We start from the raw sequence: 144,179 nt of genomic DNA, 5'->3' as shown, positions 1-144,179 counted from the left end.
TTGCCCAGGAGTTCTGATGCATTGCCTAGCAACTAGATCCATCTCATGGCAAAGTAGAAATCAATATGATATGAGGATATAAAACATCAAAGGAGAGGAGGAAGCATTATCAAATAACATTCCAGTTTTTGCTAAGACAACTATTATCATTGTGTTGTTGCTACATACTGTATAAACTGTCAGCTGTTGTTTTTTTTTGGCCTTCCTACTTCTGTGGTTTTAGTCAGTGTGTATTACTCATACTTTCTTACAGCTTCGTCTGTTTTTAGCGTGGCATTTTGCAGGTTTCCTGAAGGTTGGATTTGTTACACATCATCTCCTCGCAAATATATGTTCTACCAGTGAGTTAATTCAAAACAGGTATTTATGAGATGCTGTGGTGGTACAGGGGTAAAACTCAATCTGTGTATGGAGGCCTTAGTCCTCAACGCGTCTATCACGTTTGAGTCCAGCCTGATGACCTTTGCCACATGTCTTCCTCCTCTCTCATTACCCATCTTCCTGGGTAATGAGAGAGGGTAATCTTCCTGTCTGACCACTCTCAAATAAAGGCTTTGCCATAAAAGCAAGCTTTTATGGCAATGATTACACTGTTTATATGTAATCTTTATTGTGTGATTATTAACCATTGTTTTTTGGTTCAGTTTCACTGGCCTAAGCCTAAGCAATATCTGATTACTGTCAGACTTGTATACTCAAGAAAACCCCCAAGAAGAAGCTACAGAGCTAAAAATAAATAAATAAATAAATAAATAAAATAACCATCAGGCCTCAATCAAAAAATAAAATGAACAGCTGTTGAGAAACAAAGCAGTCGACATTTATTAGTCTGGAAGAGCTTTCAAATCCGTCTCTAGGGCTTTTAGACTCCAGTAAAACCACAATTAGAACCATTTTCACAATTGGAGGAAAAAATAGACTCCGACCTACCAACTGTACTCCAAGAGCACATCAATGATTCACCCAGAATATCATTTAAAGCATCTCAGACCACACTTTACAGTAGTTGCCTTACATGTTTCTGGTAAGGTCAATGGTCATGATCAAATGGCAAGAAAGAGATGAGCTATGAAATATAAAGGTGGCACTATGGTGTCATGGTGCTTTACTGCAGGAGGGACTGGTGCACCTTACAAACTACCCATCACCACAACTAAAGACATCAGACAAGAGATTAAGGCTTTGGGACTAAAGAGTTTTCCAAAAAGATAATCATGTCCAGTTCTAAGTGCAAATACTGTATATTACATTGATATACTTTTCAATAGGCAACATTTGTACTTTTTCAGAAAAACTGAATTTAATGTTTTAGAATACCTCTAATCAATTCTTACATTGATAGAAATATGTGTTTGAAACTAGTAACTCGTGCACAATTTATCTAGATCAGAGATCTGCAACCTCCACTGAGGCTAATAATTGTATCAATAGGTGCATGAATATGTTCTTTTTTACATGTTTTCCTACAAAAAACGAATAACACCACCTTGAAGAAAATATTTCAGTCTAAAAATGTTTTTAAAAAACCCCAAACATTTTGGTCTTTAATTTTAAAAATCTAAAACAAATGTCCTACAAGTAGCTAATACAAAGGTTTTTCTTTTCAAAGCATTATGTATCTTTTGTGGCTCTGAACAAGTTTTTCTTTTAGCTGGACTGAAGTAAAAAAAGTCTCATAGGAAAGTAAAGGTTGCTAACCTCAGATCTAGTTAATGAGTTTTAGGTTTTTCATTCAAATACAATGAAAGTCACATTTATTCATGTAACTTCACATAAAATATGAAATGGTAATATCAAGTTCTTCAACATATTGTTTTCATTCTTCAGAGTTACCACAGAAAGGACTGAAAAGGCCAACAAAATATGTTTACAAAATGTTTGGGTGATCTTACAAAACTTGTCTTGGAACACAATCTTTTTTTTTTCTTCACTGATTTTGTTCCAGGTCGAGCGGGTAGCTTAATTGGCTGACTTTCGTTGCTTTGCTGCTGACAGCCTGCTGCGTTTCCTTCACACACGAAAGAAGAAAGAACTTGACTGCTCAGCCTCTTCTTGCTGCTTCGGTCTGACTGATAGAGAGCAGCAAAGCGTTTTGTACCTGTGGAGGTCTGACGCCGGCTTGCTTCAGTGTGGTTAAATCCACAGGGTTAATAAGCATCACAGGGGCGCTCCTGGAGGAGAAATGGGAATCAATAACCTGACAGAAGGCATTCAGCACAAAACAAGGTGTGTACTGGCTATGGTGCAGCTGAGCTCATTGAAGTTGAAGTGTTTTATTTCGAGTCCTGACATGCTGCTCTATAGTTTACCTCCAATTAAGGCCACCAGCCCGCTTCACCTCTGACCTGTGCGAGATGAATATAGCAGAATGTGTCTGTACACATCAGATGATGCTTCGACCAGCATTAGGATTGAGGAGTTAGGCTTCCACACCCCAGACATCAGCGGTGGTGTGTTTTTCATCCGCCAGCCTTGGAGGTACTTGAGGCCATTCTCATTGGTGAATCTCAGATAATCTCTATGGTTTTACAAGTATTTCATAAATGTATCTATTTTTTAAATTCCAGAATTAATCACTGACTCATCCACCGACCTGTCTTTTAGAACACTTTACTGGGCGTGGACATTTTTTTTGCTATCATCACTGCACTAATTCCTTATTGCAGGGAATCAACAAGTCAAAAACTTTCAACAGAGATGCAAGATTGCATATTTGCCAGCTCTGGCCAGGCCAGTCAAGTTCTTCCACACCAAACGCCACCATGAATTGATGGACCACGTTTTGTATAATTTGTGCTGGCCTGATTCAGACCACACTTAAAATATCCCCACTACTGTGAGAACATAACACTTTCCAAAGAACTAAGAATTAATTCCAGCTACTAAAATGTTGTATTTTAGTAGTTCAATAGATTTACTTGACACAATGTAATCAGGTAAGTCTCCTTCTCTCACTAAAAGGCAAAACCAAACTCGTAAATGTCTGTACATTTAGACAGAGGTGTCATTTGTCAGTCTGTGGAACTTCACTGCTCTAAAATGCAGTGATAGCATGCATCAAAACTTTTGCATTGATCTGGATGATTTAAGGCTTGGATGCAGCAGTAGGCCATGGGAACCCCCTATACAGATGTGTTTAAATTAATCACAAAATTGCGCAAATTGCAATTACGATAATAAACTTGTTTTATGGAAGAAGGGCAATTTAGAAAATACTCAAGTTTTTTTACAAAATGGTTTTGCACTATGATGAGGTGATTTCTCTGTTGCATCAAATTTAGTGTAAACTGCAAAAACAATGGAGACATTTTGCTACTATTGGCAGGAAAGATGAACAAGACAACAGGAAGTGGCAGGAGGAAACTGCCGCATCATGTTTTTTAATGACTTATCACATAGACAAGTTTATTCATCTGTGACTTTAATTGCGTTTCTTATTTAATCAAAACACTGTAATTGTCAAATTGTGTTTTTTCGACATTAGTGGAATACTGACAAAGTTTTGAGACCACTTGTTATGGAAACACATATAATGCTCTGCATGCAATTTATTGAGCTAATCAGAAGACCATGAAGTTTTGAGGTGCATGAACTTGCTGAGCTCTGCTCAACATGCATCGCAGCATCTACTTGCCTGCTGTTATTTTACATGGCTTTTATGTGGCTTACCTCTTAGTGTAGAGTTTCTGTTGTTCCCAAGTGCTTTCATTATGTTATATCACAAATATTTGATATTTCTTATGAGGGTACTACTCTCAATTTCAATTTCTTTTGTACTCCTGCACCTATTTCCATCAGCCTCTTCTGAATAAAAATATGCAGAGATATTTGTAAAAATGGCTGAGAAGACCAAGTCATGGTTGAGAAGAAATAACTGGCACAAATTTTGTTAGATTTTGCCACTGGGGAATCTTCAGATGTCACTTTAGAGACACTACAGTGTCCCTTTTAACATTATTTTTCTTATTATGTAACTGCACAATCATTTGTTGGTTGCCAAAGTGACATGTGAACATGTCGTAGAAAATAATATAGATATGAGAATTTAAAAAGTAATGAAATCAGACAGAAACAAACTTGGCATGAATGAAACGCATCCATGGTTAATAAGAGCATGCCTCATTTCTCTTTTGGTAAATAATAATGAAAGGTGTATAATCACAGCAAAATGGTTGTTGTAAATATTTATTTACAGCAAGAAGTAGAGGGAAACTGTTAAAGATTTTTTTATATATTATATACTGACAACTACAGTTTACAGTCATCATCCCAGCCATGTGATTTTAGAGCACCTTTGTTCTCATCTTTTTCAAATGCATTGAAAGTCTCAGGTTGCAGGATGAAATGGAAAGCTTTTGTTTGCGTTGCTGTAATTACATTATAGGAGGGAGATGTTTGAATTTGGACTTTCAGTCACGTGCAAAAATGATCCCTTTCCTATAAAAAAGTATTGGTATTAAGATTTGCTTTGGTAAGTGAAGGCTTTAAGGTGGCAAAAATGAAAGACTTTGTCAGCGGTCAGCGTTGTCAGCAATAAAATTGAGATAGACAGGAGAGAGAAGCATAAGGTCTCTTTGATAGTTGAAAGGCTGATGACTAAACTCAGGCTCTGTCCACCGTAGCAAGAAAATTTTGCAAGGCAAGCTTTTTCTGTATTTTCTTATCTAAATGCAAATACTTTTTAAACTTTGCAATATGGCATCACTAACTGCTTTTATAATATTCAGCCCTGAGACGCCTGGTTTCCTTTTTTCAGAGAGGTGTGCTGTGAAGGAGTTAAAGTTAATGGCAAATTGATTAGAGCAGTTTCCTTTATTATGCTCTAGAGACATAATGGCAGCTCAGTTACTGAAACATCGCATTTTATTTTTGGAATATTGAAAGAATCCAAATACCCACTTTCTCAGTCGGTAAACCTATCCATACACGAAAACACTTTGACTTCAGTAAAAGTAACATAGATATCTTCATTTGTATGCTTTGATATGCAAACAGGTACCAGTACTAACAGAATTTGGACCACATAATGTGGCCACATACATACATTTAATTGTTGAATTAAAGCAGAGTTCACAAAAATATACTGAATTAAAACCGCAAAATCAGAACTTCAATCCAAAATGGCCGACTTCCTGTTTGACTTGCACTGACATTAATTGTATTTTCTGTATTTTTTCTAGGGGAGCTCTACAAGTGTACCAACTTTCATGTCTCTACGATGAAGTAAGGTCAATGCGGAGGGTTTTTTTGAAAGTTGCGTTGAGCCGTTTCTTTTGTGATTTTTGCGACAACCTTAAAAGATGTAAATTCCACACAGGCTTGATGTGTCCGCCAAGTTTGGTGAGTTTTTGAATGTGATAAATCCCCCCAAAAAACCCTCTTTATGGGGGCAGAATCGTAATATAATAAGAAACAGTATGATAACAATAGGCCTTCGCAGCGCTCTCGCTGCTCGGGTCTAATAAACTTGATCAGAAGCTAATTTAACTAGCTGACCTTCCCTCTGCTTCTCACATGCAAGCTGTGGTTAGGCTTTACTCAAAAGTGGAAATGTAACTTCAGAAACACATGAAAAACGGATCTGTAAATGTCCAGGAAGAAGACTTCTCCATTTGCTTTTATGGCACCTTAATCACAAACCTATTAAGTAAATGGTTAAAGTGATAGATGAAAAGATTTTTATGCTCCGTTGAGCTGGTCAGTTCAAATTTAATGACATATTCACACTCACACTCTGTCCTCATTCAGATTCGTGCTGAAAAGACGTCTGAACGCAGACGGCAGCAGTGAGGAGACGAGGCGGTGGGGGCAGAGGGCCTTGTATGTCTCATTTGGGGACTGTCGCTTGATTAATGTGGCTCTTCTTTTCAGAGTGGGCATTCACTGTGCATTTTGATGAGCCAATCAGATTTCCTCTGCTGGGTTATTTCTACAGCACAATGAATGAATGCACTTTTTATTGGCTCTATTGTTTTAAAGATGGATTGCATACGGTGGCGTGAGGAAATTGAATACATTAAAGATCAAGTTTTAACAACTTTATAGAAGTTTTGCAAGATTTGCTTTTACCAAATATGTCAAACATTGATAAATTACACTAATATATTTGTGTTAAAGTTTTTATGCTATTGAATGAAATTTAATCTTGAATAAATGGATGGGAAAGTTATCATCCTGTACTAATTAAAAGCAAACAACTTGCTGTAGTGTTGGTTTGGTTTTAACTTACATCCATCCATTTTATAGTAGTTATTCAGCAGTGGGTTGTTGGAAGGGAAAATCATATATACATAAAGACTCTATAACTCTTCAACACAACTCCAGATGTCCTCCAGCACATTCCAAGTGTCAGATCTGCACCAATGCCTTCACCCTGAGGGACTTTTCCAAAATACCTCCTTAAGAAGATGTTCAAAAGTCAAAGGACAAATACTCCAGATTGACCCTAGAAGACAGCTGCTGGCTGTTTTACCAGGAGAGATCACAGATCTGGAAACGTACATTTCAGGAACAGAATCCGGTTCCATAAGCAAGGTTGAGCAAATATAAATGTCACACCAAAGTAAGGCATCTTTTGAAGTTGCTTCTCTTTTTTCAGTCTGGCTTTTTGTCTTCCTATCTTGGTTAACCCTTAGCAGTCAATCAATCAAATATTATTTGAGTGATTGATTGATTGACAGTGTCCTCATGACCTTGCATCTAAGTGTTTTTGGGTGGCAGTTAAAGGGATTAAGGTGAGATTAAAACAGAAAATGGTTTTAATTACTTTAGCTTGATTGCCATTTTAATGATTATCTTTCAATTGATACAGTAAGAAGTCTATTGATTAACTTTGTCTTATTTTTAGTTTATCAGTAGTGAGCAGGCAATAACTGATTCACAATTTACCTGATTCTTGGTTAATCTTTAATTGATATTTAGTTTATAATTGTTAGTTCAACCATCTTGAGTTAAAGTAATTGCCTATGCTGTTTTTCTTCTATTTAGAAGATTTTTGTCCTTTAAAAGCATCAAAATCTTTTGTTTGTCCAACAGATAACTCAATGTGATGTCAATAATTCCTTTTTTTAAGATTATGTGAATATAGTATAACCTGCTACACTTTGATTTGCCTCTCGCTTGTAAACAAGACCAGCAATAACTCAGCTCATCCCATTCTAAACCTCCCACTACCTCCAGGAGCTACAGAAGAAAACAACGAAAGAAAAAGGCCTTGAATTGTTTTTGTGCCACTTTTACAAACTCTAGCATTTAAATTGTGAGACAGACTTAGCCAATCAGCTGAAAGGTTTAATAATGTGTGCATTAATCAAATGCTGATAAGTCTTATCTTGCCGCTAGCCCTGAAAAGAAAATCTTAGCAGGTTCTGTATTTCAGACTTATGACTAAAGTCTTTGGTACATCTTATTTAGTCAGACATTATGTACAACAGTGTGTGTGTGGGCGTGCGTGCGCGTGTGTGGGAGAGAGAAAGTGTGGAAGTGTCCTCAGTTGATTAAATCTTACCATTCATCATTTTTTCTTTCCATCAGTCAAAGTTAATTGATATAAAATTAATAAAAGCTCCCTGCACACCTGCAGAAAATTCTGGTAAATGGCTCTTTGTTTCACAATGAGAGCAAATAGATGATGAGAGTGGGACCAGTTTCAATTCACCGTGCTCTAAATCAAAGCTTGTGCAACGAGGCAGACAAAAGGAAGAGGAGCAACACGATGACAAGGAGAGAGGAAGAAATGGGCCTGATAAAACGGCATCTCATGAAAATGTGAAACCTGTATGGAAGATTTTAGCAAACAAGGAAAAAGGGCAGAGTTTTACTGATTGTGTCTTTATGGTTTGTCATCGACTGTTTTGTTGGTGAGAATGTCGAGCTGTCTAAAATCCCTGCATACAGTTGGCCGCAACTGTTGCTCTGTACCTTTCACTGGGACTTGTCTTGTTATGGAATCAACACAATGACCGTCTGTCAGTGAGCTGTGACGTATGTAGGCAGTGTGTAAGGAAGACTAACGGTGGAGAAGTCATGTTGACAAATCTTAGAAATCACTTGAAATAGTTATGAACTCCATTCATCTAACCATGGAAAGCCAGACGTCTTTCTACCAGCAACACTTTCCAACTCAAAATGGTAAATCTCAATGTTGTCAAGCCAAAATTGATTTGTTTTTACAGCATGTCTTGGGCCCAAAGTTCCTCCTTCCCATTGAAAATGCCGACTAAACTTTCAAAACCCAACTGCTAACCTTTTGTTTTCATTCCTTCTGCCAAGCATCTTCACTCACTTCACCCTCCTTGCTTTCGCTCTCACGTCTTGTTGTTGCTGTTGGGTGACCCCAGCTGCTTGAACTCGTCCGCTTCAAAACCCTTCTTTGCAGCTTCATTGTTCCTCTTGCCTCCTTCGCATTTATTCTTATTCATGGGTTTTGTCTCGTTTCTACTAACTTAAATTGGTGTTTTATAGAACGTCATAGTTTATTTGGATTCAGACCTGTCCAAATCTGCCAAACTGTGAATCACGAGTGCAAAGAATTATGTGGCATTGCAAGGAAGATTTTTTATTTTTTTTTAAATGTAGCACCACTGAAGGTAGAGGAGAAACAAACAAAAAATTTCTCAATTTTTAAGCCCTTAGAAAAAAATATCTGAATGAAAGAAATCCATGTCCGACAAATCTAAAAACCTTTTTGGGACACCTCTGAGAACGTTGAGGGATTCATGGAGGACGGATGTGTAACGTTAAGAGCAGATTCAGCCAGAACCCAAAACGCAGCCACAACAAGAGGATGGTAACCAAAAGGTTTATTTACAAAAAGTGAAAGGTGTTGAAGGGTGTGGTAAGACTGGTGGGTCAAAGACGAGGAATCCACAGGGATCAGGAGTCCAGCCGGGGGAGGGTAGGGGGAATGGACAAGGGGAGATCTGTGGGGGGTCTGAGGGGGGCAAACAGACGACGAGGACAAAATCCACCAACCAGAGACAAAGTCGAAAAACGGTCCAGGGTCATACACGGGAGGTTCTCAGGCAGTGAAAATCCAAAATCCAGAAGGCAGGAGGCAGGGTCAGAAACAGTCAGGGTTCAGCAACAGGACTCTCTACAGCCGAAGGATCAGGCAAAAATCTGTGGTCGAAAAACAGGCAGGATCAAAAACCAGACAACTCTTGGAAACATGAGATGACAAAGGCTTGAAAGCTGTGACAGGGGCAACAGACGATCTCGCACTGAGCTGGTGACGAGCAGCTGTTTAAGTAGGAACCAGCTCAGTGCAGGTGAGGGCAATAAGCAATCAGCACAGCCAAGGCAGAGCTGAAGGGCTGGAATCATGACATCACCTCCCCCTCAAGGGGCGGCTCGTGACGCCCCTCTGGGCTGGTCCGGATGCAGGCAATGGAAATTGCGAATGAGGCCCTTATCCAGGATCAGGCGAGAAGGCACCCAAGACCTCTCCTCAGGACCATAGCCCTCCCAGTCGACAAGGTATTGGACGCCACGGCCCCAACGTCGGGAACGCAGCAAGCGTCTGACAGTAAAGGCAGGGGCTCCATCAATGATTCGGGGGGGCGGAGGGGGCCTGGAAGGAGGGCAAAACCTGGACGACCTCACAGGTTTGACCTTGGAGACATGGAAGGTGGGGTGTACACGCATCGAAGAAGGCAAATGGAGACGCACCGCTGCTGGGTTAATAACCTTGGCAACAGGAAATGGGCCCACAAAACGGGGTGCCAACTTGCGATTCTCGACCTTGATGGGCAGATCTTTGGTGGATAACCACACCTTCTGACCCACCAGGTATCGTGGGGCTTGGGACCTGTGGCGATTGGCATTGCGGGCATAAACAGCAGAGGTCTTGCAGAGAGTCGCTCTGGCCTTTCTCCAGACTCTGAGACAACGACGTGCTGATAAGTGGGCAGCAGGAACCTTGGTAGCCCCTTCCTGAACAGAGAGCATAGGCGGCTGATAGCCAAAAACGACATGAAATGGTGACAGACCTGTGGCACTTGATGGTAATCCATTGATGGCGTACTCAACCCAAGGTAAGTTCTGGGACCAGCGACTGGGAGCATCCATACAAAGGATGCGCAACTTGGACTCAACCTCCTGATTCATCCTCTCTGTCTGGCCATCCGTCTGAGGGTGAAAACCTGAAGAGAGACTGATGTCAATGCCGAGAAGGGTGCAAAACTCACCCCAAAAACGGGAAACGAATTGTGGTCCTCTATCAGAAACGATGTTGCGGGGGATGCCATGAAGTCTAAACACTTCTCGGGCCATCACTTCAGCGAGATCAGGTGCTGAAGGTAACTTGCGTAGAGGAATGAGGTGGGTCATCTTGGAGAATCTGTCAACCACTGTGAGGAGTACAGTGTTACCTTGAGAGGGAGGTAGGCCAGTGACAAAATCCATAGAGAGGTGGGACCACGGTCGATGAGGAATAGGCAGGGGCCTTAGTAGGCCAGCTGGAGGACGTCTGGAGGGCTTTACTCTGGAACACGTGGCACATGCTGACACAAACTCTCGTGTGTCCTTTCTGAGAGTGGGCCACCAGAATCCTGACTGGACCACTGCTAGAGTCTTGGTTATACCTGGGTGACAGAAAAGTTTAGAGCCATGACAGAACTGAAGGACTTTAGACACCATCTCTTCAGGAACAAACAGAAGACCCTTAGGACACTGAACTGGAGGTGGCTGTTTCTGATGACTCCTCTTGAGCAAGGTCTCAATACTGGTAAGAGCTAGCCGGGTCTTGGAGGGAAGGATGTAGTCGTGGTCAACAGAATCAGAAGGACAGACAGAAGATTGATGAAGTCTCGAAAGGGCATCTGGTTTGACATTCTTGCTGCCAGGTCGATAGGCCAGGGTGAAGTCAAATCTACTAAAGAATAGTGCCCACCTAGCTTGGCGTGGATTCAGTCTCTTGGCAGACTTTAGGTATTCCAAGTTCTTATGGTCTGTCCACACAGTAAATGGATGTGTGGACCCCTCTAGCCAGTGCCTCCATTCCTCTAAGGCTAACTTGATAGCCAACAGTTCTCTGTCTCCAACGTCATAGTTACCTTCGGAGGCAGAGAGCCGGCGAGAAAAAAAGGCACAAGGATGTAGCCTGGCATCATCTGCGAACCGTTGAGACAGGACTGCACCGACCCCAGTGTCGGAGGCATCAACCTCCACCACAAACGGGTTAGATGGATCTGGAAAACGCAGAATGGGAGCTGAGGTAAAAAGATGCTTAAGCTTACAGAAGGCTTGTTTAGCCTGTGAAGACCACTTGAACTGAGTCTTAGAAGAAGTGAGTTGATGAAGGGGGGCAGCCACAGAACTAAAATCCTTGATAAAACGGCGATAAAAATTAGCAAATCCAAGAAATCGCTGAAGCTCCTTCAAACTGGATGGTTCTGGCCACTCCAAGACTGCTGCCACCTTAGAAGGATCCATGTTAATCCTGCCAGGAGCAATGACAAACCCCAGAAAAGATACGGATAACTGATGGAATGCACACTTCTCCGCCTTAACGAATAATTTATTTTGGAGCAGTCTGAGGAGAACCTCCCGCACATGCTTGATATGGGTAGGAACATCCTTTGAAAAAATCAAGATGTCATCAAGGTATACAAAAACGAACCTGTTTAGCATGTCCCTTAACACATCGTTAACCAATGCCTGGAAAACGGCTGGGGCATTAGTGAGCCCAAAGGGCATGACCAGGTATTCATAATGCCCTGAAGGGGTGTTGAATGCTGTCTTCCATTCATCTCCTTCTCTTATGCGGATCAGGTGGTAAGCATTACGCAGATCCAGTTTAGTGAACACGGTACTACCTTGAAGGAGCTCAAAAGCAGAAGTCATGAGAGGCAGAGGGTACCTGTTCTTAACTGTAATTTCATTAAGGCCTCGATAATCAATGCATGGTCTAAGAGAGCCATCCTTCTTGCCCACAAAGAAGAATCCTGCTCCTGCTGGGGAAGAGGATTTTCTGATTAGACCTGCCTTGAGGGCATCAGAAATGTATTCCTCCATTGCCCCTCTTTCTGGGCCAGAAATAGAATACAATCTGCCTCGAGGTGGGGTGGTTCCCGGGCGAAGGTCAATGGCACAGTCGTACTCTCTATGGGGAGGCAGAGAAGTGGCCTTAGACTTGTTAAATACCTCACGCAAATCATGATAAACCCTTGGGACCCTAGACAAATCTGGGTAATCATGGATGATCTCACAGGGAGATGTCATGATAGGAGCTTCCCTTAAACAAGAAGTGGGACAAGATGGTCCCCAAGACTGAACCTCACCAGTGAACCAGTTAATGACTGGACTGTGTTTGATGAGCCAAGGGCGTCCCAGAATCACCGGAATCTCTGGAGACCTGGTCAGTAGAAACGTGATCCTGTCGTGGTGGTTTCCTGAAATCAGTACAGAAACAGGTTTAGTGCAGTGAGTGATAGTATCAATGAGGTGCCCATCTATGGCAAAGATCTCACGTGGTTTCTCTAGAAGTTCCAATTCCAGTGCGAGCTTATGAGCTAGATTGACATCGATAAAGTCAGCGTCAGCACCGGAATCGATGAAAACAGGGACTCCACTCCCTTCAGGTGAGTCAGGAAATCTGATGGTGCACTGATTGTGGGGAGGATTCTGATGTCTGAGGATAGGGCTCAGTAAAGACCCCCCGAGCTTTACTGAGCCTGTCCTTTTGATGGACAGTTAAGAGCTCGATGGTTCTTCTCCCCGCAGTAAAAACACAGGTGGTTTCTGAACCTCCTCTCCCTCTCTTCAGCAGAGAGCCTGGTCCTTCCCAACTGCATGGGCTCCTCAGTGTTAACAGGGGGGGACGTGAAGACTTTGGGCATGCTGCTTGGACTGACCTGAACAGTTGAGACCCTTCTTTGATAACTGGATGAAGACTTCTCCTTCTTACGTTCACGCAGGCGTTGGTCAATCCGTGTGGCAAGCCTTTCTAAGGCCTCGAGGGTCTTGGGAGGGTCACGGGTAGCAATCTCATCCTTGATTTCATCTGACAGGCCCTGGTAAAAAACGTCAAACAGGGCCTCACTATTCCAAAGACAACTGGATTTCAAGGCATGGAAATTTATGATATAGTCAGTAACTGGACGAGAGCCCTGTTTGAGAGAAAACAGTCTCCTGGCAGCCTCTCTCTCAGGACGGATAGGATCAAAAACCCTCTTCATCTCATCAGAAAACTCTAAAAAAGAGTCACAGCTGTCAGCATCATTCTCCCACTCAGAAGTTCCCCACAGCTTAGCCTTACCAGATAGTAGAGAGATGGCGTAGGCCACCTTGGCTCGTTCAGAGGGGAAGGCTGAGGGCTGGAGTTCAAAAAGCAGAGAACACTGGGTTAGAAAAGGTCTGCATTGTTCAGGATCCCCATCAAAACGCTCAGGGGGGGGAATCTTAGGTTCGTTGTTAGCATTAACTGTGGGAGTGGCAGAAAGTGGACGTGGCTGCATAACTGAGGGCCTAGCTTGGGCTTGGGAATCCCTTAGAGAAGAAAGTCCCCGTAAGAGCTCCTGGACATTTCTTTCTAGGCCGGTAATAGCATCCTCTACTTTAGAACACCAATTGGGATTTGGCTGTGGGTTCATACTGGCGAGATCGTACTGTAACGTTAAGAGCAGATTCAGCCAGAACCCAAAACGCAGCCACAACAAGAGGATGGTAACCAAAAGGTTTATTTACAAAAAGTGAAAGGTGTTGAAGGGTGTGGTAAGACTGGTGGGTCAAAGACGAGGAATCCACAGGGATCAGGAGTCCAGCCGGGGGAGGGTAGGGGGAATGGACAAGGGGAGATCTGTGGGGGGTCTGAGGGGGGCAAACAGACGACGAGGACAAAATCCACCAACCAGAGACAAAGTCGAAAAACGGTCCAGGGTCATACACGGGAGGTTCTCAGGCAGTGAAAATCCAAAATCCAGAAGGCAGGAGGCAGGGTCAGAAACAGTCAGGGTTCAGCAACAGGACTCTCTACAGCCGAAGGATCAGGCAAAAATCTGTGGTCGAAAAACAGGCAGGATCAAAAACCAGACAACTCTTGGAAACATGAGATGACAAAGGCTTGAAAGCTGTGACAGGGGCAACAGACGATCTCGCACTGAGCTGGTGACGAGCAGCTGTTTAAGTAGGAACCAGCTCAGTGCAGGTGAGGGCAATAAGCAATCAGCACAGCCAAGGCAGAGCTGAAGGGCTGGAATCATGACAGGATGTTGAATTTACTCCTCTGAGTGTTTTGTTTATTGAGCCTGTGCCTTCAGATTTCAGCTATTGGCTGACAGCGTTCTTTTATGCAGTTTTTATCCTTTTTTTTTTTTTTCAAAACCACTCAAGGTCAAATACGTTGTGTGGTTTGAAAAGCTTCTATACTCATCAACCAAAGAGTTTTTATTAGACGAACTGCAGAGTTTCTACGTTGCTTTGAACACACAATTCAAGTTATTTGACCTTTCTGACTTGTTTTGCTCCATTGATTTGGTTTTTCAAACTCATCTGGCTAAAGTTGAAAAGCTGCTTCAGTGAACATCCTAACAGACTGATGAGTAGAATCAGAACAACTCAGAATGATTGAACTGAAAACAAACCACTATGCAAAACTGAAACTCATTCAGATTAAATTTGTCTCAGTTTTAAAGACCAAACCAAAAATGTCTAAAAGTAATTATTATTTATTCATTTGTGTATGTATTTTCAATATAGTTCTGTCAGTAATTGTTTATAACAATTTAACACACAATCCTCTACAGTTCTATCTTCCCTGGTCGTTTTGAAATGAAAAAATATAGGACTCTTGCATGGAATATGTAAAGGTTATAATTCCTCTGTTCTGGACAAAAAGCTGCAGCTCCATTTTTGCCATGTCTTGTGAGTTCTGATACTCTGTGTTAAAAGAGGACCAGTGCTGGTGGTTTGAGGGCTTTTTCTCAGATATCGTCCTTTCGATGTGTTTCAGAAATGACCCGCTTGGAGGACAGCCTTGGGTGTTACAGTGATTGCTGGGAAAGCATCTGGATTCTCCATGAGGAGACTAAAGCCAGAGAGTTGAGAATCAATCTCGAATATTTAGAAATTAAGCTTTTTATTCCCCCACACGTTTTGGCATATTTTGATGTTTTATGTGTTTTTTGGCTATTGAGTTAGGAGATACTAACAAAAATAACCTGGCAAGATCCCTACCAGACCAATAAATAATCCCTCTGACCTTTCTGGCATTTTCTCCTTTACATGGCCTGAAGACATGCAAACAGGCAGCATCCATTCTACTACAGCAGGCTTCATGAAATATCAAGTAGAGAGCAGGATCATCTGCACCATCCCTGAGGGAATGTTCTGCTGCAGTTTTTTTTTTTTTTTTTTTCTCAGTCGTGATAAGCTTCTGCAACACTTTCTTACTGTATTAAAAAGGGAGAGCGCTCCTCTGTGCCAGTTTCTTTCCAAAGTTAGGTGGAAATAAAACTTTTGGTTTTCAAGGACAGATTTTACATTTTCTGTTCCGCCACAGTTCACCTGGGTAATATGCCTAAAATGACTTTACTGCATTGTAATGTTTCTCTAATGTTGCAGTAGTCTTGAACTGAAACAAAGAAACAAATATAATACTTCACAACTCTTCAGAAAATTTCAGAAATCATGTTATTGTTTACTGTAAGGAATGTGTTTATATGAATGAATAATTTCCAGCATAATTTCTCTTAAGTTATTTTGACCTATGATAATAATCAGTCTTGTTTGACAATAATTATCTGACCTAGACAGGAATCAGATCCACACTAACTGGAGATAGGGCGTAATGTGAAATTTTTAGCAGATAATAGACAATTCAAAGATGTTATACATATGAGATTTGGCCATTTTTATGATAATCTCTATAAACCAGAAAGTGAAATGATGTGGTGCAACGTTAAGGGAGCTGTGTAGAAATTAATGGCTTCAGATCTCTGTCTGCTGAGGCAAGGTTGGAAGTAAAATAAGGACAAAATTCCTTCACAAAGATCTTAGAGACTGATAAAGTTAGAAAGAAAATGAATATTGAGATTTATAACTGCAATAGCTGGTTCAACTTCACTTTTAGCACATTTCTTCCACTGTAAAACTGACTTTTCTGACATAAACATTGACAAAGCATGATTTAAAATACTGTTAATGTAATGTGATATATATATATTTTTTTAAAGATGCCACCTGACACACACTCCTCACAAGTGGATATATATTTTAACAAGGACCATAAACAATGTGTAAAATGCTCAAACTGTGTTTCACTTTATTTGTATTCAATGAATTTTCAAGTTAGGGCTGCACAACTTGAAAACTGACTTGCAACTTGCAACTGTAGCAACAGTGCTACAGTTGGTAGAACTGTTGCCTTGCAGCAAAAAGGTCCCAGGTTCGATTCCCAGCCTGGGGTCTTTCAGCATGGAGTTTGCATGTTCTCCCTGTGCATGCTGGGTTCTCTCCGGGTTTTCCGGCTTCCTCCCACAGTCCAAAAACATGACTGTCAGGTTAATTGGTCTCTCTAAATTCTCCCTAGGTGTGAGTGTGTGTGTTCATGGTTGTTTGTCCTGTCTGTCTCTGTGTTGCCCTGCGACAGACTGGCGACCTGTCCAGGGTGACCCCGCCTCTCACCCGGAGCGTTAGCTGGAGATAGACACCAGCACCTCCTGACCCCTCTAAGGGACAAGGGTGTAAGAAAATGGATGGATGAATTTTCAAGCTGCATTAAAAAGATAAATCTGACTTTTATCCAACTTTTTTGTCCAGGTTGCCAGGGTAACCACTGCGCATTTTTATTAGCAGGTGACACCACATTGGGAGTGGGTGGTATAAAATAATAAAGGATGACTGACAGCTCTATCTTGCACTTTATTGCATTGACTCTTAAATGTCACCGGAATAGAATTGCTCCCTTTTCCTTGTTCAAACAGCTATTAAAATTAAATTAATCACAGATTTCATTTTAGGATCATTTTGAGGGCCATAAAGGGGAAAAAAAATCAACACCAGCTGGGGATGTTTTCTTCCACTGTTATTTTCATTTGACATTTTCTTCTCTGCACTCAGAGACTTTTACAGTTTACTGGTAGGTTGTGTTTTCACTCAACTGTGGTCTGTTGTTTATGCACAATAATCATCAGTGTGGAAGGAGGGACATGGTTGAGAACAGTCGAGTGGATGCTGTCAAAGCAATGCGGCACGTTTAAACTCAATAAAATTAAAATTATGAATGCACATATTTCCACGTTAAATAAAAATGTAAGTATATGCATGCTTTGTGTTATTCTGGTACATTATGGTTAAAAGAGTTTTGCTGTAAGACTCATGCAGCTAGGGTTGCAGCTGAGCTACTGAATGTTTTAGTGTACGAGGAGACTGGAATAATTGAACAGCAGTTTAAACATGTGTTACCCCACTGGTCTGCAATCCTTGTACTTGAAGTGAAAGCTGCTTCTTTCTTTTCTGCTAAAATCGTGTGCATGCTGTGGTAACACAATGTCAAAAATGAATAAATATTAGCAAATTACGTTTTGGATTCCAAAGTGGTGCCAAGGGTCTGGGTTCAAATCCTAACTGAAGTCCTATCGACAAGGAGTAGCATGTTCTCCTCATGTGTGATCCAAAAATATGCATGTTAGGTAAGTTCATCACTCCAAATAAACTGTGTGCACAATCATCTGTGTGTTGCTGGAAATGGACCTCAGGTCTACCAAGGGATGCCTTCCAAATAGGTTTTTTCCTTGCTCAAACAGCAACTAAAGCATTTTTTTTAAAATTAAACCATGATCTGAAGACCTTCAACTATATGAAAATGTTTCTCTCTGTCTATATTTGCAAAGACAGCAAAGAAGAGAGAGATTAACCTAATCGTATGTTTACAGATATTGTGTAGCTCTAGGGCAAACTCGTGTTTGACCTTCATGAGTGCAACAGTGTTCCTTTGATGAACCAACACATTTTGTCTATTTTCTTTTGGAAATCCCTCCTAATAACTGAGATGTCCTTGACGCCAAAAATATCACAGCAGAATGAAATGGATGCATTAGTTTAACAAATTATTAACTGTGGCTAATACAGATACTGCCTCTTTGATCACTTGATTCCAACACCAGTTCATCAAGATGAAACAGGTGCTGCACTGAGAGGATGGCTTCTGCATGCCACACAGGATGGAAATAAAATGGTGTTTGTGTAAGAAAATGTCAGTAATTCAGAAGGATTTATAAGCTAAACTTATGCTATTATAATGCCGCACTCTCTGTGGTGCCGATTAGCCCACAGAAAAAGACTAGGACCAGAGATAACAAGTCTGATCCTCAAGTCTTAAAGTATTTAATTACTCCTCTTTATGTTGTCAAAACATTGACATCCTCCTGCTGAAACTCAATTTAAAACATCACCAAACTTGAACTTTAAGAGCAAATGTAGCAATATTTTTAGTACAATTTGAACACTTTAGATCTAACTTAGAAATAAGCTAAAACATCCATGATTGGTTTCCACTGAGCAAAATCTCACTAACGAGGCAATGCTTCATTCTTAAAAACTAGAAATGTGGTCTACATGCATTAAAGATGCCAGCTGACACTAACTGTGGATAAACGGTGATTGGGTTTGAACGAATGGGCTAATTAAATTATTCTTTTAATGTCTTTGTTTAGGTTAGCTATGGATTTAAAAAGTATTGCTTTATTGTATTTTCGGGAGGTAAATAAAGAAAAGGGCAAACTGATCTGGAATAGAAAACATGGAGGGTTTTTCTGTGTAAAAAATACACAGGTGTAAAAGTTTAAGATTGAACAGAACGTACTCAAGAAATGAAGGATCTCTTGCTGTTTCATAGTGTGCATTTGTCTTTGACAATGTTGACGTTTCCAAAAAGAATCAGTAATGCAAAAATTCATCTTAAATTCAGGAGGTCTACTGCTGCTATCAAATATTTCTGAGAGTGAAAGCAGAACATTTCATGTACTCCATGTTCTTTTTTAATATTTGTCAACATGATTTAGCAGATTCTTACAGTTCTGTTAGATTATCATTATATAAATCTTGTTTTTGGTTTCCATTATTGTAACTCTTTAGATGCCCTCTGAAACAAGTGCATGTCGAATCTTGGTATTTTTTTCCTTGGAAAATTTAACTTTCATTTGTCACTGATTCTTTCTGTCCTGAAGTAGATTATAATGATAATCTTCTTCATCTACTTTTCTTCTGAGGATATAATGAGGAAATTGTACCAACTTCTTTTCTAAACTCATTGTCATGGTGATTTGTTGGTAGATTGTTTGAGGACCCAACTGCAGAGGAAACATGGAGTGAATAATGAAAAAGGTTTAATGAAAGTGATGTATAAAAAGAACTTACAAAGAACCAAGGCAGAATACAAACAAAATCCAAAAGGAGCCAAGATGGAACAAAAACCAGAAACCCAGAGATGAAATCAATGAGGAGAAAACAGGTAGAAATGCAGAGATGTGAAGGGAGGTAGATGAAAGGATCCAGCGAGTAGTGAGTGAGAAAGAGAGGATTAAATATTGGGGAGGTTACATGCTGAATAAAAGACTTGGGTTGATGAACTAACTGATTGCAGGTGTGAGCAGAGGGAGCAGGGAGCAGGCTGAGGAAAGGAAGAGAGAGAGAGTAGCACAGGGGAACATGAAATAATTCTAACACTAAAGAATAACCAGACTAAAGAAACCTAAGACAACTAGAGTAACAAAGAACTATAAGAAATAATCATAGCTAGAAAATTAAGATAAACTGAACAAAAGGAAAACAGGAACAAGACAGGTCTAACCAAACTATGAAAGTAACACAAAAATAAATGAAGCTAGAATGAAATTAAACTACAAAAGAGCCAAACAACAAAATGACAGCTTAACAGTCATTTAGTGTAAATGTGGTCACCAACATCACAGGACCCCACGAGTATTGTCAAATGTCACACAAAAGTGATGCCAGAGTGTAGAGAGGAAGGGTCCCGTTCCATTCCTGGTTTGGTTAATGTCGTGCTAATGAAGAGAACCAATTTCTACCAAATTAAAATTCATTGGCAAGAAGCTGAAGTGCATCTGGTGGATACATTTTCATAAGCCCAGTCAGGGACTCAGTAGGGGCAACACTTGAGGCGTTTCTGTGCTTGTAATAACTGAATTAAAATTTTATTAGAAGCAGCTAATTTCAAGTGAAGGAAATTACTCTGACAAGTCAAATGGTTTGTGAGGCACTGAACAGAAGCGAAGCAGGAACATTAGAGAGGCTTTTCACTCTTTGGTCTGTTCCGTGTGACACATTCACTCTGCTGTGGAACACGTTTCTGGAGGGCAACCTTGTGTTTCTGTGTGGTTTGAAAAATCAATCACTCCTAAAAAAAATTATAGGTGCAAAATAGGGTCTGAATGCATTAACATGTTTTGCAATAAATATATTTCCAGTGGGGCTATAAAACTGAAACCAGTAGTCAGTAAGAATCCTAGTAATCGACACATACAAAGGAATCACAACTAGTGGTCCATTTATAACACTACTTTTTACAAAATGGAACAACAAGGGGGGAAAAAATAAACAAATGAAGAGAAGAAGCTGCACAAAAGCATAGAAAGCCTAGAAATGAGCTGAAATCAATTCCAACTGATGGCCTGTAAAAAGCTTTTTCATTACCAAGAAGAACGGCATGAGGGGTAAAAGCAAAGAGCGCTCTGAAGGCCTTGGGAAACTTATTGTTGCCAAATATATGGAGAGCACTGACTGCAGAAGTATTTTTAGTCTTTTGAATGTTCCAGTATCCACTGTTGGGACAATAATCCAGAAGAAAAGAAAAAAAAATCAAGGGCAAAGAGTTTTAGAAAAACCTGGAATTAGTAAGTAAAATGGTACGTTTTACTTACTGTTCACAGAAAAAAAGTGCTTTAAAAACATAGCATTAAATGAAAACATATTAAAATAACAAAATGTAAAGAAACGGATAAGTAAGGTATAACACACTTCAATATACACTTGCTGCAAAAGACTCCACTACCCAAAAAATGATGCAAAAGGTTATCTTAAAATTTGCTCCAGCACATTTAGAAAAGCCAGTGAAATACTGTGAATATATAATAAGTTTGGTTAAAAAACTAAATTATTAAATATCATTGCATATTTTGTTTTGAAGGCTGGCCAAGTAAATTATTTCCCCAAAATATGCCAACATCTAAGCTTGGAGCTGGGAACAGTCCAGACATCACTGACCTACCGACTAAACAGGGACGGCTTTTTGAGTAAGGGGCAACAGCAGAAAATATGTAGGGAGAAGAAAAGTTTCTCCATTAAAAATATATACCAAAAATTATAGTTACCAACCACAAAAAGTTTTAGATACACTTCAGCAAGCATATTCAATGCACTGTTCTCTTTGTAATTTCACATTAGTTCACATAATTTATGGATTTATTTGTTTTAATCTTGTAAAAGTGCATATCTGGTGTAGATTTTATGTTAAAATTACAAATGTTAACAAATTTTCATTACTAATATATTTACTAACAAACATATCTATAAACTGTTCATGTCTTCTTGGCCAGGAAAGCAGCAGCTGGATGAGGTGGAGAATAATGAGGTTTTTCATCCAGAGACAAATCTCATCCAGTCTGAAAAAAGGACACAACAAGAAACCTTCACCTGAAATGCTTTACTGTGAAATGCAGTTTAAAGTTATAAAAGATAAAAATGAAACACAATTTGTTTCCATGAGCATGAATAAAAAGATTTTAATTTCATGTATTTTTGTTATTTATTTTTTTCATATTTCACAGTAAACAGGGTCCAAGTAAAAATAATGACTTTTGCTTTCTGAATCTTCAAAGTTGAGAAATAAACCAACAGTTCCTGAGTTTAATTTTTTTTTTTTCCAATTTATTGCTGGATTATTAGAAAACATCATGTCTTTTGACACAGGAGACAAATTCAAACCCTTCAAGGAAAAGAGCTGGTTATTTGTTTTCTAATTTTATCAATTAGAATTCAAATTGATAAAATAACTTACTAATTTTATTTGTTTTGTTTTTTTACCACTGCACTATATAGCTTAGTGATTCTACAGGGGATTTTTTTTTTTATCTACAGAGGGAGACATGGTTTAAAGCTAAATGAATTGATGTAATTTTGTTTTCAGTGCCCTGCCCAATTCTTCATGTAGTCAACCATAGAGCAAGAGAAAATAAAGCGAATCAATCTGTTCTGCGGTCTGCTGTGCATTTCGATGATCCGTAACTCTCAGACTGTTTGAAACTGAGTATGTAAAGCAGAAATAATCCAACTCTTTGTTTTCTTGTTTAAGATTTAAAGTTGTAGTAAGTAACTTTTATACAAATGTATTTTTTACTTATTTGTTAAACTGTCATGACAGTATAATAAGAGGCAGATAGTATATGAAAACAGTGAAGCTCCTCTGCCTCCTTCCTGTGGTTCTACTACCATCCGCAGAAACACACATCTCCAGCTCAGAAACCACCAATCAGAGCCAAGAGGAAAGTCTTCGCACTGTCATATATGACTGCTGATAATGGCGGGTAAGGAAGACTAGGTTATTTCTCTGCCAATTGCGTAGCTGCAGCAAACCATCAATTTTGAGCTTGTAGGAGAAAAGTGTGAGCGTACACAAGCCTGATTGACAACATCTGCTCTCTGACTGGAAAACCAGTGTACTGACTATCTGATGATCCCTCCTACTTTGCACAGAACAGAGGCTCGTGAAAATTGAACAGGGATGTTTTTTCTAATAAATAAACACACCCATGAAGTTTAGACCAATCACACAATAGATTAACATTGAAACGGGCGTGAAAATTTCCCCAGAGGTGTTGTGACAAGAAGGTTCGGAACACTCGGCTGAGATCAAAATGACATAATTTTCATTTCGCAGCCACAAGAACAGAAACTGATTTCGTCATTTCGGCCTTTAGTCCAGCTTAGCTCCATGTTCCATCCTGGTGGACATGGAGCTAAGCCTTTTCCCAGTCAGCAAAAGACAATAAGTATGATTGGATAAACTGTAGCAGACCTCCAAGTATTTCTGCCAAGGTAGAAAACTGCATTATAATCTCAGGTCTGATAGCAACAGACGTTGGAGTTTCCTCTCCATCACGTCCTCTCAAGGTGGATGAGAAACTTTCTTCCTCCAAAGTTGGACCAAGTCCTGCTGGTCCACGCCTAAAATAAGGACAACACCTTACACCTTCGTCTGTCCCTGAACTTCAGGCAGTTTTACTCTGGATTTTCCAAACAAGACAATCCAAGATCAACCTCAAGAAGTTACAGGCTTTTCAGAAGGCACACAAATTAAAATAAAAATTTTAATTAAAATTTAAATTTGCTGACAAGCACCTCTTTTCCAGTGAAATGGAGAGTATTAAATAACAGTATAAAATGTGATACTTTAGCAGAAAGGCAAGGCAGTTTTGAGTGTAAATGGATATGGAGAGAGCAAATTACACCACTTGATCATAGTACCTGTTTAAGAGCAAGGGAATGTCACGAAGCGTGGATATATAACAGGGCAAGTGGAAGGTGTTTTTCTTCAGTTTTCATCATTCTTTCAGAGAAACCCCTGGAGCTTTCAGGTAAATGATTCAAATTTGAGAGTGAGAACACTGCATGCCATGAGATGAGACTTTAAACAAGATGGAATTAAATTAAAATGATACGCCATCTCTGGAGTGCGGGAAGAAAAAGTGTTTTCTTTTGAACGATCTGGCTTTCAATTCCGATTTGTCTTTTTTTTTTTTAGAAACACAGTCAAAAGCATTCGTCTCAGCTCCAACCTGCCTGGGTGAATGTTTTAAAGTGGCTGTTGTTTTGGGGGTTTTTTTCTTCTGATGGTTGGCCTTATTTTTCTGTTTCACTCAAAACTATGCTGAGATAATTCAAAGCTTCAACACAAAAGTTTGTGCTACATTTTCATTGCATTTAACATTTTTGAAATTCATATGTGGCGCTGTTTTTAACAGAAGAATATTATGATACCATTTAACTTGCCATGTTTGTTGGATTTCTAAGACAGGATTGAGTGAGCAAAATATTCTTTGAATTACAGAATATCCAACAATGTCCAACAATATATCTTCTGTTTGGGGTTATCAATATTTTCAGACAATATTGATAGGAAATTGCTGTTTTTATCTCCAGCTACACATCACCATGTCATTGAACTTCTTTACTGGGGCTTTTGATTCTTGCACTTCTCTCATGTAAATACTATAGTTTTATAGATATCATAGCATTTCTTAAAAATTCACCATGATTATTTATTTTGTGAACTCTACTCTTCACTGCAGGATAAATATATATATATTTATTTTATTTTTTTAAATTGAGGAACATTGCCAGCAACAAACATTGTTGATTTGTGGTGAACAACTAATGTCAATGATTGAGTTTTTGGAACAAAATTGATCACAAGTTGTAAAATTGAATTGAATTGATCAAGATTTGGTTTTCAGCTGTGCCACATATTACTATCTTTTCTGTATTCGTTACAACATCATAAGGCAAAACAAGCAAATTTCAAATAGAGAGGAATAAATTTCTGTTTAAATCCAGGTTTCACACAAACATGGATCCTAAATACAGAACACCCAGATCGTTCTCTACCAACGTTTCCTCACACAGCCATATTGATGATACACATCCTTTTATGTTTTAATATTTTCTCTTTGCATGTCGTGCCATTCTGTAGATGAATTGAAAATAGGAAACAGCTTTGATTCTGCATTACTCATCAGATATTTGCTGTCTGGAACTCTTCCTTCAGTGGTGGGAAATATTGATTGTTATGTTGCCAATCTATTTTCTCACATGATGTTACACATGTCAACTCAGTAATGCATTTTAAATCATTAGAAATGTACTATATATACATAGATATGTGGGGAGTCCCTTCTCCATGAGCGTTTCAACCGGCTTTAACAGTTCCTGGTCTTTCATGGCTCGCCCACGTTCACACGTTCCTGCCCATAGTTACACCCAGATATTGAGGAACACACTTTCTATGGAAACACACCCAACTTTACTTGAACTGAACCAGACATTAACAATGGAGAAAAGGCTTTTGTCTTCTTGATTGATCACACAAATTCTGGACTGGTTTTGTCCACAGAGTAAAATATAGCAAAGCAAGTCATTGTGATAAATATGACTTAGTACAAACTGTTTTTAATTTATCTATCTAAATAGTATTTTCATTTATCTTCTGGCTTAAATTGTGGGCAAAACCAAAATGAATTTTGAACTCAGACTTGGGTCAAAACTCAGGTCAAGTCATCTACATTGAAATGGACACATAAAGCAGTTCCTATCCATTTTCAAAATCTTCGAATCTACATTTAGGCAACCCGAGGATCTCTTGTTAAAAAAAAAAGGAGGAGCAAAACACAAAATCTTACAACTGGAAACATTGTTCAACTATTTCAGACTATTGTCAAAAACCACAAATAGCTGAGAAAAACCCAAGTATCAGCTACTTACCAGAGTAAACCAAGGCCGTCACTGTTGGCAGTTTGCTCTTGGATTAGATTCAATGGAAATGTTTAAGTCAATCATTTCTGTCTGCAACAATTACAGCAGAAGAGGGAAGACAGTTTTTTCACTTGACTTCTAGCTAGGTGTGTAAACTTTTAAATGAAGACATATTTTACTTTTTAATTTAACTTGATTTGATACAAAGAAAGCGTGGTATATCATCTGCCGGATCCTTTAGGAACTGCTCTGATAATTTCCTTTTAAAGACACGGGTGACTATGGGGATTTGACCCGAAAATGTCCACCAGCTCCCGGATGACCTGAGCCTGGCACTGCATCATGCAGCAGCCATGATCTTCCATTTGTATGAGACCAGGGAGCCATTTATAGCAGAGAAGCCCTTTGAGGATGTGGGCAAGGTGTAATTATTCAGGAGCGAGTTAAGAAGGTCTTTCACATTTCTTCTGGCTCCCTGGACTCAGTAAATCAAAGTCTGGACATTAGTCACACTGAAAAGAAAAAAAAAGCTCGTTGGTAAAGGGAATTGAAAGTAGCGCTCAGACTCTTTTGGTTGTACCTCTAACATGAAGCTAATACTTCCATTAGCCTGGTTAACAAAAGAGATAACATTCTTTTCAACTTGACTTTTTTTTCTTCCTGTGAACAAATTTGCACATAAAAACAGCACGAGTTGACACTAAAGAAAGAACATGTCAATGCTCTTTGGTGGTTTCAGAATTCAATTAGTGCTTTCTTTTTCAGTTTTTGCCTCCAGCTTTCAACTTTTCATTTCATACTTTCTGATATTCACACATCATGACAAAGAGATGAGCTCAGTTTGCTGGATGATACACTAATGGATTCAAATGGAGAGGTGGATGTAGTAGACAATGAAGTTAAATAACACCTGACATTTTTCTACTACTAATATACTGATAAAATAAAATAGTGACATACTGTAGGTCCAGAGTTAGTAATTAGTCTACTTTTCATTTCAGATTCTGACTGTATGACAAAGTTAGGGGGCAGGGTAACATTTTTATATTATTCAAACAGTAACTCAAGTAAGTTAATGTAAATTTAAATGCAAAAGTAGTTAAAATTTTGACATCCCATTTCATTAATCCAAGAGAATTAAAAGAAATGCAATGATTAAAAAGTGTTTTTAAAACACCTACTTGTGTTTTAGACTGAAAATAGTACAAGTAAGAATAAAGTCAGTATAACCAAAATCATTTCCAATTGCTAAATTCTTGCACAATGAGTGGAACTTTCTTCTTTTTAATTTTTTTAGAACTTTCTTAATATTCATATATCCTTTGTGTTGTAACAATGAACTTGGCAGGCTGGTCTCTATCGCTCAACTCAGACATTTTCCAGAGTCAAAGAGTTTACCTTCAAAAAAGGTAAAAGAAGGTAAAAGTATGAGAATCAGTGGGCAGAGGTTGTGTCGAAAAGGACAGAGGGATCAAAAATACTAAAGCCAATAGACTGGAGGAGTAGCTGCACTGCTTGCTGCTAGAGACAAAGACGAACTATGAACACAGTGAATCAGTTCACAGGAGGTGGAGGTGATTTTAGGCAGGTGTGTTCAATCAGGCTGGCTGGGGGCGGCAGAGGTGGGGCATATCAAGGTTCACAAGTAAAAATGATTTGATAGAACTGCCCTTGGTCATAGTTTTTGGAATCCTTCTATAACCTTCCAACATTACTTTCCTGGAAGAATTTGTTCATGATCTTACACAATAAAGCAGTGTGTTTGAGATGCTGCAGCTGGTAACGTCACTAAATACAAAATACAGAAGCTCAAGGATCCTAACATAAAGGCCTAAAGTTATGTTTTTTTTATGTTACATTTCTTCAGCCTGATATTATTAGGAAAATTAGGACTGAACACATGTTTACAATCTTTGGTGAGCTTTTAAAGTCCGTGTCACAAAGACAAATGAAAGAATGAATCACATGATGAATAAATCTAAGCTTGATAAGTTCAGTTCTGATGATTAATATTTGTTGAAGGACACTTTTGTTTGCAGAGACATCATACTCATTTTGGTTATGGTTTTGGTTGTGTGTGGTCTTTATTTCCGTTTTATTTATTGTTTTTGGTTGTTGTCATTTATTTTGAATATTTAAAATGTCTTCTAGTATCAGTGAGGAGTGTTCTTGGCAAAATGAAAGTTTCTTTTCCTTTGAGAAAGTGAACTCGCATTATTTTGCCATTATCAATGTAGAACTTGAAAATAGTCTCAAGAATCATGGTCCACAGAAGTCCAATTATTAATATATATATTTTTTTTTTACGTTTTCATGAACATGCAATATTTATATGAAGCAAAGTAGTCAGATTTTTATTAAAAAAGATCTTTTTTAATCAGTATAGATCCCCAAAGATCCCATATATGTTATTTGTTAAAAAAATGATTTCAATTGATGGAATCAATCAAAGAAATGTCTTGAACTTCCTCCCTCTGCATCCATGAAGCCTTTTTTTGAACTCTTCTGAGATTTGGGGACACTGTTCAGGTTTTAGTTGAGCTTTTGAGAGGCTAATCAGCTGCTCATATTTGTAAAAACAATACTTTGTTGTCACGGTTACGCATCATAAAAATAGTCTGAAACTAAGAAAGCAAGAGCAAAAGTCCTTCCAATTACATAGCATCACAAAAAATGTCCAAACATGTAACACCTCAATTATGAATTATGAACATCCGTCTACAAAACGAACAAACCACGGCATATGGAGCAGAGCTACTAAACCATGAGCTGCTCAATTCTACAGTCTGAGTGAACAGCAACAGTGTTTGGATGAACAGTGTGGACATGACATGGGGTTCCAGAGAAATAAAATCATTTTATTCGCATGTACCTTAGATGTGACTAAGTTTGAACAAATTATTTTTCTTCCTTGTTGTGTTTGCTCTTGTTGGAATTAGACAGTCAATAAGTTCTACTGCGATTGCCACTCAAGGCGATGACTCACTCTTTGTCAATAAGAAAAGAAAATTGGCAAATGAACTTTGGACCAAGAATCTGCCTTTCCTCCCGGGAACATGTCAGCTGGCTGTGGAGATGCTGAGGAGATATGATGACTTTTCTTGGCCTCTATTTTACCAGTTTACTGAACGTATCCACAGGTGTTGAGCTGAGAACTCAGACACGCTGCAGGGATGTTTACACCACAGCCTGATTATATTTTTGTGAAGAGCTGGCTGCCTGAACGTGTTGATCAGAAGTCAGATTCTGTCATGATCTTAAGCAGGTTGTTTATGGTCAAAAGCCCTTGAATGTTACTGAGTTACAGCAATTCTGCACAATGTAACCATAGAGATGTAAAAGACTCGTTACCATTTATTGTGAATAGTTGATAGTAGATGCTGCTACTAAGAGTGGTCATATTTAAGGGATTACTTTCTCAAATAGAATCAAGTTGATTTTGATACATTTGTTTCTCATATGAATAAAAGCAATATTTTCTGTTTGTATCTTTGATTTCTTTTGAGGATTCAAATCGTAGGTTTTTTTTATTTATTTTGAACATGATAGAAGTATAAAATCACATATGAACAAGGAATGCAAAAGACACAGTAATTTTAACATGCTTGAAAATTTGATTTACACAAAACAAATAAATCTGTAAAGAGGCAGATGGCAATGAATGTAATGACTGCAGCCCCTCCAGTTGCAGTTTGCTGCTAATTTTGTCATTTGATGTGATGCTTGATAATGTTTTTTATGTTTTAACTGCTTCTTATACTTTCCATTTGTTGCATTTGGTATAATATTGCATCTTTGCATCAATGTTCATGTTTTTCATGCCATATATATGTATTTTTTTAAGGTCAGACATGATATGAAGCTCCAGAGCAAGAATCTTGGCAGTGCTTCTGCCTTCAGCCCACATGCTCATCTCACTAACCCATTGGCTTGAACAAGGAGCTTATTCTGAAATCCATCGGCTTCCTTCCTGTGTGGGAAAATTCAGCTGTTTGCCTTTATGACTCCTGTAAAGTCCAGCAGATTTTTTTTGAGTGTTTTTGTATCTACACCTACCTCTTCTAACGGCAACATCCCGTGAAAATAACAACACAAAGCATAGCAATAGTTTGCTCCTCACTAAATCCACTTTCTGAGCATTTTTGTAATTTCATTTGGGTCTCTGCTGCTTCTAGAAACTGTTTAAGAACTAAGACAAATCATCCATTTTCTGGTAAAGTTAATGTTCTTTATGGAAGTTAGTGAAAAACAAACCGATTCAAAAACCTCCCAATTATGAAGTCACAATCAGCAGGCATTTCCCACCACCTAGCAACCCAATCAGAGTTCCAGCATGTTTGGTCAGCTGATTTAACTGCTGTATGTACTGTACAATGGCTGCTGAAAAAGACGTGTTTTGTTGTTGACTTATCATCCAGAAACCACTTTCTGAATTCTTCTCGGTTGTGCTGGAGGTTCTTCTTCTCCTGCTTCTGGATGTGACTCTGTGTCAAAGACGTTTGGTTGTACAATCAGTTTGACACCATTTTCGTGTATAAAGTCTGACATTGTGTTGGGGGATGTTTGTGCAAACAAAGTAATGAACATGTTTTATAACCAACAGACCTATCCTACCTTAAGAAGAAGCATAATGGGTCTTCTTTAAAATGGTAACAGTGCTATGAACTGAACCACCATGAAGTCCTTGACAGTAACAATTCATGATATGGATCAGACCTTTTGAAGAGGTGTACTGTTGTTTTAAATGGAAAACTTGTGTTTCAATATAAGTTGTCAACCTGCCTGATTTGTTTCCTTGCCTTTCTTCTTCATCTGTTCTTTTCTATCTTTATCTTTATTTTTATCTTATACTTAAAACTGCTTTAAACTTTGATCTCCAGTCTGTTGTGTTTCAGGGACAACTAAGCTTTTATTACGCTGAAATGACTTTAAACCCTTTCTGAAATGTTGCAACTTGTATTTGTCAATTCTTTTTTATCTCACTAAGGATTTGATGCAATTAAAGCCCACAGTTTATAATTTGCAGGCAGTGAAGCATAACAACACATACACAAAGAGCAGCAAAGTCAACTTTTGTGATTTGGTTTCTTTATTGCATATTAGAAAAAAAAAAACTACATTTTTATTGTAAAGATGAATATAAACAAGATGTTGCTCCTTTTTAAAAAAAAGGATAGTATGATTCACTGGGCAGGAATGAATCAATTTTTTCAGTTTCTGCTTTCACAAGCTATTTAGCACCATAAATGACAAACATGCCAGCAATAGAAAAATACAAGACCAAGGAATGCAAAAGAACAAATCACCCCTCAAATCCACCAGTGTGTGCAGACAGATGCACCCTGTCAATGAAAGGAGCGCGTCTCTCAGCAAATATTTGCCGTCTTTGAAAGTCTCTGAAAGCTTTTCAGGTTTCCTGCAGGTCAAACAGATCTCACTGCGGTCCTCCCACCCTGGAGAAGGACAGAATACAATTCAGATATTTTATTTTATTTTTTAAATCAATTTTTATCTTTATTTCTTGGCAAGTGAATTTCAGTGGGCAGAAGATAGAGTGAGTGAGGAGTAGCTGGTGTTCAGGGAAGCGTGTCTCTCTTTTACCTCCTTCCACATCACAAGCTTGAGCTGCATGATTGGATTCTGGGTGTCGAGGCGTTTGGTCTGAACAACACTTCAGCTGTCAGCCGGGGCGCTGGATCTCTGCTGTACCACGGGAAATGATCGGGAAGCAGCAAACTTCTGTCTTGGAACTTCTGAACTTCCAGTCTTATCTTGAAAACAGACAAGGAACAAAGATAGGTGTTTTTTCTCTATCTCTCATATTGAAACAAACTTTCAAAAATGTCCTACTTACCAAATTAAAAAGACATTAAGAATTGATTCTCCAAGTATTTATTTTAATCTTACAATGTGTGCATAAACATTTTTTTTATCTAGGGGAGAACAGCTGCTGAAACTGGAGAAAATCTAGGAAAGAAACTTATTTTCTCTAAAAATGTCCCAGGTAACTAAATGGTTTGTCTTAAATAAATAAGGTGAAGTCATTAATAGAAAATATTCTTGTCCAGCAGCACATATTGGATTTCTTTAATCCATCAGCCTTACCCAACACACTCAGTGGGCGGGGCTAAATCTGCTATCCGGCCAACATTTCTATATGGCATTAGTGACCGTTTATTTTGTACCTGTTAGCCTGTAGCGATATAAATATAAAATAATAATAGTCAAAACTTATATTAACTCACCTGATTTAACCTATTTAAACCATTGTGGTTTAAAATTATTACACCTTAGCCATACATTTTGTTTATCCACTATATTTATTTCCAATTTTATTTAAGTGGTGTAAATTTGTTGGTATTTATTTAAAGCCTTATTGGACTATGGGACTTTTGCCCCTTTATGTCTACTGGTGGTGGTGGTGTGTGTGTGTGTGTGTGTGGGGGGGTGGGTGTGTGTGTGTGAACAGCCTGGTCTCACTGTTACAATCAGTTATCTGCATTCTGTCACTTCTAATTTCCTACTTCAGACCATTGTGCATTTAATCGCAGCCAAATTACAATTGATGCAGGATACATCATCAGTTTGTTGAGTTGATTGTCATTTGTTTACATATCCATATCACTCCAGTGAGTGAAATTGAGTCTATAATAATAACTGATGGTGGTTTTTGTTTGTGACAGTGATAGTGATTGTGGATGTTTAGCTGAAGCAGAATTTTAGGAGGTCGCTTTTTACCGTGTGAAAAGGGTAGAGAAATATATGTAATATAGCTGAATATTGGTAGCGCCCATAAGAGCAAAATAAAAATCCGACATCGATATCACTTATACTTACATCTGATATTGAATATTGCTTTTTTAATTATGATTCGAGACACTTGATGCCAAAAAGATGCTTTAATTGGCCAAGTTTGTGCAAGCAGGAAGGAATCCTCTAAACAGACAGAGATTTAAAGATATCAACTTTCATACAAATTGTATAGATTTTATGACTTGTGGATACATTTTTATTTTATTTTTGTCTTGACACTCACTTGAACAAAGGCGATCACAGTTTCATGATCTTTTCCTTGGAAGATCCTCGTCTCGCTGCCCCCTGACCTCAGTCGGTGCCCCGGTTGAAGTGCTCCAGCACGGTGGTGTTGGTTCGCTCAAACAGCCACTGCTGGCTCAGAGAGGAGGGGTCACACGTGTTCATGAACACTCGGCGCTCGGTGGTACTGCTGTCGATGCAGCTGTTACTGATAGGATGGTAGAGACTCTTATCCTGGAGAACAGGAAAAAACCGCGGATCTTAAAATACTCTGTTGTGTTCCTTCTTCTCAAACTACAGCCAGTAGGAATGTAAGTTTCAGCAGTTAAATTTAGCATCAAAGCCGATACGCCAACATCTGGATTCAGTTTTGGTTCTTTATAGAAAATCAAGAGCAGTTTTGGAGCTCTGTACCTTTCTGTAGCGCCAAAGCTGATTCCCCTTCATGCCATGACAGTCGTACAGAGTAACAGGGCTGTTGTGTGAGACGGCATCAAAGCAGACCTTCCTCGTGTGATTGGGTTCACCCACCCGGATGTCTTCCCTCCAACCAAATGTCAACACCTGTACAAAAACAGAAACACTGAAGCCGTTGAGCATTTACTCACTGAATTTAGGTCTAAATGACATCTAAGTTGTTTGTAGGAAAAAAGTTTCTAAATCTGACCACCAACATAAAGTTCATTGGATTTCTAAATAGCAATACATATCGACAACATCAGTTCAAGCAATAAACCCCCAACTTTTCACACACACAGCCGACATCAGCAGCACCTTGTCTGTGGTTGGTGCTCCAAATTTTGCTGGACAATAAATGACCCCTGTACTTAATGCGATAAACAATAATGTTGTGGTACTGAAACCATTTTCAAGTAATATATTAATAATGGTGAAATAATGCAAGCTAGTCCTCTAAAAGAGCAAGAAACTTACATTGTATTAATTATATTAAGTGACACTGACATGTCACTAAAGATTCTTTCTTGGATTTGCATAAGCAGACAGTTTTTAAGTCATTCAACTTTAAATTTAAAAGCTAACAACACACATTATATCCAAGACGGTGTAAATGTTTCTTCAAATAAATATCCACATTTAAATGACAGCTACCTGTCCGTGACTCCAGCTGATTTCCCCTCGACTTTTCACACAGTTCTCCAGGCGGATGGGACTCCCAGAGACAAAGTGTTTGATCTCCATACACATCCCACTTCCCACATTTCTTATCTAAACACAAACAAATAGACAAATATAGAATTTGATTTGTACTGAATGACAGTCTTTTTACTTACTTGTCTGACTTTTCTAGAAATAGATAAAATGTGGAATAAGCCCTCCTTCTGCTGTTTTGAAGTTTAGTTTTAATTCATTTTTCATGTGAGGGGTCTGGGCTTTCTTTTGGCTCCTGGTTGTGCAGTTCAGGGTCCCTGATCGGAGCCACAGCTTGTGGGTGAGAGGTCAGAAATTCATGTTATTGCAAACACATGTCATCACTACAGTATATCTCCCATGTAATTAAAAGCTTGAATTTTACTAACACTCAAACTAAACAGCAGTAGGTATTTCTTCTGGAGCAGTGAAAGCAGTGGCCACCTTATTATGCAGGAAAATGATTGAAGAAGGAGATTAAATACAGAACATGGTCAGCAGAGATCCCCACTCCAGGCTTTGGGGTTTATATTACATTTCTGAGCTTCTGGGGTTCATTGGATAACTTTTATCACAATGATTTATGTTGGGTAGTTATCTATGTAGATGTTTAAATATCAGGTTTGCTTTGTGAATATTTAAAGAACCCTTTATAAACCACTTTTGAAGAAAATTAAAAGCAGAAATCATATTTCTCCCTTTAGTGCTTCCCTTGATTGGCTTTTTGTTAAATCCAGAAAAGAAGTTCAAATTTTTCTTCACATTCATAAAGTGTTTGATAATAATCAAACCCCTTCAGTACACTGTGTAATGATGTACTATTGTGTGATGTCATTCTGTTTGTGACCGTAAACATTTTAGATTGGAATAAATTGTCCTAATTTTAAAGGGGCATTAGTATGTAAAATTCACTTTTTGAATTTTAATGTTATAATCTTATTCCTTCATCAGAAACCGACCTGTAGCGTTGCACTGATTCATTCATGCATGTTTGAGAATGTATTTAATCTCCATGGCAACGATTCAGCTATACAAAAAGCCTGCTTGGCCATAGCTCCGCCTTCAAGGATGGAGCTCCTCCTCTGTGTTTCAGTTTCCAAACTTCTGAGCTTCAGCCCCACAGAGCAGCCCTCCCCCATAACTCCACCACTCAACTCCTTCAGACTAGCCAGCAACAATTAGCAAACACCTGATGGAACTGCACATCTGTTCAGCTATGTCTCAGTGCAACACTGGCAAGAATGTTGTTAAAGGGTTAATAAGAGGAGTGACGTTGTGATGACTGAAGACAGAGTTTCAGAAAGAGCAGGAGTTTTTAAAGAAACAGAGACCCAATTTCAAGGCGTTAAATTACAAAGTAAAATTTCTTTTAAGTCATATTTGATAGATATAATAAATGAATGCAAAGTAGTTACTTGATTTTTCTATGAAATGACATTATGTGCCTGGAAAAAACATAATACTGCCCATTTAATCATCAAAAATTGCGTCTGTCAGCTACACATCCCTTTAAAAGTTGCTCTTCTGGTTTTTGTTAATTCAGCTTTCTTAAAATTTTAATCATAGTTAATTTGAAACTATGATGTGAAATATAAATAATTTCATAAATGTTAGTACAATTATTTACTTAATGTCTTTTTTATGGCATTGAGTCATTATGGACTCCCAATATGGATGCAGTGATGCAACTTTAAAAGACATTTTTGCCTTTACCTCCCCCCATGCAGCGGCAGGGGGCTCCACCGGTGGGTAATGTCTCGGCAGGTCCCAGGCCACCTCGCTCATGAACCACCTGAAGTTTTTGCAGCTCAGTCGGCTCCGCAGCTCCTTCTGTGCTGTCATGTCTCCGGCCGACAGGTGGCGGTACTCGGGCCGATGCTGGTAGACGTACTCGGCGTACTCGTCCATCCACACCTCCGCCACCCGTTTGAGATTCTGCAATCCATCGAATCACTATATTACAGTCATATCATCATATAAACACAATAGTTCATTGATTTTTTAAAATCCTACTAGCATGTTTTACTTTATTGAATCTTATGATACTGAAAGCCGTCAGCATTGAACCAAAGTGAGAATTAATAAAGAGAAAATCATTTAAAGTTGTGAGAAACAACAACACAAGGCCAAAGTTTTCTGCATTACAAATAGTGACCTCGCAATTTCATGTTAGAAAGGCCGTCTGCTAACGCCATTGGTTGGAATAAAACAACAGAGCTGAACCTTCAGCTGCATTCTGTGCTCAGTTCCAGCCTGAGAGGCGAAGGGCATACATAATGAATGGCGCTCGGCTGAATATCAGATGATTTAGCTCTTTAGGAGAATTATCCATTCTGTGGCGGTGCTTTAAAAACAAAAGAACTGATGCACATTCTTCATTGCTGCACCTGCGTAGGCCCAGAGAGAAGATCTCACTAACGAAAGACCACCAGGAGCGAGAGAGAGAGAGAGAAGAATGCAAACCGCACTGCATTCTTTATCTAACTCCTCTGCAACTGATCACACTTTCCAACGTCTTTTTCCTGTTGGAAAGTATTTACAGCCTGTTTTAAATCTGTTTGCTTAATTGCAGGCAAAAGCACAAACGTTTGTCCAGTTTGGTTCATGGATTCATTCATCTCTGTGGAGAAACTCAGATGTTGTTTGTGTATTTATGTCAAATCAACTTTTTGGAAGCTTTTGCACCTAGAACACAAAAACTCTCAGGCAATATTCACATTTCCAAGCTCAACAGCTGCATATGCGGATTTGTATCTGTATTGTAAACTAAGGTTTTGAACTCTGTTTATTTTTGCCCTGGATGGATCTAATTTCCTATATTCCAACAGACTAACATTTTACTTCTGTTTAATGAACCAAATTCAAGGAATAATTGAAGGAAAGTGGTTTAGGAGCACAGCTTATGTATTTAAAGAAACCCTGCATTAATAAAAACAGGCTTAATTTAAGAAGAAAGCCACTAAAAACTGGACATGTGATGATTAAACAAACAGAATTTTAAAGCTTATTTCCTGTACATGTTTGTTCTTTTTTCTTTGGAAAGTTTTGATTTGCTGAAACAAATTTTGATTCCCATTAAAGGAAAATAACAGAAGATTATTATGAGAACAACATTAATATATACTGTATAATCTATATCTTCACCTTCCTAAAATAATGTCATTTTTTTGCCAAAAGTAACTCTTTTTGCTTAAATCATGACATTTTATGCAGTCTCTAGCATCTTATCTCCCCACTTAGTACGGTTAGTCTCTGCCCTCAGAACTAATTTCTATAAAATGAACATTTTATCATAAAACGTGCTGCACTACCTTTGCCAAGCTGATCCCGCCGGGAATCTTATAGGGAACATATTTCCGGTAGATGTGTCCCACCCTGGAGCAAGGGATGTCCTCCATCCGGCCACCACACATCCACACCTACAAAAACACATGTAGATGTGTTGACTGAAAGAAGCTAAAAGAAGGTGTGAAATTGATGCTAAGGTTTTATCTGACTGGTTTGAAAATCTCCACTGATGTGACACAACTTCAAGGCAACAAAAGAAGGCAGGTAGTTTGCAAAACACAAGCAAAAGCTGCAGAATCTGTTAAGAATGAAATTCCTAAAATATCTTTCAAATTCTTCAACAAAGGTTGAAGAATTTGAAAGATATTCTTTTTAAATCACAATAATGCAAAAACAATTCACCCTTTTAGAAATTGTTCTTGTTTTGTTTTTTGTGACTCATTATGTGACATAGCAGACAGTGAATTACACTTTCTGACTTTAATCCTCATTCAACGTAAAGAAAAGAGTCATTCTTCTCCCGCTTGGCTCCTGATGCTGAAAATAAACCAGGAGAAAAAAAAAAGACGAGAAAGAAAAGACGACTTAACCAAAGCAGGCAAACTGGAAAAATGGGCTTTGTCTTTCACAACAAAAGCTAAATGCAAGCTAGAGAACCTGGAGGGCAAAGAGAACATGGAGAGAGAGAGTCAGGAAGGAGGGAGGGAGGGAGGGAGGGAGGGAGGAAGGAAGGAAGGAAGGAAGGAAGGAAGGAAGGAAGGAAGGAAGGAAGGAAGGAAGGAAGGAAGGAAGGAAGGAAGGAAGGAAGGAAGGAAGGAAGGAAGGAAGGAAGGAAGGAAATCATGTGTAAGAATTAAAGGAAGGAATGAAAGAAAATACAGTAAAATAGTTAAAACAGATAAGAAAGTAAAGAAAGAAGTTAAAAATGAATTAGGGATGAAATGAGTAAAATTATGGGAATAGAGAATAGAGGGGTAAGACTAAAAAAAGCAATGTATACAACAAAGCAAGGGAGGAAGGCAATTGAAGGAGGGAAAGAAGAACTAACAAAGGAAAGAAAGACAGAATGAAAATAAGAAAAAATTAAAAATAATCCATGCATAAATAGGATGAGGGAGAAAATAGGAAAGAAGGAAGAAAAGAAGGAAATAAATAAAAGGACAGCTGGGTGGACAACAGACAGACAATGAAACATAGAGTACTGTGGATTAGATTCCATACTTTTCAACCCTTTTCCAGGTTGAGTAGAAACCCTGAACTCAGAAGGTTTGCACCGCAATACAAATAAAAAAGACCTTGAATTTTGAGCTTTTACATATCTGGTCATCTGGTTGTTAACTTGAGCTTTTAGAAGCTTTTCGTTCTCATTCACCTCGGCTCTAAATAAACACATTTTTGGCTCTTTAATGTTAGTTTAATAAATCGTGTCTGAAGGGCGGCTGAAGAGTGTGTGTGTGTAAAATGTGTGAATCGGGAAAATGTCTCATCCCTCTACTATGCATGTAAGGCTGTAATGTGTTCAGACATTAGCTCGCTGTGTGAGCTGGAGACATTCAGTGCTCCCACACCAGTGTTTCCAGTATGGAACTCCAGCTTAACCAACTAAATGATTGTGTTATAAACACAAGCAGGGCCTGGTTTGTCGGTGGGAGCAGCAGTTTGCTTGTAAGGATTAGTATGAGAGCCTGTTAATCTCCTCACCTCAGGAGACTGGCTGTCTGTGGCGTATCAGCTAATGGGGATCTTAATAGAGACGAAACCAAATTGAATATCTGAGCACATAAAGTAGACCTAGGAGGCACAGCAAGGCATGTGCTGATAGAATAATTTCTTACCATGATAATCCTGGCTGAAATAATAACCTTGGTGTGGGATATTATCTCACTAATTACTTAAATAAGATGAAAAGCTTCAGATGAGAGTTAAAAACATCAGAGCCTTTCTGGCTGTGCCCGTCGCTGGGTCAGGAGGAGGTTTGTCATTCATTTCACACTCAAAGCTACAAATAGAAGGGATTTTAATTTCTTACAGAACGCTTAGCTCCAAGGCAGACTTATTTGAATTATATGTGTGTAATACAGATATTTCCCATCTAATTTTAACTGATAACCAATGCCAGTACAGACATTTAATTATGAAAACACTTCTAGAGCAATGTGTCATTTCAATTTTTATGCTATTTGGCCAAAATTAAGAGACATTTGGGGGGGTGAGAGAGACCCAATTATATTTAAAACACAAGTTGGTATTTTTGCTTACTCAACATTTTTAGGGAAAATTGTGACCATCATTTGATTTTAGCAGCATGATGATTAACCTTATCTAGATTTTGGTGAATAATAACAAAAAAGGCAGACAATCACTAACAGTCAGTTTGACAATAAGTCAAATGAGTGGCTTCCAAACCATTCAGCTTATGACCCAAAGAGACTGAAATTGATTTTATCCTTTTACCTTAATGCTTACTCAGAACTTTTTATATGCTGTAAAAGCACAAAATCCCACAAAGTATTTTCTGTCTAGTTTGTAGTGGAAATGTCTTAGTACACTTGAAATAAGACAAACCTAACTCACAAGTAACTTTTCAGCAGGATAGACTTGGTCAATACTTTTATAATATTAATGAAAAAGTATTTGTTCCACAGAGAGGTTATTTCACTTATGTCATGAGAAAAAAATTTTTTTTATATGCGAAATAATCTGCCAGTGCAGCTAGTACTTTTTTAACATTAATATTAAGGAATAATTTACTTAAAACAAGGTAGTATATTCCTGAAAAGTGATTTGTAAGCTAGTTTTGTCTTATTTCAAATGTGCTAGGATATTTGCAGTAGAAACTAGACAGAAATATTTGTCTAGATTTTGTGTGTTTGCAGTGTTGGCTTATTTTAGTCGACCTAAAACCAGAAAGATTTGGTCTGATTTATCTGACAGCAAAAGAGCTTACCCTAGGGTTTTTTTTTTCAAACATATGTAAATATCTATATCCAGTTGCAGACATTTATCTTTTTTACCTTGAAGGAGATCTCATACTGTTCTCCTCCCCAGATCTCCAGGCCGGTGTCGTATCCTCCCAGCTCCCAGAACCACTTCCTGTCCACAGCGAACAGTCCACCTGCCATCACCGGAGACCTGGAAGATGAAGTAAAGCAGCAACAGTTACACATTGCTTTGAAGATGGGAGTTGCTGCTGGCCTATGAAAGGTATATTTTCTGAGTCTTGGATAAGAACTGCAGCATATGAGCCTGTTGAGTTTATACTGTACGTCATTTTGGGTTATGTGCATTTTAAATACCGATCTCATTTTCCAGCAAAAACACACTTTTTGGTTGAATGAAAACAACGTTACTAAATCTGCAAGGAGTAGAACTAATTTGAGGCTTAACTGTACAGACCTACAGTACTTGCTATATGAAGTATAAATATGTTTTAAGTATATAATACACTGCCTGGCCAAAAAAAAAGTCGCCACCTGGATTTAACTAAGCAAATAGGTACAAGCCTCCTATTGGATAAGTACTGCATAGGCAATTATCTTTCAGCTGGCAACAAGTTATTTAACCCCAGCTGATGTAATGAGTAACTCCTCATTTCTTAAACAACCATGGCAAAAGACACATCCTGTGGTCGTGGAAAAGACGTTAGTCTGTTTAAGAAGGGTCAAATCATTGGCATGCATCAAGCACAGAAAACATCTAAGGAGATTGCAGAAACTACTAGAATTGGGTTAAGAACTGTCCAACGCATCATTAAAAACTGGAAGGATGGTGGGGAACCATCGTCTTCCAGGAAGAAATGTGGTCGGAAAAAAATCCTGAATGATCGTGATCGGCGATTACTTAAACGTTTGGTCAAATCAAATCGAAGAAAAACAACAGCAGAACTCAGGAGTATGTTTAATTGTGAACGCAAAAGCATTTCCACACACACAATGCGAGGGGAACTCAAGGGGTTGGGATTGAACAGCTGTGTAGCCGTAAGAAAACCTCTAATCAGTAAGGCTAACCAGAAAAAAAGGCTTCAGTTTGCTAGGGAGCATAAAGATTGGACTCTGGAGGAATGGAAGAGGGTCATGTGGTCTGATGAGTCCAGATTTACCCTGTTCCAGAGTGATGGGCGCATCAGGGTAAGAAGAGAGGCAGGTGAAGTGATGCACCCATCATGCCTAGTGCCTACTGTACAAGCCTGTGGGGGCAGTGCTATGATCTGGGGTTGCTGCAGTTGGTCAGGTCTAGGTTCAGCAACATTGTGTGCCCAAAGAATGAGGTCAGCTGACTACCTGAATATACTGAATGACCAGGTTATTCCATCAATGGATTTTGTCTTCCCAAATGGAACGGGCATATTCCAAGATGACAATGCCAGGATTCATCGGGCTCACATTGTGAAAGAGTGGTTCAGGGAGCATGAGACATCTTTTTCACACATGGATTGGCCACCACAGAGTCCAGACCTTAACCCCATTGAGAATCTTTGGGATGTGCTGGAGAAGGCTTTGCGCAGTGGTCAGACTCTCCCATCATCAATACAAGATCTTGGTGAAAGATTAATGCAACACTGGATGGAAATACATCTTGTGACACTGCAGAAGCTTATTGAAACAATGCCACAGCGAATGCGGGCTGTAATCAAAGCTAAAGGCGGTCCAACAAAATATTAGAGAGTGTGACCATTTTTGGTGGCAACTTTTTTTTTGGCCAGGCAGTGTAGTTCTTGTTTTGCTTCTAGCAAAACAAGGATCCAATAACTAAATATTCCTTAAACATCTTTTCAATATCAACAAAATGGTTGTTCAAGCAATTAGAGACTATTCAGTGCACAAACTAGGTTTTAATAAGTTGTAACTAAGTTAACTATAAATTACTACAGTACTTGGAGGGTCTCCTTTATTTGCTTTGCTTAAACCTGGAGACGGTTCTAAGGAAATTGTGTATTTATCGTGACACTACTTCCTAACACATAACGGTGTACAGAGAGCACCACCCGTTAGCTCGCTATAGACTCTCTGAGCTGTGGAGTGGAGGGCTTGTTAGCGTCTGCTGAACCTGACTGTTGCTGCTGCACACCTGAGGCAAAGAATTAGGGCAGCAAGTGAACGCACAAACACTTGTTTGTGTCAGCCTTCAATGAAATCTCCTTCTGGCAAACGCATTATTAAACAAACGGATCTGTCTTGTCTACCCATCAACAACTGTATTATCCAGTGCAAGGAATGCACTAAGCTGCTCATAAATGTGCTCAACGTTGCTGTAACTACTCGTCTTTGATTAAATAGAAGATCGGAGGCAACATCCCTAAAGGTGGTCTTTTCTTGCCAAATTTGTCCCAGAGGAGGATCAATTAAAGGCAAACGGGGCAGATTTTGTACAGTCAGCCAAGAGAAAACCTCCGGGGCTTTCTTCACACCACAGGACCACTAAGCTGAAAACATCCCCACTGTGAAAAACCGACAGGTCTTTGCAGTTTTTACAAGACATGAACACAATCAAAGCAACACAGCAGATACTGAAGATATTCATGGGCGTCTTTTGAACACCAGAGTCAGTACAATGTTATATTTTTAACTTCTTGTTTTAGTAAGAAGAGCTAAGGAGATAAAAACCTTTAATGCACAATACAAATAGTCATAGCATAACTTCTGGGTGATGATTTATTATTCTTGTATAGGCAGCAAGAACCTTACCATACTATTGGTAGGATGTTTATACTATTAACATGCAGCCCAAACAATATTTATCAAATGCTTAATTACTATTAAAAATGATGAAGGAAAATGCAAAAACTTGTGTGGAAAGAATCTGAATAAACCACATAACTCAACAGTTTTTGAAAATATTTTAAACAGCAATACCTCTTAGTTGTTTTCTGTATAACTTTTCTTAAATTATAGTTGAGCAATTTTAACTCTTCTTTCCAATATTGCTTCATTGTTTCCATGTACCAATGTGTATTTAGTAATTTTGCCTTTTCATTATATTATGATATTCAAAACATTAAAATTTAAACTGTAATTTCTTTTGTAATGTCTATAGTGCACCACTGCTCTCAATGTAAGCAGATGAGGCAAAGTAGTTCATTGTTTCATTCTGCATTTGCTCTTTTTAAGCTGATTTCTGTCAAATCAACAGAATATTTTCTTGTTTTCACCTTTCAAAAATGTTTCTTTCTGTAAAAATATGCGCTAAGTAAAATAAATTTACATTGTTTCAGTTGCATCACCTTTTTAAATTCAACCTCAAAATACTCAACAAAACTGTAGGGTGAAATCTATCTAATTAAGTATTGTTTTAGTGTAAGGCCAATCAAATGGAAACTCAATCCGGAGATATTAATCCATTGTTTATGGTATATTTATGTTTTTGGTACAACTCCACCACATTTCTGGAGATTGCTGTTACTCACTCAAAAGGTTCAGTGGGGTCATCCCTCTTCATCTCTGGAGGAATGGGGATCCGTTTGTAGTACATCTCCCAATCAAAGGCCCCCCGCATGGCGTCCCCCGCCTGTGTGTCGTACCCAAAGTGGTCGTGGTCGATGACGTCTATCATGGGACACACAATGGTCTTCCGGTTCTGGGCAATCCGGTCTAAAAAGCACAGAAGGACACATTTGATTGTGTCTTAAAAATTACAGGAGGGGAATATACTGAATACTATGCAAATAAGTCATTTGACAAATATTTGAAGGGACAGGATTATTTCCTTTTTTTCCAAGAAGAACATTCAGAGTGTTTTCTGTGAGGTTTACTTTCTCCCATCTTAGCTGACTAAGAAGTCAACTATGATGTTTTCTCTTTCAGTTAATGCACTTTCGTTTCAACTAGTTACATTTACTCATTTACCTTTACTTGAGTAACTTTTTTGGGGAAAAAATACTTCTGACTGATGTTTTGATCCATTACTGAGCACTTGAGTAACCTTTTTACCAGATAGTTTCCAGAATACTGCAGCTACATTACCACAATCCAAGTGACATACTTTCAACTGATCCCAACTTGATTTGGAAAGAGTTTGATGGGGCGGTAACCTGGGTTAAACGTTCTGCTGTAAAATGAGTTGAAGTCGTGCTGAGCTGAACACTCGTCCTTAATGGCAAAAAGGGTCATTGAGAAAGTGAGAATGTGTTTGTGAGCAAATCCATGAGGCAGGGGAAGAGGCACTCAGCCTCTCAGTGGGGGTGATGTGCCTGTAAACGTCTCTGTGTCATTTAGTGGGCAACTTGATTGGTTCAACATTCAAGAAAGGAGTTTCAAAGCATGATCAACACATCAGGAATAATGAAATTTTAGGAAAATCACAACATTTTATAATTCTATGCAAGTTTTTTATGACCTGATAAAATTTCTGATGTGTCAAATTGGGTTGCTGACTTGAGAACTGAAAGTGTACTTCTGATGGAATTACCAAAATCAGTCTAGTGGCCTGGCAGAGTTGGGCACAATGAAAACTATATAGAAATTGGTATTTTTAGAGGATTAGGCCAACCTTTTACATTTGCTTTAAATCAAAATATGACCACCTATAAAAGGTTAATATGTATAATTTTCTAAAGCTAGTGTTCTTTAGAACCAAAAAAGCCAGCAGTGTATACTTTGCAATTAAAAGTACCAAAATTAATGAATTTATTTTGCTGTGAATTTGGGTATATTTAGGCATATTGTTACTCTTTACAAAACAGTCTTGTCAAAATTTGTTTGCTTTATTATGTCTTGCCTGCGTTCTACTCAGCAGTAGCGACAGAACATGTATCTATTCAAAGTTAAAGTACCAATGTCTAACACTGTGGAAACACAAGAAAGAGATGAGAATCTTTTGTGATTTATGGCCTCATTTGTTCTTAGATTTTGTTCTTAGATGGCATTTACAGCAGTATGTTAGGCATCAAATGTTAGGCAATAAACATATCATGTTTACTTACATACATTTTTCTGAGATTATTAAATAGGTACTGTTTGCAAACAAAAAATTTAATACATAAAAGCCTAAACATTTATAAGTTTAGGGACAAAATACTTACAGAAAAGGACATCAGAAAACAAATAACCTTCTAGAAACTGTTTCAGACACGTTTAACATAAAATGCTCCCTACCCATAAGATAATAAATGAAACAGAAGTTTTTGGAAGGAGGAGAAACAGACCCCCATTGATATCTAAAGACACAAACTTACAAGTAGTTTAAGCGAGTCACTTTGAAAAATGTGCATGATGGGAAGATTTCCAAACACATTTGGGACACTGAGATAAAATGGATATTTGCGGTTGTGCCTTGCAGTTACAAGCTGCAAGGTGGATATAAAACGGGGACAATGCTAATCATCATGCCAAAACTGCCATGATTATCTCCTTTGAAGATGCTTCATAAATATCTATATTCATAACATGTTTTTGAAGTATATAAAATCTAAAGGGGACGCAAAACTCACATTTTACACATTTTTTTTTACTTCCACTTGGGTGTCTACTGCTTCTAAAAATAGCTCAGGTGCTTAAAAAAGGACATCAGCTTTTGTCACTAAGTTTATGATTTTTGGTGTCTGGAAAATGTTTTGAAAACCTCTCAAATGTTAAGAAAACTGAGCTCCAGTATGTTTCACCAAGTTTTTTGTTGTTGACTTACCATCCAGAAACCACTTGTTGCATTCTTGTTGGTTGTGCAGGAGGCTCCGCTTCTGCTTTTCAAAGGTGTATAATTGCAATTTTGTTTGCAAACAAACATGCAAGTGTAAACGCTGAGTTGAGGGGGCGTGGCCAGCAGCAGTTTATTTGGATTTAAAGTGGCAGAGGCCCAATAATAAGTCATTCTGAAAGGAGCTCAAAATAGACAGAACTAAGCAGACTAAAATCTCATTATCTATGAATTATTTTGTGAAAAAAATTAATGAACATGTTGTATAGCCCATAGACCTATTTTAACCTGTTCAATGAAGCATAATAGGCATCACCTTTAAATTAAAATGTGCATCCTTGTGCGATATTAGTGGGAGACATTTTTGGTATTTTTGAATTCCTTTGCGTGTTCCTCACCCAGCAGAGGCGGCAGCCAGTTGACGTTGGCCTCACAGTGAGAGTCCAGGAAGGTGATGACCTCCCCTTTAGCGGCAGTGGCTCCCAGCAGCCGAGTCCTGATCAGCCCCTCCCTCTTCTTTGTCCTCAGGATGTGAACCTTGGGTACTCTCGTCATGTAATCCTCCAGGGCCACCTTCAGGTGCTCTGCACAGAAGAAAGGGGAGTGATAGGGATGGGGTCAATACTTCTTTCCATTTTTCTGGCTACAGTAATTGCTTTAAAAAAACTTGTATTTTATACACCCATTATTTGCTTTCAGCTCGACTCTTTCTTCCCCACTAAAGACCAGACCAACCCCCTCATTGCTGCAGACGAAGCCCTAATGTATCTGTCAATCTGAGCTGCATATATTAACCAGGTTAAACTGCTATTAACTAATATTAATGCAATATTGAACACTGAGCCTCGGCAGTACACTCAATATCAGTGTATACAGTATATATATATAACGCTTATTCCTACAGGTAAGAGGGATGATTCCGTTTTTTCATTTTTTATTCTCTTCTTTGGATTGAATGCTGAAGGATGATAAGAACGTTGGCTCTCAGAGCTCTCAGTTGTTTAAAGCAGTCAAAACATGACATATGACTTTGACAGCTTCTTTACAAACAGCCACAATGCAGCCTGTCTGAAATGTTGACCTTTTCAATTTATCTTTGAAAAACTTTTATTTGCTTCCCCGCCAAGTACAGACCTATCTGTGCTGCCTTTCTGCACTGCACAACGGAAATCAGAAATGTTTACTGACCTGCAGTAAAAGAAATCAGAAGGAGTTTTAATCCTTTTAGGCTTTTATGAATGGAAATGATGAAAGAAGTAGGGAGGTTATTTCTACAGCTACTTGTAAAAACTACAGACTGTAAAGAAGTAGATAGATGGATGGAAAATTGATGAAAATAATGAAAACTTATCCACATACCACCCTTAGTTAATATGACAGTTTTTGGTAAATTATTTCTACCTCTCCTTGAAAACATTGACTGAACTGTACTGGATTGAAATTGGACATAACTAGTTATGAATTGAAAACTTTTCTCAGATTTCACAAAACAGATTTAAAAAATACAAACACCACAATGACTCAAGTGTCTCCAGGCACCCAAGAAAATCTGACTCTTGTTGTTTCAACAGGTCTAACCACTCTGCTTCTGACACAACTTTCTGCCAAGTAGGACACAATGCAGCATTAAATTCAGTTTTACAAACATCTGCTGCCTTTTTGAGCTAATCCTTTCATTCTGAAAGCATACTGTTGTAAAAAAAAAAAAAAAAAAAAAAGACTGCTTGGTTATGAGTGCATCCCAAGCTAATCCCAAATCAAATCCTTTCATCCTTTTTGGAGTGATTTCAAATTACAGCCTTTTCTCCCTTTTTTGCAGATTCCATCTGAACCTACTGAAGGTCAGCTCTGTTTACTGAGAGCATCTTTACTTTCTTCATCACCGTCTGACCTGCAAAACGCTGTGAAATATGACTTTGCAGCATGGACAGAGGGTGTCCCAGAGGTCAGCCTCATATGCCAAGGAACGCTGTCCTCTGCATGCGCTCCCGCACTCCCATTAAAAACAGACCATTACACGGAGGGCTGTGTGTCTTTATGAACGCAACGCCTTACAAAGAGAGGCTTACATCATCCTGGTAGCGACAGAAAACGAGGAAAAATTAATCAGAGCACATTTGGCCCTTGTGTGAAAAGGCTCTGTTCATGGAGAGGTGAGGGAATACGATCGAGGCATTTAATTATGATTGGTTAATTTCCCTGAATGAATTGGAATACAGCTCATACTGTTTACCAAATGCAAGGAGGCCATTAATCAATGTAATGAGAGTGAGCTGATGTCGGCAAACACATTAGTCTTTATTAAAACGTGTCTGGAGAACGGAGGAGGGATGAGGATGCCGAGGTCACTTCAGAGCTTTGAAAAGATTTTGGAATGACCCAAAGGACATCATATTATCCATCCATCCATCTATCCATCCATTGTTTTCCACTACTTTCTCTCCAGCTGCTCTTGGGGGATCCTGGGCCGTACCAAAGCTAGAAGATAAAAATACACAAATGGAAGTCATCATCAAGCACCTGAATCACTTCTGCTGACTTCTTTTGATTCAGAGGAGCAGCATCGAAAATCTCAATTCCACCCAGTAATAATTTTAGCCGCTAATAACCAGGACCTCATTCTGCTTATTATCCTTATGAACGAGTCACCAAGACATTCTAACTCTGCAAACTCCTCACTTATAGCACAGTAGAGTTTGATTGTTTTAGGAAAGCTGGTCCTGGGATACAGAGTCTACTGGACTGTTGAGATTAAACTTTATGCAAAATTCACATTTTGAATTCTTTATACTTACATTCGGGTCTCAACTTGAAAAATTTGACAGAATTTTCTAATGTATTTGAATTCACTGAAATAGGTGTTCAAGAGAACTCCCTCTGGCTGCAGCTAGCCTGAGGCATTTCACCAAAATTCAATTAGTCTTGGATCCAACGTCGTATGCAGTGAATTAATCCCCAGACTCTGGCACATCACCAATAACCAGAGCTACTCATTTATTCTCCCAAACTATTCCCTCGTCCTTGAGGACTCCATTACTCTCTTAATTTTCCTCCTGAGTCCAAGGTCGTTGTTCACTTGACTCAGATTCTGGACACATGGTTAAATTCAAACATCTTCATGCATTTTTTTGGATGTTTTTCAAAGTATTTATCTTTTAAAGTCATTGAAAACCTTTAGTGCATCTTGATAAGAATAACCTATCAGGTCATACAAAAAACATTATCTAGAGAAAATAAATAAAAAGGAAAGGCCTGATATGACACGCAATCCCACTTGACACTATTGGCAACTAATCCATTCATTTTCCTTGGAGTTGACTTACAGGATCTCTAAGAGACACAGAAGACCATGGATGTTATAGCTTCTGTGGTAGTGCTGCCTATTCTAAACTACTAAAATAGGCAGTGGTAAGTATTTTTAGAGGGAATCTCAAGTATAGATTCCAGCTATGCACGGGTGGTTGTGTTGTCTAACCTCTGTGGATATCAGGCCTCCACCATGAATCAACACCCAGAGCCACTAAGTTGTACAGCACATGATGCCTGCCTCCTAACAGATATGTGAGCTGAACATCATATCAGCAAGTTTAAAGATATATATAAATCAAACATTACCAAAAATAAATAAAGAAGAAAAAAGTGCATCTGATAACGTGAAGGCTTTGACTTTTTGGGTAGAGGCCAAACAGTTTAGGAATAAGTGTTTTAATTTGTTTTATTTTTTTTTTTTTTGCTGCTCTAACCAGACTTCGTCCTCAATTTATGAACTGTATCTCCAATTTTATAAAGACTCAGTAAAAGATGTGAACATTTCAGCTGTTTTAATTTCAGTCAAGAGTTTAAATTTGGCTTGAAAGTGAAGCTACATTAGTTTTCGGTGTCATTACATCTGATTTAAATGTCGTATATTCTATGAAGACAGAGTTGATTGAATAACAGACATCTGCTGCCTGCGGCTCATTATGATGTGATGTGGAAAATCATCAATCATGTAAATGTCTGTATACTTTAGATAATTTATTAGCTAGCCCACCTACCTGATAATGTTGGTATGTAAACAAACCACCTTTAAATGTGCTGGTTCACAAGATTTATACTTTTAAGTTTAGAAGAAAGACAAAAAACAGAAAGTACAATTCCATACGTTCATGCCAAATAGTGGAGAAACTGGGCTATATTTTCATAGAAAATACGCATTGATTAACAAAGATTAGTTTTTGCAACCATTTGGTTGTACATTAACCAATAGAAATGCATGTTTTGATTTTTATGAAGTCTACAAATATCTGGCTTGTGAGAGGGAAAATACCTTCTAAATGTCTATTTTCTTCTATACATAATTAGCTTCATTAGGTGATAGAGCAAATCACTGAATTTTATAATCTAAATAATTACTTTAGAACTCAGTGTGGTATTTTAAAAATCTATTTTGATGGTGTTGTCCTGAGGTTTGGTCAATTGTTGGCTGCTGCCCCACCTGAAGGTTAAAACCCAAACTTTGCAGAACAGTTTGGATTATATTGCATTTGCTTTTGCACACCGTTATGCTACGACTTTCTAAACCATGTGATCCACGCAAAGTACAGACTGATGTTGCTCTTGAAGGCAAGGGCATCACTGATATGATGCAAAGACAGTGAGTTTTCTGCTACTCAGCCTTTGCTAAAGCTGAGAAGAGAAAAGAGACCAAGAAGCACCAAAGCGAGCCCACGGCAGATGCAATGGAAACTGTAGCAATTACATTTTTAATGTGCTTATTGTTAAAACCATCGAAACCTTGAAGAAGAGATTTCAAAACCAGGCGATGTGAGTTTGGAGAACTGCTCAGCTTCCAAAAACTGAATGGTGGTGAATTGCACAGCCAGTGTGACAGACTGCACACTGAGTACTGGACATGAATTTGACATTGATGGAACAGAACTGGCTGTGGAAATCAGCAATCTGCCAACCCTGCCTTCTGATAACATGACTGCACTGGAGCTTTTCTCTTTCATCCAAAAAAAACCAAAACAAAAATAAAAACTGTATCCAAATCAATGTATTTTCCAGCAGATTGCCCGCACTCTCCTTCACCGCTCTGGTCTTGCCATAATCAGATTTAACAGAAAACAACAATGTGTTTTGCATTATAGGAACGAGGTTAATTCATAATGTTTTTGCTGTAGTTTATGTATTCAGATTTTGGTAGTATATAAGTGTATTACAATTTTATTTCTGCTCATTTGCAAAGTGAACCAGTTTATCATCATTATTGTTTTTATTATAGTTAAATTCTATTTTGTTATTAATAAGATCTTTGTTAAAGACTAAAACCAGCAATCATGACTAAGCATAAAACAGAGACTCTACTAAAAGTTTAAATGTGTCAGTGAAGTGGATAGCAGTAAAAAGTCCTTAGAAAATGCAGAAATTTGATGCAACTTTTAACACAAAGGACCTGCGAGCATGGAGAGATGTTGGGTACCAGGAGTCTTGTGCCTGGAAATAACATAAATACAATGAGAATTTCTGTCTGTTTGCTGCAGTCTCAAACATGGCATTTGGTTTTGAATATTCTTTATTTTAAAGTTTGAATTGATATTATCATGGCATAACTATTCAATATCAAACACCCTTAGATTTTCCGCTTTTGACTGCATGTTTTCAATGCATGAGCACTAAATTGTGATCAAAACAAACTATTCTTCCTGGAGCTCAAATGTTTTTGTTTGTGAGAATGTCTGTCATTCCAGTGGTAAGTGTCTCAAATTCAGATAGTATTGATGAGTTCAGAGAATATAACGCATCAAAAGAAAGAAAACAAAACAATGTGAAAGTGTTTTCCAGTATGTCTGCCTTGAAGAACATTTTTGCCTAATGTGTGTGTCGTTTTATTTGCTTTACTAAAGTAAAAATAACGTCCTTGAATCACAGTGTCATGAACATTGAAAGAGCTGCATCACACATCAGAGTGTCTCTAAAAATGTTGAATGTGCTAAATGGTTTTTAAATGAAGCTTTACACTACACCGGTCTGTAAATATTTCACTGGAGCTACAGTAGATGCAGTTCATGTTGTTTTCTGACAGTGAGTTTGACTCATACTGTTTTGTGCTCTCCAAGAAGATGTCTGAATACACACACACACACACACCGACACACGCCCCCGCACGCAAACACACACCTTACCACTGATGGCTCTACATCTCTAAATGGCAACTCTCAATTAGCTGCTTTTGTCCTCCGTCGTTTGTCTCCCGCTTCATATCCGCCGTCTCTCCGTCACACTTCGCTGAGCACCATTACCTCATTATCTCCCTTCGTTCTCAGTCAGGAGCAGAAACGCACACACCGACCAGAATGAATAAACATGTCGAACTTTGTTCAGTGTTTCTGCACTGCCGCCTCGCTCCCTCTCTTCCTTTCCCTTCGCCTGTCTCACAAATCATTCCCTATCTCCCCCATCGCCGAGGCTTCCTCTCCCCACCACTCCATCATTCTGATGGTGAGGCTGCATGTGTTGATAAGAAGCTTCAAAGTAGCTCTGCGGTGCTGACAGCAGCCCTCTCAGGCAGCCAGTGGAGCTAAATTATTTAGAAAATAGGTCCTGAAACTTAAACACACTTATTATTCAATGAAGGCATGAGGTCTGTTCTCAACTGGTCAAAAAGTCATCAAACATTTTTTTTTTGTATATGTATATATATATATTCTTGACAAAAAAATGTTTGTCACACAAATCTTAGATCGATCGATCGATAGATAGATAGATTTACCAGAACATGTATGTGGCCACAAGCTTAAACATGTCCTTGTACCTCTTTTGTTGCCAAAACTATCCTGACCTGAGTGGTTGGGTTTTTGGAACCAACAGATAGTTTAATTTCAGCCTGTTCCAAAGTCAGGGCTCCGTGGATCACATTTTGTTGTGTAGCACAACCTACAAATGCTGGGGAGATCCGAGGAATCTGGAGACCAAGACAACACTTCGAACTCATTGCTTTGCTCCTTAAACCATTCCTGAGCTTTTCCTGTGTTGTAACATCCTACGTTATCTCTCTGAGAGAGTCCAGAGAAATAGGAAACACTGTTCATTTCTCAATGCCTCCTGGAATAATGTTTGGGTGGGCATCAACGTAACACCGAAGTAGCAGGATCGAAGGTTTCTCTAGTTAAACAACACACACATATTTGGCCGCCCTTGTGATGTAGAGCAAAATATAATTCATCAGACCCAACCAACTTCTTCCACTGCACCATGGTCAAGTTCTGGTGATCATATGCGCATTATTTGCACATTTTTGCTGATCTGTGGATATGCTTTACCAGACACAACCAAGAAGCGCCTTCTGTTTTGACACATTGTTCTTGAGAGCAAACAACACCCAGCCTTTGTTCTCCACTTGTATCAGAGAACATTTTGCTGCCTATCCCCATCACCAGTTATCACTTTTTCCATTGTTGGAAAGCCTTTGAGAGATACTAGTCACTGCGGACGCAGAACCAGTGGCACAAAAAGTGGGTATGCACTGTATGCGATACATAGGGGTATCATGTGAAAGGGGCTGCTAAAATGATGGCGAAAAATTTATTTCTAGTGGCATTTTTTGTATTTAACAACTGTTTATGCTTTGAAAACTAACGTGTTGGTATACATGTCAACCCAAAAGAGCAGGAGTTTTATGACCTTTGTCAACTCACACAAATCTTTTTCCATTTCCAAACATCAACTTTGATGTTTGGAAGTGGCCTGATACCTACCAACAAGAACCAGAGCCCATTATGAAGAGATGATCATTGTTATTTTACCTTTCACTTGTCATAAAAGTCTGTATGTTCAGTGTAGTTATCTCTAATTTACTAAAAGCAACAGAAAACCGGAACAAGTAGCTATGAAAGGAGTTCAACTCCTGCCTGGCAGATCAATTTTTCACCCTGTGCCCTAATGTTCCAGGAAATGTTAAATTATGCCAAAACTAAATGAATAAATGTGCCACTGACTAAGAAAAACACACAGCAGCTTCTTAAACAGGATAGATATGTTGAACAGAATTGTTTATAGGAAGCCGTTTCAGACTCTGAATGATGTTGATATCTGAAAATGTTCACTACAGAAAACATATGACAGAAAAGATGTCTGAAAGTGTACTTTCTGGGTTTTAGAGGTTTTCCATTGACTAAAAGCAATTTTCTTCAAAACAATAAGAGCTGCTAGCTTCCTGCTCTTAACCCAACATAGAGTCCAAACTGCACTGATCTTAGAAAATTACCCTTGTGTTACATTCCAAAGAAATACAGTACAGACCAAAAGTTTGGACACAACTGTGTGTCCAAACTTTTGGTCTGTACTGTAAGTAAAACTTCAAAGTAATAGGACTATCCAGTGAGAAAGACACCCAAGACAATTTATAATAGCTAAAAAAAGACAGTATTATCCCAAATTTAAAAGCCACTATGATGATGATTCTTCAGATATTATTAGATAATCGGAAGTCTGTGTCCGGAAAAATCTGACTTCTTTTTCATGTCTCCACATCAAAGCTCTTTAAAAGAAAAAAAAATCATTAGTATCAATATTTCAATTATGTGAGAAAAAAAATATTCAGTTGACCTTGGGATTGGGGGCAAGTTTGTTCAGACAGTAGATAGTAATCTACACTATGCGTGTTTAATTTTTATCTTTTAGTTCTGAATGTTCAGATGTTTCTTCATGTCACTGTGAGAGTTTTGTTTTTGTTCTGTTTCTCCAACAAAACACTTTCGTACCCAAGCTAGACCTTGTCTCTGGTTGTACAATATAATTTAATTAAATTTAAAAACACAGTACAAAACGTCTAAATATTCTCAAGTCAAACAGAAATGACTCATACAAAAGTTTGGTTTTTTTTGACAGATACAGGACACTATAGGCCATTTTTTTTATTTCAAACTGATGAATAAATGCAGCAACTCGAGGGATATATGTCTTTCAGATATGGCAAAAATCTGTCAGAGCTCAGACTCCATTAGTGTCATTCTTATCTTGAATTGTGGCGTAAGAAGAAAAGCCTTGTTCAAGAAAAGCTTTTCTCCTCTTGATGTGGTCATTCCAACTGACTGATTGAATTTCAGCCTGAAAAAGGGGGGATTATTTCCTCACTGCTGCATTCATTGCCTTGACTGTACACCTGCGGTATGAGAAGTCAGTTATTTTCCTCCACAAAACCATAAAAATCTGCTCCTGATATATTTCCGCACACGTACCAGCAGACCTCCTGCACGGAGCGCTACAGTGGTTTGAGACTAAAGGCAGCACTGGTTCCTGCTGGGAGCCATTCTGTGTGCCCACAAAACTGCCTTTACATCCAGAATGGAAATACATCAAAAGTTCCTTTGCATACATCCATCCCACACTCTTATTTGAAATGAAGTATGGCAGCCATTTGCTCAACTGATCCCATCGGGAAGCAGAAAGTGGGAAAGTAATTGGACAATCAATCTGCAGATGGCAGGTTTCCTTCACACAGGAGCTGATAGTGCAGCATGCCAGAGCTGTCCTGCTGAATAAATATGGGCTTTGTTTCTGGCTCTGATTACATGACACATCCTTTTTCACTCCTGAATGAGCATTCTGTGTGATTGACAAATGCGACAGAAGTATTTACACATGAGGCAAATGAAATAACAGGAGAAGCAGTTTTGTTTTCCAGGCTGTGGGCAAACATAAGAATTCTTATGTCCAAAAAGGAGACAAAGCGGCAGCTTTATGTATTTGGCACAATTAATAAGGACATATGAGAAAAATCTACAATCCATGATATTTTTAGTCTCTTAACAGACTGTGAGCTCAGAACATGCAGAATTTAAAATATCATTCACCTTCAGTTGCTGTAATTCAATCAATCAATCAATCAAATTTTATTTGTATAGCACATTTCAGCAGCAAGGCATTTCAAAGTGCTTAATTGTGTTTTAGGTACAGATTCAGAAAGTTTTTATTGGCAGTGAACCACGTTGCACAATTATTTTAATTGTCCACTAATTAACAATATTGTTAAAAAAGCAAACATAATTTACAAACCCCCAAAAAATTACTTTAACCTGATTAGTATGCTTTTTCTAAGCAATGCAAAAACAAAAAAATCTTACTAAGCATTTTTGTCTAATTTCTAGTGCAATTATCTTAATACTCAAAGAAAGAAATGAGAAAAAAATTATTTACAAGTAACTTTTCAGCAAGACAGGATTTTATTTCAAGCAAATATATTCTTAATGTTAACAAAACATTTTTCCCATATTTTAAGTGAAAATATAATCAATATTAAGGAATTATTTACTTAAAATAAGCTCATATCAAACTCAAAAGTGACTGGTCTTATTTCAAATATACTAAGATATTTGCACTGGAATCTAGACCAAGCATACTTGGATGTTGTGTACTTGTCCTGTCTAGATATTTCAGGCATACCACATGGAGAAGATGGCTGCCTACATGTTAGGATATTTCAAGAATCCCTTCTAGTATAAAAATAAATTAATAAAAATCACTAAGTGCTTCATAATAGTACAATAACCCAACAGCCAATAATTCTAATGAGTAAATTTATTATAAACTTAGTCACACAAAATTAGTTCAAAATTTAAAGCAAGGATTTTAAATTCATATTTTTAGTCACAAGGATCTCTTTGAGATCTAAGAGCCTTTACTGTGAAATAAATTATTCTTTTTTGCACTACAACAATTAAAAGTTGGAGTCATCTTGAAGATCTTGACAAACAGGAGAATCTGCATGATGTAAAGCAAATAGAAAAACTTAAATCTACTATTTCAGTTAATTCTTCTGAAAAACAATAATAATTTGAGCAAAAGCAACCTCAATGGTTTATGAAGCTTATCTAATGGTAACCGAACCTAAATTAGCTTTCATTGGGATTTATTATGGAGACCCACTGTCACTGGTGTAAAATATATATATTGTAAAAATTTTACTGTTTTTTTTTTCTTTTGCAATATTAATCTTCCAGAGAATTTGTGACTTGATTCAGCACAATGGCAGCCAGACTACCTGGCATCTCCTCTCAACTTCTCCGCTTTGAATCCCTGCTGTGCCTCGACCAGGGGAGATGAATGAATAATTCTTTTGCCTACATCATTAAAACCTGAGCAAAGTTTTCTGCCTCGACTTGATCTAATGCGCCAGCAGAGTTGCAGGTGGTCCCGCTGGCAGGCTGCCAGGTGTGAGGGTTTCACCCGGCAAGACTTTCACCTGCTGTTGCATCTATAAACGCTTTTTTTATGAGTTACTTAACGAGCTGGAACATTACCTTGTGAATATTCATGTGTGGTAAAATGCTACATGTGGTTTTGTAAGTAAATATATCTGGCTTATCATCTTTTGATGAAAACATAGTTGAATAAGATCAATTTAAAAAGTTGTAAATTATGATCTCCCAACAACAGGAATACATTTTCAAGTCTTGACTGTAAAAAAAAAAGGGACCCAAACTGTCATCCTGTAGGTGTTGTCTGGATGCTATGTGACATTGAAGGTGACCTATTATGCTTCATTGAACAGGTTAGGGTCGGTCTATACAGAACATGTTTTGCATAAAATTATCCTTGTATAATCCAACTTTAATCTTCTCGGTTCTGCCTATTTTGAACTTTCAGAATGAACTGTTTTAGGACTGTTTGTCACTTGAAATCCAAATAAGCTGCTGCTGGATACACTCCCAAACTCAACGTTTACACTCACGCATGAAAATGTCTGCAAACAGATGCACAATTATATAACCGTACATCTTTGAAAAACAAAAGTGTAGTCTCCTGTACAACCAACAACAGCGTAGCTAGTGGTTTCTAGATGGTAAGTCAACAACAAAACACTTGTCGTTTCCAGCATATCTGTGTGAAAATTCCCTTTTTTTTGTGAACTATAGGCCTCTGTTGACATGAGCAGGCAGGAGAAGCAGGCAGAGTGAGAAGGGGTCCCAGCCATCTAGAGATTCCCTCTGGACCTCCTGAAACCTAGCAAAACTTGAAATTTCTTTTCAAAACACTTGTAACTCCCCACTTTATGGTTCCAATGCCAAATATACCTTAAGATGCATTAATAGAAGGAGCATAAACCTTCTTAGCATTACTACAGAAGCTCACAATAGCATATGTCAAGCTTCCCAAGCTCTATTTCTTTTGAATATCTTAGATATGCTCCATAAAAGAAATCTGCTAATTTTCCATAAATGCATTAGAGTTATGTTCTAAAGAAAAAACGCAAAAAGCTGAACACATGAATGCTGAACTGTGAATGGGTGACACTGTATATACCGCTACGTCACATGTCATCCTATCCTTGGGTGAATGTTTTCTACCCCAGGCACTTTGCTGTCAGAAAGCATTTTCAGGTCTTCAGAGGATTGTGCACTGATTAAGAACATCATCCAAAGTAAAAACCAAGGGTGTCCGTTCTTTCAAAACTGGTGCCCTGCATGTTTTATATTCCAGATTTATTTGACACAGCTGAATTAATGGCTAAATTACCTCCTTTACCATCTTCCTGGTAATGACTAATTGATTTGATTTAGGGGCATTAAGCCAGTGGGAAGATCTAAAGTGGACAAAACACCCATTCTTGAGAAAGTGAACTTCACTATTCAAAACTGTTGTCCACTCAGGGCTTACCTAGAAGCCGCATTTACATTCAAAATAGCCGAAAAGGAGAATCCAAATGGAATTAAAAAATAGCCTTATATTTACTGTCAAAATAGATTTTACAAAAGACAATTCTGGACGAAAAGTGGAACCCATATGGTTGTTAAACATGTCGCATGATCTGAACTCACTATCTTACTACCCTTTGTCCCACACATGAGGCAAATGAAATAACAGGAGAAGCAGTTTTGTTTTCCAGGCTGTGGGCAAACATAAGAATTCTTATGTCCAAAAAGGAGACAAAGCGGCAGCTTTATGTATTTGGCACAATTAATAAGGACATATGAGAAAAATCTACAATCCATGATATTTTTAGTCTCGATTTATTTAGTAAATCAAACTAGGTTGCATACCAGAACCCCATTGATACTCCTGATTCATTCTATACTAACCAGCCTGCTCAAAATCTACACATTCCCCATAAGTGTGAGAAGTCAGAAGGAGATGGATAGATGCACTGCAGTAAAGAGATTGCACCTTTGATCTACGTAAAGAAACAGCTTTGCTGAAAGGTAATTTATCGGTCAGTTGATGCTGGAATGTTTCAAGACCCAGCTGAGGTAGTTAAAAGGTATTTGATTCGGATATCTACTGGATAGCTTCATTTTGAGGTTTTGAGGCATCTCCCACTGGGAGGAGTAGCAGGGGCTGAACCCTGGAAGTGCTAAACCTTCCTTCTGGCCAGGGGATGCCTTGGGGTTCACCAAAAGAAAGTTGTGACAGGGAGAGCTTTTTTTTTTTATTTCAGTGTTGGACCTTACCTACGTGACCAGAGATGGATGGATACATGAACTTACAGGAAAATAGATAGGAAATCAAAGCAAGAGGTTGAACTAAGAATTTTGAGCTTTTGGCACTAATATCATGCTTAGTTCAGGATTTTAAGTACTTTGAAATCCATTTGCTCTTTACACATGGTTTGCTTCTCTTTACCTTATACAGATGTATCTATCTTTACTAATGCAGACACGATGAAATCATTTTTCAGTTTTTCTTTCCACCCAAATATGTGAAGTTATAGCAACTTTTGCTATCCTGTCTAGTCATAAATCCATGAAATGACTTGGGCTCCACCAGTATAATTCATCACTCATACTCAAAAGCAAATGCTAAACTGCGCGGATCAACTTTTTCTTCCACACAGTAGAGAGAAGATGAAGAAGATGAGGAATTGCTCTACTGCTATGAAGCCAGAAATGTATTCTTCCACCTCAGCATCTTTTCAGACAATTTGATTTGTCCAAAAACATTGTTACGGCATAAAGTGTGACGAAAGTAAAAGTTAAAGTAATGTAAAAAACAACAACCACAAGGTAGGAAAACCAAGCTAAACCAGGAAAACATAAAAAGTGTTTTCAGCTCTGCTCACATAACATGCAAGCTGTCTGTCACTCAGCATCACAGTTGAAGTGTTGGCTCTATATTTGAGGTGACTGCTGGTCAGATGTGGCAAAAGGGTGAGAATGGAAAGAGCAAAACATGAACTGAGAATCAGAAGCCAATAAGAAATGTTTGCTCCCCCTTAAACCAAAGGTGTGAAAAACGTTACCATTTTGTAATCCTTTTTAATGCTAAGGAATCTAAAGCGGTACATAGCCCAGTCAGGTGTTAACATAAACAAAAATGAAGAGTGAGCTGTTTGGCCACAATAACAAGGATGCTTGGAGAACTCTGTCCTTTTTGAGATTTGGTTTTAATTTGTGTTTTGTATATTCTACAAAACTATTTATCATATTCAGTTCATTTATCTGTGCTCTGCTCTTCCATAGGTATTCGTGTCACTGTGGGAGCGACATGAATATCATAAATCCCATGATTTGCTCACTTGCATTCCCTGTCATTCTACACTCTTCCCCCAGTGTATAAGCTCACTGGTTTTCATTGTTCCTTGCTGGATTCTACTGTTGTTCTTCTGTGTTTCACATGAGTTTTTCTTAGGTTTTTAAATCCATCAGTCCACACTCCACTATGTGTCTGTCATTGTCCTGCAGCTATTTGGGTCCTCCTCAACAATACCGAAAGATGACAGACTTAAAGTAAGACTTTTAAACTTAACATCTCCCTGTCAACTGTTATGTATGCTGTTGACACTATAATGGCATGCAGGAGTGTCTCAAAATTCTCCAATTTAACTTTCAATCAACAGTGTTCCAATATTAAACTTCTAGAATTGCCTTATCAATTCAACTATAGTTTAGACATTTTGCTAAACTATAGTTGGTTTGTATGGACAAATTATGTCATGTTGCAAATACGATTGGACCCATGTGCAGACAAAATTGAGGACAGCTGATGAAAGAAGAGGATAATAATAAGAAGAACAACTAGAAAATTCCTTAAGAAATTTAACCTGCCAAAGTGTGCTGGTCGGTTTGCTAAAGAGAGCTGCAATGTAATCAATAGCATGTGAAGAGTCACAATCATGTTGACGAACCTGGACTTGCACCATTCAGTATGTTAAAATACTGAATACTGAATGGTACATCTTACTAATGTAAGACTAAATGCTGTCAGTAGCATGTGGGGTATCATTAGAATGTTGTCTTAGATTGACTTCCTACATTCAGTGTTGTAAACATGGCTAATATGTAAGAAAAATAGCTAAAAGCTTATTTTAGGGAAAAGGCTAATGCTAATGCATTTTCACTGCGCAAGACAGTGCCCTGACCTGAGAGAAAAAGATAATGCAAGGAAATATTATTGCACCACCGTAGGCGGTGCACAGGTGGGGGGCAGTGAAATGCTAATGTTTGTGCTAATGTTAATGTACTGCCTTGCTATGCATGGCAGCGCACTAACCTAAGAGAGAGAGATAATACAGGCTAATATTATTGCACTGCCTACGGCGGTGCACTAACCAGAGGAGAGTTTTAAGGCTTTTATTTAGAAATTTTCAGTAAGCTTTATTTTAAATGGCCACACTAATCCCATGTGTAACAATGGTTGGATAAAATCAGTTATAAAATGCCCAAATCACAAGTAATTCTGAAGGCCAGTTCATTCCTCCTCTGTAGTAACTGACAGTTCCACCATGTTGTAGTTCTGCCATAGTTAGAACAGTGATGCGTTTTTGTAGTTCTAATCAGCTGCTCTGCCTTGCTCTTTGTTCTGTTGCTATGGTAATGAAGCATTGGGGAAATGGAAATATCAAAGCCACCTAAAGGTCTAATCAGAGCCAAATGGGAACAGCTGAGGTAGTGTGCAAGCAGAGGGGAATTAGGTAATGGTAAACAGCTGTGGAAGGGATAAAAAATAAAAATAAAAAGACAGACTGAGGAAAGGTGAATGATAAACAGAAAAGTTAAAACTCAAAGAAAAAAAAAAAAAAGCTAACAAAGCGAGTAAAATACAAAAGCCCAGAGAGCAGAAGTAATGAATAAATCAACTAACACCAAGTAATGAACCATATGTCAAGAGCTAAGAAAGTAAATATAAAACAAGGGGGTGATAAAAGGAGATGAAACCCAAATGAAACCCAAGACTCTGACATAAATGAGCCTTAGTGTATAATTATGCTCCTTTGTGGATAAAGAAAAATCAACAATTCATATTTAAAGGATTGATTTATGTTGAATTATGTATTATTCCACTGAAAATTAGCAGTTCAAATAATTAAAATAAAACAAAATAACTAATAATAGGTCCATCACTCCTGTGATAAAAAGTTTATTAAATTATCACCCAAACTTATATTTGAGATGCTATTTCTCTATTCTTTATGTGCATTAGATGTGATGCTGTTCATGTTTTAACATTTAATTTGCAATCATGTTTGATTGAAAGATAGCAACACATACTGATAGGCAGATAGAAAAGAAGTGTGGTAACAAGAAGTATGAAAAAGATAAAAAACAATCTCATGATGCTTGTGGGATATGGAGAGAAGAGTATAGGTTCCGGATCAAAATCTGCCACAAGGCAGACATGCTTTAAAAAATAAAGATGTATTCTTCACTTTCAGATTCACTGAAACTCGTCTTTCAGCAGAAGGCTGAAAGGTTCAATCATGCCATGAGACATGAAGGTTGCTGTCAACCCAGCAACAGGGAAACCTTGAATCCAAACAGACATCCCCAATGTTTAAATAGCTGGAAAATATAAAGCAGTAGTCAGTTGATTCTGAAAGGGAAGAAACTTCACTCTCCATCACAAGTGAACACTGTAGAGTAACAGAAACTAGAGTAGTAGGGCAGCACTAAAAAAAACAGAAACTTTCTTATGTGTTCATCACTGATAATCTGATCTGAACAAGACTCATTCCAACTGATGCATGGAAGCATGAAGATTTTTTTAAACGTTTAATTACCTAAGCCATTAATACAGAATTCTAAATTTACCATTTCATGTTATCAGTGGTTACCATGGTTGTTTGTTTGTACCACATTGGCTGACAATATCCATCCTGTCATGTGTAACTTTCTTTTGATTCCCACTTCTAGCAGGATGATGCATCATGCCAGAGAGCACAATTTATCTCAGACTGGTTTCCTCAGCAGAATAATGAGTTCACTGTTGTGCAACAGCCTCCATAGTCACTAAATCTTAATCCACCAGAGCACCTTTGGAATGTGGTGAAAAATTGATGTAAAGCCAACAAATCTGCCCCAGGTGTATGATGCTATCATGCCAAAATGAACCAAAGTATTCATGAAAAGTCATGATCAAAGCCCAAAGCACATCTAAAAAGTAAAATAGTTGTTTTTTCCAAACTAACATTTTGTGGCATTTTTTGAAGTAAACAGATTCAATTGCAGCATATGTTTGCCAGCATTTTGTTTCTGCTTCACTTGGCAGTGGGATGGTTTTGTCTCAAAGCCCTTGATGTTTGTTAACCTCTAAATGAGCCTTAGGCAGTGGAACATTTCATTACAGTCGACAGGACGGGCACTAAACATGTCCTTCAGTAAGAGACGGTGACGGTAAGCGGTAATTAACAAGGTGTAAAACACTTCATTTAGTGCTGTAAGGAATAATAACTGAGAAAATCTGCCTTTAATTCAAGGAGGTGTTAATCAGATATATAGGTTTATTCTGTAAAGGCACAATATTTCAACACTGAGTCAGTTTAAAGGGCAAATTTACTATTGGTCTTTGCAAAACTACTCACCTTTTGAATTTCTCACATTTTGTCAAGGTACAACCAAAACTTCAATTGTATTTTCTCGGCGGCAGCTACAGCCGACGGAGGCTCTGCCACTTTTTAATTTTAGCCTTGATTGAGGGACAGATAAGCCCTGATCTGCCAAACTCAGGGACTTGGTAAAGACATATGACTGAACAGATTATAAATGTATGGAGGTGCATCACAGTACAGCCGTATATATCATAATCTGTATGAGACAGAAGTCGAATCCTGAACGATCAGTAATGGTATATCTTGGGAGCACTTAGAACTCTAGCGGCTGCATTTTAAACAAGCTGTGGATGATCTAGGAAGGTTGTACTGACATAAGGGCAGATCAAATTACAGGTAGCAATGACAACTGTGATAAATCACCATCAAAAGTAACTCCAAATTTTAATGGTGGGTTTAATGTATGCAGAAAGCAAGTCTAGTTGTCAAACATTCTGCTGCACCAAGATATTCAGACCACAAAATAGAACTTTGGTTTCCTCCTGCATAAATTGAAGAAAATTGTCCAGGAAATAAGATTTTACATTATTCAAATTCCGTAAAACCGAAACATTCACATATTTCATTAAAAGTAATAAAAAAAAAACATAACATCATCAACATATTGATCAATGATCTGAAAAGATATGACAATCAAATAATAAATAAAACATGACCAAGAAAACAACTGAGTGGAATTCCATGCTTAGAAGTAACAAATGTGAAAACAAAAACCTGACAGAAACTTGTCTATGTAAAGTAATTGAACAGATTCAAAATATTTTAGCATACATTTGTAAGAATTACATTGATAAAGCAAATTTTTCACTTTTGAGGTTCATACATGCTAAAACCTGATTAATGTAATGTAATCTAGCTGAAAATAAAACTATTAGAGGTTCTGAAAGTCTTGAGACTAAGTCTGAGGTTCTCTTCCCATATCTTAGAATTATTCAAGTTACAAGCCTAAATCCTAAAAACTGGGGATCTGTGGCAAGACTTAAAAAGTTATGAGTCCAAAGTTGGACTTTGGACTCAATATGGAGTCAATCTGACTTCAAAAGAAGATGGGGCAAACATTTCAGTCTCTAGATGTGCAAGCCTGAGAGAAACACACCACAAAAAGCTTGCCATTGTAATTGCTATAAAAGGTGGTGCTACAAAGTATTTTCTCAAAAGATTCATACAGATGCATAATAGCCTTTTCAGATTTTCATTTGAACATAATTGTGAGAACTATCAGTTCATCCATAGTCCATCCTTGCAAGGTCTCACAGGGGCCGGATGCCTAGCTCCATCAGTCAATGAGTGTGAGAAGGGAAAATAGAGAAAAAGCAGAGACACACAGGACAAAAACCCATGAACACACACACACACACAATCACTACTATGGGCATCTTAGAGAGACCAATTGATATAACGGTTGTTTCTTTTGGTTGTAAAAAGAACCCAATAACAAACAAGGACAACATGTAAACTCAACATGCAAGACCTTCCTGGTCCAAGGCAACAGCAACCAACTGCAAATCCTGCAGCCCATTTCTAAAAAGTTGCATCTTTCACTTCACAATAATTCATTAGATAGTGCATAGCCTACAAAATCATAATAAAATACACTTGAGAATGTACCTTTGTCACTGAAGTCATCAACCAGGATGATTTCTGCGATCAGCTCTGGAGGAGAACGGTTGATGACGCTGTGAACGGTCCTCAGCAGAGATGACCAGCCCTCGTTATGAAACGGGATGATGATGCTGGTGTTGGGCAGCTTCTCTGCATACAGCGTCTGTTTGCAGCTGCAGACACAAACAAAATAAAAATACTCATTTTAGTGTTTTTTTTTTCTTTTTCTACAGACATCCAGCAAAGGTTATTTTGCTGCTCAGCCGGCTCTCCGTCAGATCTGGGGTCACAAAGGTGATGTATTATTCAGAGTTTAAATGGGTGTGCTTGGCTCGTTCACAGCAGCTCTACTCACCAGGCTGGAATCCAGATGCAATCTTCTAAGAAAACTTTATGCAACCCATTTCAGAGAAAACAGTTCTTGCAAGGAAACCAGTGGATCACCAAAATAATTTATTTTAAAAAATATGGATTTATTCCACATAACATTCATTTAAATATGCAAAAAATATTTTAAGACCGCTAGCAATAACTGAGAATTCTGTCCTGTGTTTCTATCTGCAGCTAACAGAGCGAATAACTGAACATGTTTATTTGTACAGAACACATGCACCATATATATGCCTGCAATGATTCTGTTTGGACATAACTGGTAAAGAAACAGTTCAGAAATGGATATTATCATTTATTTGCTTTGCAAGTGAATGGCATGTCTAGAATAGGACAATAAGTTAGAGAAACAATGTCTCCTATTAAAAATAACCCATTCAAAAAGGACCCAGATCCTTTTTCTTTTGTTTCTTACAGAATAAGTTTTTAATATTTCTCTAGTTATTGTCATGGTTTTAGCAATACACATGGTAATGACAGTGGTAATATATCACCAGATGTTTTGATAAATTACACTTTCAAATGGTGACTAAAGAAAGAGAAAAGAATTAGGCCATTGTTGAAATAAACAGTTGAAATATTACAACAGATGACCACTTACGTGGGTATGCATACTAGCAAGACCTTATCATCTCATCATCATTTATCATTTTCTTTCTCCTCTAAGGGGAAATACATTTTGGCATGCCTCGTCAAAATTATCCATAACAGCTGCCCAGGACTAGAATAGTGACCAGTTTTAGTCTCACATCACATTAAGAACAAATGCATGTGTGACTTGGGATTTTCTTTCATTATAGATCAGAAAGTCAATCAAATATCTGACTATAACCAACAACTTAGAAAAATGCCTCAGTTGCTCATGATAGTCAATTCTAAATATTTTTAGGTTAGATTTTGGTGACTTTTAGGGGGCTTTGAGCTTTATGTTTGGAGTTTATTAACAGCAGTTCTAAAATGTAAACAGTCTGTAAAAAATTAAACACATGCACTAATTAAACAGAGACGACAACAATTATCAAACCAAAGGCCTTATGAGTGCTGCATAAAAAGATCTTAGTGATGCCGCAAACGTATTACGACACAGACAGCTTTAATTTCATTACTAGCAGCATGTACAGAGGTTATCAGCCCCAACATGTGCTCCAAACGATGAGAGACAGCGATCTCCTCATAAATTACCCCAGCAGGTGGCTCAACCCCTGCAGAGGTGTTAATCACAGGAGGTGAGTTATGTCCCACCGGAGAAAGTGTCTAGTGAGCTGTGTCAGTCGATAAATACAGGTGTTGAATATCAGCCAGAATGTTCATTCACATACAAACACCAAGAGCTGCAGTGATGGACAGCTGACTGGGTGGTTTACTTAACAAACCTCGTCCAATTCCACGGGCAGACGGAGGTAACGGTTAGAGAGTGTGCTTCCAGTAAAAATCACCAGTTTGCAGAACTCAGATGTGCCAGGTGCAGGTTTGTGTCTGATTGCCTCTGAGTCACCAACAATGAGCTAATCGCAGCGAAGCAGACGGCACCCGCAGGGCAAGCCAGGTGAGATACGGATGTGTGAAAGGTGCAAGGCGACAGCAGATGTTTTTATTTAAAACGTGTTCGTTTTTTATAATGCCATGAGAGCCGCGATAAAACAGGACTGTGGTTGCTACGTCTGATACGGAAAAAGGAACATTTTGCATGGTTGTCAGTGAGAATTCATGTTTGTTCAAGTAATTATAAATAATGCGGTCCTTATCAGTTGAGGAAGCAGGTAGTGACAGGAAGGAGCAAACGCAGGCTGAAAACAGGCAGGTCAGCAAAGGAAGCTATAGATGTTCATTTGAAAAGCACAACTAAAAACAAAGAGAGGTGCTCATGGAGAAAATGACTAACATCTGGCCAGCATAGTTACTAACAATACTGCAGGGTGTCAGTTTTTATAGGCTGCGAGTGAATAAAGAGGGGAATAGACCAGATTGTGGCTCTGCAACGAAACTGAAGACAATTTAGAGATTATCTATGCATTAGCTTTTATTGTTTCTCTGGAGCATTCAAGTGTTTGTTAACACAATACCAAGGCAGACAAATATCAGCAACGAACAAGCAAATTTTGTTTCCCATCAATTTGCTAAAAGGTCATTGCTATTTTTAAACCTCCATTCTTTAGAGAGAGAGATTATTTCCAACAGGGAAACATTTAAGATGCCAGCCAAATCTTCTCCTAGAAAATTCATGCAAGAGCAAACTTCACAATGCTGAGAGAACTGACAGAAAACCCCAAAGCTCAATCTTAGTCTTACTTAAGATGATAAATGTTAAAGCTCAAAACAGAAAATGGAAAAAAAAACAACAGTTACCAATTCAGGCTTGTTAGGACAGATTAGGTCAAAGTCTGGTTCACATGGCAAGATTTCAGATTTGTCAGTTCAAAACCTGAGAGACCAAACACAATGATAAAAATTCATACATATTACTGGATTATTTATGTGCAGTCAAACTACAGACACATCATGCTCAAAACAGATTTCACTCGAGAACATTTAGATGTTAGATGGGACATCTCTCAAAACCTCTAGATATCAAACATGACTTCAGAGTAAACAAACATGGCAGAAGAGGAAGAAACAGTGGAGATTTTTAACAAAGAAAAAAAACAAAAATATATCTTTGATGTCCACCAGACATTCTGGTGCACTGTGGCAGTTTTATCTTTTCGGTTTTGGATTCCCCTCTGTGTTTCCGCCTTCTCACTTTCTGATTAGCTTCAACATTCAACAGACTGTTTAATCGTTTGTCCTCAGAGAACACCTCACAGGCTGGAATACCAAGCCAAGACTTAGAGGTCGTAGCATTCTTTCTAGACTAGATCGCTCTTATAAACCCCACACAGAATGAACATCTTCTAAGATAATCTCTAGAGACATCACAGTAATCGGAGCGTCGGAAGGAAAAGATCAGGTCAAAAATCGGCAAAATATCTTCCTGTGTGAACCAAACATTAGTAGAAATGCCTGGTTCACACCTGAGCCAACACTGTTACTGAGCAAACAACAAATACAAATACATCTGATGAATTGCAGTTTATGCAACCTCCAGTGTATAAAATAAAGATCATTTGGGCATACATTTCCATGGCAACCACTGCCAATTCGAACGTAATTTGCTGGAAGCTCACCTTCTCTTCATGCATCTAAACACATCACTCTTCCCCTTCTGAACATGCGGAAATTTATGAAGCGCACAGATTGTTTTCCAGGTGAGCTGAGGGGGGGTGGCGACACCGTTCAAGTGTTACAGAGTTTTCCATGTCAGAGGTGCTTGATTAATAGACAGACGACTTGTTTATAAAGGAAAACAGCTCTAAATCAAGGAGAGGCGATGAAGAACAGACGTTTTAGCACAAAGTCTGCTCCTCTCCATCAAAACAGTTCAGGTTTAATGGATGCCACAGTTTACCTGAAAACCTGACAAAAAGAGGATGGACCGTAAAATCACTGTCAAAGAGAGAATAATTTGGTCATATGTAATCTGCTCAGCTGTGTAATACAGCTATTATTCTAAATATGAAGGCTATTTTATTTGAAGCAGTTGTCACAACTTCTGATGATTTAATACATGGTATTTATCTAAGCTTCCTTGCACAATCTACACTATTTACTTTAAACCTAAAAAGTGATACTTTCATTTCTGCCTATAGCCATCAGGCTATGCAATGTCCAACTCTGAAAGACATTAAACTTAACTTTTCATGCACATACTTGTTTTTTATTTTAATTTATTTATTGAATTTATTTTGTATTTTGGTCATATTTAAATTACTAGTAATTTCACATGTTATAAATGCTGTGATACTAATAGCAATATTTATATTTACTTATATTTGACACTTTAGAAGTATTTGACACTCAAGCAATTTCCCCATGTGGTTTGATTACTGATTAGAGAGATTTATATTTGTCTTAAAGGTGATCTGTGATGCTTCCTTGAACAGGTTAAGATACATATATGGGATATGCAAAAAATGTTTATTATGCTTTTTTTGCCTAAAATCATTCTCAGAAAATGAGATTTTATACTGCACAGTTCTGCCTGTCTGCAGCTTCTTTCAGAAGGAGATGCTTTAGGGCATCTTGTCGCTTTAGATTCCAATAAGCTGCTGCTGGCCACTCCTCCATCTCCATGTTTACACTCATATGTGGAAATGGCTGCAAACAGATGCAAAATTATACAACCGAACATCTTCGAAAAGCAGAAGTGGAGCCTCCTGCGCAGCCAACAAGAATGCAGCAAGTTTCAGGATAGTAAGTTGACAACAGAACATTTGTCTTTTCCAGCAGCCATTGTACAATGGTAAAACCTGCATGCTGGAGCTCAGCTTGGGTTGCTAGAAGATGGGATGGGCTTTGCTGGGGTTTCAAGTTGATGTTACATTACTGAGGTTTTAAACAGGCTCAGTTTCCAAACACGAAAAGACATGTACTTCATGTGTCTTATTTTTTTAAGCATTTCGGTTAATTTTAGAAGCAGTAGAGCACACAGATGGAAGTACAAAAATGTGCTAATGTGAATCTGGCAAAATATGTCCCCTTTAAAAAAGGGTTTCTGTTTTTTGTTTGGTTTTTTTTTGCATATATATTTGCCAGTTTATAATTGAGCATCCAACCTGCTGCTTACTTAACTTAACTTAGAAACTACAGCATCCGCTGTTGGAGTATGTGGAGCAACAAAAGCAAATTTGGTTGCTTTAGTCCTGCTGTTGGAAGACAGGTTAGAGGCTGCCTCACTTTTTATACCTGCATGAATTAACATTGTGTATTACGATATAGATGAACTTTAGGCCACATCATCCAGTCCAAGAATTGAAAGTTTAGGTTTTGTCTCTGGATGTGATCTTGAAAATCTGTAACCTGTTGCATCTCCTGCCTGGACCAGAAGGCCAATTTGGAACAAAAATACTTTCAAGTTGTGTTCAGCATTTGCTTTCAATGCTGCAGCAGTAATAATAACAACTGTTGTAACAGATTGCATTTTCATTAGCAACAAAAACACATCATTCATCTACACCTTGATCTGTTTGAGTTGCTGCATTGATTTTCTTTTTCTAATGTATCTGTCAGCACTAACAGATTATTGCAGGGGAGCTCAGGTCAAGGAACCTCTGCTTTCATGAACACAAATTAAAAAAGAAAACATCCTTTTGGGAAAACCGGTGGCATGGAAGCAGCTATAGTTGCTTTCAAATGAAAGATGATGTGAGGTGAACTGTCAGAGGAAAGGTCTCACAAGAAAAACTGAAAATTGTCCTACAGCAGCATTCAAAGACAGAAGCTTCACACAAGAGTCTAGATAATTTTGTCTTTGTGATGGAAACATTTTTAGTTATTTTATCTATGCATAAACACATTACCAAACGACCTCCAGATGAGCGGCTGTCATTACGAAGGTGAACCTGTCAGAAATATTCCTCTGTTAAAAACATCATTAGAATGGGAACAAAAAACAAACAACGGGAAGTATTTCAGTGATTCAGTGACTTTGATGCACACCCACTCATACTCTTCACGTTTTTATTGGTAAGGCACTCACTTTTCGTGGCGGATGTCAGGCAGGGAGCGGTTCAGAGAGATCCGGTTGCTGACATAAATGTTGAAGCCGTTTTCCCGGTAGGCCTGGTCGACCCGGTCAGTTTCTGTCAGAGGGAATGGCTTCCCCTGTTCACCGTTACCTGCAGGACACGTTTTTGCTTTAAATTTTCATAAATTCCCATTACTGGGGAAAGTATGGGAATACTTTCCCACTGTCATTGTACAGTACTGTCATTATACTGTACAATGACAGTACTAGGATCATTGTAGATAAAAGAAAATAGGTGGACATGGAGGAGTAAAATAAAAAAAAAAACAACATTTTAATTATGCCTTTTGTTGTGCAAAATTGCAAGTTTTTTCTTGTAAATATGTTAAATGAACCTCAAAATTCCAGCTTTTTTTTTTCTTTTGCCCCTTTTGACCCTCATAGTGCGTTAGAATAACCATTTTCCTCAGGATTTTATGTTTTCTTTTCAGTATGTTGCTCTTATACAAAATATTTATTTTATATCCCTTTACATTTTCTTTATTAGAAGTCTAATTGGTTTACAATTTAATTTTAAGAAGTAAGATTTTTCCATCATTTTGTGATCTTTTTTTGTTTCCTTTGAAATTGTCTGAGTCATTATCAGTTCAATTATCATCATTGCCAAACATAAAGCAAAGAAATTCACGCTTAATGTGAGCAAATTAAGTCTGACATATGAATCATTTGGGTGAAGTAAGCTTCCTAAACCACATCTCTACCCTTTTTACTGTTCAACTGCTTAAGATTTTAGTTAAATCTGACTTATGTATTCTTCATTTTTAAAATCACACTTCCCAATATGTTGTGGTGTGAAATGACTCAGAAAAGCCATCAACAAAACTCTTCGCAAAGTCTGTAGAATGATTTATCGGGATCATCTGAAAAGACAGCAGGAAACTCTGGCTTTAAATGCAGTATGTAAAAAATAAGTAAAAGGGAATATTTTTGTGGGGTTTTTTTTAGTACACATAATTTGGTCAACCTGAAAATATTATTTTAGTTCTGGTGTTTAGTAAGTCTGCATGGTGATATACAGTTTGTTGTATTTTAAACTAATCCAAAAGATCCAAACTGTGTACAGTACTGGGAAGTACTGTGACGAACACAAGTCAAACTTAACATTTGTTTCACTTTTTTTCTCAAAGTTCTGTAAAGTCTGAACTCAGGCTATAATTCTGGTATTTTAAGGACATCACTGAAAACAATAATTCAAATGAGTAAGATTTTACACATTAAAATTGTTCATTATAAATCATATGAGACTAATACTTACAATATGTAATGCAAACATATGTTACAACAGGGTAAAGTAAATCTAGTAGTGTTTACTGTAGACAGAAGCAACATTAGAACAACAAAGCTTGTGTAAAAACATGATGTCTCACTTTAACATAAAACCATACATTTGAATCTGGTGTATTTTTGGTTAAAACATCTTTGTTCTTTATTCCGTGAAGTTTTTTCAAAATGCATAGAGTATTTGGAAATTTTACTAAAAAAAAAAGATTTGGAAAAATTCATAAGAATATTACTCAAGTAAAAATCAAATGTACAATGTAAGTACCACTACACTTAAAACTTTTTTCTTTTTGTTGAAGTTACTCAAGTACAAGTTATTATCCACCTCTGGTTCCAACCTGTGTCTCTTAGTTTTACAGAATTCTGAAAAAAGTCATATTTAGTTATTGTTTAATTTTTAACAGCAATTTGTAGTCAAAATAACAGCCATTTATGATTAAAATATTTTAGAACTATTTTTGTTTTTGTGAATATGTATACAGTGAATCCTCTGTAATCAAGAGGATTAGCATCACAACAGCCTGCAAATATCTTAATTGATACCTCAAATAGTTGAGATATAAATATAACAACTACTTATTTGAATAGTTATGAACTCCAAATATTCCTAACCACAGAAGGCAAGATTCTGAGTCTTTCATATGTCCTTTCTTGGAGCTACAGCCAATCAGTGCGAAGAAAAATGAAAGATGTTCCTGGATTGGTTGTTGTACAAATGTCAGCATTTGCAAAACAACCAAGCTATTTGCTTTTTCTTTTGAACATAATAAAACTGGATAGGCAAATTTTCTGTGAATAACTTGGAGCTGAATACTGAGTCGTGAATTATTCTTGAACTTGGCAGGAATTACAGAATAAGATACTTGAATTGTTTGTTCAGTGTCTGCATCTCTTGAGTTTTAGATGTTCCATTGTTTTAACATAACATTAAAATGTTCAAATTTTCTCCTCAGCTACTTTCATATCTCTGTAGGAGCCTGCTGATTACACTTTTTTTCTTAAAAAAACATCAAAAACATGAAAGATTTTCCCGTAGCAGAATTGGCTGGTTTTTCTACATCTGCCTTTTGTCAAACAAATTCCTGAGTACTGACTTATTTAAAGGAAGCACTGTGCAATATTTTAGTCTTAGACCTTTTCCTTCAAAAGTCCAGGTAATTTTCCATCCAAAGTTTCTCCCAAAACTACACAAAAGCCAATTAAATCCTTTCACTTGTTTCTAACTCAACGCCAGGGGCAGAATCAATGCTTATTGTAGAAGATTAAGTGTGTTTAATTATGAACTCAGGGCGCTACAAGCCATATTGATTCATGCTGGTTATGTGGTAGAAAATCCACTTGGAGGAAATTAAGGAAAGAAGTCGGGGAAAAATAGAAAAGCAGTGAATGTCTGTGTGGCCTGAACAGATTCAGCAATGAGTTTGGCCCTACCGATCCGAGCCGCGTCTCTCCTTATCGCTTCATGGTCGTGCCAGTCGACTCGCCGCACACCGTCAGCTCCTACCTGAACCACCTTCTGGCTGAACCCCTACAGGAGCAGAAACAAGAAAAAAAACTCACCAAGATATAGACTGAAATGAATTTATTATTTCAGGTTACATTATCTTTTTCAGATATTGAAAAGTTCTTTGAAAAAAACAGGCACATCTGCAGACACCCTTTAAATCCTCATCAGCTTTCTTTTCTGGCTGCCATCCAGAACCCTCCATTATTTTTTATGCTACTGACAGCTGTGGGTTTACACAAAGGAAAGGCAAAGAAATCTTGCTCTTTATTTGTTTGACACACAGCAAAATGACATTCACTCTCATCTCTATGGTGAACACACACTCATCACCACGAGCCTTTATTCTCCGCCATGCATTAAAATGCACAAGCAGCCGTTTATGAAATTCTCTCCCGCCTGCTTTAGAAATGACTTTCGGTGGCTCGAGATGTTATAGGATCACAGCACAATGGTAAATTAATTAGCTCCATGGGAGGACGCAATTAGAGGAACGTTGTTAATACAAGAAACACGGCTGACTGTGTGGAATACTGTTAACCGGGCTGCTGGCTGATAGCGCTGCACAGTCAAACAAACGGCGCTGGCGAGCCGTGGGACCGTGTAAAGTGTCTGCAGCAGCTGTTCTGCAATTTTTCTCTGTTTGCTTCTGTTCTGCCTCACAATGGCTCCAGGAGAAAGACCAATCAGCCAAGGAGGGAGACACTCCATAAAACAATAAATCATTTAGTCAGTGGTGCGTTCCACATTTTATGTTAACATTTTATACTCAAGAGAAATTATATATTAACTGAGAGATGCTTTTTGATGATTGTGCAAATTGATCAATTGTAGATTCATTCATCACAAAATGCTCAAAGACAAAAAAAGAATAGGAACCAGAATATACTTTATTGATCCCCAAGGAAAAACTGTTTTTTTTAACAACCTACTCTCATTCAGTAGCGACAGCAGCAACCAACCAGGGCAGCATCTCGTTGGGGATGGCATGATTGCATTGTAGTTGCTCAACTTTACAGTAAAAAAGATTTTGTTTTAATTTGCTCTCAGATCATATTTTGTTTGATTTATTTAGAAATCAGTGCATACAATTTGTTTTGATTCCCTGTTGTTTCTGTTTAACATGTAAAAATGTTATTCAGGAAAATAGTTTGGAGAGACCAATATATGTTAACTGTATTCTGTCCTCAGTTTAAACAAAATCACTCAAAGAAAAAAAAACACCTAAAGGTAAAACATTTGATGATTTATTCTACTTAAATAATAAACATATGTGTTGGTATCAACTCTTCACCCCATTTTCTCTCCACTTTACCACTAGAGCCTAAAATATGTTTAAAAAATAATAACTATCCAATTATTTATAGTTATTCATAGCCACAAAAAACCCTATTCTTGCACAAGTAGAATATCTTTATAGTCATGTGATTAACTATGAAATAGTCCTTCTGAAATGGCTCAAGCCAGGCTTTATTCACTGCTTTGTTGTTTACCTTCAAAGAAAAGCATACAAGCATTATTGCTTTCTATCAAAACAGTCTTTCAAATGGAGTGTTGCTTACAGAGCAGTTTTCAGAATCACCGTAATCTTTGGGGTGAAAGGTCAACTCCAGTCAAAGAGAGCCCAGCAGGCTCCAGAACTGCCTCATCCAGAGCCCATCCGCTACATAATTGTGATTCCACAGACTCAGAGCTTGCACAGCGTTGGGTGCATTCTTTGTCTCTCTACACACAGAGAGACAAAGAATTTTAGAAAAGCCAGTTCTGTTTAAGAAAAACATCAAGGGCAGTCAAACAGTGGATAGCGAAGAACAAGCACAAAGTTATTTTCTCTGAAAGAATCCTCTCTCTGATTGCTTGTGTCTCCTCCAAGAGAGGCCGATTTACCAATTCTGGTCAAGAGAAACTTCTTGAATGAAGAGAGTGATCAAAACTTCCTGAGAGAGCAACTTCTTCCAACATCCCCTAATCATTGGGTATTGAGCTGTGTATCTCCAAGCATGGTGGTGTAACAAAGCTGCAACACACTGATCAACTCCATGCCTGGCCTCTATTGTTTACAAAATCAACACCGTTAGAGAAATTGCAGTATTTTGTAAGTGTTTAAGTAACAAAATCAAAACCTATTAAGTTGCGTACATTATAATCATAATTTTATGAGATAAAATCCAAAAAGCAAGTGAGAGAAAATTAAATGTCACCACAACTTGCAGCCAAACATGTTCCCGCTAAGTTACACCACCTGTCTATGATGCTGCCATTATGCAACCTCCCTATGGTGCCACATTGACTCACCAATGCCAATCTTAAAAAGTGTTTTCAAAGCACAATTCTAACAATATTCAACAAATGTAGAAATCAAATCAACACCTTAAGCTTGTTTTTGTTTCATAAACATTTTGAAATCTTTTAGAAGCATCTCAGGGTAAAAGTAGAGGAGTGCGCAAAATGTGCAGCAATAGCTCTGCTGAAAGAGACAGAAAGCAACGCATGGACCAATGCATTCATTTAATGAAAAGAAATGAAAAGAAAGAAGAAAAAAACCATCAAGGAGATCAATGCCTGCCTGGACTGGAGAAGAGATGTCTCAAGCTAAAAACTTTTAAAGTTGACTACCTATCCCATGTTTCTCAATTTGAGAAATACAAACTGCCACAAGAAAATGAAATGCACAAATTCATTAAGTGCAAGATAAACTTTGGAGTAGACCCATCTGAACCTTTATTCAGTTTTATGTCTTCGAAATAATTGAAAAGACAGATTGTGTTCACAGCCAAGGACATTTTCGAAAATTCTTGTCACTGGAACCAGTGGAAGTTAATATTTCAACAAAACAATCAAAATGAGCAGCTTTTCTTGCATTGATTCATTTTTATTCTACATAGTTGATAGTCTGTGACATTTGAGAATAAACATTCCCTTCTTTATGTCTGGCCACATTTCTAACAAACTAGGGACATTTTGGGACCCAATGAAGCATTTTGGTTGTTAAATTTCTTGTTTTCTTTTTGCAAACTGGCCTCAAGGTGTGAAGCTGCTGTTGGTCGATTTTTGTAAAGCTGACACAGATTTTTCTAATTCAGATGAATCAGTTCTCTTCTTCAAATTTGTGCTTTTGAAACTGGATGAGTCCTCTGATATCTCTTCTGAACTGCAATAATGAGGCCATTATAGCAAAAGAAATTAGCTTTTCAGATGCTTGGTGCATTGCGTACTTGCTGACAACAATCTTTTATTGACTAAGATTTTCAAAATGATCTTTTTTTTTTTTCCAAGTAGCTCCATTAGCAGTTGATGGAAAAACAGTCATTCTTGTTTCCGTTTGGTCTGAGGCATCATAGTCTGTCCTAACTTTAGTTCTCTTCCCATTTAATTCCTAATGTTTTTTATTATTATTATTATTATTCATATAACTTTCATCCAGAAGCCAAAGAAATCAGAGTTTCACATTTCTTTAAAGAACAGTACTACAGCAGGGACTGCCTTTGTAAAAAAAAAAAAAAAATCATGATTACAACTCAAATGCAGGAAAGGTGGGCTGCACAGTGGTGCAGTCGGTAGCACTGTTGCCTTGCAGCAAGAAGGTCCTGGGTTCGATTCCCGGCCTGGGGTCTTTCTGAATGGAGTTTGCATGTTCTCCCTGTGTATGCATGGGTTTTCTCTGGGTACTCCGACTCTCAGGTTAAATGCAGGAAAGGATTTATATCAATAGATAAAGTAGACTTTCATCTTTAACATGTCTTCCCAGGAGAACTCTCCATCTCATCATGGAGGTTTTTCTAGGCCAGAAGGGACAAACAGTCCAGAGCAACAGAAAGTTTTCATGACAGTTGGAACAGAAAGTATATTGTTACTGCTTCCATATGTTTAAGAGCGACAGCAGCAGCCAGGTGCTACCATAAAAGCAGGATATTTCCCCTGGTTTGCTCCTGGTGAAGGTCTGAAAACCTTCAGTATAGAGTTTAAAGAAGCAACACATTCTATCCTAAATCTCAACATTTATTACATGTTAAGCTGGTGTGGTTTGGTTTACACTGCAGTGTGTCAAATGAACCAAACCCTTTGAAAAACCTTTTTCCTTCCTTCACTTGCGGTGGTGCTGCTGCACCAAGAACCACTGAAGGAAACAACATGGAAACTTCTGAAGAAGACACTTAGTTCAACTTGCTTCTTTCTGAAACGCAAACAAAAATACATGAGAATTTAATGGTTGTACATTTTCTCTTTTCTTTGGCAAAGGTCATTCATACAGCTAGCGCTAATTGCACATTTGTTTTGGTTGTATTTACCAATGTTGTCTTTTCTTGCTTTTGGAGGTGTTTCTGATCTGCTTGGCATTAAAATATCTATTTGAATTGCAGCAGAGTTGACTTTGACCGAACCATGACCTGGGTTTTTAGGCATACCAAAATTTAACACCAACTGAAGCAAACCATACAGTCAAGGAAAAGGAAATACAGTTAGGTCAAAGTGGACTTAGTAAGGCTAGGATGAATGCACCTTAAAGTACATCATCTTATAGAGAGAGAGATTATATACAAGTGGAAAACATGAAGGACAGTGAGAAATCTTCCAGTGGACATCCCGGCAGATTTATCTTTAGATCAGATGGTGCAGTGTTTAGAAAACAAGCAAAAAAAAAAAAAAAACAATGAATCCAGATTGACTATAGAGGATTTGGTTAACATGGTAAATGTCAACATTCAGGACATCTGTCTTGTAATGAACGTAACGGTGGGATGATTGAAAGAGGCAAACAGTTATATTAACACCAGGGAGGTGTTATATTAAAAACACTTCCCTGGGAAGGCTTATTTGTATAACTTACCGCTTTTCAGCTTTTAGAGCAGATTCTATCAATCTCCCAATTATATCAGCAGTAGATCTCTAAAAACCCAAAGCTGAAAACTTCCTTTCTGACGGGGGCAACGATGACTTCAGACTTGTTGATCCTTATCCTCATCCAGGAAACAAAATAAACTTACTTAATAAACTTCTTTATTGTTCCATTGCCAGAACACGACTACAGATAGGAATCTATTTTAGATCAACTTTTTTTTTTTGCTGCTTTCGGTGGGTCAAGTAGAGTGTGAGTCCATCTGTGTATTTTCCAAATGAATGGAAGTGATGCTACGCCAACACATTTGCTTCTAATTAAAATTTCAGCCGCTGTGGATGTTTTATTCCACTGAGGCTTTCCACTCCAACCAGACCTTGAGCAACAGAACACAGAGAATAAAAGACTATAGCTGATTCTGAAAGCTTCAGAGTAACTCTTATTTTTATACTGTTTTTTGCACAAGTCTCTATGCTTTGCGCGAGTGGGCCGAGGCTGTGAAAAACAGCATGAGAGAAAAGATGCCGGTGATTAAAACAGAGTCTTTTTTTCCCGTCTTGCCCAACGTACCCCCTCCACAACCCCGCCTCTCTCACACATACAGTCACACAAGTGAGTAGCCAGCAGTTGTAGAGGACCTTGCAGAGAACAAACAGCCAAGGGAATATAACTCCCAGAAAAGCTGTCTTAATAACTCAACACTAATATGCAAGAAATGAAGCCGGACACCGCATTAACCCAGCTTTCTGCTGGAACATCCATTTCTTTCCTACCACATAGACCCATGCATTCACTTTGTTTTACTTTTTTTCCAGTTCCGCAGAATTCTGCTCTGTTCAGTTTAGATTTAAGGTGAAGCTTAAGGCTGAAAGTTTTAAGGGTTATTAAATTATGGGCACATATATTGCCAAGTTTTCTCAATGCCAGCATAAAAAGACCAATTTAATGGAGCAAGCCTCTGCAGTACGGTGAGAACAACAAATACTGTGTGCAAAGAGCCGGAACTTCAACTTTTTAATATTTAAATAATACATTGAAACGTGTCATTAGATGCTCTGCCCCGTTGGCATAAGAGGGTCAAATGTTTAAATCTGTAAAACAAAGGAATTTGAAAGGGTGAGAAGAAAATGAAAAACGTATGAGCAAATCCGAAATTCCAAAAAGATTCAACTTGAATAATAAGAACCATAGTAAAGTGGACAAAACAATAACACAAAAAAAGTGAAAATAAATCTGTAAAAGTTCAAACTCAGAATTAAGACTTCTGTATGGAGGAAACTTTATCTTCACTTTTTAATTCAAATATTTTATATTTTTTAAACGTAAAGACCAACTCGTTCAACTTTCCTTTTTTTTTTCATTTTAAAGACCCTTTAACTGTCATGATGACACCAGTGCTCTCATGGCCTTATTGGATAATGCAAGTGACACTTAAGGGATTAAATGTATATTTTTTAGCAAAGTTTTTGGACTTATTTAGCTCAATTCCTCTCTTTACAGCTTCATAAATTAATTATAAACTCATCTTTGTTTACACCTTTCATTTCTAAAATCAGTCTTATGTCTAATTATGGAAGGTAAAATGGAATATTTTCTGTTTTAAAATGTATTTTCCACCTCAATCAGTGAAGGATCCAGGATTTATTCCAAAATTGAGGCCTTTATATGGAAAATACATTTTACTGCCAACATAAACATTGTTTTTCTTAATATACAATAAAGCTGCAGAATTGCTGCATTCCCAAGTTTTTCCTGAGAAAAACTCCTGTATGTTAGTTAATGTCTTTAAACTGCAAGATACAAAAATATCCATTTTAAAGCTCCAAGAAATTTTAAAAGTACATTTTGAATATGTATTCACCCATAAAGATTATCCACCAGTAACTTAAAAGGTCAAAATGTTCACTTTATTGGTTGCTGGAAGAGGCCCCATCCAAATGTCAACTTCACAGCAGCAGCACTCTCATAGGATAAAATGAGAAACAAATTAACCTCTATTATAAGTTACATTTACAAGCAAATAACAATTGCAGAATAAACATATAGGAATATTTAGCAACTTTTAACTTTAATTTAGAAAAAAATTCTGACTCAACAGGTTTATTATTAACCTTAAAAATACGGTTAATAATACATAAATCCCATATGGTCTAGCGGTTAGGATTCCTGGTTTTCACCCAGGCGGCCTGGGTTCGACTCCCGGTATGGGAAGACTATAGTTGGGGTGCTGTGGTGGCGCAGGGGCACAGCACGACCCACATTGAGGCCTTAGTCCTTGTAGCGGTGGTCGTAGGTTTGATTCTCGGCCTGGTGACATTTGCCGCATGTCTTCCCCCTCTCTGATTTTTCTGTCAAACTACTTTCAAATAACAGCCACTAGAGCCAACAAAACCTTTAAAAAATATACGTAAGAAGAACCTCTTCTTTGTCACTTCTAATATTAATTTCAAATTACTATAATACATGAGGCTTCCCAAAAGAGGCTCCATCCCTGAGCCAGCCCTAACCTGTCGCACAGGAACAGGTTTGTAAAGGTCTTCAGTGTCCAGAAATAAAAAGAACTCCCTGTACAATGAGTGGAAATGCCACGTTAACATGTACAACAGCACCTTTTCAGCAAAGACTTGCCACATTTTGCTTTGATACGTTAACTTTTTTTCCCTTTCTTCTTTTGACGTGTTCCAGCTTAACAGAGACACCTTTCTCCAGGGAAATACGAGAAGACGATGTGATCGGTGACAAATGGCAGCGACACTCACAGGTCAAATTTGTCCTTTTTAAACTTTTTGCTGCACCACCTGACCAACTTTAAAAAGGAGGTTAAAATGTCGAAAGTTTTTTTTTTTCTTTTGTTATGGTTAAATGAAATAATTTATGTAAATGCTATCACTTTTCTGGCTGCCTTTATATCTGTCTTGTCCTAGTCCATTATACATACATGTACAGTAGTACATTGTTATAGTACAATGTGAGCAAAACATTATACAGGCCATACTTCTCCTTAACTGATAGGTTACTTATGAACTGTAATGTATTGTTTCATTTGTATTGTAACTGTACAAATGAAAATATGTAAGGTCCAGGAAGTAAGTGTACGGTTCATGAAAAAAAACATAAGTTGTGAAATGTGGCCAGTTGGTTCTATGAAATAAGTCTTGGAAAATAACCTCCAACTTTTGAAAAAGATGTAGACTCTGCTAAATAATGTAAATCTTCCCACAAGCTCCCAGGAAGTAATCATTTAGCTCCAGAAAGTTCTGTACTGTAATGTACAGTATATCTTCTGGAATGAAACCTATTATTGAAAGTAATCTGAAAGTTCTGTAATTCACCTGTGAGTTTAAAAACGTTCTAGAAAGTAACTTGCAAATTAAATGCAGGATCTATTGCTATCCACATGTTTTTGTGACCTGTATTTTTATTGTGAACATTGGTAAATTTGATAAAATTGAATGTTTTGTCGTTGCAAAGCCTCAACCAAAGCAACTCTAACGTTATGGTTCTAACATGGAAACAGGTGGAATGTTTCCTCTAAGATTCTCCTTCTCAAGTATAGTATCATTCATATAGCAGTAACGATTAGATAAATCACAGGTTCATCTGCAAAAATGAGAGCTTCACTCCAGTGTGTGGTGAACATGGCCCAAAATCAAGCACTTCTATAACTATTTACTTTCCAACCCTGACATTTGGTCAAGAATCATAGATCACGACAAACAGAACCAGAATGAGCTCTGCCTTAGAGTTGAAGCGCTCCATCATCGGTAGTTTGGAGTAGAAGTTCTGCTTCTCCACATCCAAAGGAATCAGCTGTGGTGGTTTGAACATCTGACCAGGATCTCTCTGGGAGGACGGCCCAGGGCAGACCCGGATCTCATCAATGTCAAAGTATCTACTTTAGCCTCTGAACACTTTAGATGGGTGTTTCTCTGCCACAGTCCTCTGGGCTTCCATCTCTTACATGTTTTACATGTTTCCTTTCTGCCTGCCACACTTCTGCCTTCTGCAGCACATGGTAGCAAGCTAGCGGTAGAGCAATCATTTGAATCAGGTGTGCTGGAGAAGAATCCATCTCAAACATGAAGGACTGTGGGCACCAAGGTCCAGGAGTGAGAAACATTGCCTTAGGTGTTAGAGCAGCAGAAGGATTTGATGCCTGGCTGGATGGATCTAAAGTAAGAAAACGACACAAGCTAAAGAAAGAAAGAGAGATGTCTACATTTTACCAAGTCTTGTTTGGCAGGGGGAAAAGAGCAAAGCCGTGCATTTGATAAAAAACAGATCTGAGCATTTGTTCTCTGCAGACCAAAGAGTTCGACCACCGTGGGTCAACACCACCTGTCTGTTCTCTTTTTTCCATGCTAAAAGTGAAAGCCTTCAGAAGGCTGGACTCAGAGGAGATTTTTTTTTCCCTCCGTCTTCTTCTTCTTTTCTGTTTTTCGTTAGATCACAGAACCCCAGGGAGACAATTACCTGCTTTTCCTGTTTTTATCTCACCTTCTGCTCCCCGTCTTCCTCCTCTTTCAGACACTTCACAGACAAGTCAATTTGTGCTGGGAGCTGAGAGCATCCTTTTGCTTTGTCCAGGAATGCAAAAATTTGTGTGCACAAAAATACCCATTTCTACCTCAGTCCCGGGAATGAATCAATATCCTAGCTGAGTGTGAGCAGCAGCTGCGACTCCAACTTTAAATGTAGTCCTCATCCTTAGTTGAGGACTAAGAATGACATTCATAAACAACATAGTTTGTATGGCATTTACTCCAAATGATTTAGTATTTATTTCAAATTTATATACCAGAAAATCTGCAGCAAGTATATTAGATGCTTAGATGGTTCTTGCATAAACAAGAAATGTTACATTTAATGTAATTTATGCTGAAAAAGTTTTTAAATATAAAGAATGTCAAAGATATAGTTTCTTAGTTCAACTGCAAGTAAAAAATATATTTTTTTTTTTACCATTGGTACTGAATGTTCTAGAATATTTTTTACTTGTCAACACCAATGGCAATAACTTTCTAGTCAGTTTTTGTGATTTACTGCAACTGGGGTCTAGAACTTGGTTATTCACAAGACTTTTACTATACTCTGTTTGATGACAATGACAAAATATCAGCATGGATGACTTGAGATGAGACTGTCAAAGATGGTGGTGGCAGCATCAGGTTAAGGGAATTCTTTCTTATCAGTGTCACTTGTAGCCAGCATGAAATGGATTTAATAATGAAAAAGAGGACTGATGGAAGTTGGATTTAGTTTTAGCATTTAAAAGTCACGCTGACTTTAAGTAAATTTGTGGCCATTACTTAAAAGTTGTGTCCATTTCAGGAAACAATCCGATTTCAAGGATCTCCAACAATTCTCCCAAGGAGAAATGCCAAATATCCAGTCAAATTTAGCAGAGAATGTTGTTGATAGCTTCAAAAGGCATAAATATGGAATGTAACTTCTGAGGGACATTTAGAAATGACAATTCTAAAGTTGGAACAACAAGCTTATCAATAACATTTGGCTACTTTTTCTTTCCCTGTGATTTATGAGCAGCAGGGCAGATCCTTTAAAGATTATGATCATAAGTTAAGTTATCCAGTTTGTTTTGTCCAAACACACTCACATCAAAGCTGAATGCAAATTCTGAAAGATGACATATGATGTTTTTAAATCTTTTGCTTTGAGGCCGAGCATTGCCTAACATTTCTGTGGGCTGTTTTCACAAGTTCTCAGCCCTGAATATGCAGACAGAGTCACTTCAAGTTGACAAAACAGCTAACATGTTGCAAAACACTTCCCATCTTTACCAGACTCAGAGCAACAGTGAGAACTTTTTTAGTATTTTCTGGCTGGCTACGGATCAGAACCTCTAAACCCAGCTCACAGCTGCACAAACCCGTCACAATGTGTGTAAACCTCACAAAGATTCCCGTTCTCTTCCTAGCTCCAGGCTGCAGAAAACCCTGCAGAGAAAAACAGTGCAGTAACTCCACTGTAAGGGCCATTATTTCCAAAAACGAGCCATTATGCAGAATCCTGCTGAGCTGCAGAGTGGACAGAGGACCCAACAGAGACTGCAACTTGTGAAAACTTCAACCTCTCTCCCAGAAAGTGATGGATTAAAACCTATGAGTTTCAGAAAACATGCAAAAAACACAAAGCGCGCGGGAGGTTTTGATGCCTCTTATCTGAAATAAGAAAGCTCAGATTTGGAGAAACTTTCACAGAAAAATTCTCTTTACCATCATCAGTGGTAACACCGCAAAGTTACAACCCGTTACTAAATCCATTAGACAGCCTAAAATAATTATTGTGTGACATTGTTTTGTGATTTAGATTATCACCTCTGACAGCCACATGTCCATAAACAAGTATCCACTGAGTTGACTTGACTGAAAGTCTGCGCAAACAAATGCAATAAACACACCTCTGGCTAAAACAAGCAGGAGAATATCTGGTACTGGAGAATATCAACACTGAATGATATCAAGGTTTACTGCTTATAAAAGGTTAGAGAGATGTAATAATCTAGAGCAGCGCCGCATCCAATAAAAACACAAATAAAATGCACAAATGCCCTATAATTTTCATTTAGGACATATTTATTATTAAACCCCACTGCTAAGCAGTTTTCATGTGCAGAAATGTGAAATACTACCTGAAACGTTATGTGTGAAGTAAGAGATGGACATGCCAAAAAACTGACACATATAATATGTTAAAAATAAGAGATTCCTGTCAGAAGTTTCCTTTGACTCATCATGGGCATCATGTCGTATTTGTTTGGGACTTTTGCTAATTTTGGTATTTTTTTTAACCATTGCTTTTCCAGGCTGAAATGACACAAAATACAAACATTTTAATTTAGGGTGAATTTTTATAATTGCATAATTAGGCTCAAATATTCACAGATCTTATAGTACACCAATTTTATTGCTTGTTAGCACAAATTGTACATCTTACCAATCACATGGCAGCAACTGAGTACATTCAGGCGTCTAGAGGTCGTGACCTCAGAATGGGGAGAAAAAGAGGATATAAGTGACTTTGAACATGACAGGGTTGTTGGGTCCAGAAGGACCAACACCACCATGGTGTGAGTGTTTCAAACACTGTTGGTCTGTCGGGATTTTCAAACACAACCATTCCTCCCTGGTTTCCAGAGATAAAGAAAACCAAGTGAGGAGTAGGTGTGTTGCCTGAAATGCCTTGTTGGTGTCAAAGGTCAGAGAAAAAAGGGAGACTGGTTACAGATGATAGAAAGGCCACTACAGCTTTTTAAACCAGTTTATGCAGAATATCTGCTACTGCGAATGTTTTCAACATATTTTTTGAATTTATGCCACAAGCAATGAAAGTGGTTCTAAGGGCAAAGGGAGAGTCAAACATAACACTGTGTACCTAATAAAGTGGCCAGTACATTCATCCTTAAATGTTCAAATTAAAGTTCATTTGATTTGAGTCGTTTCCTGGACTTTCAGAGAGCCATGGCAAGGGATAATTATTTCCCTTATTATTAATTTATTATATTAATTCATAAGGGAAATAATTACCTATTTCCCTTATGATTAATTAAAGAACTGAATTGATATTAAAATGTAATTGATTGCAAAATGTGTCAGAATGTTGCTTTGGACCATTTTCTGTGTCCAAAGCTGTTGATCTGAGTTGAAATGAAAGAGTTTAAAATGCATCTCCCTCCTTCAACCTTCCCCTCCCTTTGTGCATATACAACAGCACCTCAGCACTATGCTGCCACCACCATGCTTGACAGTTGTAGTTCCGAGATTTGAAACTCTTAACTTGGGCCCTCCAAACGTAGATATAAGCACGGAAAATTTCCATCCAGCTTAAAGGTGCCAATATAATACATTCTAGAACTTTCATCATAACTAGATTAAAGATTTAGGTAAGTATATAATCGATTAGCTAACATCAACATTCGATTCAAACTTCTGCCTCTAACTTGATTATTGGACTCTAAAATCAACAGGACGCCCAAGATGAGTGGATGTTTATGATCGTGTTCTTTGTAGTAGAGATGTGAATGGAGAAAATAGTTTATAAACCATTAGTCAAAGCTGAAAAGATCATTTGTTCTCGCTAATTCAAACTACTGCAATCTATACTCTGCAACAATCAGAACAAACCTGAATAAAAGTCCCATTTTAAGAAATTTTCTTTGTGAAAATAAATCTATGAGTCTTTTTTAATTCCGCTTTATCTAACACGTCAGTGAGAGAGCTCATCCTGTCTGTGTTTTATTCAAACCTGTTTCAGCAGCAGCTGAAGAGAAAACCAGCTAAAATGTCTGTAACTAGACTGTATGTGGGAGAACCAGAATGGGATTACAGTATAGACTTTTATCTGCTTCAGTGAAGCAACAGGAGGCAGAGAAGCAGCTCCGACGGAAGGCAAATCTTCCCAACATCATCCAAACAGCCTGTCACTTTTGTCCCACAATCACACCCTCCTTCATCAGTCTGACAAAACATTTCTCTCTTTGCCCTTTTCTCATCTTAAGCAAACAAAACACAAAGGAAAAGACAAATGAAGACTTGACGTAATTTTATGGTTTATCGTAACAAAGAAGAAGCTGAGCTCTAAACAGACGTTCTCAAGTTTTATTTTTACTTAAAACAAAGATTGAAATCATCAAAACTGTTGGTTTATTTTGCTCTCTTTAGACTTTTTCTAACAGTATGTCTGGTTTGTTTTTAGAGTGCATGTCTGGTATTACATGCTGACAGTCAGTTTTGCACAAGAAGATGCTGCAGATGACAACTGACTGCAATAGTTAATGTAGTTTTCATACCCTGTGATCTGCTGAGCTGGTTATAATTAATAGCACCTCTCCACCTGGATGTTTTAGAACTGATTTATGATGCATTTATTGAATATTGACATATTAATAGTTTTAGTCGAACCTCTTTTTCAGATCTGCTTTTACTCTACAGGCTTCGGTCCTGAGAGAAAGGAGGCACTATTGATTGGAACAAGCTTTTCTAAAGACAGCTGAGAGTGTTGACGATTTTAAAAGCATAAAACATCTTTCTACTCTGGTTTCAAAAAACATTTGTCTGATTTTAAGTAAGCTTGCCTTCGTCTGGTTGTATTTCATTCCTTTGGTGAAAGTTCATTTTTTCAGAGAATTCTAGCATCCAAATGTTTCTAAATGGTTCTTATCTTTTTGTATGATATATGGCATTTCATTCTATTTATCTACTAAAATTGTTATGTATCAAGTTCAGTTTTTTTATTTGTTTATTTTTTTTTCTCTTTTTGTTGATTTCTCATTGTTAGTATGCTTGTTCCTTTGCCTTACCTTCTGTAAAAGTGATTTTTGTTACATTTGAATGTATGCAAAATGGTAAATAGATCTGACTGATTGACAATCAATCAATCAGTTAGAAATGCTAACTGACTGATTAGAAATGCTAGTTAGAAATGTTCAAGCTCGAACCCTGGGGGAAACCTAATCTAATCCCGTCTGGATCTGAGAATCCTGCTTAAAATGAATGATGAGTGAAGTTGTGCTTTTATTATTTCTCAATTTACAGAAGCAAATCCTGCTGAATATTCGTGTCTGGACATGCTGGTTCTTCTGTGAAACTCCTTGCGCTCTCCAACGTGCTGAAACTGTACCGAGAACTTTCCAAGGTCCTAATTCTGCATTTCTTAGCTCTAGTCTATCAGCGAAAAGGTGCTCGGTTAAAAAAACTCAGCTGTGGTTTCTATTTGCTTTCAGTCGCACATGTGTGGATTTTCTCAGCCAGTTTGTTATTATGGTCATTTTAACAGAAAACCGCCGCCTTACCTGAAGCAGCGCTGAGATCCGGCTCGGTCCGTCCGCTGAGCCCGCGGAGCCGCTGTCCAGCACGCGGTCCCGGTACAAAGACCATAGGCCGACGTTGGGGAAGAAAAGAGCCGCGGCGAGCAGCAGCCCGGTGACCTGCAGCAGCCTCTTCTCCTTCCGCCGCATTTCGCTCTCTCTGTCCGGGGAGGAAGAACTAAACAAGCTGCAGGGATCCTGACGGAGCTCCGCTCCAGCCGGAGACAACTTTCACTCCGACTGACTGAGGAGCGGCTGCTCTAAAAGCTACGTCAATATTATGAGTGACGTCAGACCCGGATCAGACTTTCAAAATAAAACACTGAAAGTGCTCATGACTTAAGTCGAAAACTTTGTTTCGGTTTTAACAAACAAATGAATTAGTAAATGGGTAAATTTTATAATTATTATTATTATTAATAGTATGTGATCAAGTTTATAATTATTAAGTCGGCATATGGCGCAGTTGGTAGCACTGTTGCCTTGCAACAAGAATTGCCCTGGGTTCAAATCTCAGCGTGGAAACTTCCTTCCACAGTCCAAAAACATGATTATTAGGTTGTTGGTCTCTGCAAATTGTGACCCTGCAAAGATAACTGTCAAATATGGAAGTAAAACAGTTTGACGGGGCAGTACTATGTCTTTACCGGGCACATAGTGCCATTTAATAGCACAATCAAGTGTTACCTTCAGTCAGGGGCGCCGTAAAGGGGTAAAAGTTAGGACAATTCCAAACTTGTCCTCACCCCCTGTCGGTCAGGGGGACCCTCCACAAAATAGTTTTTTGGGTTTTTTTCTTCATGGAAATAGAAAAAAAAATGGGGGCCTTGTCAATTACAAAATTAATTATATTGTATTTTTTAAAATTGTTTTTATCAGTAAAAAATTAATGTTACCACTCCCAGACCAAAAAACACACATTCAAATTTACACTTACGCCCTCCCCGCCTCCCCACCACCACCACCCCCTGATTGGCGCCTGGTTTCCTCTGCGTCCATCTTGGTTTGTGTTACAATCGTTTGATGGACTGGTTTTGATTGGCGCCTGGTTTCCTCTGCGTTCATCTTTATTTGTGTTACAATCGTGTGATGAACTGGTTTTGATTGGCACCTGGTTTCCTCTGCGTCCATCTTGGTTTGTGCTGAAACAGATCAGCGATGGACTGTTTTCAACTTTGAGGTCTCTGGTAAATCTATCTGTGTTTGAACAGAGACCATTTTCTTCTTGTTATCTTCTTGTGAGATAATTTTCTTCAGCATGTTTTCTTGGTGTTTGAATTTAGCATTTAGCTGAAGATTGGTTTTGTGCATCTCATTTTAAAGTTTCATCAGATATTCCTGTACTGCATTATGTCCCAATTCAGACTCCTCAGATCTGGTTTCACTCTTTGCTTTATTTGTTTGGTATTCTGGGCACTTGGGCAAATTTGCAATTTCTTCCAAGTCTTTAAGCAGTTGTATCTTTAAGTAGAGGTGGAGCTGTGTCAAGCAGCACTCATAGTTTTCCTTCAAGAAAGTTCTCTTTTCAATTCCCTCAGGTAGACATGGCGTGGTTTTCCACAGTTCTTCAAGAAGAAAGTGTAAATGCTGTTGAAGGTGGACAATCAGTCTAAGTAAAGTTTGTGGTTCTGTCGGACAAGGGTGAGCAAAGGGATGGGAATTTGAGCGTTGTTATGACTTTGATTTTTGTAGACTGCAGCTTCTGAGGTTTGATTGTCAGGGACCTCAGGGACATCCTCCACTTGAACATTTCCTTGGGTTTGTTCATCAGGAACATTCAGACACCGTAGGGACACGTTCCACCTGGATGTATTCTGGTTCAGACAAAGTTAGAAACTGGATTGTTTTGTTCATGGCTCTTTCTCCCCCGGCTCATCCTCTCTCTCCTGTGTTTTAGACAAGGCTTCACTTTCAGTGACCAGTTGAGGACTAGAGAAGATATTTTTCCTATCTTCTCTGCCAGAAAAGGAGTCTGCCAGATCACCTTGTTTTTCCAGAAGAGAACTATCACGTTTTCCATTGACATTTTCAGTGGATGATTGTGAAATTATACAAACTGATGTTGGAGGGAAATCTTCTTCTGAGGTCTTCTTGACATCCTGAATTGATTATTTCTTCTCTGACTAAGCCACTGTCTCATGTATTTTAGGGATGGCTTCTGTTATGGTGACCAGTGAAGTGTCTTGCCTTTCAGTCATTTCAACAGAAATAGTTTTGATCAATGGAGGCGCGTAGCTCCAGCCAGACTTGTAGTGGTAGCTGCTTCTTCTTCTTCCTCTTCACCTCAGGTGGCCATTTCTTCCCTTTTTCATCCACTGTCTCCTGTGTTTTAGTGATCAGTTCTTTTTTCGGTGACCAACTGACTAGTAGCAATCACAGTTTGCTTGGTAAAAGTCTTCTTTTCTGAGGAATTTGCCTCCTTGTTTTTTCAGGAACAAAACTATCCTGCCTTTCAACACTTTGAGTGGATGGCTTAAGAGTCACGCAGATGTGCAAAGCAGGGAAATTCTCCCACATCACCGGTGTCTTCTTGATACATTTGCACTTAAAGCTCTGTTTCTTCTCCACTGTCTCCTGAGTTGTAGCGATGGTATCTTTTTCAGTGACCAGTGAATCGTGTTGGTTTTCAGCATTGTCATCAAAACGATGTTTGTTTTTTTCAAACCAAATTTTGAATGGCACCTTCCTCTTCTTGTTTCGCCTCGCCCTCAGTGGCTCAACTTCTTTCACAACAATATTGTTGGATGTATCTATTTCAACGATAAACAATTCCAAGGGCCCCTGACCGACAGGGGGCCCTCCACAATTTTTTTTCTTTCATAGAAATTAAAAAAAAAAGTGGCCCTGTCAATTACAAAATTAATCATATTCTCTTTTCTAAAATAGTTTTTAGCAGTAAAAATCAAATGTTGCCACTCCCAGACCAAAAAGCACACATCTGTATTTGTCCTGAATCCCCCTGGATCTGCATGAAATGGTTCGTTCCTGCTTGGAGCGCTTGATGGTGACGGTGTTCAGCAGCAGTCAATGGAAGACAAGAATGACTGTAGCGGTTACTATGCTGCCAAGAAAAATTATAAAGTCAGGTTATCAAAAAAAATAGAGAGATAAGAGAGAGAAAAAGACAAGAGTGTCAATTTGTAACCCAGTTTTTTCTCCAAGAGAGGTGGGTAGACTGTGTGAGATTATCAACCATTCAGTATAGTTAGATTAGCTACAGACTACTGTTTGCCTCCATTTCACTAGCATTTAATGAACGAAGGAAAAAAAATTACCAACATATTCATATATTTAACTTGCCCCTGTACCTTTTACCACGCTTAACAGATGAGTCAGTCAGCAGCAGCTCTAACCTACGTCCCTCCTGACCTGCCCTCCCCTAAGTGAAATTAAAGCTGTAGTATGTAACTTTTATAAAAAAAATATGTATTTTTTTTTACATATTTTTTTACATTACTGTCATTATGCTGTGACAGTATGGTATAGAGCAGGGGTCGGCAACCAATGGCTCTGGAGCCACGTGTGGCTCTTTCATCCTTCTGTTGTGGCTCCCAGTGACTTTGGGAAATAGAATATTTTATTAAAATTAAATCATTAAAAATGATAAATTAAAATCATTTTAAAATAAATTTCTAAATCTGTGAAAAATTTATTTCATCAGCTTTCTCCCAGTACCATCTAGAAACAACCAATCAGAGGCAGGAGGGTTTTAGCGCTATCAATCATTATCATATGTGGCAGCTCATCCTCCCTCCCCTCGCTCTGGGCTGTGCTGCAGCTAGCGATAACAATAAGTTGTTTTTCCACCATCAGCACATTTAGTAGTGAGTGAATGAGGTTGATTGACAGCACTAAGACCCTTCTCCTGGTTTTGATTGGTTGTTTTTGGCCAGAACATTGCATTACTTTGGCCAGTAATAGTAGTTCAGGGAGGAAGTGGAGGAGATTGATTGTTTTCCCAGATTATCTGTTTCATAACAAACTGGCATGACATGGTGTCAGCTTTAACAAATATGGAGAAAACATATTTTTCATTGAAGTTATGTACTGCAGCTTGAATAAAATGCAGCTATATAGCATTTTTTGGAAAGTTTAGACTGCTTCATGTATATTTTGCACGTTGCCTATGACTGTTGCTCGTGGGGAGAGATCTTTCAGTAATCTAAAACTAATAGAAAAAATTTAAGCAACCTACTTGCATACTGTATGCAGACTGTTTCATGTAAAATTCACAAGCCATAAATATTGTGCTAGTATCAGTATTGAACCAAAGATGGGTCAGATAGACTCAAGAAATTGTAAGATCAGCTGCGAAGGGGGGGCCCAATTTAAATTTTTGTCATGGGGCCCAAGATTCCTGGCGGCGCCCCTGCCTTCAGTTGTTGCAAAAAAAATTTGTATGTCTCAAAGATGACTCAAAAGAAATTAGGTTTTGCGATTTGACGCCTGTAAATTGGTCTCTGTCTCTTTAACTAGTTCATGCTCTATCTGACGCTCAAAGCAACACTCCAGGTATGTCTTGATGAGAATAGTAACATAACATGATGTAAAGCTAAAAAAAGTTCAGTTTACCCAAAAGTGTAAAATCACATTACCCTGAATGTCAATTTCATTGCCAAAAGTCAAGAGCTTACATTGTTTACATCAACCTTATGAGTATACCGCATTGCAGTTACAGCAATGTTTTGTCTGCTTCAGTTCATGAGCTGATGCTTAACTGATTTGAATATTGTGCAAAATGAAATGCAGATACTGTAAAGAGCTTATCAGCTTAAACATCATCCTTATTAAATCTTTTTTACTATTTTTCCACCACCCCCAAAATTATCTGGTTACAGGTGGAAGTGAAAGACTAGTTCTAATATGAATCTATCAGGTCTAACAGCATTGGTTGCTCTAAAGGACAGACAGCTTCTACTTTTGTCTGGTTGGCAAGGATAAACTGAAAAGAAATGTGCAGTTATCATAGTTTTGCAGGTAAATACTTTCATTTTGATCAAACTGCAAAGAAAAAGAAAAGTCTGAATTATAAAAAATATGTTTTGGTCTTCTTCAAGATTCCATCAAGACATGCTATTCTATACTGAGAGAGTGACGTTGGTTAGGCTAATCAATTCGTCATTGCAAGCTTTGGGGAAAAAAAACATTCCATTATTTCCTGGATTAGCGTCATTGTATAAATTTGCTTTGTGTGGCGCTGCTTTTATTTTGAAAAGATACCAGAGCCATTTTCCAGTAAGATCTGATTCTCTCAAACTTGTGGCAGTTTTAAAGAGACTTGCAGGATAAATTTGAGGAACACATGAGAAGCTGTGTTCTCAGTCTATGCATGTGTTTTCTGAGGAAACGATTGAAGAATAAATTAAACATTCAAACAGAGAAGCTGTCTGCTTCACATGGCCGATGTGACAACAATCAATAAAAGGAACAAACTGTCAGTGAAATGCATAATCACACCCTGCAGTGACACATTAATGCATTCAGACACACAGAGCTTCAGGCTTTAATGGATCAAACCAACCTATTTCTCACTTATCATGGTGTTTACACATTTCCATATTTCCTACAGGATCAAAATCACTAGTATGCCATAGACCTTACTCTGAACACAAAGAAATTATTTTCTGCCTCTTGCTGGGGTTTCTTCTGACAATGGTGAGTGCATAGATTGCTAAAATGCTGAAAACTTCAGTCAAAATTTAACTTAACCTTGGGTAGCAGGCCTGAAAGTCAGGGGAACTATGATTCAACACCTGAATCAAAGTAATCAGTCAATAGCAAACTATGGATGGATGGATGGATTAATGCCTCTAAAACATACATTGTAGTTTGTGGTTCTAAAGTCAGCAATAGTGAAAATATTTAAGGTGTATGAACATACTTAAAAGACATTATATTTGTATCTTTTGGAATTAGAAAACAGGGACACATTTAAAAATTGGCCCAGCTGGACCAAAAAACTGGATATAATACAAGCATTTTCCGTGACATTCCGTTTTCCAAGCATCTTGCTGTATTTTTGTTGCTCTTCCTTGGTGAGCGTTGATTAAAACTTTGTGTTTATGTGACCTGGAGGAGCAGATTTCACGGCTCACTTCGTCGGGACAGAATGACACCTCGGTAATTGCTTATCAGTAAAGTCATGGCCCAGTCCTCTCTGAATCAGCTCTGCTAATGGCTTTCAGCAAGAAGGAGTCAATCAGCGCTCTGCTATCAGAGGATAATGATACTAGCATTTCCTTGAGCTTTGATGCTCTCCAAATTACCTTTCTGATTTTTTTCCCTACCCCCGCAAGTGTCTTGCAGATTGATGCTTTGACATAAGAGGGAAAGATTTTGAAGCCTCAGTCCCTGAAACACATCATTCCACAATTCACACAGAAACAGACTTTGTAAGCTTAGCCTCCTATGAACGGAGAGAATGAGAGAGGAATGGGATGCTCTTTTGTTGCTACATAAGATAAAAGAGATAAAGGCTCCAACACTCTACATTTTAAATGGTCAGAAAATTCCCCTCCCTCCTTCCTCCTGCTTTAATATGCAAGACTACCAGATTCAAGGCTTTAGAGGGGATTAGTGTGATGCTTCACTGGTTCAGAAATGAGGGTTTGTTCATTGTGTGTCAGAGGTTGAAGAGGCCAAATCAGTTGCAACCTAACAATGAAGACACATCAGTCAGTGAAAAGAGAAAAAAATTACAAACAGGAAATTGAACATATGTCTGTGGAACGGTAAAATGAATGTAAATGAGGGATAGAGAGCATGGATCCGATGGCTGTGAAGTGTTTGATTTGGTGCCTGGAGGGTAACTGCATCAAAGAGCAAACATCAAATATGTACTTAGTCTTTCCGTAAGTGAACTTGCCAGGAAAGATTCAACCATCTACTGTCTGTTAGCTTGTAATCCGGTTAGCAACGAGCTTGTGGTTTCCATTAGCGCTCATTAAATTTTGAGAAATGTTTTTACCATGCTTTGGTTTTTTACCGACTTTATCAGAATCTTTAGTTTATTTCACAGCCAAATCATAAAACTGAAGATGAATTTAGTAAAGCCCAATGGGAAAAAAAGAAAGTTTAATGGAAGAATACAGCAGTGAATAAAATGAAAGAACTTAAATATTGAAATTTAAAATAAGACAAATGACCAGGGGAAAAAAAATCTAACAATTTGGAACCCTGAAAACTACTGTTAATAAGGCAAGAGGAACAAAGGGAAGCTCATTAACAAAGGGAACTGAACTATGGCACAAAATGAATCGTTAACCAGAAGACAAAGGCAGATCCAAGAGAAAGAAATCCAAATTCACACGAGTGAACTAAGAAACCTGGAAAAATGAGACACAAATTAACAAAATAATCTAAATAGAAACACAAGAGAGAGCAAAAAAGATACAAACACTCAAAGATTGGGGCATTTTACAAGTGGAAACATTGTTTTAAACAACAGTCAGACTCAAGTCTCAAAATTAAGTTTGCCCAAGTAAACATATTACATCTATCAAGTTGTCATGTTAGTTAAATAAACGCAAATAAATTCATTTTAAAAACATAATTCTATTGCATGTAACAAATTAACAATTTACTTTAAATTGGAGCTACATTCTTTTTTTCCGTGCATGAGCAAAGCATTGTACATAGACCTGTATGAGCTACACTATGAATTGATGGTATTCCTGTACTGAATGGGGTTTTGGACATTTTTACAGTTCGGTAAGTTCAGTTCAAGTTCTAAGCATGGTGCTCAAAACATTTACATTTTTTGTTAGTCATCATGAGCCTTCATTTGGAAAAAAATAGGTGTCCCTTTCATTCTGCTTAGTATGTTTTCAGATCACTACTTAAGCCATGAGCACTATAAATGTGAAAAAATGAGCCTTATATTACTATTCTTTGCTGTTGGTAGACTGATAGTAAGAACACCCATGTCAAAATAATGTGTTAATCACAATTATTTCCAATAAAAACTGCACTGAAGAAACACCCTCGCTGTGTTTGCTTTCCTTGGTTTGCCATTAAAGAGGCTGGAGGAAGTCTCCACACACAGTTTATGTGTGAAAGTGCCCTTTCTTAATGCCATGAAAGGTCAAGAAGTGGTAATTCACCAGAGAAATTACCGCCGCACATTGCAAGACTGAGAAGAATAATATAAGGCATGACTGGGACCCGGGGTAGAGCGATGGAACGGAGGCAGAATTGTTTTATGGTTCCACTTTACTGTTCTCATAAGATGCTTCCCATATAAATGCTCAGCTTTTCTGGCTGTGTCTGTACAGCACAGCAATCAATCATGAGGGCTAAACTCAGGAGAGTTCAAGGGGGGAAATTCATCTAACACAGGAAAAAAATAAAAACTTCCACATGCTTTAAATATATCGGGAAGTGTAAAGCTACAGCACTGTGCAAAGATTTTAACCAACTTAAACTTTTCCATGTTTTTCTTCCAAGCAGACTGACTTTCTTGTGTCTCTTTTTTTAGGATGTGTTCATGAATAGATTTGTGGGCTTGTTTAAGAACAGTATCTGAATACCTTCTTTAAAGGAAACTTTCAAAACACTTGATAGTTCGTTGGAGATGCTTCATCTTTCAGGTTCAGGTTTTCACCTTAAATCTTTGTCAGGATTCAATTTAATGGTATCAAAGTACTACAGTCTATTGAACTATTACCTTTTGTATGTTTCAATGATTTAGCAAATATAAATTAAATTCCTGAAAGTTCTTTGAAATGCTCTGGCACAAAACAAAACATGAGAAACACAAAGAACCAAAATCCTTCAAAACTTCAAAAAGCATATAGTTGATATCAAAATAACAGGGTAGAAATAATGAGCCTAATGTTGAATCATGGAATTCATTTAAAATCAAGGTGGAAGCTCAGTTTTTATTGATTTTGCATTGAATAAGGGGAAAACTTTGAGAAATCTTCAGAAAACCCGAAGCACAATCAGTTGAGACCGCTTAAAAAAATTACAGAACAATATGATGGATGAGTCAATGCTCTGTTCACACTTACATAAACCTTATAGAGAAACAAAGTGATCCAAATGTTCTGAAGCTGTTAGCAGAAAACCAAAGAAGAGATACAAAAAGGTAGAATTAAATATTGTTGGAAACATAGAGAATAAACTACTGGAAAACTGGGCAACTTTAAATAATGTATTATAGGAAGTATAGTGTATGACAATAATTCAAGTCATGACAGTTTGCCCTAAACCCAATCTCAGGTCAACCAGTGTTATTTTGGGAACATAAAACAAGATATGATAATAATAACATGGTTAGTTTTGAATTTGATAAAAATGTGGGAAAAAAAATTCTCATTTGGTTGGAAATTGTAATTTTTACATCAATTTCCACAAATATCAACATTCTACAGAATAAATTGTATCCACCCTCTTTCTAAACGTCTTATGGTTTGGTTTATTTTAAAACCAAAGAATGGAAATTAAATTTTCGCTCTTGAAATATAAAAAGTGAAAATCTACAGGAAACATTTATTAAAAATTAGAAGTTGTGTCGCTGCTATTATTTACTGGAGCATTTACTTTTACTCCAGTAATCAAGCTGCCCAAAATGAATGCTTCATCCTGTTACTTCCACCTTTCCAGTTTTTAAGTTATTGAATTTACTTTTTTTTTTTTTTTTTTAAGTAAAACTGTTTATTTTCACTTGCTTGCCTCCTATTTCCTCTCTGCATTTGGGTTCTCCTTTCAACTATTCCATGACAGGATGTTTCTATAACATTTCAAACATGATAAAACAAACAAACAAAAAAAAAGAAACTGAATACAGATACAATATATATATTTATATATATATATATATATATCTTTTTAAGAAGAGCTTAAGTAAAGCATGTTTGAATGTCTTCAGCTTGTGTTTAAATGAGCCAGGACTCTGGAGACGAGTCGTAACAAAAGAAACTCATTCCAGAGTCGAGGTGCAGCAGTCTGAACAGAATGATCCCCTCGGTCTTTAAATCTTTTTAACAATAGCAATCCTAAACTGCCTTTGACTACATTGTCTTTAGATAAGGCAAAACTGGAATGTATGAAACCGAATTTGAATATGTCTATGATGGGACAGATTTGCTTCTGCTTCTCAACATAAATAGCAGTTGTGTGTTTTGTAAAGTACTTTGAGGTCCTATCCAAAGTCATCTCCTCTCCAACATTTACATGCTTCCTAGCATTCAGATGCTACATAACAATAAGACAGAGATTCACAGTTATGCTGACGATACACAGTTGTACATTAGTCTGTCACCAAGTGATTACATTCAGGCTCAATTACTTACTGAATGCACTTAACAAAATAATATTTGGATGTGTCAACATTTTACTGAAATAAAGGGGAAAAAAATGAAGTTTTATGTCATGGACCAGAAGAGCATAAACTGGAAATCAGTGTTCACCTTCAGTCTGTTGACTTATAAAGCCAGAAATCTGGGGGTGATTATGGATTATGATCAGAATCTTCCCAGCAGGATCAAATTTTTCATCAAGACAGCATATGACCGAATAAAATATCGTCAGAGTTAAGCGATGATGTTCCAACAAGATTCAGAATAAATTGTACATGCTTTTGTTTTCAGCAGACTTGAGTCTGCTGAAAACACTTTCAGTGTTTTTTTCACTTTCAGTGTTTTTTTCACTTTCAGTGTTTTTTTCACTTTCAGTGTTTTTTTCAGTGTTTTTTTTCACTTCCAGTGTTTTTGAAAGTGGAGGGCCATGGCATGGAAATGTTTGGGAACCCATGGACTAGATTATTGTAACACTGTTTTCACAGGACTATAAAAAATATCTGGACCATTTTAAATTTGTATTTTCTTCAGTGGTAACACTAATCTGATATCTTACGTTGTGTTTATGGCATTAGCCTGCTCTCAGGGCAAACAAGACAAATGCGAGTTCAGAACAGAAAATGAGCCGGTGGATCTGGGCGTGGAAGCCCATTTTTAGAATCATTTTCAGGACCAGCTGTAGTTCAACACCTGAATAGCCTTGGGTAAAAAAAATAAAAAATAAAAACACAAACTGTGAGACTAGAAGACTGAAGAGCAGGGTTCCAGCTGAACGTGTTTATGAAATCCATGCCACTCTATTCGATGGTGCCTGCACCGTCCAAAGCCAACATTTTGCTGTTCTGGGAGCGTACTGAACTGCCAATAGCGGAGCCCACTCCGGATTTCTGTTAAAATAATTATTCGCTGGGAGAATTCCCTCAGACTCGTGGCATTACTGGCAGTGAAAAGAGATTAGGTTGTTATATTCCCCGAGCTGTTTCTGAACCAGTGCCATCTGTTAATGTGTCATCTCTGGTCCCACGGTAATTACATCTCCTACATCACATTAACACTCCTGGTGTTTATTTATTTACCCTGACAGCTTTGGCTGCAGCGCTTAAAGAAGAAAAAAAATCCCAATCGCTACCTGATGGTCATATGAGGTAATCTCCATTCTTCCCAAGCCGCTTACGTAGGAGAGTAAAAAAAAAAAAAGCAGCTTGTCTACATGTAGTTTGTACCAAGGTCGTTATTTATACTCTTGGCACAATTCCTTTTCTTTTTATTTGATCAGTAGACTTCATCTGGGCAGAAATGCCAAAAGATGCTGGTTCTTAAGTCCCTCAGAGCAGATTCAAGTGTGTTCCACCCCAAAATGGTTGACATTGTTAGCTTGATTCATTTTCCTTGCATGTTGAAGTCATTGTCTTTTTCTTTCAACAGCTGATATATTTTCTTACTAAATGTCTCCCAAGGCCCATGTGTCACCACCTCCATGCTTGAAAATCTGCAACTAAAAAAAAGCTTTAAAAACAACACAAGGATGAAAAAAATCCACATGAGATCTAAAACCCCTGGCTTTTATTTGCAGGTAATTCTGTTTCTTCTTTATGTTAATAAATATCACAATAAAACTGTTGTCGAAGCTGTTGGTTTGGTTTTAGGTTTCATTCAACAAATCTCCTGTTTTAGCCTGGAGGTTCTGCAGGGCAAAAACCATCGCAAGTCTCAGTCAGGGAAGAATATTTTTTCCTTTTTTTTTTTTTTCCTTTTAAACCTATAAATGAACTAGTGCTACTTATTGGTTCAGTTTTGCTCCATATTTAGTCCATGAAGACCTGATTATAAACTAGGAAGAGCTAGAAATTGGTTACCCTATTTCATCAAAGGGAGAACAAAAACATAAAAGAATGTTTCATTCTTCATAAAATTGTCCTTCACATATTTATAAGTCTAGTTACTTGATGATTTGTTGATTAAAAACTTGGCAAATACCATCTAAATAGAAAAGCCAATTAATTGAGACAATGACAAGATCATGTAAAATGTTTTTTAAGCTATTTTTCAGTGTATTTATTTATTCCAGTCACTGGAAGATAAAATAAAACAGTTAAAATTAAACTAAATAAACATATAGCAGACTTTAGACACGTAAGTTATAGTAAACAAGTGGGTCTTTAATTAGCTTTAAAAGCCTTCAGAGAGCCGGCCTAATATCTTGAACGATATTGTTGCACAAAAGTGGAGAACAGAAAAAGCATGTGCACCAGTAGAGTATTTCTCTAGCTTTAGGGATCTTTAAAAAACCAGTGGCCTGAGATTGGAGAGCACAGGGGAGGACATACAGGTGCAGAAGGTCAGAGATATGAAAGAGCTGAGCCACTTGTTGGTGAGCAGCAACACCTTCCAATCTGCTCTAGCCTGACAAGGAAACCAGAGAAGAAATGTCAGTGCTGAAGTAATGTGTTCATATTTCTCTGTTTGGGTTAGAATGCGACCAGATGCAGTTTCTGCCAACTGCAGACTTATAAAACCTGTTTTCCAACCCAGAGAGAAGAACATTGAAGTAACCAATGCTTTAAAGTACAACTGCATAGATGAGAACCTCTCGTCTCATCTTATGTTCCTAAGGTGATAAGAAGCGGTGCGTGTTGCTGCTGATGTAGGACTGAATGAGAGAACACAAAGTTATTTACTTTTTCCCTGTAATTTATGACATGGTCGGAAATTTTTAAAGTGCTTTGGGGCAAATAGTAATATTTCTGAGCTCTAGAGACCAGTAAATCTGTCTAAACATTAAGAAGCAGAAACTTATGACCAGCCCCAAATGGCATAAAAATGATTAACTAGCCAGTAAAACTGAATATGATTCTTTATCTTTCTCTTATTTGTTTATCTAGAATAAAATCCCTGAAATCTTTTATTCAAATTTGATTTCGTGACCAAGAGGCTGGATCTTTTCAACAATGCAACAAACGGAGAACAATGCACATACAAGTAAATACACAACCACTCAGATTTAAACTAAAGGAAAAAGAAACATTGGATAAGAGCATCAATGCAACTTTCAAGCTGTAGCTCAAACCAATTTTATCTGGATAACTAACCTCTAAAAGGGTCTGAACCTTTTAGTTTCATGTAAATTAGTTCATTCTTCCTTATTTGACAGAATAATCTAATCCAGCTTGTTTTTTCTGCAGTTCTGTTCCTCACTGCTGTTTTGCTCTAAATGCTAATTCACTTTCCACCAACCCTTTTCCAATTTTCCGACTTATAAACATGCTGTATTTCCATTCCCACCACTCTAATACTTTGATCTTTCTCTGTTTGTGGATTTTTATCTCTCTGCCTGTGTTTGTCCATCTCTGTCTTCGCAGTTTGTCTCTTTCCGATGCCTCATCATCCGCTCTCAGCGCCGACGATCACACCCAGCGAGCCGAACGTGTTTGTCTGTATTTTGTTGCGCTCTAAAGATCCTCACAAAACCCTCCGTCTCTCTGCTATATAAACAGAGCACAGCCATCCACTTTTCCACCCATTTCCTAATTTATCATCTCCCGTCTGCTGCCGTAATACTTTCATCAGCATCTAAATAAACAGTGCAGCCTTAATGAGTTTGGCAGATGGCGCTGCCTATTTATCTGCTTGAGAGCCGTGCATTTACCTGGGATTGAAAGATGAAGGCATTTTCAAACGGTTTACATTCAGATGACCTCCAACGACCAAAAGGTGACACAGCTAAAATACTCATTAATATTCTTATCTTGCCTTTGACATTTTATAGCTTTAATCAGAAGTTTTCTGCACTCTTCAAAGGTATAAATGTCACATTATGGAGGCTTTTAATTATTTAAATCAATCTTTTCCAGGAAGGAATGATTATATAACATACTGCAATGAATTTTAACAACATGATCTGGATACATTTATAGGAATTGTAGATATTTATAGTTTATCTTATTCTGATGCACAAAATAATTCACCCAGCCTAAACTATATTCACCACTACAGTAATATTTAGTAATATCTAATTGTGATCAGGTAGCTCAACTTCCCTTCTTGGTAAAACAAGTAGCATTCATTTAAATTGCTTTGTTCCGTGATGTATTTCCTAACTTTTGAACATGGTTGAACAGAATTTTTTTTCTATCAAATTCAGTTATACAAACTTGAATACAAAGTAAGATGTACAGAAAGATGTGATTTTTTTTTTTTTTTTTTAACAAATGTTACAATTCTGGTCCCAAGTCGAATCAAGTCTTCCAGACTCCCAGGTGTGAAAACACTCTAAGAATATATTTCTTTCCACAATTGGTTAATTCTGTCAGGGCTGAAATATTTTTTCCTCATCTTTATATGCCATTAGGACAATGCAGTCTGAACTAAATACTAAGCAGAATATACCTACTAACGAAACACACACAGGCAGCTGGGTTAGAAGTCTATCATGGAGAAGTCTGTCTTCACAGATTGGTTGCATCTCAAGGCCATTTGTATAATCCTGCCAAAGTATTGTTTTTTATAAATGTTTTGTTTTAAGGCACTGAATAAGAATTCTGGTCTCAAGCACATTAAATCTTTCACACTATTAAAATATGCAAATACAAGTCTCGAGGAAGCTTTTAATCCAAAGACGAGGCCAACAAGATTCCCCTATTTTAAAGTCTAAATGTCATAGAAAGTTGGAACAAACTGGTGGAATAAAAACATGAAGGAAAAGATCACTCAGACGCACTTCAGTGCTTTCTCCATCTAGTCCTCCAACCAGTAGCTTAATAGACATACACAATGTTCTGAATCAAAGAGAATAAAGTCTTTTTAGCTGGAGCAACGATCTTTTATTCATTCTAGTCAAATAATACAACATCAATGAGGCCAAATGCTTTGACAGCAGTCAAACAATCTGAAATTCAAGCTGACTTTTGGAGTTTTAAGCTCATTAAAATAAAAAAATTACACGTTCATGTCAAAATTTCTATGTTGTATAAAAGTCATGTGTCAGGCAGAGGTTAATGGCGGAGGGGTCTAAATACAGGGTAAACCATTAACAAGCATCAAAGACAGAATGAATGAACCACAGGTCTGACATGATGGGGAAAAAATACATTTAAATTTGTGAAGCTCATCAATCAGAGACTAAATCGAGGAGTTACAAAGGCAAATGTGGTCATTCAGAAACCAAACAGTCACAATAATAACCCAGAAAATTAAGTCCTAAGCAAAACTTAGTAAACCCACTCTGTCACAATAACAATAACACATAAAGTTTTTCTTCTTCGAGGTAAACGAGACCTGAAGGAAGAACAGTGGATTAATAGGTTTGGTAAGTGATCAACAGAGATAATTATGTGACAGAGAGAATTTCTTTACCTTTCTTGGTTCTTGAGATGTTGCTGCCCAGGTAGAATGGCTGATGCTGAACTGAACGGCTCTGAGCCTGGCAGCCCAGGGAGAAGAGAAGCTGTGTGTCCTTGGTGCTTGGAGTTTTTTCTAATCAAAGCCAAGACAGGTGGGAGACAGAAGAGGCGGTGGAGTCGGCTGCACATTGTCCAAAAAACCCCCAAAACAAACCATCCTCCTCCTCCTCACATCTTCTTCATCATTTTCACCAACAGTAACATCCGGCTGTTGATCAGGTGATTCGTTCAATGCGAAAAAAGTATTTCCTTTTAAGTTTTGCAAAATGCATCCATTTCAACAACGTCAACAAACAACTTAAACTTTTTATTGAAAAACGCAAGTTGTTTTTTTTTAATTGGTGTCTTTGAATATCTGCTTAATTTAATAAAATTTATTTTCAGAATTTCGATTTGTGCATTTTTATGGTTAACAGAAATGCAGCTAGTGGCATGGAGAAAGAAGTGGTGACATACAGACAACGATGACATTTGCAGCGTTGAAATTCCGATCATCCCAACTCTTGTAAACTCTTGAAAAGTAGAACAATAGCTTGTCAGAGCATCACCAAAGACAACTATGAGCTGTGACAACAGAGAAGGTCCAACAGGGCATTCTTCAATCCAGGTTTGAAAGTTTCAAGGCAACTTTCTTCCTCTCACAGCGTGGGTGTTTGGCTACGTTTGCGCTCCAGCTGTCAGCAGGTTTGACGGAACAGCTGGGAAATGCAGCAGTGAGGCTTCGAAGTGACAGGTGCATGTGTGTGATATAAACCCTCACAGGGCGGATGAAGCAGACAGCAATAAGGGTTGCACTCTCACACAGACAGAAGAAGAGGCATGTTTAGAAAACGAGGTGGAAATGCTGAAACTCTCTGTAGGAGTTGTGCATCCATTTTGAAGAACCGGCTCAACCTATCATGGGTAAAGTAAGGTTGGAACATTTCTAAACCGGTGTTGCGCAACTACATCTTTAAAGCATTATCTTTTTATTATCTACCTTCCAAAATGTCTAGAACAAGAACAAAAGAATCCTGGAAGATGAACTTTAGAACCTCTTTCTGTTATAAGAAGAAATCTAATGTACTTGTTGCCAAACTCCAACAGTTAAAAGCAAACATTCATGTTTAAATGACGTCCTGACTGTAAGCTGTCTGACAGAGTCAGAATTAACTTTTTCTAGCTTCCAAGAATTGGAGGGCCAAAAGTAATCATCTCAAACTTAACAATTAACTGAAGACAGATATTGACCATCGAGCATTTTACTAATTTAAGACAATTGAGAATGAGGGGAACATTAGATTGGTTTTTGGGAATACAAGGTATGTTTATCTGAGTGTGATCTGCATAACAGCGACATGAAACTCTGTGTTTACAGAACAGATTACCCAAGGGAAGCATGTAAAGCATGAATAAACTGGACCCAAGATTAATCCTTGAGGAACTGCATGACTATTAAAAGCAGTATAGGAGGAAAAATCACCAAATTCCACTGATAAAGATCTACTAGATAAATAGGCAGTGAGCCACTGAAGGACCAACCAAACCCTGAAGGGCACAAAGGTCAAGCTAAAATAAAACAGCACATTCACTATTGTCTAGGGACAGGATCAGGTCAGTACTGATAAAGCAGGTTCAGTGCTGAGACTGATTCTGAAAACTGAAGAAGTCAACATAATTAGGTTGCATGTTTACTGTAAGTGGATGTACGGATGTCAAATGAAAGTCAAAGTCAACTTCATGTTTTAAACTGGGAGAGGAACGTCCATGAGCATGACTGCTACTGTATTTATCAGTTGGATTATTAATGGCCTTGGACAGCTTCTTAAAACTTCTCTTAAAAAATATTTAGCAAGTAGAATCTCCACTGAACTGGTGGTTGGTTTTATACTTAAAACAATAGTGATGATGTCAGATGAGGGCATCTTTAAAGAAATCTTTCAAAATGGCAGGGTGATCTGGGCAGAAATTCAAAAAGCAGAATGTTGAATGTTTGAATATCAAATAAATCTTTGAAGAAACAGAGTTCTCACAGGCAGCAGTAGATGGCTGGAGGACTGAAATGATGAGAACGTTGGGGCAGAGGGAATTCTTTCAAATAATGTGTGCAAAATAATTGGCCCTCACCATAGATGGCATAGGGTCTATAATTGGAAAGTCTCTTTTGTATTTACCAACTTTAGATCCTTGTCTCCCCAAAACCACATTAAGCAGGAATATGAAAGACTCAGGCACAGGGAACAGGTAGAAAATGAATTTATGCAATTTTACCTCTCCTTTTTCTTTTTTCCCCTTATTTCTCCCCTTCCTTACTTCCCATGTGTCATTTTCTTCATGAAGGATGAGCAAAGCGATCATTTCCATATTGATTGGCAAAGAATATTCTGTAAATGCTGCTTAAATTTTATTCCTGCATCTTTCACGAGAAAATGGAGAAACTCTGCAATAAATGTATCCATTCAGTGTTTCAGCAATGAAACACTAAAACCTTTAAAGTCTTTTTATAAAGAATGATAACTGACCTAGATATAAATATAAAACCATATGGTGACCATGTCTTTATGTTTTTATAAAGACATGGTCTTTATAAAAGTGATCTGTGAAAACAGATTTCTGTAACTGCATTTAAAAAGAAAACAAAAAAAAAAACACATTTATTTACAGGATTTTATACTTTTATATTTATTTGCATAAAATTGTGCAGCAAGTCAGATAAAAGTCCTAAAGAATGTATGCAGTCGTGACTCCAGACACCCTGAGTCTCTACAGACCCTAAACAGCATCTTTTTCAGTCTGACTGAAAAAGGTTCTCCAGTCCTGTCTCAGTCAGACTCCTCATTAATGTAAATGCTTCATCTTTAATAAATGATCCATTAACAGAACTCCAACCCTAAACATCTAACACCTGGGAACCCTGTTAAAGAAAAGCAGATGGCTTCTCTCTTTAGCTGCGTTTCTTCTGACCATATAATTGCATAATTTGATATTTCGAAATTAATGGCGACGTGGCAGTTAAAAAAAAACTCTAATTTTTTGATGAAAGGTTTTGCCACATGGATGAGGTGGGGTTTTTTTTTGACCATATTGAAATTGATTTATTTTGCAAAACTGTAAAAAAAAAAATGTTGCATCACAAGTCATAAGATCAACAACCAGATTTTGCCACTGACACAAATCACAAAAAAGAAGAAGTAGTTGGGAGATGATGGAGAAGCATGTTTCTTATTGACTTATTATGTGAAAAAACGTATTCATGTGTGACTTAAATTATGTTTCTTTTTAAATTGAAACACTGCAATTGCAAAAAAATATTGAGAAAGTTTTGTACACATTTGTAGTGGGAGGGCAACACAATGACAGTAAAGAAGAAAACATCTACATAAAAACCCTAATGTATTAACTTTGATTGATTCCTGGGATGTCTGCTATTTGTATTTTAAAAATTCAAAAAGATTTGATTTAGCTTCTTTTCTTCTAATGGATGTGATAATGTGACCAATCCTAAATTCTTTAACAAATATTAGTAACTTATGGTGATCTAAACAGTTTTACTTTGAACCAGTGGCGGAGCCAGAGGGGTGGCAGGGGTGGCATTTGCCACCCCCAACAGAGCCCTTGCCACCCCTACTGCCACCCCACTGGAAATGGTCATTTTAAAATATACTGCTCAAAAAAATAAAGGGAACACTCAAATAACACATCCTAGATCTGAATGAAAGAAATATTCTCATTGAATACTTTGTTCTGTACAAAGTTCCATTTGCACAACAGCAGGTGAAATTGATTGTCAATCAGTGTTGCTTCCTAAGTGGACAGTTTGATTTCACAGAAGTTTGATTTACTTGGAGTTATATTGTGTTGTTTAAGTGTTCCCTTTATTTTTTTGAGCAGTGTATAATACTTATGAGATCGGCAAAGATTTGCCAGGAAAACTGTAATTTCCGACTGTCCCTGAAGGCAGCCCGATGAAGTAGCAGCCTACATACTGCTCACTGACGCTGTTCATTGGTTAAGCTGACATGTGGTTCCTGCTTGATCCAAAACACACCCGCGGCTTTAGAGTAGCTATTTACAACATTTTACCGCTCAGCGGTAACCGCTGTGTTACCTTCCTAATGAGAGGCGGCACTTGTCATACATTTCTAAAAAGAAAAAAAAAATGGTTGTGCACCGCTCCGTAGTGCCTCGTTTATTATATTAGCCATGCTAGTGCTGATAGATCGTGTTTTAGACAGATTCTTTTAACATACGTTTTAGTGCACATGCTGCCCTGTAATGTTTTATTCATTTGGCCAGGATATATCTCCCAGCTCTTGCTTGAAATGTGTGTGGTAAGAATATGTGAAAAACCATTGTTAAGTTTTATAATGACTGAAATGTAAGTAGGCTATGTCATATGAAAGCTTTGAATTATAACCTAACTAGTTACATTAATTAATTTAATTAATCTATTTTTAATTTAGTATTATTTTAGCTAGCTACAGAAAACTAAAAACTATAGCTTAAATAATAGTTAAAATAGTTTTGTCTCTGCCAAACAGTCATGGAGTCTAAATACCAGGCTGAATTATTTTGTGTAGAGCCCAAATGAAGAGAAAAGGGAATATCTCCCAGTTCTTCTTAAAGAGGCAAAAACCAGGGCCAGACCAGGACCAGACAGAACCCTGCAGCAGTGACCAACCTGGAGAAGCCAGCCAGGAGACACCAGGCCCAAGTGTATCACCAGCAGGTTAGAGGCTGAAGTTATAGCTGAAGTTAAACAAAGCGAGGTGTTCAGTGTGTTGGCAGATGAGGCTAGAGATTTACAAAAGAAAGAATAAATATCTTTAGTAGTTCGTTACTATTACAGTGGTGCCATACATGAAAGCTTCCTTCACTTTCAGTCGGCAGAAAGCTTGGATGCTGAGGGTCTGACCAAAATGATAGTGGGGTGTCTGGAGAAGCATGGTCTGGACTACAGAAACAACCTTGTAGGACAGGGTTATGACGGTGCCTCTGTGATTAGGGGGGAAGCATTCAGGTGTTGCTGCACGCATTAAAAACGATGCCAAGTTTGCATTTTATGTACACTGTAACGCACACTGTTTGAATCTCGTTCTTGTTGATGTGGTAAAGTCAGTGCCTGAAGCTGAAGACATTTTTTCTCTTCTTCAGAATATTTATAAATTTGTAACTGGTTCCGCTGTTCACACCAAGTGGCTTGCTGTCCAAAAAGAGCTGCATCCACAAGAGAAGCCTAGGGAGCTCCAGAGACTAATAGATGTTAGGTGGGCATGTAGATACCTGGCATGTCGCAATGTGAGAGACAGGCTTCCAGCGGTTTTGAGGCTTCTGCAAGATATTTCCCTTGAAAATAACAGTGGAGATAGAAAAGTGGAAGCAAAGGGTCTTTTGGCTCAGATTGATTTTCAGTTTATAGCACTTTTAGTTACTTTTTGTAAAGTGCTCCGGGATATCAAAATCCTGTCTGACATGCTTCAATCTAGCAATCTTGATTTATCAAAAGCCGTAGATTTAGTCGGCTCCCTGACAGACACATTGAAAAGCTACAGAAGTGAAGCTTGCTTTGGTGAACTACTGAGGGACACTCAAGAACTAGTAGAACGCTGCAAAATAAGCACCCTGCCACTCAGCAAGAGACAGCCTAAGGCCAGTTCCAGGTTTTTGGACTCACTGGTAATGACTACTGTAGGACAGAGGCACAGTGACCAAAGTAATGAGGATTTTAACAGAGGTGTCTTTTATCAGATACTTGACTGTCTCACAGCTGAGCTTGAGAGGCGTTTTTCACAGAAGAATTGTGAGATAATGCTGGGGGTTCAGTCTCTAGTCCCAAAAAACCCATTATTCTTGAAAGAGGAAACACTGTATGCTTTTGGACAGACATTTGAGTCAGATCTAGAAGATCTTAAACATGAGGTTCACCAAACCAGACGACTTCTTCTGAGGAGAGAAAAAGGTGGGTTAGAGAGACCCTCTACTTTACTTGACTTTGTTGTGTTCCTGGAACCTTATAAAGAGGTTTTTCATGAGCTGTTTAGACTTTGTAAGATTTCAGTTGTTATCCCAGTCAGTACTGCGTCCTGTGAGCGAAGTTTTTCTGCTCTAAAACTGATCAAAAACCACCTTAGAACAACTATGGCTGATGACAGGTTAAGTCATCTTGGCATTCTCAGTGTTGAGTCAAGGAGGGCACATACCCTCAACATGGATGACTTTGGCCACCCCTTGAAAAAAAGTCTAGCTCCGCCACTGCTTTGAACTATTAATATTAACTGTGCCAATGTACAGATGTCTGCTACTCTAACTTTACAACTAAGACATTGTAATCTGAAGATGACAAATGGAGTTTTGAAATTAATAAAATGAGAAAAAAACAAAAAATGCAGACTAGTTTGACTTGTCGTTTGTCTTAAACATGTCCAGAAAAACACTGATGGTTTTTCAGACTACATCTGATCTGACTCCGATAACTAACTGTGGATGATCCTTAAGGTCTTATCTATAAAATTATTTTCTCCTTCTGTAATTGAAAAATTAGTGCAAAAATCATAGGGAATGCTGAATCTTTTCCATGATCATCACAATCTCTAAAAATAATGCCAGTTTGAGGAAACAAAACATCATTAAGCCATTGTATTGAGCTCATGCTGGGTAACTTTTCTCATACTTGGAGCACAGATTCATGTTATTGGTATAAAAGTGACTCACAGTGGCCAGTGTCCCTCTCTCATGGTCATTACAAAGTGCAGATAAGGATTTGTCTCTGGCCAGTCAGCAACCAACCAATGGATAATAGAGTAGATTACTGGACCTGATTAATGAGCTGCCCTTTTGACGGTGCCATATATCCTTAGCTCCAGCTTGTGCCAATTTAGCCTCTAGCTGAGATGTATCGATTATGTGCACAATGGAGCTTTCACTGTCAGTCCTCACTGTATCAATGTATCTGACCACAACAAGGCAGAAATCAAGTAATTGATAATAAATTAGACGGTTGGATGATTCAGCTTTGGCCCCATCTGTTACACAGAGCAGCCAATGTGTCAGGAGTGGAGCACAGCCGTCACAAAGGGATTGATTGCAAATTCAGCAGTGGATTAAATATTTTATGCTACCATTGGGAAGGTTATATGTATAATGGGTTGCTTGATTGAGCACATCAAAGTTTTTCTAGGTTAAAATAGTTCTGATGGAGCGATTGATGTAAAATTCACATCAGATGTTGGCAGCAACCCAAGCAATTTGCATGCAACCAGAAATAAGAGCAAATTAGTGCACAAAAGATGTTTTAAGTGAAAAACTGCTAAAAAAAAAATCATAGAAAGCCAAGAAACCAGCAGAAAACTTCCATTATTTAGAAAAACGTCCTGCTTAGCTGGTTAAATAATAATTGATGGCCTGTGAAAAGGTTCCTCTTTACCAAAGTTTTGCAGAGTGATAGAATTTTCTTACAAGATAAGAGAACCATAATCTGAAAGTAGAAAGAACATTATTTCATCCCTTATAAGATTTCTAATAGAGGAGTAAAAAATAAATAAATAGATAAAGTTGTCCAGAAAAAAATGAGTACTTGCAGTGAGCTTTGGAAATACCTGGAAATCACAGGTAGCACTGTTTCCATGAAAACAGTAAGTGGTGCACTTCTGCACCACACCGCAGTGGAAACTAGAAAGAACTGAAGAGCGTTGATGTGAAGAGGGACACTTGAAGTTCCAACTTGACCTTGCAGAAGCCTAAACTAGTAGAAAAACAAGCGTAAAAAGGGGAGTTTTCATTTCCACTGTCGCTCAGAATGAGCTGGGTTTTCTTACACAGACAACCTTTTACCAATCAAACCGTTTCTGTATGGAAACAGTTGCATATTTTTGGACCATCATTAGATTTAAATATTGAGTATAAGCCCAGATTGATTTTTATAATACAATTTTAGAACAATTCTTTTTTTCTGTGGCTTTCTAAAGTGCATTAATAAAGTCATTTTGTCTCACCTATCAGACTGTAGTACGCACTGCTATTTTCTCCCAGAACAAACACAAAAATCTCAATTTTAACACCTCTTAGAAACTACATATTTAGATGCATGATAGATAGCTCTATTTATCTTGTGAAACAGCATGTTTTTCTTTTTAAAAAAGACACAGCTAGCTCTGTTATCTCTGAGATAAAACATGTCAGATCAATGTTCTGTTTTGTAGTTGTATCTTCTCATTGTGGCGTTTTATTCGTGACAGAAGAGTGTCAGTGTCTGACTTCCTTAATCCCAAAAACAGACAAAAATATGTGTTTTAAGGCATTAAAGCCCTGGCATATCATAAACTTTCTGAAGTCTTTCAGGGTTGGTGAGAATCTTAAATAAGGTTGGCAGGTTTTCATTCATCTTCAGATGGCATAAGCAAAGAGACACGCATTTGTGAGTCACATGATGACTAAACAGCTGCAAGTTTTCAACGTGCCTTGCATCTCAAAGCCTGCGAGGGGTCATAGAAAGTAACTTCCATCCAAGAAACGAGGAGCACTTCATCACTTTCTTTGAACAAAATGTGGAGTGGCTGAAAATGACAGATGGGGCAAGCACAGAAGGCTCTCTACTTCTGAAGTGGCAGCGTCGTTGACAAAATGCAAAAACGAAACCTTTGATGCACAGGGAAAGTGACAGAAGTAGAGAAAATCATACAGGCAGAGTCTGAACATGCATGAAGTCTGTCCTTTTTTTGGGTTGAAATGTGCACACATTCCAGAGTGCCAGAAATCCGACTGCGTGCATCCACACGATTCCTGTGTTTGCGCTCCGCTTTGTGTCATCCTCCATGTAAATTCTGCCCTGATGTTTGTGGTGCATTGTGTAATCTGGCCGGCGTTTTGCAGGAGTGTAGGTGATAATGCTTTTTCGCTTTTGCGTGCTTCGTTTTAGTTCTAATTCTCTGAAGTGTGTTAGTGTGTAATCTGGCCAGGTTCTGTGTGATGATAAAAGGGCCAGCTGCTGCCTCAGCTCCCTGCCATATGGAGCCAGACCAAGAATGCTCCTGGGCTGGATTACAAAATAAGTGACAGAAGATTTTCAGGGGAAGTGGAGGTGGCACTCTGAGAGAAGGGGAACAAATCACAGCAGATAGCCATTAGCGAAAAAAGAAGGAAAATCTCAGCAGCTATAGAGAGACGGCGATTGGGTTGGTGTTGCATCAGCAGAACTGTATTGAGCATGCATCAATGAGGAGACTGTAAACAGCACAATATTATTATATAAATTCAATATGCAAGAAATGTCATCCAACCATTCATCATCAATCCATGCGTTGCATTCAGCTCTTTTCACTCTTATACACATAACCACATTTCTGTGCAACTACTTGCCTCTACATGTCCCCTAATAAGTGAACAGAGTAATATGTAATTTAACCTCAGTATAAATCCAGCTGCTGTATTAAGCCCTCAGAGTTTTATTAGGAAATTAATTAATAAAAAATAAACATCATGAAGACCAACCAGCACAGCTGAAAGATTTGATATAAGGTTTTGAGCCACTGCAGAGCTAGGTTATAAGACAATATTTCAGACTTTCAATAACTCACTAAACACCGTTCAATCCATCATCTGAAAGCTGGTGGTGTCATGGCATCACACTATGGAGATGTTTACTGGAACATCTCCATAGTGACTACGTGTCATTTCTGGAAGAACATCTGAGACTGGAGTAAAGTTTCACCTTCTGTCAAGACACACACTCTGAGCATCTTGTTCATGTTGTTTTGGAACACTGTATTGTCCCTTAGTTTACACGTCTTTTGGTTTTTATGCCTGTTTTCTTCTTTTTTTATGCTGTAACATTTATTTTCCCTTTGGAGTCAAGTAAACCTGAACCTGAATCTAGCCAGAGCTCCAATAAAATGATTTAGATCCAAGGTTCTCAAATTACTGGTTGTAACTGGGCTGATTTAGTGGTCCTCATACTTAAGATAAATACAAGTCTGTATTTATCTTAAGTTCAAAAGTAATAAAAACCTGACAAAGGTACACAGGGGAAAAAGTGAACAAATATAGTAACTTAAAAATGTACACCTTGCAATTTAACTCATTAATTATATTAAAAAATAAACCTGCTGGAAGAAGATTTAAATAAATTAATAAATATACACAAATATGAAATTTGCAGGTCTCTTCATTTGTTTATATTTTTCAAATTGTGTTTTAGAGAAAAGATTAAGCTTGTAATTTGTTTATTACAGTTTTGGATAAACACATGACAAATTTTCACATTTACTCGCCCCTCCACCTTCTTTAACCCATCGCCTATTTGTTCTTAGAAATTTGAATAGAGTCAATGAAGATACAAATCTGAGTACAGATTGCTTCTTAACGACTCATTTTTATAAACACGGAAGTGATGTAAACATACTAGAGTTAAATCATTTAAATAGTGAGGACAATCCTTATTTGGAGACGATTTACTAACTCTGAAAGTCCAACTGTTGGTTTTTCCTGAGCAAAAAGCACATCTGCCCAATGTTTTATTATTCATGAAGTATTTGCTTTGCAAATAGAACAAGCTGGTGTTTACTTTTGATTGCCAGGTTTTGTGTTTAAATTGGCCTTGAAGCTGCATATGAGCCGGCAGTCGATAAACGGTTTGGCTGAGGCGATGCAGGTTCAGAGCCAAGTAAAAAGATTTGTTTCTCAGACACGACATTATTTTGGTTTTATTGTGTTGTTTTCTTGTACAGTGGTAGCAGAGCATTACACGGGACAACATTACTTTAATTGGATCATCATAGAGAGATATATGACTGGGTCTGTGTATTTGCTGTAATGGAATGAACATCTTTTGAGTCATCAGGCTCCAATGTTTCAGCGACCGCTAGCCTGGCTGATGTTATCTGCTGTGTGAAAAGCCTGTTAATTTAACTGATAGACTCAAAACACACCATACTGCTGAGTATTCAGTTTCTTCCTTTCCTTCTGGGCTTTGCTTTTTAATTGGTAGATCGATACAGTAAGCTGCCAAAACAGGCATTTTGTATATTACACTAAGATTAACTAAGCGTTTCACTTCATTAATAATGTGGATGTATTTTTTCTAAGCTCACAAATTTTCTTTAAATTGTTTCGGACTATCACCAGCACCCTCCTGACCTCACTACAGACAAGGGTATAAGAAAATGGATGGATGGATGGACGGATGGACGGACGGAGGGATGGAGGGACGGACGGAGGGACAGAGGGAGGGACGGATTGACGGACGTCATCCGTGCTATACAGTAAGCTGAAGTGCTGCACTATTTATGGTTCTTGTGTTTTTCTTCTGTTTGTGCTGTTTTGCCACAATCAAATGCTTCAAATCAAAGGACTTGTTTAAATTTAAAGATTAAAATGTATGTATTTTTTTTTTTCATTAATGTGAAGAAGTCGGTTAAAATGTGAAAGAACCGAATTACAGGCACTTGCTCCAATGAAGCATTCCAGAGATTTAAATGGGAAAAAAACCTAACAAACACCGTGCCATGAAAAATAAACATGAAACCGAGAGCATAGAAAATATGTGAAAATAAAAAGGCTTGCACATAAATGTCATTTTCAAATAACTTTATTTGAAAACGTTATTTATTTTGTATTTACTCAGTTTATCTTTGACTTTCAGTAACATTTATTTGATGACGCGAGGCATTTAAGTTTGACAAAAAAGCTATTTGACTCGTGTGTGTGTGTGGGTGTGGGTGTGTTTGTGTGTCCTGTGTATGTTCTGTTTAGCAACAGAAGCTAAATTCAAGACAAGTCTTTACCAGAAATATCATTGGTAATAGTGTGGATGTTTTTTTACTTCCATTTTAACTAGTTCAACACATTATTAATTTAATTATTCATTTTCAGTATTGGGATGGCATGTAGCACAGTTGGAGTGAAATTGCCTTGCAGCAAGTTAACAAGATTCACACGTCGGCCTGGTGTCTTTCTGTGAGAAGTTTGCATGTTCTATGTGTGGTGTCATGCATGTCTTCTAGCAGAGTGGGTCTCTGTGTGCATGTTTTCTTCATCCTGTTTTTTGCCTTGTGATGGACTGCAGATTGATGGCAGTTTAAGCAACTATTAGTATTGCTTAAATATAATAAATCTCTGAATGTTAAATATTTAAAGGTGACCTATTATGATGCTTCCTTGAACAGGTTAGGATAGGTCAGGGGTCGGCAACCCAAAATGTTAAAAGAGCCATACTGGACCAAAAAAACAAATCTGTCTGTAGCAGCAAAAAATTGAAAGCCTTATATAAGGCTTATAATGAAGGCAAAACAGGCTTTAAGTGTTTATATTAGCTATTTTGGCCTATTATGAAAATGACTAAGTGTATACATAATTAGCGTTCATGATTAAATGTTTATTTCCCCTGCAGTGTGTCCTGGTCGGAATGACACGTGACTCTGTGGTACAATGAGGCTTTAGGTTTACCTTCCGCTACAATATTAATGTTTTATGTTTCGTTGCATTGATAAAATTAAAGAAATGCAATAATGAAATCAGATTTTTGATGTCATTTTTATTATGATGATCGACAGGGAAAGGGTCATTTTTGTTTCTTTTTGGAACTCAGAAAATCAGCTCCCAGATGCAGTTTGCATAACGACGATCACTCTTTATAAATAATCACCGTAAAGTGTGTGACCCAAAAAACAAAACGGAATGTGCTTAACATGCCCCTTATCTGGGCAACAACCTGCAGTTATAAAAGTAAAGCAGCAGCCTTTTGAAAAGGTAAAGTATATAAAATTAAATTAATACAGTTTAAGTTTTATTTCTGTGCAAATGCCAAGCAAGTCAGTGCAACGGTAAGACATAGCATCATTCTCTTCTCTTTTGACACACAACCATCCTCGGACTTAAGCAACAAAACACAATAATATCGCTAAGTGTCATTCTAAATATATACTGACAAAAATCACTAATCAATTTATAAAAACAACAACTTTGTTACTAAATACAAGTGCTTATGGCAGGATTGTGTTCTTACCTGTTTAATGTGACTTCTGTTTACGGACATCACTGGACAGTTTCTCAACATCGAGCTTGTAAGATTTAACTTTAATCTTGACGCGGCAGCTAATGTAGAGCCTTCCCTGGAAACGTCTTTCCACTTTACCGTATTTTTCGGACTATAAGCCGTTACTTTTCACCCACGCTTTGAACCATGCGGCTTATAACCCGGTGCGGCTTATGTACGTTTCCCCTTTTTTTTTTTTTTCAAAACATTTGTAGGGGCGACTTATAGTAAGGTACGCTCTATAGTCCGGAAAGTACGGTACTCGTTTTGTTATTTGACAACTTCTCGCTACAGAGCAAACATTCAGGTAATCCTTCTGCATTGGCAATGAATGTAAATGATTCGGTCCAAGAATTGTAGAATCAACAAGAATGCAGCAAGATATTTCTGGATGGTAAGTCAACAACAAAACACTTGTCTTTTTCAACAGCCATTGTACGGTGCATACAGCGGTAAAACCAGCTGACCAAACATGCTAAAGCTCAGCATGGGTTGCTAAGAGATTGTCTGGGCTTTGCTGGAGTTGCTTGGTAACAGGCTGGGCTTGGCTAGGGTTGCTATGCGAGGGCAATGTCAACTGATTTGTAATGTTAAATTTAGGAGGTTTTGAAATGACCAATTTTCTGGACTCCAAAAGAAAAAATCAGTTTATTGCTGGGTGTTTTTTTTATTTTTATTATTTTCTGGTTTTAGAAGCAGTGGAGACCAAATGGAAGTAAAACAACATGCAAAAGGTGAGTTTTGAATAATAGGTCCCCTTTAAGATCGTGTTCTTCATACCATTGTCGTCTTATTGCTAATTGCTTAATGAAACCTCCAAGTGAACCAAACACTATCTCTACTGTGTCACCTCTGACAGAGCCTGACTATTGCTCTTCCTTCTGAGTTTCTTATTGTTAACTTTAAAAAACTGCATTGTTATATGCTTACTTCTAAGTTGCCTTGGATAAAAACATAAAAATGTATAAACATAAACCCAGAATGGAAGATGAAAAACCAGAGGAGACACTGTGGAAAATGAACCCTTTCAGTAGCTGGACTGTGTAAATCACTGCTTTATAAATTTATAAAATAATAACTATTAATTGTTACATGGCCATTACCATAGCTAACATAGAGGAGTCTGTTGATAATACCAAGCAGTTATATTATTGTTCACATCAGCCAAATCCAGAATATATAATAAAAGCCAGCTAAATGAACCAAACTACAAAAAAGAAAAATAAAGAAAGAAAATCACATATTCATTTTAAAAATGCAGCATATGGTTATTGACACTCAGAGTGACCTCAATTCCACAGTCGTTCATATTTGCAATTCAGAGATAAAACTCAATGCCTTTTCACAGAGAGGATACAAAATGTGACCTTCATTACTTAGCAAATGTAGTTAGAGGCCACAGAAACGCCTTCTGACGGCTCTGAAACCTTTCTGAACTCTGCTGATAGAGCTGCGCTCTGTTGGAAGAGTTCAAGGCTCAGACAGAGCAACCTTCACTCTATAATAAAACTCTTCCAGACTGCAAACAGATATCCACCTGAACCTTTTCTAGAAAAGAACAATGAACCAACTGGAACAAAGAGTTACATGGAGGAGGATTAGTGTTTCTGCAGAATGCGCTGCATGCCTCTTTTATGCCATGTTGCATCTGTTGAATCCATGCTTGGTCAAAGACAGAAAATGCATTGGTACATGCCTGGACGTAGGTTAGAAATGTAATGATACATGAATACTTTCTGATGTCACTCAGAGTCTAAATGTGTATAACAGTCTCTAAGTGTTTGCTTTTATGTGACATACAGTGTCGGTCAGATTTTTTTTTCTTTGTAAACACGGTCAAATTTAGATATGCAGAATAAAAAATATACTTTTACCTCCATTAAGATAAATTTCTCCAGCATCTCAACTATGAAATCTTTCTCCAGAATGCATTTGGTTCTCTTTTTGCACATGAAGTGTTTCCATTCAAACCCTTACTTTGGTTTTTAGAAATGGGTCGCGGTCAACAGGGATCTGATCTGGGATTCAAGGGGATCTCCAAATCAAAAGCAGTGAGTTGAGGAGGCTTGAGTATCACCTGGTCACCTGCTTTTAAAGCTTTTCCAGCCACATCCTAAGAGAACCTGAATTATCTGAAGGGATTATACATCACTTCTGGACTTGAAGCATATTGGAATCCCTCTAAAGAAAATGAGATTTAACCCTGAGAGGGGATGTCAGGGTTTCCCTCATGGATATGTCTCTTTAAGAGCAGGTCAGTTTTTTAGGATTTTATTTCTGTTATTGTGTAAAAAAGTATTACCTATTTGTGAAACATTCCCCTCTCAGAGAGATATTCTTATCTTGATTCCTATGAGAAGGTAAATTTAGGACCAGATTAGTAGGCTAGATCTATTCTGGGATTTATGGAAATGTTTCTTCGATTTTTCATCTGACTAACAGATGGGGAGGAGGGATACGAGCACAGAGAAAAATAGGGAAGAACAAGAGAAACAGAGGGTGCTTGAGCACATCCAGCATGTATCATAGTCAACTGTTAAGGGGTTAGTTTCACATTGGAAAGGAAAGCGGGCTTTGAAATCATTATGACCAGCTCTGCTCTACATGTCGAGGATATTTAACCTCTAGGAAAAGAAAATGGAATCAGAAGCATCGACGAGTGAATCCTCACTCATATTATATCTTGTTAAGTGGTTATCATCTTCAAACATGCGTTTTCCCACCAATCAAAATAAATCTTATCTAGTAGTAGATAAAATGTAATTGATAAGGATTTCTGCTAATTTTGAGGCTTTTGTTGCATATACAGTACAATGTCTTACAAAGCTCATCAATTCTTTCACATTTTAAGTTTAAAGCAGTTTTATAATCTATGACTGCTTTGAACTTCTCAACAACGTTCTCCCTGATCTGTCTGTTGTAATGTTTGGTCTTCATGCTGTTGATTATAATTAGGTTACATTATTATAGGCGACATCTGAAGGCAATGAAGTCGCACTGGCTTTAATTTAGGGGCATCAAGGAAGCAGAATAACCACCCCACCTTTTAGCATTGTTTTTTGTAAAATAAACATATGAATGAAATGTTTAAAATTATGTATAATTTTCCTTTAACTTGAGAAATTTGAACTTCTTAAAAAAAAGTCCCACAGAAACATTGAGGAGTGAAGTTCTTATGTGACAAAATGCAAAAATGTGCAGGTGGCATCAATACCTTCACAAAATTCAGCATATTTAGTTTGGCTCCTTAAATACTTCATAACTTTTCCTTCGGTTTTGGTGATAAATACAAAGAAGAAAAAAATATTAGCACAGATGCAGCAAAAGACAAAACCATAAGTCCAGAAAATGAATGGCAATCTCAGAATCATAAATATTTCAGAGAGGAGATGGATTGTACTCAGCTGATTTAATGCTGAAGCTAGAACGTGTTTCACAATATTTGAATTATTAAGCATTAAGATTTCTTAAAACACAACTATTGTGAAATGAAACACAAATATGAAACATATACATGAGTTTTTAAACTGTTTTTGTTACTTTCAATTGGAATTTTTATAGCAGTGTTACAATTCAAATTTGTACAATTCTCAGAGGTATCCAGGTAAATGTTACATTTTTCATAATTGTTTTCACAAAAAAAATTAAATCATGTGCCCTTTTCTTTTCATTTAACATCCCAATAAAATAAGATAAAGTTTGTGTTTGTAGCGTTACAAAATGTGGAAACAATGAGGTGGCAGAAATGCTGCAGTGGAAGACCCATTATTTTGAATCACTTGTACTTTTTTAATCGTTGTGCAAATCTTCACTGATTATTTCTGAGCTTTATGCTGTGGTAGAGGACAACAAAAGAATTTCACACAATTTCACAAATGCTTTACCTAGTAAGACTACCTGGGTGTGTAGAGAAACGCGTAAAATGAAAAAGAATAGATGCAGGTGCAAAAAGGACCTTAAAGTTCAAACAACTATAGTCAAGTGAAATCTCCAAAACACGAGAGACAATATGAGCTCGGCTGTAGCAGAAAACTTTTTCTCTTTTGATCATTTTCATCTCTGTTTACTTTACTGAGAATCGTGTCTTACTGTAAGCTCATGAGTGTCAATCATGTTCCGTTTTTAGCTCTGCCTTTAGTGAATTTTCTCCTCTTGAACTTTTATCTGTTCACAGTGGGAGAAAAAAATGTGAAGATAATGAAAAGCTGGCGGGTTGTGTTTACAGGCGCTGCGGTGGTATTTTACTGATGGATGTCAGATCTTATTAGCAATGCCATTTGTCAAACACGCAGCCAACAGGTCATCAGGCTACAAACAACTGGAAAGTTATTATTTTTCTCCCTTCACATACATAAGGAAAAATTAGCCTTTAATTAAAAAAAAAAAAACTTTTTTTCTCCCTCACAGCTGTGTGTTATTATTCTGTGATAAACACTACAAATATCCAAAAACTGGTAAATGTTTATATTTTCTTTCAAATATGTAACATATTATAGCTTTTTAATAAAAGCACCAACTTTTGCACAAAACAGAGCATGTTAGTGCTGAAAGCATCATCAAAAACAAAATAACTGAGGTTTGTTGCCTTTTCAACCAAATAATTTAACTGTTTCAGTTTTGTAAAGGTATGCCAGTGTGGGAGCTTTAACCTATCTATCTTCTATCATTATGTAAAAGCAGGATGTAATGCTTTTAGCGTTAGCTTTAGCAGACACTGTCAGACCTCCCTTTCCACAGAGGCTAACATAAGTTTAACTTACATTGTAAATTATAATTTAAAAAAGTATTTTATGTTGAAAGTAAACTAAGTGAACATTTATATCTGAGGAAGTTCAGTAATAAGATGACATCTTTTCCCATAATGCAACTCCCTGAAGATTCTTGTCTCAAGGATTTAAATGTTGCATAGAGATGCTAAATTTTCTGTCCTCACCTATTTCTTTGCTCCCACATTAGTGAAAAACGAGGAGCTCATTCAAAACAGTATTTTGTTTTTTAAAACTCAGGATTAGTGAAGATGCTGCTGCTGCTTTCAAGCAGATCATTCCTGAATGGCGAGCAGAGAAGAAAAAGGAACTTTGGTGAAATGTGAGCTGTGATTACAGTGAACTGCGGCTGTAAGAGTGGAGGTGCTAAAAATAGAACATCATATGTTATTTAAGGTTTTTTTAAGAGGGTAAAGACCGCAGGAAAATTGTAGTGGTAACTTTCAGAATTAAATTACTACAGCTTTTAGATAACTTTTACTAAATAGCATGAAAATACAAGATTGCATTTTGACTGAGATGGTGTTTTACAATTTAGTTCTCGAATAATAGTCGTCGGCACTGAGCAGTCTTCACTATTTTTGTTTTATTAACAAAACTACTTGGATAATCAATGGTGTTGAGGTCTTCCAGGTTCTTCTCATTAGTACCTCTTCCAACAAAGGCATTTTATTCCTAATAAAGGAGGAAAACAATCTTTGTTTAAGCAGGAAGAGCAAAAGAAAATGGAGAACAGTTGTATGTCAGAAGTATGTTATATTGCCTGTTGTCTCTTAGCTTCATAAAGAATAAAGGAAAGTTTTGGATTTTGCTTCTGAACATCAAGTTATGTAACATCTAACAGCAAAGTGGCATGTTTCTGACAGGTGACATTATTAATTGAAAATTATCCCTACTTAGTCACAGCAAAGTCATCTAATGAGGTGGATTCATTCAGTGTTCGTCTGGTTAGCTTTTAACTTTCCACCACCATTTACTTTTTAACAAGCTCACAATGATATCATTTGTTGCTGCAGGAAGGAGAACAGTGGCATTCAGTAAGGGAGTCATCAACACAAATAAAATATTTAACATAAGACAAAATGTTTTCTTTAATGTTCTATGAAATCTTTTCTGTATGATTTCAACATTTCTTTGGTCAAAACACAGATGACCAAAGAAATGTCTGTTTGACAGATGACATTTTACATTACATTACACGCTCCAGAAAATACGCTCTAGTGTTTATGGGCTGGTTTTACCTGGTTTTAAAAACAATATGGTTTTATCTGCCTATGCCGACGACGTTGTTGTTTTTATTAAAGATCAGCGAGATGTCAGTATTTTAACTGAGATCACTGAAAGGTTTTCCACTTTGTCCGCTGCGAAGGTGAACTGGGGGAAAAGCGAAGCACTGGCTGTCGCGAGTGGTCTGACGGGCTCCCAGTTCTCCCTCGAGGTCTTTTCTGGAAGAAAGATGGTTTTAAGTACTTGGGTGTGTTTTTAGGCAATAAAACTACTGTAATAGAGTGGTTTGTTGCCCCTAGTGGTAGAAATACATATATACCTGTTCTAGGTATAGTTCTTAGTAGGCCAACTTATTAGGTTGGGTTAGCCAGAAAAACTGTACTGTAGTAGCTGTTCTGTTCCTGCGTTCCACCATTAAAAAGACTTCGTCTCCACATTCCCTCTGCTTGTTCTTTCCAACCCCAGAATATCACAACTACTGTGTGTAAGAACTGGGGAAACATTGAACAAAAAATACAAAACAAGGTGTCAGAATGGAAGTGGCTGCACTCACAGATGTCATACCGGGGCAGAGTGCTGGTTTTAAACAACCTCGTTGCTTCTCAACTGTGGCACAAACTTGCTGTGTTAGACCCACCATCTGGCCTACTTGCAACGATCCAATCAGAGATGGTCAACTTCTTTTGGAATGGTCTACACTGGGTGCCACAGTCTGTTTTGGTGCCACAGTCTTTTTTGGCCAGTAGAACAGCTACTTTTCGTATCCACTTCTTCCAGAAGTACCTGACAGGTTCCCCTGTATGGAAAGATGTGGCCAGCTGCATTCTCAGACGTGTTAATTGTCTGGGGCTGGATGCTGCTCTGTTTTTAACCGATTTTAGTCTTTTAAAGTTAAAAGGGTTGCCTCAGTTTTATCAAAGTGTTTTTAAATCATGTGCTCTTTTTAAACAGCACAGATCAAGGACGCAAATTTCTCTGCATTGGCTTTTAGAAGAACCACTAGTGTATGGAGCCAGACTAGATGTCCGTGACGGCGCCACACCAGGACTTGCTGAGGCGCTGGTCAGGTCCGGAACGGTGACCCTGGGACGGTTGGTGCGAGTGGCTGGACCGGATTTTGGGGACATCCAGGGGGTCGGCTCACTGCTGGGGATCCGGTCCGCCAGGTTAACTCAGCGTTTCCTGGACTGAGTGAAGGTACAGATGACAGCTGGGGAGAGGCGGCTCCTGCAGCTGCATGCCACAAAAGAGTGCCTGCCCGATCCGACTGACCCATTCCCAGACGTGATTATAATTCCGGATTTCAGAGAGGACGGTGGTCCCCTACTATAAAGTCCGGACGAAGGACTGGACTTATGCAAAACAGGGCCAAAAGCACTGTACAAATATTGTGGGAAAATCCTGAACAAAAGAACTCTCCAAAAAAGAAATATCAGTGTGTGGAGCGACAGACTCAAAAGTCAGAGACCTCAGTGGAGGACTCTGTACAAACCTCCGATAAAAAGACGGACTGGTGATTTACAGTGGAGGATTCTTCACAGCGCCATCGCCACCAACTCGTTTTTATCGGTCATCAGTCCTGGGGTTTTAAACGAGTGTCCATTTTGTAGTTTGTCTGAGAGTGTTTTTCATGTTTTTATGGATTGTGCACGGTTAACTGGCTTTTAAAATTTTTTAACGAGCATTTTTAGCTTTTTTAGCGTGGTTTTTACCAATTCCGTTTTTATCAATGGTGTACATTACAGTCGATCCACTAGTTTTAGCAAGATGGCTATTTACTTGACTCGACGGGACAAAATGCAGGCTGGACCTCAACTCGACGTGGTGGCTCTGTGGAAGGTTAACATCAAGGCCAGGTTGAGATTGGAGTTTTGTTTCCACAGAGCCACCAGGAATTTGAAGGGTTTTTTAGAACTGTGGGGTTTTAACAATGTGTTGTGCACCATTTCTAATCAAGGAGAACTAAAATATAACAAGTTGTTATTGTAACCATTTACTGTGTTTTTTTTAGTATCCTTGACCTGATTATTTAATGTATTTTTAAATTATTGTATAATAAATGTTTTGTTAAAAATTAAAAAAAAAATCTTCTTCTTCTTCATCACCATAGAAGCAGACAGACTATCTGGAATAAAATGATGGAACTTTCTTAAATGTAGGACAGGGTTCAGTCACTATGTTACCTTGAGTTGTTATAAAAAATGCTATTTATATCAAATATGACTTAACAGAAATCTGACCCTGTAATTTAACACTTTGAAATTGTGCCTCTGTCTCTTTCCAACACTCTCCCTGCAGGAAGTCATCACAACATGGCTCCTCTATTAACATTTTCATAATGTTTTTACCACTGTTTCACTGAGAAGTAGATCATATGATGAACTCAGTTAATGCACAGCTCTACCAGATGTTTGCTAATTCCTACTGACTAGTCTGAAGGAGCTGAGTGGGGGATTTGTGGGGAGGGCTGCTCTGTGAGGTGGAAACTTAGAAACTGCAGCTCAAATGTGAATGAAAGAATGATGGCAACACTTCAGGCATGTTTTTGATGAGGGAATAATACTGTATTTTAAGATGATGTAAAGCTCAAAAATGTTCATTTTACATAATACTGCCCCTTTAATGAAAATATTTCCTAGTCAAAGACACTCCACTCCAGTGGCATGATTCATTTTGGAGTACAGCTTATTAAATGTTTAATGCTATTTATACTGACAGTTTCTAGATGCTCCTAACTATTGTGAAACTTTCAGTGTGACTCTTTTGGCTTTCCATATTTTTACTGCTTACTCTGCTTTCTTGCTATAGATCAGCGGAAAACTGAACATGTGAAAATAAGGTATGGATTTAACCTGCTGTGTCATCATTGTTACCATCCCTGCTTTGACTTTGCTTTACCTTTTGGGGTTTGAAACTTAGGTGAAAGCTATAAACACATATACAGTACCCGATATACAGAACCGTTTCTAAAGTGGTTAGACATGTTAAACACGATACACCTGGAAAAATTGCATTTCAGACTTTATCTTAAGTTTTTAATGGGTTCGTTGGGTTCACTGTGCTTGTATATCAATTATTGTTGCTGGGGAAACACAGCAGGTTTCAAAGCCATTGGCACTTAAGTTTAACAACACACTGCAAGTCTAATCAAACTGATTTTCATGCCCACATGAACAAAAGGACTATTAAATGGCTGCTTTTATTTCTACAAATTACATGGTTACTTATCGTTAATCAGAGCATATTGCAATAAAGTTGGTTTCATGGAGCCTAATGAAACAACAATGGGTATTGATCATTAGAATGAAAATACCACTAAATGAGAAACGTTCAACTTATCCTGCCTGTTTCCATTTAATGTGGCCATTGTTGTTTTTGTCTTCAATTTTACTTAATTTCATTGTTTGACTTCCATGCACAACCTTTATGGTTAAACTAAATATCTTCTAACTTCATGTACCTGTTGAATTGACCTTTTAACAGGTTGGACTTTTTTATGTGTTTTAAGAGTCCCTTTAGGTTTGATGAAAACTTAACTATAACATTACAAAAAATCAACCAGAATGTGAATGTTTCGCAGGCTTTTAGCAAAGGCTACGGGGTGCAATAAGAATGCAATGGTCTCCCAATTATGAGTGACAGGTCCAGAAGGGTTTAGGACCCGAACAAAACCTCCCCAGAAAGGTCAACGTGACATGGTATGGCAGCACGTCAGAGTCTTTGGGAAAATGTCTTTCACTTTTATGGGGCAGATTTGGTGAACCAAGCTGAGTGCAAATGTTTTGCAGTTATGTGCCACGGATTTGGAACTTATGGAGAAGCACATTGTTTTTGCATCCAAAGGACACAGCACTGTACCAAAAGATTTTAAACTACTTCTCCTTCCTCTTTTTCCCCAACTTATTAAAATATATACTGTGGTCTTGATCAGTGATTTGTCAAGTTTTCTGAACAATCTTTTAGAGATTTTCTTTGGACTTTGTTGAATTTTCCAATCACCATTTGTCCAGTGTTGTATTGTCACAACACAGACCAGGTCTCTGCAAGCTTTACTATTAAAGCTTTACTGCAGCGCCATTTCACCTCTTCTTTCACTAAATAAAATTAGTTTGGAGACACTAAACATAACACAGCTTATAAACTTTTCAAGGTGTTAATCTATCTGTTACAACAGAATACAATAAACAGAAATAGTGTTTATGGTTAAGTCTACTTTGCACTTAAACACTGAATATGCAGGCGTTTCTGAATCTTTCTTGTATTTGTGTAAATGCTAAAATAAAATGTATAATTGAAGGTTTCGACTGTAAGTGTTTCAAAATTAAACATCACATCGTTTATGGCAGCGGTTCCCAACATTTTTTGCGTCACAGACTGATTTAATACCAAATGTTTTCGCACACCGGACTGTAAGATGTGGCAGATAAATAGAACAAAATACAATGATATGACTGACATAAAAGCAGCAGTATTTCTTAAATATAACAATAAATGTAAATCCAATGTGTATTCATAACTTCACGAGCAGCAATGCTGTGACATTGCACCAAAAACAATATGAGTAACATACCACTAAGGGCTTTCTGGTCACTGTGGTAACATTACAACATGCCTTTACACCACAAAAACAAATATAAAGTGCATGAAAAATACAAGCCACCCTAACACTGAATAAGTGGGAGCCCTGTGGCTGTTTCTCTGTAATGAGACAGTCCCATCTAGGGCAGTTTTGAAGGCTTTATTGCCTCATTAGAAAGCCACTCGGCACATATTATGCAGAGCAGGCTTGGTGCATGGAAATTGTCCGTCGCACTAAACCAATAACTTAAGTAGGAGTTACGGTATTGTCTAATAAATGTAGCTTTGATCTTCTTGCAAGTCATTGTCTCTTCTTCTGTCTCCTCACTGTTTTCTCCTTTGCAAAAGAACATTCCAAAGACAATTTTGCTTCACAAAATTTGCTTGATAATAGGTTTCTTTCTGGTGGTGACATATTGTGATCAAATGTTTTGACATTTGTCAAGAATGAATCATAGACAGACGGAGAGAATCCAATCATCGTTCAGAATCAGATAAATAAAATGGAAATACCATTATTCTTTCAACACTAAATGATCCCAGTGGTTGGGGACCTATGTTTGGCCAGCCATCAACAGAAGCACCTTTTGAACATAGAACTTTTTGCACTATATCAATTTGGGATCTAATGTACAGTATGTACATACATATATACTGTATATATACTGTATATGTACAGTATATATATATATATTCTGAAAAATAACTAAATGCTAGTATGTGTAAGATTTCACCTTGACCTTCATATGAAGCAGCGAGAATAAAACTTTTTATTTTCTTCTGAGATCTTTCTTCTTTGTGGCATTTTCCTGATTAGTTCACCTCACACTCAAGAAGCTGATAGAGGCGAGGCCTGTTTATGTAACGCATACGTTCATTGACAAGTTATAAAATTATTTAAGATTCAGTGTTAAAGTATTACATTTAACTCTTATTGTGCAACAAAATAAATACAATGAATGTATAAATAAATATGTAATTACGTTTTTTTTTGTTGTCATTTGTCTTCACTGGTTGCCAACACATCACATAATCTATCTTTGCACTTTTTATGCAAAGAAGATTCTAAATATGAAGTGGCTTAGGGTCACTAAAAAAGAATTCTAACGTTAATGACAGAATTCTGACTTTTGATGTCAGAAGATTAAAATCGGAATTCTGAGATTAAATTATTTTTTCTTTTTCCCAGTGGACCGACTCCTCTTCCATAATAGTCCATATTATTCAAAGTGAAACCAAACTAAATTTATGTTTATCTATGTTTACAAAGTCAAACATAGAAATCCAACCCTATCCAATAATGTTATAGGAACCCTGTCAGCGTGAAGTCCAAGGCAGTCTAAAAAATATTATTCTCATTAAGAGCAAGAAATCACAATTTCAGCACCATAAGATCCTGAACGTGTGCCTCACCAGGCATCCAGAGATGGAATATAGAGGAAAATTGGGCGTTTAAAGTAGGGCTCCTTAAAGAGCCAAGAGCTTTCATGGCCTCTTTCATTGTCCGGGTTCAGCTGTGGGTTTGCATATTATCCTCCAAGAGGTAAATAGAGGTTTTATTGAACTGTGAATCTACTATAGAGCAGCCGTAGAATAAAAAACTGGAGCTGGAAATGCCTCTTCTCATAACAAGGACCATTTATTATTGAAAAAGGGGCTTTAATCTCAGCAGATTCTCCACACGTGAAGAATGATAGTGTTGATTCAGGCTGCAAATTCACTGCGTGTCATTACATTAGCCAGGCAGAAGCGAATTGTGTTGCTGCCTCTTTGCTGCTCAGACATTGGACGTTCATTTATTATCAAAATGCAGGTTCCAAGCAGGCCTTGGTGATTTCCATGAATACTGTCTTCTTTGCTTTTTTCTTTCTCTCTTCCCTCCATCATGTCCCTTTAGCTGTCGAGGATTTAGTTCTTTGTCATTTTGCTCTTTATTGGTTTAACAACAGACTTGGCTGTATTTTCTGTGAAGAATTCATAAGTTGCACCATTCCATAAGGGAACAACTTGATTTACTTGAATGTCTTTAAAACACTAATTAAGCACATAATGTTGATGGGAACTACTTTATTGAGCAATCAACTTAAACAGAAAAAGAATAAACATGCTAATGTTTCATGAAATCTGTGCATTTTCCTCCAGCATTTTTTCCCAATACAATAAACTCCAAATTTAAAATTATTTGTCAACTTTCTGTCACTGATTTTCGAAGCCTCACAAGAGGCATTGGTAAAAATGATAATAAATGGATGTTGATTTACTTGCTGACTTACTTTTGCGAGATCACACAAACTGTTTATGTAATTGCAAGTCAGTCCTGAGTCACATAAACAACCACACTAATGGAGGACACACACTCAGGGGGAGATTTGTTCATTTTCATCTTGAGCTTGGCCTAAACTTTTAAAACATTAAATCATTTCTTGATAGAAGATTTTTTGTTTAAATGAAAACCATGATAAGTTCTCAGTGCACATTTGACTCAAATCCAACTCTGACTTGGCAGTTTTGGTTGAATTCATTAACACCCAACTCCAGGACTCTGAACAGGTGTGCAGGTGCTACGTCGCTCTACGTTGCCAAAAATGCTTGTGTTCAGTGCAAACTTAATAAATAAAATGAAATCAGCATTTGAAAATGGCTTTTTTGCAAACAGATTATCTTAGATAATAAGAAACATTTCAGCATCACAAAGGAACAATAAGAAAGAAATATGCAAGAAGGCAACTGCTTTTGTCAAAACTGAACATATCTACTGTTGTGCTCTCCTGGACCGCTGGTCATTTAAAATTGACTCCAAATAGTCAATTAAAAAAAGTTAAACATGCCACTCTTCCTTGAATGTGGAAAAAAGAATAAAAATCTATGTTTTTTGTGAGCTGGCATTTTACAGTTTGTGCTTACGACCAAAACATGTCAGAAAAAGTTTAAGCTTCAGTTCTTGCTATTTTCTTAACTTGTCCTTTCCAGCAGTTTGGCGCTCAGAATCAGTTCTTGTATTTACACAAATACAAAGAACTGAAGGCTGGAGTTGGCAGGAGGAAAGACAGACCACTAATATACTGAATACAGAATATGTAGATAAGCAGGATTGGTAGACACTGACAGCATCGGTTTTAATCAATTGTAACTATTGAATGCCTTTAAAAATGCATATTTTAGTGCATCTTACAGCATCAGTGTGTTATGCTCAGGTAGTTTTGGGTTAAAGTGAACCCAACTAATATTGTTGAACTTTTGCTAGTTTATTATCAAATTAACCAGTGGAGATATCTTTTGTCCTGGTTCTATTCTATGATTCTCCAAACTGAAACCACTGTCACCATCATTTGCTTCAGAATAAATACTGACCATGTATAACTGCTCCACAAAACCACTTCCAACCAACAACAACAACAACAAAAAAACTACACAACTATACAAAAGATATTTAGCAGTGCTGACTTTAACTAGAAATAGCATCATCAATCTGAGCAATGACCTGTGAGCACAGAGTTTATCTCATTTAAAAGTAAATAATCGTTCACGTGTCTAATGGAAGCACTGATGTAATAGGAATTCATTTTTACTGGTAAGGAAAATCCATCAGCGCTAAGAGGCTTTTTAGTAAAGCTGTGGATCATATCTTAATCAGCACAGGTACTGAAAGCCCCCATCTGAGGATCAAAAACAACTAACAAGGCTTTCAGAATAAACTGGAGGTAATTTGCTTAAAGAGGGTTGTGTTAATGTTTCATGCTCCCTGCTCCAGTTGTTCCCATCCCTCTTTATTCAAATTGAAGTTAAACGACATCTCTCATGACTTCTAAATGCATTCAGAGAATCGTGGGCTAATCAGTGTTGATGATAAATTCAAATGTCAACTACTTAATATGCTGATATGTTCCCAAAAACGCCCTGGGATAGCAGACCAAGGCCCGAGTGTTTCTGCCAAAGAAAGCTTGGAAAGTCTCATTAATTACCAGCCATAAATCTGGCTCTCCGTTCTTTGATAACGACCTTCCTCTCCGTCTTTATCTCGCAAGCATCAGAGCTCTCGGTGGCTTTTCTGATCTTTGCACCAATTCAGTTTTCATTAGCGCTCCAGCGTGGTGCTGATCATGTAATTAATGCGTGAGTAATATGGTCGAGAATACCTGATTCACTGGTGTTAAAAAAGATGACAGCCCGAGGTGTTCCCAGAAAATATGAATTATTATTCAAAGATTAGGGAATGAGCTTGGGCAGCTAGATAATTGTTGATTGAGCTTGTGAGGCAATCAGTTCAGGCTAATATTTTCTCTTAAGTATGTCTTCTGTGTCTTGTGAGACAAGCTCTTTGTTGTACAAGTAAGGAATCTTCTTCCAATTTATAAGAGTGATTGACAGCTTTAATGGTTCCTCCTTTAGCAAGAAAACTTGGACTTATTTAGGCTATAATTTATTGTTGTTTAACTTGCAATTATTAAGAACACAATACAATGAAATACAATGCAGCTTAACTGTCCTTTATTTTTCTCTCAGTGGGGAAATTCACAGTATTTCAGCATCAATAAGATTAGTCAATTTAGAAAAAAAAAAAACATAAATTAAAAGTATTGACAAAACATAATGAAATGTGTGCAAGAAATCCTAAATTGTGAATTCTGAAGATCCTGCTGTGTGGGTGTGTTCTTTGTGCACGAATGAGATGGACGGATTATGTATTTTCCAGCCACACAGTGCTACATTATAAGTACCGTATGTTACCTTCAGTTGTTATGAAAATGCTGTGTATAAAAACCAACTTTTTAAAAATTTAGTTTGCATTACAGTCGTATCTGATGAAATGGAGCCTGTGTCTCTTCAAGGCTCTTCTACTCTTTCTGACACTCCACCTTCAGCACAGCATCATAACAATGCTTCTCCATGATGCCATTTACAACTGTTCTTAGGAGCGTTGTGGTTTGTATGATAGGCTCAACAGACACACAGTTCCACCAAGTGTTTGCTAATTGCTGCTGCCGCTAGTCTAAAGGAGCTGTGTGGGTGAGGTGGAAAACATGCTAACTTTATCTGATCTAACCTGCATAATGTAAGTGTCTTTCTGCTAAATGTCAGAATAATGAGCGGCAGCGTTTTCTGAAACTGCCAAACTTTGTATTGTTCATTACAGCATCACAACAAGTCTTTTTCCCTCTATTTGTAGGCTTATTAATTGTTCTGGGACATGAAAATCTTCTGGTTTCTAAAACCAGGTCTATAAATGATCCATTTAGGATGGCAGTGGCTTGTGTGACATGGTTCACTACAGACCTGGAGATTCCTGGTTTAAATCCCACTCTCTCCATCCCTGGATCCCCATAATCTGGAGGGTTGTGTCAGGAAGACCATCTGGTGTAAAACATCTGCCAAGTCTGTGTCCACGCAGCTGTGCAGTGAGGATGGCAACCTTGTGGAAAGAAGTGTCAAAAGGACAACAATAACATAAATTATCAGTATAAAAGAAATAATGTTCACTTTAATCTGCTTTTTGACTAGGTTCAATATGCTTTTATTTGTCTTTTTCAAATAATTTTCATATTTATTCAAGCTTCGTTGCTTTTCTAGTTTGAGTATTGCATTTTTTTTACAAGTTTATTGTGTATTTGTTTGAATGTAACAGTGCTCATAAAAAACAGAATCAACAGCAGCTCTGCTCTTAAGCTTTCATTTTTCTTCAATTGCAATGTAAACAACCTCTGACACAGAATTTTATTTACATAGTTTGATTAAAAAAAAAACAAAAGAGAGAGAGAGAGAAAGAATGTTGATGTAAGACAAATCTGCAGCGTGGGTTAGACAGCAGGGGCTTCATGTCATTGCACGATGAGGGTACTTTGCTTCATCCTGCATTGAATCTGTAGTAAATAAGAAGATTATACAAAAATATGACATTAAGACTCATGTTAGTAGACATTTTTATGACATAAATTTCCAAACATTCTCAAAATCAACAGCTGTGTTGCATAATAAAAATATATGCAGCAATAATAACCAGGACGAGATGCCTACTATGAGAAGGAAGAATGAATCAACAAAGGCAGGTTACTACCAAGAAAAGGAAAACACAAACAAATGGAAGAGCAGGATTAGAACAGTTCTGATGTGGCGTATCCGTTACCTTCGATGGAAACTGCTCCACAATACAGCTGTGGTTTTGTTTACAGAAGAAGGTGATTGCCAAGTTCCTTCCCCGCAGAAGATGGCATTAAATCACTCTGCAATTCATCACTAATGCATGGCTGAGCTGGTTAAGATGCCCAAAATCAATCATCTAAATGGGGCCACGGAAGCACGGAGTGTGCTATTAAATGAGTTGTATCGGCACACCTCGGAGCGTAATCAGCGGCTCTGCAGGAAAGGAGAGGAACGCTCTCACACGCAACGTCTGTCTAATCATTGAACTTGAAAGGAGTTTTCAAACAACAAGGTGAAGTGATGGATCTTACTTTTTACATGCTGATTATGCATCTGGGAAAGAGTTACCATGCATAAAGAATTTCTTTATCAAAGTGTTAGTCATGTCTCTTGCTTCATAGTGCAGCAAATTTAAACAGGTTGTGTTGGAAGCTACAAAGGTGAGTTTGCTCAAGGTTGTTGGAAACAGAATGTATTTGTCTTTATTTAATTTCATGAATACATCATGGTAACGCTCACCAGTTAGTCTATTTAACATGTTGAGTTGTACGGTATACGTTTCAGTGACTTTATGATTGTCATAATATGTGCATTCATTTAAAAAGTATAAGTAAACATTATCTTGACATTTTGAAGTAAACAAAAAGTCCTTCAAAAGTAAAGTACGGCAACCACATTATATTCAACTGCTAAAGCAATTTCTGCTTTGGTTTTCTCTTTCTGCAGGTTTAGAGGCAGACTTCTTGGAAGTTGACAAAAAGACTTTGTTCTAGTGATGTTACGTGATGTGCCGAGGCTTCGAGGCGTGTGTCGAGTAATGGAGGGGGCGTTTCCGTAAAGCGCGTATCGAGGCTTGCTTCATTTAGGGGAGGAGCCGAAAACGATGACGTCCGAAGCCTCGCTGCCTGGCTGTACCACGTGACTGCTTCGGGAAGTGGCTCAGATGTTGGCGCGGGGTTTGACAGCTTTAGAAACCCCACAGGCTGCATTCAAAATGTGGGTTGTTGTAGGCGAGTTGCGGTCAGTTGAGAGAGTGGATAGAGTTTTGATAGTTTGGATAGCAGAGTTTGGATAGTGGTTATTTAGTTTGAGACAGTTAGTTTGGTGTTTGGAGAGTTTAGGAGAGAGATAGATAGATAGGAGATTTAGGAGCGCGAGGACAGGATAGGAGTAGGATGGAGCCGGCGAGAAAGAGGAGGATTTCCCCTATGTGGGAACATTTTGATTTGATAAGCCCTAACAAGGTAAGGTGAACTGAACATTTGCAGATGCATTAGGTTTGCTTATGAGGAACTGTATTTTTCACTGTTTCTTATTTTCTGTAAAGGTGAGGTGTTTATTGTGCTCCAAGGAGTTGGGGTACAATAATAACACCTCATCCATGTAGTGTCAAAAAAAGAGAAACCGTTTGAAACCAAAAACTGTGGAGAAATTGTTGTTTCTTAATAAAAATGCATGAAATCATCCAAGTTACACAAGCATTAGCCTATTCACTGCCCCCTCCCTAGTTCCACAAGCACTTTCACTGTCCTCTGCCTGATTAAGCCCAGGCCATTTTTCTAGAGTCACAGAAAAACTTTATTACACAACATGCCATATCACATGACACTACTATTTTGGGAATAATTACACACAGAGGATACATTCAAACAATATTTTATTATACACATATGTGTATACATAATTTATGTAGACAAATGATTTCGTCCTACACCTTTTGTGAAGTCATTCCCAAGAGCCATAATAGACAAAAATTCAATGCATCACACGTGTTAAGATACAGCTGGCTGTGATTATACACCTGGCCAGTAGGTGGTTTCGTGTGCACATGAAGCCTCAAGAAATGAACCCTTTCTCGAACCAGTTGGCTCAAGTGGTTCAATGCCTCATGAGGCTTCATCTCACCATCACTACTTTGTTCCCTCTGTGCTTCTTTCTTCTACTCCTTACTCCTTTACCTTAAAACCACAGGTGTCAAACTCCAGTCCTGCAGGGCCACTGCCCTGCAACTTTTAGATGTGCTTCTGCTGCAACACACCTGAATAGAATAATTAGGTCGTTAGCAGGACTCTGCACAAGAAGGAGGTAATTAAGCCATTTCATTCCAGTGTTTTGTACCTGTGGCACATCTAAAAACTGCAGGATAGCGGCCCTTGAGGACTGGAGTTTGACACCGCTGCTTTTAAACCTTTTCCCACCTTTCTTGCTTTCTTCTCTTCTTTCTTTCTCATTTCTATCTCCAGTACATTTGAAATAAACCCAAAACAATTTCTGATCAAATTCAATATATATAAAGTGAAGCATCATAGTGGAAGCCATAATTATTCATTTGGGAAAGTAAATCTGTTGGGTCTCACCTTGGCACTGCCTGAGTGCCAAGGTGTCCCGTCGTGTCCTGTCAATCAATTGTTGATTGACAGGACACGTAAAAAAAAGCCAACAGAAAACCCCAAAGAGTTAGACTATTTGAGATTCAGCTATTAGGAGACTGGATGGGAATTATCTTACCTGTAGATGCACCGATTCCAATTCTCCAGACTCAATTTCTTTGACCCTGATTTAATTCAGCATGTTTTCATGTCATCAAAATACAACAGATGCATCTCAAAACACTTTATGAGCGGGTCCAATTCATAAGTTGTGCATCAAACCTACGTAGTTCAGTTTGTATCAGTTCACTTCATATAAACACAATACAATGCAACTGTGCAGTGCATGACAGTAGATTGCATCGAGTTGAGTCGGTCGCTTGTAGGTTTCAGAAGTGGTGGTTATATTTGTACAGTGAGTATGGGACACATTTTCATTTTTCATTGACGGCATGTGTGTACCTTCTGTCAAACACACCGTGGTTCAAACACTATAAAACAACCTGGTGTCATACACACGCCTCTGTCAAGTTACAATACAAGTTCTTGAAGATGCAAAATCAAGACATCTTCTGTGTCCATCCATCTCTTTTAACATGATTGTCCATTTTAAACACTGTGAAATTAAGATCCTTACACAATAAATCACCACTGAAATGTGTATCAGGCAGTGTGCTTGAATTCTAACTTTATAATGTGTTGGTTTTCCCATAAAAACCAGCACAGTGGGCTGATGCATTTCTACCACACCATCTGTACAAGAGTTGGTGGCAGTCAATTCACAGGGTGAGTGAACACTGACGAGGGAATGGAAGTGTGAAGGACTGTGTTGGCTGTAAAGGTGAAAGGTCAATGTAAACCAGTGAGAGTGCTCCATTCGCAGCGAAACTGATGACGAGATTGAATGTGGCGTGTTTTTATCAGAAGTCACGGCACTTTGCTCTAAACTTCACTCCCAATTTGGACCTCTCACCTCTTCACCTTCTTGGTGTTGACCTTCATGTGGCAAAATGTCTCCCTTGGTTCACACTTAGAAAACTTTAAATCTAACCTGACCCGACATATCTGAGCCATAATACTGGGTTGTGTGTTCGCTGTGACTTTGGCCTCACCTTGTCATATATTCTTTGTTTTTCACAAAGCCAAGGTTTATACTGTAGACAGCTACAGAATCCTGTTTTGTCTTACTTTAGGGTTTGTTGTAAGTAGTCTCTTTAATACACTGCTCAAAAAAATAAAGGGAACACTTAAACAACACAATATAACTCCAAGTAAATCAAACTTCTGTGAAATCAAACTGTCCACTTAGGAAGCAACACTGATTGACAATCAATTTCACCTGCTGTTGTGCAAATGGAATAGACAACAGGTGGAAATTACTGGCAATTAGCAAGACACACTCAATAAAGGAGTGGTTCTGCAGTTGGGACCACAGACCACTTCTCAGTACCTATGCTGTCTGGCTGATGTTTTGGTCAGTTTTGAATGTTGGTGGTGCTTTCACACTCGTGGTAGCATGAGACGGACTCCACAACCCACACAAGTGGCTCAGGTAGTGCAGCTCATCCAGGATGGCACATCAATGCGAGCTGTGGCAAGAAGGTTTGCTGTGTCTGTCAGCGTAGTGTCCAGAGGCTGGAGGCGCTACCAAGAGACAGGCCAGTACACCAGGAGACGTGGAGGAGGCCGTAGGAGGGCAACAACCCAGCAGCAGGACCGCTACCTCCGCCTTTGTGCAAGAAGGAACAGGAGGAGCACTGCCAGAGCCCTGCAAAATGACCTCCAGCAGGCCACAAATGTGCATGTGTCTGCACAAACTGTTAGAAACCGACTCCATGAGGATGGTATGAGGGCCCGACGTCCACAGATGGGGGTTGTGCTCACAGCCCAACACCGTGCAGGACGCTTGGCATTTGCCAGAGAACACCAGGATTGGCAAATTCGCCACTGGCGCCTTGTGCTCTTCACAGATGAAAGCAGGTTCACACTGAGCACATGTGACAGACGTGACAGAGTCTGGAGACGCCGTGGAGAGCGGTCTGCTACCTGCAACATCCTTCAGCATGACCGGTTTGGCAGTGGGTCAGTAATGGTGTGGGGTGGCATTTCTTTGGAGGGCCGCACAGCCCTCCATGTGCTCACCAGAGGTAGCCTGACTGCCATTAGGTACCGAGATGAGATCCTCAGACCCCTTGTGAGACCATATGCTGGTGCGGTTGGCCTTGGGTTCCTCCTAATGCAGGACAATGTTAGACCTCATGTGGCTGGAGTGTGTCAGCAGTTCCTGCAAGATGAAGGCATTGAAGCTATGGACTGGCCAGCCCGTTCCCCAGACCTGAATCCGATTGAGCACATCTGGGACATCATGTCTCGCTCCATCCACCAACGTCACGTTGCACCACAGACTGTCCAGGAGTTGGCGGATGCTTTAGTCCAGGTCTGGGAGGAGATCCCTCAGGAGACCATCCGCCACCTCATCAGGAGCATGCCCAGGCGTTGTAGGGAGGTCATACAGGCACGTGGAGGCCACACACAATACTGAGCCTCATTTTGACTTGTTTTAAGGACATTACATTAAAGTTGGATCAGCGTGTAGTGTTATTTCACTTTAATTTTGTGTGTGGCTCCAAATCCAGGCCTCCATTGGTTAATAAATTTGATTTCCATTGATGATTTTTGTGTGATTTTGTTGTCAGCACATTCAACTTTGTACAGAACAAAGTATTCAATGAGAATATTTCTTTCATTCAGATCTAGGATGTGTTATTTGAGTGTTCCCTTTATTTTTTTGAGCAGTGTACATAGTCCCCACAAGTCTGAACCAGAAGCGATCCACAGTGGTAAACGCATAGCGGACCAACAATAAGAAAATATGTGTACACTGGGAAAATGTGCAAGAGAAAAATCCAGGAACAAATTTGTTGCAGTTGGGATTGGGAACCACGCACATGAGACGGAGAAGTAAAATGTGTCAGACGACTTAGACAAGCTGCCTCTGATCTCATGTTGTGGCCAATATGGCCCCACACTCTGTCTTTGGTACAAGGGGGAGCAAACAACTCAATAACCCAAACAGCAAAGTAATCAGGCGCAATGTATTTTATTACCAAAAAAGGTCACGAATAGTGACACAATAAAACCGTCCTCTTTTTCTCAACAAAATCCCGGAATCAATAATTGTCTTTAAACAAAAGTCATCAATTCGAGGCCACAGGTTGGGCTCCGCTTCTTATGCTGCTCCTGGTAGGGACGATCCGTCTGCAGCGTTCTCTTTTGCCGATCTACAGCTGACTGCGTGACTCTCCAGCACCGTTCCACTCTTCGGCGTGCCACACCCCTCCTCGGCCCAATCCATCTAAAAGAAAGGGCAGGAAAGCGCCAGCATCCCCGCTCCAAAACTCCTCCGGAAGACATATTTCCTGCCAATACTCTCTGATCGACATGGGGCACTACTTCCAGGCGCGGGCAGAGGTTTTCCACTGCTCTGATCCTCTGTACTGGGCAGTCTGTTCAACTCCCGGTGTTCTGTGCCTGACGTACGGGTTCCGCCTGCCCCTCACTCCGCAGCGTGTCAGTCTCCGTGGCCCACAGAATCAGTCTTCTATCCAGGCTCCTTTTATTCTGGCCTCAATCAGCCTCTGCTGACACCTGTATGTGTGGAAAATTACTGCGCTCCGCCTCTTAGACAACCACCTTCATTCCAGTGCGCTTGGATTGTTAAAGGGGAAAAAAGAAAAGACAAACCCCAAGCATGCAAAGCACAACAAAAGTAAAAATAAAAACACAATCGTGTTCTCCCCTGTACAACACTCATACTATCATAAAGTTAACTGCCTCGTGAACACAGAGAGTGAGTACAGCATGGAGGAACCTCACGGCCTGAAATCAATGGACGCATACAATCAGTATTTAAACAAATTTGTAAAGGATGTACAAACTCTTCATGTGAATAACAAGATTCTAGTGACTGGCAGAGTAAAAACATGTACTAACATAAACATAAGCTATATATCAATTTTAGCTTGCAGATAAAAGCTACATTAGCTAAGCTAATTTTGGGAGTTTGGTAGCAAGTAGCCTACTGCAGTAAACAGCACTGATATTTATCATGGTATTACGCAGAGCTGAGTAGAGTACTCAAAAATTGTGATAGAGTTGTAGTTGAAATGTACTTCTATTGCTTACAAGTTAGGAATGAGGCGAGAGCTAGTTCTAAGCTTGTGGTTTATTTGTTGTCATAGCAACTGTCTGACAGGACGGCTGTCAGTTGCAAAGTTCAGGCATGTGTGATGTCACACGAGAACTATGTATTGATGAATACTGAAAACTTATTTTCATGAAAAAAGGAATGATAAGAGTCAGTTCAAAACGTAAAAATGTTGGATCAAACCAGAGCAAGTAAAAAAAAAACCTAAAAAAACATTCCAGTAGTCGACCTCAGGAGACAGTTGAAGTTTCCTGCTATAAAAAAAGCCACATTATTAATAACAGCAATAAAAACAGTAAAACATCCAAGGGGTTGAATACTTTTTATAGGTAGTGTATGCCAAAATGGAAGTTGTGGTAGCAAGTTTTTAAAATGTCAGTTTTAGTATAACTTTCGATGCAGTTTTTGTATTTTGACCCTTGTGGGCACCGTGCCTTTTTGTATTTCTTAAGTTTTTTGAGGTATGACTGGACATGAGCATGTTGCAAGCAATGAGTTGAGTTTGAATTAACTAAAAAAAATCTCAATGGTATTTGGGAGCATTTTTTTGCTTCATACTCCATTTAATTGTTCTCTTTTACAGAATTCATCCCAGACAAACAAAGGCAACACAAACAATTGTTCAAATCCTTTTTGTGATTAAGGGGAATCAGACAAAATGCAAATCTCAAGCATGGAGCAGCAGTCTGTGCTAGCAAGGAAACATCCAACTTCTCTTTGTGTTCTGGTGTACTGTACTCTCTGTCTGGTTGTCCATAACAATGAGGTGTCTATCTTTTTTTTTTTAAAGAATTCAGAGAAAAAATGCATTGTTTAGTGAATTCTATAAAAAGAGGGTGAGCTTGAAAATCAATCTCCTGCCACTTCAAATGTGTGAAGGGCCACTGAAACGAAAAATTCGGACTAATCTCAGAATTCTGACTGTAATCTCTGATTTCTATGACACCATATTTAGGTCATTGTAGACAGAAAAACAGGAGGAGTACATTTTCTCTTAAAATCAAGTTTCTGAGTTTGACTACCGTATCTCAGAAATGTTCAGGTTTTTTCTAGAAAATGTTTGAGATTAATCTCAAATTAAATTAGATTAATTTGAGATTAATTAAGACTTTTTGGCTTAAGTTCACTCCTTTTCTGTCTTTTTTTCAGTATTCTAACTTTTTATGGAAGAATTCTGACACGAAAGTCAGAATTCTGACTTTGTGAAAGTTAAGAATTTTGACATTATTCTCAGAATTCTGACTTTAAGCTAATAATTCTGATATTTTGCCAGAATTTTCCCTTCAATCTGATGAGAACAAAAGTCAAAATTCAGAGAAAAAAAAAAAGGCAGAATCATTGTGGCCCTACTTCTCTTCTATATGAGCGGCTTTGTTTTAGTTTTGTATATAAAAATATTAACAAAATATACAAAAGCACATTAGAGTTTCATTAATAGACATTAAAATTTGTGGCTGTAACATGAAAAGGTTTAATATTTGAGAAGTACCCAAACTCATTCTAGTGTTCTATAGAGAAAAGTGCTTTAAATTTCTACATTTTGCCCTCAAATTCTTGCAGAAATCTAAATAATCTTGTTTTTAGTTTGTCTAACTATCCGCTTCTGATGAAATTCCTGCACTGTGACACATCACAGACCCTGGCATCTGTCAGGACAAACTTCCAAGACTTCCCGTCTGTCGTTCACAAGCTGGGATGGTTAATGTTTAATAACCGTCAAAATGCATTGCAGTAAAAGGCCGGGAACGACTGTCACACAGCATCTGGAGGAAAACAAACTGACGGGGAGTTTTCCTCTGAAGAGGACTCAACAATCTGAGATTCATCTCTGTTCATACCAATATCCGCTCCTCTGGGGGGTTATATTGAATGCAACATAACTGACCTTTGCTTTGCTTTTGCTAAAAACAAACAATTAAATTAGTGTGCTGATGCATGTGATCGTGTTAAAATTTATTGAGCATCACTAAAAAAGTTTATTATTCATCCGTACTCATCTATGATTATAAATTCCAAAAGCTGCACACATTTCTGCATAAACAGGGGTGAGGTAAACATGCTAGCAGGCCATGATACGTCCTGCAGCTGCTGCTCAGTAGTCAGTAGATCATTCTGTTGGTTAGCTACTTACATCTATATCCATCTGTTCCTAAAGTCTTCTGCAGTTCAGGGAAAAGAGAAACATTCATAAATGTTGACCTCAGAAGTCAGAACCTGAGGAGAACTGTACCAAGCCAACTAAATGGCTGTTTTACCTCCAGAGAGGTCAAAGATCTTTCAGCAAAAATAACAAAAGGCGGGTTTGTGTTTGTAAGCCAAAAGAAAACCCAGTACATAAATGCCTTCAGGCAGTCCGGAGCTGTACATTTTAAAGTTTTCTACTCAGCAATTCATAGTTCAAAATGCATCTAACCCAGATCCAAACTGCCTCTGGACGTCTGGGCTAAAACTGAACTAAAAGTGAAAATTTACTTAATGTCTCAGATGACTGTCAAACATCAAGTAGAAAACTAAATATAGCCTAAAATGTGATCTCTGTGAGCTAACTGGTGCAAAGTTTTCATAACTCCAACAAAACATACAGTTGATTCCTAAAATTTACATACACTGAATAAAACCCTCATCCACTTTTTATTCTCAGCCTGACATTAAATCAGGCCAAGTTTCTCTTGGCCTGATTTAATGCTAGGTTAGTTAGCCTTGCCAAAATTATTTTTAAAAGCCAAAATAATGAGAAAAAAAATGTCCCAGATTTATTATATGTCTTCAAAATGCTCAGAGAAATGACCAAAATCTAAAGAGCCCCATTACAGAATGTAAAGCTTTACCATGTTAAATATTCTTGTTTATGAGAGAACGACTAGAAAAAGATGATTTAGCTTTGCTAAGTTTCATCTGACTTAACCACTGCACTTCTGGGACTTTCTTTAGATAAGCGAGGCCAATAGAGTGTCATGTTTGAACGCGGAAATGATTCAGATTCAAATGGTCTATTGTAATATATGATATGTTTAAGGGCTTCACAGACCTTTCCCAATTTGTATATATAAGATGTTTGTATCTCACAATAAACTAGGCGCTCTTTTTCAGAAGCTTTAATTTGGCAGCCAACAGGTGGAAACGCAACTCAGTCCGCTGCAAACAGATGAATGATGCAAACTCCAAACCACACAGACAACAAAAATAACGCAACAGAAAAATGCTGCAAATGTAGGCGAAAAGGAAAATTCCGCAAACAGTAAAAATACTACAAAGTACAAAACTCATTTCACAATATGGAAGTCCTCCCGACCACTAAAGGTAGAAAGAAAAGAATTAGACATGACGTAGCTATGTCCAGTCAAAACATGAGGAGAAGAAGAAAGAATCTACGTGAAAGAAAAATATCATTTCTATCTGGAATACCGGAATTATCTTCATTTTCAAGTTTGCACACACATACAAGGAATTTGACACCAGTTCCACTCTGATATCAGAAAAAACATTTAAAGTATAGAAATGTAAGAAGTTAAATAAAAAATAAAAGCCTCTCTTGTAAATATGTATATATTCAGTTTTTGTTTTTTTTATGTTCACAAAAGACGAACACAAGGATGATCCAGAGTAAATATCCACGTCTCTGCAGCGCCTATCTGAAAATAAACGTCCAAACAGTTTGTGTCCAGGATGTGTGGGGTCTGCAGAGGTGTTACCTGGCCCTTTCCTGCAAAAATTGGGAAAAAGCAGCCTTGTCCTGA

The 144,179-nt window shown here is 37.9% G+C and overlaps 1 protein-coding gene, 1 long non-coding RNA gene and 1 other non-coding gene across 4 annotated transcripts; 1 reads left to right on the top strand and 2 right to left on the bottom strand.

Annotated features, from left to right (window-relative positions):
• Positions 1–30,551: 30,551 nt before the first annotated feature.
• On the bottom strand, positions 30,552–88,707 carry LOC116728259 (polypeptide N-acetylgalactosaminyltransferase 10-like). 2 transcript variants are annotated; one of them, XM_032576204.1, is made up of 15 exons: positions 88,437–88,601; positions 73,716–73,812; positions 70,956–71,094; positions 64,997–65,163; positions 45,984–46,169; positions 43,361–43,544; positions 39,972–40,089; positions 36,981–37,088; positions 35,383–35,604; positions 33,631–33,747; positions 32,935–33,084; positions 32,522–32,754; positions 32,323–32,421; positions 31,087–31,256; positions 30,552–30,938 (listed from the first exon to the last, which is right to left on the bottom strand). In XM_032576204.1, the coding sequence occupies exons 1-12, from the start codon at positions 88,599–88,601 to the stop codon at positions 32,590–32,592; spliced, it is 1,818 nt and encodes a 605-aa protein (XP_032432095.1). In that variant the 3' UTR covers positions 30,552–30,938; positions 31,087–31,256; positions 32,323–32,421; positions 32,522–32,589. The 2 variants fall into 2 exon arrangements, with proteins under 2 accessions (XP_032432095.1, XP_032432094.1); XM_032576203.1 differs by lacking the exon at positions 32,323–32,421 and having other exon boundaries at positions 88,437–88,707.
• On the top strand, positions 80,765–80,836 carry trnae-uuc (transfer RNA glutamic acid (anticodon UUC)). The gene has a single exon. It is a non-coding gene; the product is annotated as a tRNA-Glu (tRNA).
• Positions 88,708–90,191: 1,484 nt separating the features above from the next.
• Positions 90,192–107,793, bottom strand: LOC116728265 (uncharacterized). The gene is made up of 3 exons (XR_004340971.1): positions 107,690–107,793; positions 99,426–99,428; positions 90,192–90,204 (listed from the first exon to the last, which is right to left on the bottom strand). It is a non-coding gene; the product is annotated as an uncharacterized LOC116728265 (long non-coding RNA).
• Positions 107,794–144,179: the final 36,386 nt, after the last annotated feature.

Source organism: Xiphophorus hellerii, chromosome 11 (assembly GCF_003331165.1).
Source record: "Xiphophorus hellerii strain 12219 chromosome 11, Xiphophorus_hellerii-4.1, whole genome shotgun sequence".
NCBI lineage: Eukaryota > Metazoa > Chordata > Actinopteri > Cyprinodontiformes > Poeciliidae > Xiphophorus > Xiphophorus hellerii.
The sequence above is the reverse complement of the archived record's forward strand: the minus strand, read 5'-3'. Positions and strand labels throughout refer to the sequence as shown.

Excerpts from the sequence above, each read along its gene's own strand:
- LOC116728259 (XM_032576203.1), bottom strand. The coding sequence starts at position 88,601 with ATGCGGCGGAAGGAGAAGAGGCTGCTGCAGGTCACCGGGCTGCTGCTC. Across the intron at positions 73,813-88,436 it reads GGATCTCAGCGCTGCTTCAG|GGGTTCAGCCAGAAGGTGGT; the intron begins GTAAGGCGGCGG and ends CTGCTCCTGTAG. Across the intron at positions 40,090-43,360 it reads GACCCCACTGAACCTTTTGA|GTCTCCGGTGATGGCAGGTG; the intron begins GTGAGTAACAGC and ends TTCATCTTCCAG.